This window comes from Physcomitrium patens, chromosome 7, assembly GCF_059467195.1.
Source record: "Physcomitrium patens ecotype Gransden chromosome 7, ASM5946719v1, whole genome shotgun sequence".
NCBI lineage: Eukaryota > Viridiplantae > Streptophyta > Bryopsida > Funariales > Funariaceae > Physcomitrium > Physcomitrium patens.
In genome coordinates this window covers 17,039,214-17,183,392 of record NC_143416.1, presented here as the reverse complement: position 1 = coordinate 17,183,392, position 144,179 = coordinate 17,039,214, and the positions used below count along the sequence as shown (strand labels likewise).

General features: G+C 31.5%; 3 protein-coding genes and 1 pseudogene across 12 annotated transcripts; all 4 read left to right on the top strand.

Moving 5' to 3' along the window:
• The first annotated feature begins 33,376 nt into the window (after positions 1-33,376).
• LOC141045640 (uncharacterized) lies at positions 33,377-38,067 on the top strand. Of its 6 annotated transcripts, none has more exons than XR_016504294.1 (4): positions 33,377-33,834; positions 35,274-35,585; positions 35,910-35,977; positions 36,289-38,063. XR_016504294.1 is itself a non-coding variant. In XM_090252187.1 (2 exons), exon 1 carries the CDS (start codon positions 34,711-34,713, stop codon positions 35,017-35,019), a length of 309 nt encoding a protein of 102 aa, XP_090108313.1. In that variant the 5' UTR covers positions 33,841-34,710; the 3' UTR covers positions 35,020-35,055; positions 35,274-35,329. The 6 variants fall into 6 exon arrangements, 1 of the variants encoding a protein (XP_090108313.1); XR_016504296.1 differs by having other exon boundaries at positions 33,378-33,786; positions 35,349-35,585; XR_016504295.1 differs by having other exon boundaries at positions 33,378-33,834; positions 35,349-35,585.
• A 21,653-nt stretch (positions 38,068-59,720) lies between these two features.
• LOC112284300 (protein SHORT-ROOT) lies at positions 59,721-64,056 on the top strand. Its single transcript, XM_024523995.3, has 4 exons — positions 59,721-62,242; positions 62,345-62,809; positions 62,944-63,257; positions 63,415-64,056. Exons 1-4 carry the CDS (start codon positions 61,505-61,507, stop codon positions 63,533-63,535), a joined length of 1,638 nt encoding a protein of 545 aa, XP_024379763.1. The 5' UTR covers positions 59,721-61,504; the 3' UTR covers positions 63,536-64,056.
• A 32,934-nt stretch (positions 64,057-96,990) lies between these two features.
• LOC112284430 (peptidyl-prolyl cis-trans isomerase CYP22 pseudogene) lies at positions 96,991-100,272 on the top strand (annotated as a pseudogene). 4 transcript variants are annotated; one of them, XR_002970402.3, is made up of 4 exons: positions 96,997-97,670; positions 98,509-98,618; positions 98,732-99,403; positions 99,898-100,272. The product of XR_002970402.3 is annotated as a peptidyl-prolyl cis-trans isomerase CYP22 pseudogene, transcript variant X4 (transcript). The 4 variants fall into 4 exon arrangements; XR_016504291.1 differs by lacking the exon at positions 99,898-100,272 and having other exon boundaries at positions 96,991-98,234; positions 98,732-99,133; XR_002970400.3 differs by having other exon boundaries at positions 98,732-100,272.
• A 1,487-nt stretch (positions 100,273-101,759) lies between these two features.
• LOC112285086 (uncharacterized) lies at positions 101,760-104,206 on the top strand. Its single transcript, XM_024525619.3, has 3 exons — positions 101,760-102,298; positions 102,481-102,676; positions 102,808-104,206. Exons 1-3 carry the CDS (start codon positions 102,092-102,094, stop codon positions 102,942-102,944), a joined length of 540 nt encoding a protein of 179 aa, XP_024381387.1. The 5' UTR covers positions 101,760-102,091; the 3' UTR covers positions 102,945-104,206.
• Positions 104,207-144,179: the final 39,973 nt, after the last annotated feature.

Sequence of the window (144,179 nt, the reverse complement as noted above, 5' to 3'; positions counted from 1 at the left end):
TAATCGCTTCGCCATGTAAGTGGTATGCCGATTCAATACTAACCGCTTTTGAACGAACTGCATCTATTTCATAAGTTTGAGCATAAATGCCTCCTGTACCTTCTATCCTTGATTTTGCTTGAGAGACGACATTCCTCTTTTGAAGTAGCTTCTTGGCCTGAAATCATTTCACACATCTCCTCCCACTTCAAGCTCTCCAGTTGGTAAATGTAAGACCTTGTATAAGATATTCTCATCTATTCCAATCTGGACTCCTCTTACAACACTAGAACCATCCTCTGGATCATAATTTTCTATATATCCCGCCATTCGTTCTAAATCAATTGGTGGTAGTTTTTCAAGTCTTTGTAAAAATATAAATAACGATACATTTCTAAAATCTTTTTGCCTTTTTAATGACCAACAGATATCTAACTTCATCGATTCCATGTTGGTGATAACTATAATAGATGGTGATTCAAGATCGCACTTAGACGTCACATTGTAGTGAATTTCTGATCGTTCTGGTATTCTCTTTGCTCTTTCCATCAACATTGTAAAAATCAAACTCTCAATACTTCCTTGCGCTAATACTATGGCTGATTACTATCGTAAAACTTACAGTTCAAAGCACAATGTCTGAAATTTGCAACAATAAAATCTTCTATGAGTGCCCCGCTCCTAACTGCTTACTCGAGATCCAAATCAAGAACATCTAATCTAGTCTACTTTAATCTCACATCTAATCAAGAATGTTTAATTTCCTGACTAGTCAGTTTAAGTACCCAAAACTAACCATCAATTGTTTCTTAGCTATCATAACCTTTCCAATGATGTCAAGTAATCATTATTACGGAGACTCCCTCCCGCCACTGAGTAAATCCATCCCGAGTTTACGTATAATGCAGACATAATCGGTTCCCATTAATGCGTGTTGTGAAGCGGGTTCTAAAAAAATCTTCCAATTAAATGGAACCATTAGGAAAACCTTCCACCATCTGATATGGCCCATGCTATTGTATTTGAAATTTATTGAAAAAGTTGTTAAAGCGGCTATCATAAAGTAGCACCAGAACATTGGGCATAAAATATTTCGGTCATAACTTACTGTTGTAATAACTCGTTCTACGATGCTGTGTAGCTTCCATGATCAAGAAAGTCGTAGCCTTAGCTTCATCCAATTTCTCCAATTGGACTAATCTATATTGAAGAGATTCTATGTCTCTCATATGTTCATCCAACGCAATTTGTAAACTTTGGACCTCCAATTGAATTGGTAGAATTACCTCCTGACCTTATACCAATTGAAATAAGATAGAATTGGTAGTTACTTTATATGCAGTATGATATGCCCATAAAATTGCAAACAATTTAGTATCCCAATCGGTTCTCGCTTTTGAAATAGTCTTTATTAAGAGCTTAGATAGGATACCATTGGTCTTTTCTATCTGCCTATTGGCTCGTGGATGATAAGGTGTAGTTTTGCGGTGCTTGATCTCATACTTTGCTGTTAATACTTCAATTGTTGCATTAATAAAGTATATTCCGTGTTCACTAATCAATTCTTTCGGACAGCCAAAACGAGTGATAATGTTCTCATATAAAAATATTGCTACAATATTGGCATTATTAGTTTTTGTTGCCATGGCCTCCGCCTATTTGGTGACATAATCGATGGCTATTAGAAAATAACATTTATGTCCATTTTGAGAGGCAGATGCAATGGATCCTACAAAGTCAATACTCCATTTTTCGAATGGTGCATGTGCCAAAATTGGTACCAATGGCATTGCAGAAGTTCTAGTAGGGCGACCAATTTATTGGCAAGGATCACAATGACAAACATATTGGTGTGCATCCAAAAACATTGTTGGCCACCAATATTAAGCCATTAAAGCCTTACGTGTGGTGCTAACATCCGTAAAATGTCCTCCACAACTGTCCAAATGATATCCTTCCAAAATTATACAAACTTCACTTTGAAAGATGCAATGGCATAAAATTCTATCTTGCCCTTGTTTGTACAAAGCATCTCCAATCATGGTATACGGTGCACTTTTTAAAATCAGATGTTTCTTTAATTTTTCATTATAAGAAATTAGAATAGTCTGAAACGTTAGATATTGGATCAATTCACCATATTCGGGTGTAATGACATCCATAGCAAATAGTTGTGCATCCAAAAGAGCATCATTTATCAACTCATTATCCAGTATATTAGATAAACGAGATAAGTGATCCGCATTGGCATGTTTCTTACTGAGTCAAACGTTAATCGTAAAGTTAAATTCTTGGAGAAGTAACAGCCATCCAGCAATTCATCCGCTCAATTGAGGTTTATTTATCATGTACTTGAGCACATCATGATCAACATGGAATACAAATAGGTATCTAAATAGATAGAGGTAGAATTTCTGTACAGAGTAGATCATTTCGAGGGCTTCTCGCTCGATAGTATTATAATTTTCTTCTGCAGCAACAAATTGTCGGCTCGCATAATATATGGGATGAATTAATCTTTTTTCATCTTTTTGACTAAAAATGGATCCAATAGCAACATTAGACGCATCCACATAGACATGAAACAGTTTTGTCCAATAAGGTGTTACAAGAATTGGGGCAGATACCAATTTGGGTTTCAATTCAACAAATGCAAAAGTATAGTCTTTAGTCCATATTAGGCTAGATCTGTTTGACGGAGGTTTCTTTAACAAGTTGGTTAACGATTGACAGATAACCGCAAAGGATTCAATAAAACATCGATAGTAGCTGACATGGCTGATAAAACTGCACATACCCGATACCATATTTGGCTTTGGTAAACCCAATATACGAGTAACTTTATCGGGGTCCATAGGGATACCTTTAACACAGATAATGTGTCCCAATAGCTTCTCCAATGGTATGCCAAATTGACACTTCTCTGAATTTAGAGATATTCCATACTCGTCGCATTGATTCAAATAGTTATTCGGACATGCTAGATGTTCAGCTGTTGTGTTAAAGGTGCAGAAATCGTCCAGAAATATCTCCATTGATAAACGTAGGTAATCTTAAAATGCTTGTATCATTATCCGTTGAAAAGTAGCTGGTGTCAAGGACAAAGACTCGATGAGGGAAAATATACACAAAAAGGCTATCTCGATATAATAAGTCAAAATATAAACAAGTAGGTATATTAAAAAGAAACTGGAATGTCTATTGCCACAAGTCAAGAAACTAAAGACTCTTGAACCTGGACTAGAAGCAAGAAAAGAGTTGACAAGAGTGAAGAAGCCTTCACTCTTATCTCTATATATACTATCTAACTAGGGGCTACGTGGCGACGTTCTATAGGACCTCCAATATGTGTTGACTTTGTAGGACACATGCCTTGACTTACAAGGCAAGTTTTTCTACGTGTGGGCCATATAGTTAGCTTGATCTTCAAGCTAACAACATGTGTGGCACATGGCCAACTTGTTGACCACGTTTCTAATCCAAAAAGTCAATTAAAGACACCTATGAAGTCAAAGCAGTATCTAGGAAGTTTCTAGGAAGCTTTTATATTAAATATTATAGAATTAACTTACTTTTATCTACTTTTACTTACTTCTATCTATTTTTATATGTAATTATTAGCTTACATGATTATGGCCGTGACATTACCCCCTCTTCTAGAGACGAGTTCCACGAGGAGCGGTCATCATATGTTGAGAAAATCTATGATGCGACGAATTGTATTCGCCACATACTCTGATCTCTGTTCTCTTCGCAGATGATTGATAGGGCCTCTCAACCATTGGTAGTGTCCCATATCAGGGCGGAAAGACCACCCAGTTATTTGATCATTGTTGAGGCCTTCGTAACTTCTTTCGAATAGAATATTCGGAACACCATCAGGAGTTGTTCCTACCTCTAGCAAAATCACCAAACATCGAGAGTCCCTTCCCAAATCGTGATACCAAACGCGTTGTATATCACCATCTGTTCGAGGAAGAACATGTCGTTCTTGAAGATCTTCATCTCGATTGCATCGTCTTGAAGGTTGTGACAATCGTAATGTCTCATCCGGTAGGTCAGTAAACGAAGGTTCTTGAGTTGAATCTGCTGGTTGTTGGCTCTCCATCTAATTAGCGTCACAAATGCAAAGAAGTTACAAACAAGGATAGGAAATTGAATGTTATCTTGCCTCAATCTTGTCTCTTTTATAAGAGAGATTTTCATCTTGGTTTTGATGGATGTCGTTGATGAAAAACTTTGACTTTAGCTGATGCATTTACTAGATTCCTGGATGGCTCCCATAAGCGTTCACTAATATCATATCCGTGCCAATGAACAAGATATTCCAGCTTATTTCGGCGTTGCCTTGAGTCTAATATCTCTTCCACCTCAAATTCTTCATTATTATCTACTTCTATAGGAGGCGGTGGCATTTGTCTTCTTCCTTGTATATCCACTGTCTTATATGGTTCAAGAAGAGACACGTGGACTACAGGATGGATCTTCATTGACTCCGGTAGATGTAACCAATATGCAACTGGGTTGATCTGTTCAGAAACAGAAAAAAGGCCAAGCCTACGATAGTCCAACTTATCACAAGGTCGAGTAGTCTTGATATTGCGACGAAGTAGCCATACCTTATCACCCACATTGAGTTGTGGTTGCTCCTTACGATATAGATCTGCATTTATCTTTTGTCGTTCTTGAGCTTTCTTCAATTGCGTCTTCATTATTGCATGTAACTGTGACAACCGATTTGCCATATCTTCTGCTGCAGGATTATCAACTTTTGAAAAATCAAAAGTATCAAGTCGTGGATGATAGCCATAATTGGCAAAGAAAGGTGTTTGTTGCGTGGAAGAATGTACCGTATTATTATAAGCAAACTCTGCCAATGGCAGAAGGGTTGTCCAATCATCTTGTTGGTAGTTGATAGTACACCTTAAATATTGCTCCAAGACTTGGTTTATGCGCTCTGTATGTCCATCAGTTTGAGAATGGAAAGCCGAAGATAGCTTTATGTCCACTTTTAAAATCTTGAAAAGGGTCCTCCAAAATCTTAACACAAATTGAGTTCCCCTATCTGATATGATATCTTTAGGTAATCCATGATAGCGATAGATATTATCAATGAAAAGCTTAGCTGTTTCTTCACCTGTGATAGATTTTGTACATGGCACAAAATGTGCCATCTTGGTGAAACGATCTACTATCACAAATATAGAATCATAAGATCTTGAGCTTGGAAGATCTGTGATGAAATCCATAGAAACAGAAGACCATGGTTGTTCTGGTATAGGTAATGGCTGAAGAAGTCCGTAAGGTCGCTGACGAGGAATTTTTGATCTTGAACAAATATCACATGATTGTACAAAGTCTTTGACTGACTTCCACATTTGTGGCCACCAAAAATCTCTTGATATGAGTTCCAAAGTCTTATTATATCCAAAGTGCCTTGCTGCTGGAAAGTCATGACGTGCTTGAAGAACACGTAAACGTGCTTCTCTTTCTGGAACATATAGGCGTCCTTCAAAATATAATAGATTATTCTTGAACTCGAATTTAGAAGGATCATGAGACTTGGAAGAATTATTCTCAATATCATGAACAAGAGGGTCTGAGGACATACTGGACTGGATTTGCTTGAGAAAAGTTGAATCAATAGTCAATGTTGATTTCATTGCTCGGAGATGAAATTGCTCCGGTTTCAAGAAGACCGTTCTTTGTTGCTCAAAAGCTGCATCTCCTTCTTTTGGTACAAAATAAGAATGTCTAGATAGGGCATCAGACAAACCTTGTTGTTTTCTTGGCCGATAAGTGATAATGAACTCGAATCTTGACAAAGACATACTCCAACGAGCTTGACGACGATTCAACATGCATGCTGACATGAAATACTCGAGGTTCTTGTGATTTGTATACACAGTGACTGGACTAGAAACGCCTTCTAGATAATGATGCCATTCTTGAAAAGAATCCACGATCGCAAGAAGTTCTTTATCGCGGATATCATAATTGATCTCGGCTGCTGAGAATTTTCTTGAATGAAAAGCTATCGGATGAAGTTTGTCATTTGTTCCCATTTGTGATAAAACTGCACCCAAGGCAAAATCTGATGCATCTGTTTCCATAAAAAATGCCTTGGAAAAGTCAATACGATATAAGACTGGTGCAGAGACAAACGATGTCTTCAAGGCTTCAAATGCTGCTTCCGCTTCTTGATTCCATTGAAATTTATCTTTACTAGTCAAGCGTGTAAGTGGAGCTACAACTCGTGAGAAATCTTTAATGAAGATCCGATAGTAATTGGCAAATCCCAAGAAACATTGGACATCTCTTACCGTCCTTGGAATCTTCCAATCCATGATTGTTTGGACTTTTTTAGAATCCATCATGAGACCATCATTTGAAATGATGTATCCTAAAAAGTCAACTTGAGTAGTGTGAAATACACACTTTTCCATCTTGGCGTACAATCCTGCATCTCTAAGTTTTTGTAATACTTGACGAACATGTATTTCATGTTCTTCGACGTTCTTAGAATAGATCAAGATATCGTCTAGATAGCAGATGACAAAATTGTCTAAGAATTCATGAAATACATCATTCATGAGATGTTGAAAAGCAGCTGGTGCATTCGTGAGTCCAAAGGGCATGACATTATATTCGAAATGTCCATACCTTGTTCGAAACGTAGTCTTCCATTCATCTCCTTCTTTGATCCGTACTAGATTATATGCTCCTCTTAGATCTATTTTTGTATAGATCTTAGTTTGATTCAACTGGTCAAGGAGTCCTGATATCAAAGGTAATGGATACCAGTTCTTGATTGTGATCTTGTTGAGTCCTAGATAATCAACACACATTCGTAAAGATCCATCTTTTTTCTTTACGAATAGAATTGGAGCTCCTGCTAGAGATTTTGAATGGCGTATAAAATTCTTCGCTAAATTCTCGTCAATATATGTCTTGAGTTCAGCCATCTCATCTTGCGATAAAATATAAATTGGTCCAAATGGTGGCTGAGTTCCTTCCTTGAGGTCGATTGAACAATCATATGGGTGATGCTCAGGAAGAATATCTGCATTCTTTTTCTCAAAAACGTCTTGATACTCCTGATATTGACTTGGAATGCCACTTAAAGTCTTTACGTTTTCAGAAATAGGTGCAGCATAAATAGCAAAAGTTGATCCTTCTTTTGCTGCGTGTATAAATGCTTTTGCACCTATCAGTACGGATTTTATTATACTAGACTTATAATTTTTTACTTGGTTAGTAGAACTATTAATAACGCTCTGGGAAAAGTCAAGTTTACGTGAATTCCAATTTATTCGAGGGTTATATTTTTCTAGCCAGGATAAACCTAAAATAACTGGATTGGACGAGGATTTAATTATGTTAAAAGCTATGTAGCTATCATGACCATCTATTGTTACTTTTATAGGATGAGTTTCATGAGTGACATCTCCAGAAGACAAGGGATGACCATCTATGACTTCTACATGTACTGGTTTAGGTTTCTGTACAAAGGGTATTTTACGACTTTTAACAAATTATTCATCTAAAAAACATGTTGAGGCTCCCGAATCTAATAAAGCAGAGGCTTTGTAATTCTTAGGTCCTAAATATAAGTCTATTATAAAACAAGGAGAGAGTTCTGAGGAGAGGATAGGACCTTCATTAGGAATTGTACAAGGTTCCAGCTGCACGGTCCCTATTGTAGCTGGACAAATCCGTTTTTCCGACATGTTATCTTCTTTGACCGTCGTACCCCTCATTTTATAGTTGCGTCGTTTCTTTGGACAATGTTGAGCAGTGTGCTTAGGTTCTCCGCAATATAAACATAATCCTTCTTGACGACGATGAATCTTTTCTTGCTCAGTTAGGGATTTAAAACATACCACGTCACTTTGCATGTCTTCTACTTCCGAATGTACGTTTGGCAAAGATGTTGATGTTGCCATTGAATAATAACGTTGAGGTTCCCATGAATGATTCTCAGATCGAAATTCGAAAAGTCGATTATCACATTTTACCACAAAATCGATTGCTTGACTCAAAGTTTGAGGATCAGGTAAGTTGAGCATCAATTTTTTTACTTCGTATTGCAATCCATAAAAAAATTGACTAATGAGTGCAGCATCATCCCACTTGATGTCAATTGTAAGTTGTCAAAATTATGAAGCATATACTGTTACTGAGCGATTTCCTTGTCGCAGAATTCGGATCTTATTTGTTGCAACACGAGTTGCATCGTGTTCACCATACATAGATCGAAACTCTGCCAAAAAAACTTCCAAATTATCCAATATTGGATTTTGTTGTTCAAAAAAAGACGAAAACCATGATAATGTAGAACCAAAAAGTAGAGTGCCAATAAACCTGACTTGTGATCCTGGAGTTGCATAGCTTTGCGGTTGAAGTTCAATTGCCAATTGTACTTGATTGATGAACCCTCGAAACTTAGATCTCGTACCATCAAATTTCTTGGATAAGGCAATTCTTGGTTCTCTAGTGCTTACAAGGTGTTGTACAATTGGAGAAGGAACGTGATTTGTTGTAGATGTTGAAGCAGCTCCGATCATCTCTATATCTCCACTTTTTGCTATTCTTGTTCTTTCATGTGTTGGTGAATTGAGTTGATGCATCGCAAGCATTAACTCCCTCATTTGCTCTTGCATTTGTGCCATTGCACTCTTCATTTCAACAAGCTCTGATATAATGACACTAAGAAGAAAAATTTGTTTGATACTGCTCAAGACAAAAGAAAAGAAAGACTTGATAACAAAGAAGATACTAAGAACAATATCAGTTTAGAAGTAGGTAATCCGCAAACTTCTAATACGCTTATGTCTTGTCAAGAGAAAGGGGTAATCCACTCTCACTCAAGAAAAACAAAGCTCTGATATTGTAAGTGGACTCTTGTCAATCTGTCAAGGACAAAGACTCGATGAGGGAAAATATACACAAAAAGGCTATCTCGATATAATAAGTCAAAATATAAACAAGTAGGTATATTAAAACGAAACTGGAATGGCTATTGTCACAAGACAAGAAACTAAAGACTCTTGAACCTGGACTAGAAGCAAGAAAAGAGTTGACAAGAGTGAAGAAGCCTTCACTCTTGTCTCTATATATACTATCTAACTAGGGACTACGTGGCGACGTTCTATAGGACCTCCAATATGTGTTGACTTTGTAGGACACATGCCTTGACTTACAAGGCAAGTTTTTCTACGTGTGGGCCACATAGTTAGCTTGATCTTCAAGCTAACAACATGTGTGGCACATGGCCAACTTGTTGACCACGTTTCTAATCCAAAAAGTCAATTAAAGACACCTATGAAGTCAAAGCAGTGTCTAGGAAGTTTCTAGGAAGCTTCTATATTAAATATTATAGAGTTAGCTTACTTTTATCTACTTTTACTTACTTCTACCTATTTCTATATGTAATTATTAGCTTACATGATTATAGCCGTGACTGCTGGGGCATTACATAACCCAAATGGCATTACTTTATAGGCGAATGTACCCCAATCTGTGATAAACGTAGTCTTCAATTGGTCCTCTTTGACAATTTTAATTTGATTATATCCCAAAAATCCATCCAAAAATGAGTAACATTCATATCCGGCCACAACGTCCAAAATACTGTCTATAAATAGTAACAAAAAATAGTCCTTCTTAGTAGTCGCATTTAACTTTCAAAAATCCTGACATATCTTGATTTTTCCATTCTTCTTCAATACCATCACAATTGGCGACACCCATGCATTATGCGAAACAGGATAAATACAACCCACGTCGAGAAATTTATTCAATTCCTCTTTCACTAAAAGGAAATATTTTGGGTTAAGCTGGTGTTGTCTTTGACGAACTGGCGTAACACCCTCCTCCAAAATAATCTAGTACTCACACACATCAACTTGAATCCCTTTCAAATCCGCATACAACCATGCAAAGGCAGATTTGTGATGGATAAAAAACTATTTTCAAGCATCCAATTCTGTACCTATAATACCGACATATATTTTAATTAGTAATGGTGTTTCATTGGTACCCAGATTAATAGATTGACACTTGGGATCTTCTACAACCTCTGATTTAATTGTCTTTTTCTAATCTAAATATCTTATATTATCCGACATATAGGAACTACCCAATTCTAGTTCCAATGTGCTGACTCTATTGACTGCGGGATTGTTCATCCATTCCGCAATAGCATGATCAAAGTTTGCTGCATCCTCTAGATGAACAAAATATTCTCTGAGTCCTCGATATTGATAGGATATTTCTTCCTTACGTATGCAAATTGGGCCATTACCAACTTGCATTGTATTAATAATTTCATCATGGTTATCCTCAGATTGACCCTTCTCATCAGATGTCACTTTCGAGCCTGGAATTTGAGATTCTCCATGATATTAGACTAGGTACATTTGTAAAACAATCGTTTTTTTTCTCTTTTCAATAGTTAGCATTCCACGGCCCTAATCATTTTTAGCTTTAGTTTGGTATAACCATGGCCATCCCAATAAAATTGGATATGATAATGTAGAACTTTGTAACCTAAAAATGATATAATCAATTTTATATACAATCCCTGCTATAGTAGTGTCAATACTGCGAAGAATATCCATAGGCTTGACTCGATTGTGGTCAGCCATTCTTAATACCAATGACATGGATAAAAACTGAGGTAAACCGAGATTTTCCATCATTTCTCTCGTCATTAAATTTACACTTGAGCCCCCATTTACTTGAACTCTAGAAATAAGGACTCCATCGATGGATACATCAATAGTCGGTGCTCTTCGATTGGGGTTCAAACTGACTTCCCAAACTTCCTTAGACCGAGCTCTTCATCGTATTAACAAAGAATTTAACGTAGAACGATATTTTGGCGCAATTGCTAATAGTTGCTTTATTGAGATTAACGATTTGATTTCATCCAAATCCTTCAATATATCATACAGTTCCATATTTGTAATGATTCTCAAAGTCCTTTTTTTTGTATGGTCTTCACTTTAACCCCTGTCAATAACTTATCTTGCTTCACAGAGTCTGACACCAGAATAGCTGAACAAGCTATTTCGTACTGTTTTATCATGAGATGGTCTTTCAGTGAGTAAGGCCGTTCCTTGTCCTTTGAGGGTATTAGAACTGGTTCATGTTGGATCAATAGTCTCATGCCAAAACCATCATTGGGCTGTTTTGACGATTCAAGTCTCAATGCTGATGACGATTCACATACGATTATTGGATTTGAGTTTAATTGTCCTTTAGAAATTGCTTCCTCTAATTGTAGAATTGGATCTTTTTTTTTTGCTAGGCCCTTATAAGCACGGTATGCTTGCATTCTACTCAGTTTATCAGAGAATCTTATGGACCTCGATTATTCTCCTTTGGTTTACTCTGCAATTGAACTTGCTGGTTTTGGTTATTGAAATTAAATGGGACATTGCACTGCTGATAAGTATGTCCTGATTGCTTACAATCTCTACATATGGGAGCATAGTTATCGCTTGCTCTTGGATTGAGACATTCACTAGCATAATGTTCGATCTGTCTACAACAATAACATCAAAGTGGTCTCTTTTCAACACCATCAAGAATATTCGAGGTATCTACTGGGATGTACCGGCTCAGCCTATTCCAGGTTGGATGGATAAATGATCCCAGTTGTCTAATTGATACTGTAGAATCCGAATTTGATTGTTGAAAGGGTTGATATTGAGAATATCTTTGTTGGTTTTGTACCATTCCTTGAGCATTGGTTCCGTATTCCTGATTGTATACCAAATTTTGAAATTTGGAAAAAATTCTATTCGGCTTATTGGAACAATTCCCATTCCAGCCAAACCTATTACCTGTCTGAATTTGGTTAACGTCCCACAAAGTGAGTTAGATTATTATCTGGTTACTGAGTTGTTGTTGCTTCCATAAATTCCAACAGTTGGTGGTAATATGCTTGCCCCCGCAAAAGGTACATTGTATAGTCATTTGGGGTGGTGAAGGACATTCTATTACTAAATGATCTTGCCCCTTACAATTGCTATACCAAACATTGGGATGCATATTGGTTTGTTTATACCTCTTTTTCTTGTCTTTTGCTAAGTTGATAGCCAGTTCCTCTATTTTCTTTGTCAAAGTTATCAACAAAGCCTCACTTGGATCCTTTGGTCCAGTTTCACTTGATAACTCTTTTGCAAGTACTACTTTTTGATATAGAGAGTATAGGAAATACGGGATAGCAATTGTTGGTAGTATATTCTGCAATGGAACAGCATTCACTGCTCTTTGTGGATTAACACTAAGGTTTGCACCGTAATTCAGCATTCTTAGATAATTGCTCTCAGTTTCACTCCAAGTTGGTATTGGTTAACCTGCTTGAGATGAAATCATTGTAGCTCCAGTGGTTAAGAATTGGTCATAGTGACATTCTTTCCACACCTTTGCTTGTGCTAGTGAGGAAGCAATAGTCGTCGGTTAGGCCTCCTTCATGAATAACTTTAATTTTGTTGGGTCAAGTCCGTTAACTAATATGGACAAAATAAATAAATCAAGCATTTGATTATTTGGCCATTTACTAAAAATATCTACTACTCGGCTATAATATGATTGTATCGCTTCTTCTAGTATCATTCTGCTATTCATCAATCTTTTCTTAAGTTGCTCTTCAAATCCAATTAGTCAAAAATGGATTAAAAATATATTTTTTAATACCTCCCAATTAGGAAATTAACCGATGGGTTGGTGATTATATCATTCAAATATTGTGTCCTTTAATATTGCTGACAGCCATCTTAATAAAATATCTTTAGTTTTGCCATTATTGGCTACACATGCAGTCAAGAATTCTAATAAATGTTGATCTGGATTGGCTCCTAATAAATCTCTAAAAGTAGGTAATGGAGCCACACTAGTTGTGTGATCTCCCACCACACCCATTTGGATGGTAATTGGAACTGTTGGTCCTGCGGATGCCATTAAAGATGTTGGTGTTCTGCTCAATTCCTTATTAAAATAAAAACTGTCTCCCATAGAAGTCTTTTTCGAACTTCTAGGCCTTCTTGATTGACTATTATTATCTCCAAATAATTTTACTGGATGAATATGAGGTAAAAACAACGGATTTTGATATATTTTAAATTGGTCTTTATTGGCAAGTAATTTATGCCGATCTTTAGAACCAGTCTTGTTAGAATCGGATATATCTCCAATTGGAAAAATATCCAATGGGGTACCTAATTCCTCTGTGCCTTCCTCGCTTTTCATTAATGGCTTCGAGAGGTATGTTGGACTATTAGCAGCACTCCCCGTAAGTACTCTTGGAAATTTCTTTAATGGTATGTACTTTTGAAATATTTGAGGTTGATCAACTTCTAGGTACGACCAAATACGTTGACAAGCATGCAACCACAACTTAATCCAACTTTGTCAATGCTTCTTTTTCAATTTGTGATCTCACTTGTTACGTAACAAATTTCTTGCTTACGATCACTCTGTTCTTTCCTTTGATTGCTTTATTCTCTTTGCTATTAAATTCTCATTCTTAACAATCATACTCTTTCATTATTTCTACTGAGTTTGCTTCTTAATCTCCTTTACTACTTCGGCAGTTAATTCCTAACACTAAATAATGTTGTCAATCTCCAATAGTGATGCCAAAATGTGATTGTTGTTTTATTTATTCTAGAAGAAACTTCCTAGAATAAACCCGTATAGGAGAATTCGAACACAGGGAAAGACCATGTATATGAGCTCCAATTGTTAGGATCACACAATTAACTGCTACTACTGAATGATTACAATACCGAAGAACACTTAACTTTTCTTCCTACTGTCCACTCTCTCATATCAATATGATAACAACCACGACATCAATTTTAGTACCCTGTGTAATTCACGAACACACAAGCATAACCCAAACCCTGGAACGAACAACTTCTAATCCACAGAATCTGATTGAGATAATTCTTTTGATTACAATTCCTCTCCATTGAACTCACAACCTTACGATAAACAGTGACTGGAAACTTCCATATATCATCAATCTTTCACAACAATTGATAAACAGTGATCCATAAACAACTTTGTAAATTATACATTGATTCATTAAATTGATTCTCTTTACTAGAATCAACACTAACATAAAAGAAACAAGAAAACTAAGAAGAAGAGATAGTACCAAGCTTATCCCGACTCAGTACTATCGCAGTCTGGCCTTTTCTTCCTCTCTCCCATCCTCCTTATATTACCTCGAGATACCAACTCCTATACTATGGATGATAACTACTTTTTCTCACTATTCATCCATTCTATCTGTTGAACCACTTTTTCAGCAATTATCTATCCCTGTTTACACTATACATTAGATATCTACATTTTGAAAATAACTACTTATTCTACAATATGGCAAATATAATTTATCGCATCATAGATTTTCTCAACATATGATGACCGCTCCTCGTAGAATTCGTTCCTAGAATGGGGAGTAATATCACGGATATATGCATATAAGCTAGTAATTATATGTATAAATAAGTAGAAGTAAAAGTGAATAAAAGTAAATAAAAGTAAGTTAATTCTATAATATTTACTATAGAAGCTTTATAGACGATGCTTTGACTTTATAGTTGTCTTTAATTGACTTTTTAGATTAGAAACATGGTCAACAAGTTACCCATGTACCACACATATTGTTAGCTTAAAGACCAAGCTAACTATGTAATCCACACATAGAAAAACTTGCCTTGTAAGTCAAGGCATGTGTCCAACAAAGTCAATACATATTGGAGGTCCTATAGAACATCGCGACGTAGCTCCTAGTTAAATACCATATATAAAGACAAGAGTGAAGCCTTCTTCACTCTTATCAACTCTTTTATTGCTTCTAGTCTAGTTGTAAGGGTCTCTAGTTTTCTTTGCTTTTGGCAATAGCCATTCCAGTTTCTTTCTTAATATACATATTGAGTTATTTCTATTTTGTCATCTTTCTTTGAGAGAAGTTTTACTTGTTTATTTGTTTTTATCATGTTCTTATCCTTGACAAGTGGTCCTTCTTTTGTAGCATACAAAAAAGTTCTCGCACCTATAAATACATGTTTTATTGTGTTAGACTTATGACTTTCTACTAGATTAATTTCACTCTTAGTTATACTTTCACAGAAGTCGAAAGTACAAGAAACCAATCTATGTAAGGATAATACTTTTCTAACCACGATAAACCTAAAATGACTGGATTAGAGACAGATCTAATTGTATTAAAGATTATGCAATTATTATGACTATTTATTGCTATATCTATAGAAAGTATTTTATGATTAATATCTCCAAAAGTTAACATACGACCATTTATGACTTCTATATGAACAAATTTAGTTTTTTGATCTAACAAATATTTTATGACTTTTAACAAATTCTACATCTAAGAAATAAGTTGAGGCTTCTGAATTTATCAAGGTAGAGATTTTATATTTATTAGGTCCTAAATGTACATCTTTTATAAAATAAAGAGAAGGTTCTAAAGAAAATATAAGATCTTTATTAGAAATTGTATAAGATTCTAGCTGCACAATTCCTATTGTAGGTAGAAAAATTTGTTTTCTAATACATTGTCTTCTTTAACAACTGTACTCTTCATTTTGCGATTTCATCGCTTCTTTGGATAATGTTGAGCATTGTGTTTAGGTTTTTTACAATATGAGCATAATTATTTTTAATGGCGATGAGTCTTTTCTTGCTAGGTAAGAAGTTTAAAATGTATTGCATTGATTTGCATATCCTCTACTTTCAAATGTATGTATTGAAGAGATGTTGGTGTTGCCATTGAATTGTAGTAACATTGAGGCCCACTTGTATGACTTTTAAATCAAAATTCAAAAAGTTGATTGTTGTACTTCATAACAAAGTCAATTCCTTGACTCAATATTTGAGGACCATGTAAGTTGAACATCAATTTCTTTACTTTATATTGTAATCCATAAAAAAATTGGCTAATAAATGCAACATCATCCTACTTAATATCAGTTGTAAGTTATCAAAACTATGAAGCATATAATGTTATAAAATAATTGCATTATTATAAAACACAGATTTTATTGGTTGCAACACGAGTTGTATCATGTTTTTCATACATGGACCAAAATTTTGTGAAAAATGCCTCTAGATTATCCAATATTGGATCTCGTAGTTCAAAAAAAGATGAAAACTACGATAGTACTAAACTTTAAAGAAGTATATCAATGAATCTAACTTGTGATCTTGAAGTTGAATAGCTTTGAGGTTGAAGTTCAATCATAAGTTGTACTTAATTGATAAATCCTCAAAATTTAGATCTTATACCATCAAACTTCTTGGACAAGGCAATTCTTAGTTCTTTAGTACTTGAAGGATATTCTACCATGGGTGGAGGGACATGATTTGGTGTAGATGTTGAGGCAACTCTAATCATCTCTATATCCTCATTTCTTGTTATTTTTATTGATCCTCATAGTAGTAAGCTAAGTTGATGCATCACAAGCATCAATTTTCTCAATTGTTTTTGTATTTGTGCCATTATACTCTTCATTTCAAGAAGATCTTATATAATAATACTTAAAAAAATATCTAACACCATTCAAGATAAATAGAAGAAAGGACTTGAAAACAAAGATAATACTTAGAATAATATCAGTTTAGAAGAAAGTAATCTCAAAGAGAGGTAACAACATATATAAACAAGTATATATATTGAAAGAAAAACTGGAATGGCTATCGCCAAAAGACAAGAAAACTAGAGATCCTTGAAACTAGACTAGAAGCAAGAAAAGAGTTGACAAGAGTGAAGAAGCCTTCACTCTTGTCTCTATATATACAATCTAACTAAGGACTATGTGGCGACGTTCTATAGGACCTCCAATATGTGTTGACTTTATAGGACACATGCCTTGACTTACAAGGCAAGTTTTTCTACGTGTGGGCCACATAGTCAGCTTGATCTTCAAGCTAACAACATGTGTGGCACATGGCCAACTTATTGACCACGTTTCTAATCCAAAAAGTCAATTAAAGACACCTATGAAGTCAAAGCAGCATCTATGAAGCTTCTAGGAAGCTTTTATATTAAATACTATAGAATTAATTTACTTTTATCTACTTTTACTTGCTTCTACCTATTTGTATATGTAATTACTAGCTTACATGATTATGTCCATGACATTACCCCTCCTTCTAGGGACGAGTTCCACGAGGAGCGATCATCATATGTTGAGGAAATCTATGATGTGACGAATTGTATTCGCCACATACTTTGATCTTTGTTCTCTTCGAAGATGATTGATAGGGCCTCTCAACCATCGGTAGTGTCCCATACTAAGGCGGGAAGATTACCCAGTTATTTGATCATTGTTGAGGCCTTCGTAACTTCCTTCGAATAGAATATTTGAAACACCATCAAGAGTTGTTCCTACCTCTAGCACAATCACCAAACATCAAGAGTTCCATCCCAAATCGTCATATCAAATGCATTGTATCTCACCATCTATTCGAGGAAGAACATGTCATTCTTGAAGATCTTCAGCTCGATTGCATCGTCTTGAAGGTTGTAACAATTGTAATGTCTCAATTGACAAGTCAGCAAATGAAGGCTCTTGAGTCAGATCTGCTGGTTATTGGTTCTCAATGTCTTGAGCGTCACTACTACAAAGAAGCTATGAACAAGAATTGAAAGTAGAATGTTATCTTGCCTAGATGTTGTTTCTTTTATAAAGAAGGTTTTCATCTTGATTTGATAGATATCGTCGATGAAAAGCCTCCACCGCCTTTGCTGCATTTGCAAGATTCTTTACTGGCTCCCATGTGCATTCACTAATATCATATCCGCACCAGTGGACAAGATATTCCAATTTAATTCAGCGCCGCCTTGAATCTAAGACTTCTTCTACTTCAAACTCTTCATTATTGTCCACTTCTATAGGAGGAGGTGGAGCTTGTCGTCTTTTTGGTATATCCACTGTCTTATATGATTCAAGAAGAGACACATGGAATACTAGATGGATTTTCATTGACTCCGGTAGATATAAACGATATGCAACTGGATTGATTTATGCAGAAATAGAAAATGGTCCTAACCTTCGATAGTCCAACTTGTTACAAGAACGAGTGGTCTTGATATTACGACAAAGTAGCCATACCTTATCACCCAAGATGAATAGTAGTTGTTCCTTTCGATAGACATCCGCATTGATCTTTTGTTGTTCTTGAGCCTCTTTTAACTGCGCCTTCATCGTTGTATGTAGCTCTAATAAATGAATTGCCAAATCTTTCACAGCACGATCATCAACTTTTGAAAAGTCAAAAGTATCAAGTCGTGGATGATAACCATAATTAGCAAAGAAAGGTGTTTGTTTTGTAGAAGAATGTATCATGTTATTGTAAGCAAACTCTGCCAATGGCAAAAGAATTGTCCAATCATCTTGTTGGTAGTTAATGATACATCTTAAATATTGCTCCAAAACTTGATTAACACCCTCTGTTTGTCCATCAATTTGAGGATGGAATGCTGAAGATAGTTTTATATCCACTTTTAGAATCTTGAAAAGAGTCTGCCAAAATCTTGATACAAATTGAGTTCCCCTATTTGATATAATATCCTTGGGTAATCCATGATAGCGATAGATATTGTCAAGAAAGAGCTTAGCTATTTCTTCACCTGTGATAGATTTTGTACATGGTACAAAATGTGCCATCTTGGTAAAATGATCTACTATCACAAATATAAAATCATAAGAACCTAAGATTGGAAGATCCGTGATGAAGTCCATAGAAACAAAAGACCATGGTTGTTCTGGAATGGGTAATGGCTGAAGAAGTCCAAAAGATCGATGACGAGGAATTTTTGATCTTGAGCAAACATCATATGATTATACAAAATCTTTGACTGCCTTTCACATTTGAGGCCACCAAAAATCCCTAGATATCAGCTTCAAAGTCTTATTATATCCAAAATGTCATGCTGCTGGGAAGTCGTGACGAGCTTGAAGAATACGTAAACGTGCTTCTCCTTTCGGAACATATAGGCATCCTTCGAAATAGAGTAGGTTGTTCTTGAATTCAAATTTAGAGGGATCATGAGATTTAGAATAATTATTCTTGATATCATGAACAAGAGGGTCTGAAGACATATTTAACTGGACTTACTTAAGAAAAGTTAAATCAACAGTCAATGTTGATTTTATTGCTCGAAGATGAAATTGCTCCGGCTTCAAGGAAATCGTTCTTTGTTGCTCAAAAGCTGCATCTCCTTCTTTTGGTGCAAGATAACAACGTCTAGACAAGGCATCGAACAAATCTTATTGTTTTTCTGGCCGATAAGTGATGATGAACTCGAATCTTGATAAAGACATGCTCCAACGAGCTTGACGACGATTTAATATGCATGTTGACATAAAATATTTGAGGTTCTTGTGATCCGTATACACGATGATTGGACTAGAAGCGCCTTTTAGATAATGACGCCATTCTTAAAAATAATCCACAATTGCAAGAAGTTCTTTGTTGTGGATCTCATAATTAATTTTTGTTGCTGAGAATTTTCATGAATGAAAGGCTACTAGATGAAGTTTGTCATCTGTTCTCATTTGTGATAAAACCTCACCCAGAGCAAAGTCTGATGGATCTGTTTCCATAAAGAATGCTTTGAAAAAATCAACACGATACAAGATTGGTGCAGAAACAAACACTGTCTTCAAAGATTCAAAAGTAACTTCTGCTTCTTGATTCCATTGGAGTTTGTCTTTACAAGTCAAACGTATAAGTGGAGCTGCAACTCGAAAGAAGTCTTTGATGAAGATCCGATAGTAGTTGGCAAATTCTAAAAAACATTGGACATCTCTTACCATTTTTGGGATCTTCTAGTCTATAATAGTTTGAACTTTCTTAGGATCCATCATAAGTCCATCATTTGAAATGATGTAACCTAAGAAATCGACTTGAGTAGTGTGGAACACACACTTTTTTAACTTGGCATAGAGTCCTGCATCTCTTAATTTTTGTAACACATAACGAACATAAAGTTCATGTTCTTCTGGATTCTTAGAATAGATCAAGATGTCGTCTAGATAACAGACCACAAAATCGTCCAAAAACTCTCGAAAAACATCATTCATTAGATGTTGAAAAGCTGCTGGTGCATTTGTAAGTCCAAAAGGCATGACGTTGTATTCAAAATGTCCATACCTAGTTCGAAATGTAATCTTCCATTCATCTCCTTCTTTGATGCGTACTAGATTGTATGCTCCCCGAAGATCTATTTTTGTATTGATCTTAGCTTGATTCAGCTGATCAAGAAGTCCAGATATTAAAGATAGTAGATACCTATTTTTGATGGTAATCTTGTTGAGTCCTCGATAATCAACATACATCTGCAATGATCCATCTTTTTTCTTCACAAATAGAATTGGAGCTCTTGCCGGAGATTTAGAATGGCATATGAAATTCTTGGCTAGATTTTCTTTAATATACTCCTTGAGTTTAGCCAACTCATTTTGTGATAAACTATAGATTGGTCCGAATGGCGGTTGTCCTCTTTCTTGAAGGTCAATTGAGCATTCATAGAGACAATGTTTCGGGAGTTTATCCGCATTCTTTTTTTTAAATACATCTTGAAATTCTTGATATTGGCTTGGAATGCCACTTGAAGTCTTTTCACCAGTAGAAACGGGTGTGGTATAAATAATATATGGTGATTCTTTCATAGCAGCATGCAAGAAAGCTTTTGCACCTATAAATACGGGTTTAATTGAACTGGACTTATGACATTCTACTTGATTAACTACACTGTTAGTTATACTTTAAGAAAAAGTAAGCATTTGGAAAATCCAATCTATTTGAGGGTTGTATTTTTCTAACCACGATAAATCTAAAATGACTGGATTAGAGGGAGATCTAATGATATTAAATACTACAAAACTATTATGACCATTGATTATTACTTCTATAGGAAGGGTTTCGTGAGTAATATCTCTAGAAGACAATGGACAACCATCTATGACTTCTTCATGAATAGGTTTAGTTTTCTTTACTAAAGATATGCTATATCTTTTAGTAAATTCTTCATCTAAAAAACATGCTGAGCCTCCTGAATCTAACAAGGCAAAGACTTTGTAATGTTTAGGTCCTAAAATAATATTTAATGTAAAACAAGGACAAGGCTTTGAGGAGAGAATAGGACCTTTACTAGATGTTGTGTAAGGTTCCAGCCGCACGGTCCTTATTGTAGTTGGACAAACTCGTTTTCTGACATATTGTCTTCTTTCACAGCCATACTTCTCATTTTGTAATTGCGTCGTTTCTTTGGACAATGTTGAGCAGTGTGCTTTGATTGTCCATAATATAAATATAATCCTTCTTTACGACGACGAGTCTTTTTTTGCTCAGTAAGAGGTTTGAAATATACTGCATCAATTTGCATATCCTCTACTTCTAAATGTATGTATTGAAGAGGTGTTGGTGTTGCCATTGAATTATAGTAACATTGAGGTCCACTTATACGGTTCTCAGATCGGAATTCAAAAAGGCGATTGTCGCACTTCATAGCAAAGTCAATTGCTTGACTCAATGTTTGAGGATCAAGTAAGTTGAGCATTAATTTTTTTACCTCATATTATAATCCGTAGAGAAATTGGCTAATAAATGCATCATCATCCCACTTGATATCAGTTACAAGTTGTCAAAATTGTGAAGCATACAACGTTACTGATCGATTGCCTTATTGCAAAGTACGGATCTTATTGGTTGCAATACAAATTGCATCATGTTCTCTATACATGGATCGAAATTCTACCAAAAAAGCCTCTAGATTATCCAATATTGGATCTCGTCGTTCAAGAAAAGATGAAAATCATGATAGTGTTGAACCTGAAAGGAGCGTACCAATGAATCTAACTTGTGATCCTGGAGTTGGATAGCTTTGGGATTGAAGTTCAATCACAAGTTGCACTTGATTGATAAATCTTCAAAACTTAGTTCTGGTGCCATCAAACTTCTCGGGTAGGGCAATTCTTGGTTCTCTAACACTAGAAGGGCCTTCCACCATAAGAAAAGAGACACGATTTGGAACAGATGTTGAAAGAGCTCCAATCATTTCTATATGTTCACTTCCTATCAATCTTGTTGCTCCTTGTGGTGGTAAATTGAGTTGATGCATCGCAAGCATTAATTCCCTCAATTGCTCTTGTATTTGTACCATTGCACTCTTTATTTCAAGAAGTTCTGCCATGATAATACTTAAAAAAGAGAAGATGTCTAATATCGCTGAAGAAAAATAGAAGAGAGGACTTGAGAACGAAGAAAATAGTAAGGATAATATCAGTTTAGAAGAGGGTAATCTTTAACTTCTAATATGCTTATATCTTATCAAGAAAAAGGGGTAATCCATTCTTAATCAAGATTAGACAAAGCTCTGATATTGTAGGTGTACTCTTGTTAATCTGTCAAGGACAAGAACTCGATGAAAAATAATCCAGACAAGTGAGCCTTCACTCAAAGAAAGGTAACAAAATATAAATAAATAAGTATGTATATTGAAAGAGAAACTAGAATGGCTATTGCCAAAAGATAAGAAAACTAGAGACCCTTGAAACTAGACTAGAAGCAAAAAAGAAGTTGACAAGAGTGAAGAAGGCTTCACTCTTGTCTCTATATATACTATCTAACTAGGGGCTATGTGGCGACGTTCTATAGGACCTCCAATATGTGTTGACTTTGTAGGACACATGCCTTGACTTACAAGGCAAGTTTTTCTACGTGTGGGCCACATAATTAGCTTGATCTTCAAGCTAATAACATGTGTGGCACATGGCCAACTTGTTGACCACGTTTTTAATCCAAAAAATCAATTAAAGACACCTGTGAAGTCAAAGCAGCATCTATCAAGCTTCTAAGAAGCTTCCATATTAAATACTATAGAATTAACTTACTTTTACTTATTTGTATTTGTAATTACTAGTTTACATGAGTATGTCCATGACAAGAAGTCAACTTGAATAGTGTAGAATTCTTACTTTTCTATCTTGGCATAGAAATTTATATCTCTTAATTTTTATAAGACATCACCAAAATGAACTTCATATTCTTTTATATTCTTAAAATAGATCAAGATATTGTCTAGATAATAGATAATAAAATTGTTCAAAAACTCTCAAAAAATATCATTCATAAGATGTTGAAAAGTTGTTGATGCATTTGTATGTCCAAAAGGTATGATATTATATTTGAAATATTTGTATTTGGTATGAAATGCAATCTTTCATTCATCTCCTTTTTTGATGCATACTAAATTGTATGCTCCGTGTAGATTTATTTTTGTATAGATCTTAGCTTGATTTAACTAATCAAAATGTCCAAATATCAAAAGTAGTGGATATTTGTTTTTAATGATGATCTTGTTGAATCCTTGATAATCAATATACATCCACAATAATATATCTTTTTTCTTCACAAATAGAATTGGAGCTCTTGCTGGAGATTTGAAATGGCATATGAAGTTTTTAGCTAGATTTTCTTCAATATACTCCTTAAATTTGGTCAATTCATTTTGTGATAAATTATAGATTAGTCGAATTGGTGGTTGTGCTCTTTCTTGAAGGTCAATTGAGTATTCATAGGGATGATGTTCTAGAAAAGAATCTACATTCTTTTTTTCAAATATATCTTAAAATTCTTGATATTTGCTTAGAATGCCACTTGAAGTATTTGCACCATTAAAAACAAGTATGGCATAAATGACACAAGGTGATCTTTCTTTTGCAGCATGCAAAAAAGTTCTTGTATCTATAAATCGAGGTTTAGTTGTATTAGACTTATGATTTTTTACTTGATTAATTGTATTCTTAGTTATAATTTTATAAAAATCAAGAGTGCCAAAAATCCAATCTACTCAAGGATTGTATTTTTTTAATCACAATTAGCCTAAAATGATTGGATTAGATGGAGATCTAATGATATTAAATACTACAAAGCTATTATGACCACTGATTATTACTTCTATAGGAAAGATTTTGTGAGTAACATCTCCAAAAGATTATAGACGACCATCTATGATTTCTATATGAACAGGTTTAGTTATCCTTATTAAAGATATGCTAAGTCTTTTAGCAAATTCTTCATCTAAAAAATATGCTAATTCTTCCAAATCTAAAATTACAAAGGCTTTGTAATGTTTAGGTTCTAAAATAATATTTAATGTAATAGAACGAGAGGATTTTGAGGAGAGAATAAAATCTTTATTAGGTATTGTACAAGGATTTAGCTACATAGTCCCTATTATAGCTAGAAAAACTTATTTTTTGATGTATTATCTTCTTTGATATTAATATTCTTTATTTTATAATTGTATTGTTTCTTTGGATAATGTTGTACAATATACTTATATTTTCTATAATATAAGAAAAATCTTTCTTAACGATGATGAGTCTTTTCTTATTGAGTAAGAGGTTTAAAACATATCTCATCAATTTACATATCTTCTAATTTTGAATGTATGTATTGAAGAGGCATTGATATTGCCATTAAATTATAATAATATTGGAGCTAACTTGTTTGACTCTGAGATCAAAATTTAAAAAGTAAATTGTCACACTTCTTAGCAAAGTCAATTGCTTGACTCAATATTTGAGGATCACATAAATTGAACATCAATTTCTTTACCTCATATTATAATCCATAGTACAGCATCATCCCACTTGATATGACTTGCAAGTTATCAAAATTATAAAACATATAATATTATGGATCAATTGCCTTGTCACAAAATATAAATCTTATTAGTTGTAACACGAGTTGCATCATGCTCTTTATACATGGATCAAAAATCCAATAAAAAAGCCTCCAAATTATTTAGTATTAGTTCTTATCATTCAAAAAAAAAAGAATTGACAAGAGTGAAAAAGGCTTCATTCTTGCCTCTATATATTCTATTTAACTAGGATGTATTTTGTGATGTTCTATAGGACCTCCAAAAATATATTGACTTTGCATGACACATATCTTGAATTGCAAGGCAAGTTTCATATATGGCTACCATATAGTTAACTTGTTTTGTAAGCTATCAATATATGTGACACATGGATAGCTTATTAATTAAGTTTCTAACATACCAATCAACTACCAACATATGTAAAGTCAAAACAATATCTAAGAAGCTTCTAAGAAGTTTTTTTAGATGGTATTAAGAAATTAATTTATTTTTACCTAATTCTACCTACCTAAACAATAATTATAGTAGGTGTATATCCGTGACAATATATCACTTAAGGTAAAAATAAAGTCTCTTCTTTCTTATTTGGATGATCCTTTCTTACGACTAATCTTTTATTTAGGACTTCTATTTTTTGAAGATCTTCATGATAAAAAAAAAAAACTACTTTAATGGATATACTCAAAGTTTCTTCACTACACTCTCTTATACTTCTCCCTTCCAATGTTATGATTCTTGGCTCTTTTAATTCTATATCCAATTTGTCTAACCTATCTCTCATTGATCCACCATATTATCACTTCAATAATCTATTTGAATCTAATTGCTCTATTATAAGTACTAAATGGCTATTTTATTGGAAGTATAATTTTGATGGTTCTTTAGCATAATTTAAAACATGGCTTCTTGCTCAAGGTTTTTTGCAACAAGAAGACCTTGATTATTATGAGACTTTTTTTTTGTTATTAAAAATGATATTTCTATATTTTCTTCTTATTTTAGCTACTCATTATAATTTTTATATTTATCAAATGGATGTCATTACAGTCTTTTGAAATGAGATTCTTAAAGAAAAGATTTATATTATTTAACTTAAAGACTTTATTATACCCAGTCATGAAAACAAGGTATGATATTTATTTAAATTCTTATATGGATAAAAACAAGCTTCTTACATATTATTAACAATATAAATCTTAAAGAAATAAAATCTTCAATATACTCTTGTGTCACTAAAAAGAACTAGAAAGTCGTTCAAAAGGTGATGTAATATTATATTAGAATGGCTATTACCAAAAACAAGCAGACTAAAAAGTTTTGAAACAAGACTAAAGACTAAAAAGGCATTGATAAGAATGAAGAAGCCTTCACTTTTGCTTCCATATATATTCTTAACTAGAAGCTACATTGTAATGTCTTACAGGACCTCTAAAACATGTTGACTTTGCAAGACACGTATCTTAACTTGCAGGGCAAGTTTTCTATATGTGTACTATATAATTAACTTGTTCTATAAGCTATCAATATATGGTTAACTTATTGACTAAGTTTCTAAGCTACTAATGAATTACAAACATATATAAAGTCAAGTAGTACCTATAAAGCTTCTAGGAAGATTTTCTAAAAGATCTTATGAAATTAATTTACTTTTATCTATTTTTATCTATTCCTACCTAATTATATAACTATTTAGTAGAATATCTATGTATGTTCGTGATATTACCCTCTTTTCTAGGAACAAGTTCTACAAAGAGTAGTCTTCATTTATTGAAGAAATCTAAGATGCGGCAAATTACATTTGCCACATACTTTGATCTTTATTTTCTTCGAAGATGGTTGATAGGTCCTTTCAACCATTGATAGGATTCCATATTAAGGCAAGAAGATTAGCTTTTTATTTGGTTGTTGTTAAGACCTTTGTAACTTCCTTCAAATAAAACATTTGAAATATCTTGACGAGTTGTTCTTACCTCTAATAAAATCACGAAACATTGGAAGTCTCTTCCAAAGTTGTGATATCAAATACATTGTATCTCGCCATCTATTCAAAGAAAGACATGTCATTCTTAAGGATCTTCATCTCGATTTTGTCATCTTGAAGGTTGTGATAATCGCAATGTCTCATCTAGTAAGTCTATAAATAAAAGCTCTTGAATTAAATCTGCTGGTTATTGGTTTTTCATCTCCTTAACTACACATAAGCTATAAAGTAGGATAGAAAATAGAATGTTATTTTTTTTTAGTCTTATTTCTTTAATAGCAAAGATTTGCTATGCTTTATCTTAGTTTTGATGGATGTTGTTGATGAAAGGCTTCAACTTTCTTTGCTGCATTTCTAAGATTCTTTGATGACTTCTATGTACATTCACTAATATCATATCTATGCCAATGAACAAGATATTTCAATCTCTTTTAGTCCCATCTTGAGTCTAAGACTTCTTCCACTTAGAATTCTTAATTATTATTCAATTACTATAGAAGAAGGTGGCATTTGTCTTCTTCTCAAAATATTCATTGGCTTATATGGCTCAAGAAAGGATACGTAAAATACAGGATAGATTTTCATAGACTTCAATAGATATAATCGATAATCAATAGCATTGGATTGTTCACAAAAAGAAAAAGGTCTCAACCTATGATAGTCTAATTTATCACAAAGATGAGTAGTCTTGATATTGCAATAAAATAATCATACCTTGTTACCTATGTTGAATTGTGGTTGTTCCTTGTGAAAGGCATCCAGTTTGGTCTTTTGTCATTTTTAAGCTTTTTAAAATTGTATCTTTATTGTTGCATGTAGCTCTAACAAACGATTTGCTAAATCTTTTGCAATAGGATTATCAACTTTTGAAAAAATAAAAGTATCAAGTTATAGATAATAACCATAATTTGCAAAGAAGATATTTATTGAATAGAAGAATGTATCAAGTTATTATATATAAACTTTGTCAATGGCAAAAGAGTTGTCCAATCATCTTGATGATAGTTGATAGTACACCTCAGATACTATTCTAGAATTTGCATCACTTATTCCATTTGTCTATGAATTTGTAGATGAAAAGTCAAAGAGAGCTTTATATCCACCTTTAGAATCTTGATACAAATTGAGTCCCCTTATCTAATATAATATCTTTTAGCAATCTATGATAGCGATAGATATTATCAATGAAAAGCTTGGTTGTTTCTTCACATGAAATATATTTTGTACATGGTATAAAATATGCTATTTTGGTGAGGTGATCTATAATTACAAATATAGAAACATATGAACTTGAATTTAAAAGATCTATAATAAAATCTATAGAAATAGAAGACCATAGTTGCTTGGATATAGGCAATGGTTGAAGAAGTCCATAGGATCGTTGACAAAGAGTTTTTGATCTTGAACAAATTTCATATGACTGGACAAAGTCTTTTATTATCTTCTATATTTGTGGCTATCAAAAATCTTTGGATATAAGGTCTAAAGTCTTGTTGTATCCAAAATGTCTTGTTGCTGGAAAGCCATGACATGCTTAAAGAATATATAAACGTGCTTCTTCTTCTAGAAAATGAAGACATCCTTCAAAATAGAGTAGATTATTTTTGAACTTGAACTTTGAAACATCATGAGACTTAGAAGAAAGATTCTTGATATTATTAATAAGAGGATTAGAGGACATACTTGATTGAATTTGTTTTACAAAGGTTGAATTAAAAATCAATGTTGATTTCATTGCTCAAAGTTGAAAATACTCTCGTTTCAAGAAGATTGTTCTTTGTTGATCAAAAGATACGTCTCTTTCTTTTGGTGCAAGATAAGAATATCCGGAAAGAACATTTGATAAACCTTATTTTTTTCGAAGTCAATATGTTATCTTGAAATCAAATCTTGATAATGACATGCTCTAATGAGCTTGATGATGATTCAAAATACATGCCAATATAAAATACTTGAGATTCTTGTGATTTATATATTCTGTGACTAGACTTAAAGTGCCTTTTAGATAATAATATCATTCTTGAAATGAATCCATAATTGTAAGAAGATTTTTGTTGTAGATCTCATAGTTAATCTTGGTTGCTGAAAATTTTCTAGAATGAAAAGCTATTAGATGGAATTTGTCATCTATTTTTATTTGTGACAATACTGCATTCAAGGCAAAGTCTGATGTATTTGTTTCCATATGAAATATCTTAAAAAAGTAGATGCAATACAAAGTTGGTGTAGAAATAAATTTCTTCTTTAAAGCAATAAATAATGCTTCAACTTTTTTATTTCACTCAAGTTTGTCTTTACAAGTCAAACATATAAGTGGAGCTACAACTTGAAAAAAGTTCTTGATAGAGATTTGATAATAATTGGCAAAGCCCAAAAAGCATTGTACATCTCTTATTATTTTTAGGATCTTTCAATCTATGATAGTTTGGACCTTCTTTGTATCCATTATAATGCCTTCATTGGAAATGGTGTATTCCAAAAAGTCAACTTGAGTAGTGTGGAATACATACTTTTCCATCTTTGCATATAATCTTACATCTCTTAGTCTTTGTAACACACAACAAATATGAACTTCATTTTCTTTTATATTCTTAGAATAGATTAAAATGTCATCCAAATAATAAATGATAAAATCATCAAAAAAAACTCACAAAAGATATCATTCATTAGATGTTGAAAAGTAATTAGTGCATTCGTGAGTCGAAAAGACATGACATTATATTCAAAATATCCATACCCAGTTTGAAAAGTAGTCTTCTATTCATTTCCTTCTTTGATGCCGACTAGGTTATATACTCTTTATAGATCTATTTTTGTATAAATCTTTTCTTGATTTAGTTGATCAAAAAGTTTTAAAATCAAAAGTAGAGGATACATATTCTTAATGGTAATCTTATTAAGTCTTCGATAATTTATACATATCTATAGATATTTATCTTTTTTCTTCACAAATAAGTTAAAAGTGCTAGCTGGAGATTTAGAATATCATATAAAGTTCTTAGCTAAATTTTTATCAATATACTCTTTAAGTGTAGCCAACTTATTTTGTGATAGGCTATAGATTGGTTCAAATAGAGGTTGAGCTCCTTCTTGAAGATCAATCATATAATCATAAAGATAATGGTGTGAAAGAATATTTACATTTTTTTTTTTCAAAAACATCCTACAAATCTTAATATTGGCTAAGAATATCACTTGATATCTTTTTACCATCGACAATGGACATCGCATATATAGCAAAAGATGACCCTTCATTTGCGGCATGCATGAAAGCTTTTACACCTATCAATAAGAGTTTGGATATATTAGACTTATAGATTACTACTTGCCTAGTAGGATCTTAGGCTAAACTATAGAAAAAATTGAGATTGCAAGAAATCTAGTCTATTTCAGGATTATATCTTTTTAATGATAATAATCCTAAAATGATTGGATTAAAAGGAGACTTAATTATATTAAATATTATTAAACTATTTTAACCACTAGTTGCTACTTCTATAAGATAAGTTGCATGTATAATATCCTCAAAAGATAATGAACGTCTATTTATTACTTCTACATGCATAGGTTTGATTTTTTTAACTAAGGATATATCTTGTTTTTTGACAAAGTCTTCATCTATAAAATAAGCTGAGGCTCTTGAATCTAATAAGGCTAAGACTTTGTATATTTTTGGTCCTAAACAGACTTCTATTGTAAAACAAGATGAGAGATCAAAGAAGAGAATAGGACCTTTGTTAGATATTGTATATGATTCCAATACCATGATTCCTATTGTAGCTAGAGCAACTCATTTTCTGATATACTATCTTCTTTGGCAATTATGCTTGTCATTTTGTAATTGCGTTGTTTCTTTGAATAATGTTGAGTAGTATATTTAGTTTTTCCACAATATAAGCATAAGCCCTCTTAACATTATTGACTCTTTTTTTGCTCTGTGAAGGCTTTAAAATATATCATATGAATTTGCATAGGTTGTGGCTTTGATAAATAAGTTTCTAAAAACTTAGGAGCTTCCATCATTATTTGATTTATTCCTCTCCAACCATATCTTTATTCTTGAAGTCTTTCAAATAATCAATTATCACATGCAATGGCTTGAGCAATAAATTGCTCCAAAGATTTTGTCTTTAGCATTGTCAGTAACAAGTCTTTGACATTATCCTTCAATCTATATCAAAATTGATTGATAAGGGCTTTGTCATTCCAATCCACATTGCAAGTAAGGTTTTGGAATTCAGTAGCATACATGGTGGCTAACCATGATCCTTGCCATAAAGATAAAAGCTTGGTCTCTACTATTTTTTCTTGATCACTTTTTCTAAATGTGGCCGTAAACACTTATAGGAATGAATTTAAATCATAAAAGAGTTACAAAACTTTTTTTTATTAAAGATACAAACCAAGAAAGAGCACTTCTTGATAGATGTGCACCTATGAATCTGACTTGAGTAATTTCATCAAAGTATTAGAAAAGGTGCAACCTTAGATAGAACTTGACTTGTTGCAAAAATCCTCAAAATTTTGATCTTATTCCATCAAACTTCTTAGGCATACTAATCATTGTCCCCATCATACTTGTAGAAGCAAAATTCCTTAGATTTGGTTGTGAGGTCAATCTACTTGCTTCCTTCAATTGTACAACTTTTTGTCGTAGATTCTAAACTTCTTCTATAAGAATAGGTATAATACTTCCATGATTCACGTTGGAAATATGTGAGATTTCTATTCTTAGAGTATTGAAAAGCTCATGAAGATGTCCAATAGTTGCAAAACTATTCTCACTTCACCTAAGAGTAGCATTCATAATCTTTCCTTCTATATCTAACTCAAAGAAATTCAAAAAGCTAAATTATAGGAAGGTAATCTGCAACCTCTAATAAAAATTTCCACAAAGAAGGATAATCCACTCTCTTTAAGGAAAAAATCATTATTAAAAAATAAGATTTTTTGTTTAAAGGTGGATAGTTTGTAACCTTAAAAATACAGCAATAGAAGTGGAGTAATCCACTCACTTCTAAAACAAGATAAAAACACTATATTAACATTCTTATCAAATTGTCAAAGACATAAATCTCAAAGAAAGAAAATCTTCAATATACTCTTGCAACACTAAAAAGAATTAGAAAGTCACTCAAAAGATAATGTAATATTAAACTAGAATGACTATTGCCAAAAACAAGAAGACTAGAAAATCTTAAAATAATACTAAAGATTAAAAAGTCATTGACAAGAGTGAAGAAGACTTCACTCTTGACTCAATATATACTCTTAACTAGGAGCTATGTGGTGATGTACTATAGGACCTCCAAAATGTGTTGACTTTGCAAGACACATATCTTAACTTGCAAGGCAAGTTTTTTATATATGCGCCACATAGGTAACTTGTTCCACAAACTACCAACACATGGTTAACTTGTTGACCAAGTTTCTAAGCTACCAAACAACTACAAATACATGTAAAGTCAAACAGCATCTATGAAGCTTCTAGGAAGGTTCTCTAAAAGGTCTTATAAAATTAATCTATTTTTATCTATTTTTATCTATTTCTATCTAATTATATATTTATTTATTAGAATACCTATGTATGTTTGTGACACATATGGTGTGATCATTTTGATGACTTTCTAGTCATTAATGGATTTTTAAAATATATTTTGGATATCAATTTTATTATAAATACTTATCTCCATCAGTTGTCCACTTTAGACCTTTATATTAATGACGTAGTTTTAATTTCAAATGATTTATCTTATCTCATTTCAATTAAAGTAGTATTCTTTTCTTATTTTTTTTAATAGACAACAACGAAATTGAATATATCTTAGATATTCAAATTTTTCATAATCATAAATTTTAAAGCTATTCAATGAATTGGACTAGACTTAGCCATATATCTTAGATATTCAAATTTTTCATAATCAAAATTTTGGATTATGTTATTTGAGTTCTTCTTCTATATTTCCACTACAACTTTATGGTTGGAGTGATGTGAATTATACGGGAGATTTAGATGCTCAAAAATCTACTTCCAGATACTTATTTTACCTCAACACATTTCTTTTGAATTGGCATTCTAAAAAACAAGCCATGGTAGCACAATCAAGTATAAAAGCAAAATATATTGTATTAGCAATATCTTTAAAAGAACTAATGTGGCTTCAAACTCTTTTCAAAGAAATTGGACATCAAGTAACTCTACCAAGTACAATTTATTATAATTATCAATCATATATTGTAATGACACAAAATCCATATTTTTGTAATTGCACAAAACATATTAATATCAAGTACCAGTATATTTGAGAAAATATAAAGGCAAATGAAGTTGTCTTGGAGTTTATACCTACAAATGATATAAAGGCGAGTATAATGAGGAAGTCACTCCTAAAGCCAAAGTACAACTTCATTAAAGATTTAATCAACATCAACAATTCAAATATAATCTAGTCTATGATGATTAAGGGGGGTGTTAGATTTACTAATATATATTAGATTAATTAATACATATAAAATTACCTTTAGTTAGTTACAAAGTAATTATGAAGAAGATATAAGTACTTCTCTCCACAAGACAATATAGAAGGCTCTTATCATTATAATGTAATCAAGTTATTTTATTAATATACTTCATACTTTATTTTATCATTCTTACTGTTCTTTCTCTTACAAAGCACAGTGCGGATTGATTCGTATTTGACCACTGGACTGAAGGTCTGGTCGTAATCAATCTGGTGTTGCTGAGAGTATCCCTTAGCGACAAGTCGCGCCTTTAACTTCGAGATTGATCCATCCGAGTTAGTTTTCACTCCGTACACCCATTTACACCTCACGGTCTTGCGATCAGGGGGTCCTGCACTACTTGCCAAGTAATGTTTTGGAGGAGGGAATTGTATTCGGCCTCTACAGCCGAACGGCACTGGTCTGCTTCCGCGCTGGCGAGGGCCTCCTCGTGATTGCTTGGGTCGTCCGGAATGTGGCTGCTGGACACGGTCCCGGCAAAAGAGCCCGGGACAATGTAGTCCTGCAGGTGGGCCGGAGCACTTCGGATGCGGAAGGGCGGCGGTGCTCACTGTGGTCGGTGGTGAAGTCTCCGTTTCCTGCGGTGGGTGCTCAATGTTGATGCCCCAACTTTGGACGGGGGATGGAGGTGGTGAGCACGCATGTTACTCTCTGCCGTGCTGTTCATTGTTCGAATTTGGATCGGTTTTCCCTTCGGAAACGTGGAAGGCTGTGGTTTTGCCGTGATGGATCGGGTCCGCGGTAATCTCACCTTGTGGGGCAGTGGGTGTCTGTTGGAAAGAAAACAATCCTGAGAATATTTTGGGGGTTCTCGTCCCGGAAATCGAACACTCGTCGAAGATTACGTCGCAACTTATGATCCGTCGACGTCGTTGAATGTTCCAAAGTCGATAGGCCTTCGTATTGGTGCAGCATCCCACGAAGATTGTTTTGGTGCTTTTCAGGTCTAATTTTCTTGATGTGTTTTTGGAATGTGTGCATATGCCACACACCCAAAAATGCAAAGATCCGATACATTTGGAATTTTCCCGGTCCAGAGATTGTATGGGGTTTTGTATTCTCGTGTGCGTGATGCGGTATGGATCAGTATGTACGTGGCAGTTTGTACCGCTTCCCCCAAAAACTGCAGTCTGAGATTTTTTGAGTGCAACATGGTTCGCACGCATTCGACGAGGACAACTCGCAGTTTCAGTTTATATAGTTTGTTGACATGGAAACCGGCAAGAATAACCTTTCCGCATCCTTCGTCGCTTGTGAGGTAGCGCCTTGTCTAGGTTGTTACGAAACCTTTGTCGGCTGCTTGTCCAACCGAAAACAAGTTCTTTCTTAATTCGGGGACGTACAGAACCCGTTCTATGCGTTGGGGCTTCCAGGCATCGTCGATCTTGCATCGGACGTTGATTCGGTGGACGCCTCATACCCAAAGGCGCCTGTTGTCCGCGATCATACAGGCCACCGTCCATGTGGTATTGGTTTGAACGAGGCAAATCAATCCAGACGGTCGGTCATGTGGTTTATTGCTCTTCCATCCATGTACCATGCTTCCGTGCCGTCGTCGACATCCTCGTTGACATGGGCCATGAAGGCCGCGGAATCATCCTCATTGCAATCTTCTGTTACTGCGGCGTTGGCTTTGCAGTTTTTCACACCCATGCTTCTGCCCGTTGCTGGTTCGAAGAACCTGTGCTTTCTGAAATTGGAGCATTCTCGCTCCCAGTGCGCCTTCCGGCCGCACTTTCTGCATTTCGTTCGTTTCTTCAGCTCAGTGATCTTGGCAGATCGACGCCTCCTCTCTTCAGCCGAGAATGGTTTCTGATTCATGTTGGAGTTCTGACCTCGACTTGAGAAGAATGTATTTACATCTTCCTCATCCGCACTTTCTTGAACCTTGTTTCTACTTTCTTCCTTGAGCAGCCTCAGGGTCAGTGCTTCGATGGTTTGTTCGTGCTTTGGAACATTGCCCTATGCTGAGAGGAAGTGACGGAATCTGTGGGGCAGTGTACTCACGATTTTACAGATTATAGCTTGGTCTGAAATGTGCTCACCGAGTTTGCAAGTTGCTCTGCACAGATCACGTAGTCGACCACCTCAGCATCCGGCTTCATTCTCATTTCAAAAAAAAATTTGAAATTTCTTGATCTCCAGAGACAAGCAATTGAGCGGCAACAGAGAGAGATGGAAAAAGAAGAGAGACTTTATTCTATTTTCTCGCGGAGGAGCAGTAGCAACAGTTTCGAGAGGAAATAGAGTTTTTTTGAAAAGCAACGAAGGGTGGCCAAACTAAACTCTATCCTTTCATTCGATCTTGTTTGCTTCTGCGGAAGAGATGCATCGGAGATAGCGACGATGTGGGCCCTGTCGAAAATAGAGGAGTACTCTCGGGTATTTCCACCTTAGCTCACAATGTGGATCTAGAAGAGAACTCTCTTTGGTATATTTAAAAGGATCAGAAAATACACACCCGAACACGTCAACTGTTCGCAGGTTTAAAGCAAGTGTTGTAACGATTTTAGTTAGTTCTGTTAAAGTTGTGATCAATTACTAAACGCTGATTTCTTTTGTGTCTGGATGCTCGAGCGGCCTTGTCTGGTTGTCGAGCGTGTGTCGCCCTCGTCCTAGCTGGATTTGTCTTGTCTTACTTAGAGCTCTTTCAATAGTCAGCTGAGAAAAGCGGGGAGTCACTTTGAGAAATATTGCTTTGTGAAGATTGCATGATTATATGGAAGCTCCTCAGCGAGAAGGCGTTTGAGATTCACGAGGAAAGTTGACTCAATGTAAGATCGAAGAATTGAATAACTCTTCAAATAGTGAATTTCAGCTCATGCATGAGTTGCATCAGTACGTTTTGTCAATGTCAGTGTCCTGAACTTATCCGAGCAACCCTAGTTGCTCTACAAGCTTTACTTTCCTGGATTCTACTTAGTTATATGTTAATTTAGCGTTGCTGAAGATCATATTGAATCTTGTCCCTGTTGTTGGTTATCGCAATTTGGCGCTGCAACGTCTGGCTGTAATTGCTGTCCTTCGTTTTGGAGACTTCACTGACGCGCATTTTACGAAACTTTACATCATTTTTCTCGTGCAGCTCCAGATGATTCTTCCACCAGGCACCAACGTCCCAGAGTCTTCTGGAAGCGGCACAGATGAGGACCAGGCATTTATACAGAGTCTGGCAATACGACCTTGTAGACCTGAAGTTGCTAATTTAGACACGACAACTTTCGAGATGGAGAAGGACATCAGGATTTCGCCCCACACTAGAATAGCAGCCTGCCTACGAACAGTTGAACCTTGTTCATAATTTAAACTTTTTTGAGGTTCAAACTTGGGCTAATTTCACCACTGATTTCAGGTTAAATAGGAAATACTGATGCACAAGACCAGCAAATGAATTGCACAACCGAACATCTAGTGTTTTGCTTCTCGACAGTCGTGAGACTCCTTCTCTGCTGACATCCCCAATATAGAACCCAGTTCTAAAAAACTGCTAATTTAACCTAGAAGCCCTCAGTCACTTGTGGACCAGCTAGAATTAATGAGAATGTATCTTCGTTCTGCTGTGTATCGTTGATAGGTGTGAAAAGAGAGGCTACAGTGCACAACATATGCAAAACAGCAGCCGCAGGTGAAGCAAGTCGTTCCACACAAGGTAAGAGATCAGAAGTTCCAAATTCTTTGATTGGATGAAATTGAGAATCTCCACAAAGTTGGTTTAATATTTATAAAGAATTAATCTAAAATTTTTAAGAGGAAAAGATGCAGTGGAATGTATTTTTTTTTCCTTATAGTGTTGTTTCTCATAATTTTTGTTGGCATATCTCAAAAAATGGACTTAAGAAATATTCAATAAGTTGTGTCAAAAAATTGCATACAATAACCATTAAAAAATTTTAAACCAATTGCTTTTATACTTCTTATAATTTTTGAATCAAGATATGAGTTGACATATTTGGACTTATAATAAAAAGAATGGTATAGATTATTTCATAGCCTTCTCTTACTTCAAACCAAATCTAAAGGCCAAGGTTTCCAAATAAGGACTTTTCTTCAACAATCAAGAAACTTTAATAAGGCTTCTGAACTATGGCCTTTCAAAGTGGATTTCTATGTACAAAGACCTCTTAGGATTTTATTCATAGAATTTGTAAGAAAAGAAAAGAAAAAATAAAAAGAAAAACATCCAACTCAAGGTTTTTTTGGTTTATTAAAAGATTTATTTTATAAAAAATAAGGATTTTTTTAGGTGCATAATAAACAAAATAAATAATTAACTATGGTATTTGAGCTAAAATTTGGTGTAACTATTAAGAAATTTTATAAGTATTTGACTATTATTTTTAATAAAAAATATTATTATATTTATTATTAGTTATTTAAAAAATTATATACAACAACATATATGGATCGTAAAACGGTGATTGGTAATAAGATGCAAGTTATTTTAGAATTTTTTTCTAAAGATTTTTAAAAAATATTATAAAAATTAACTTTTTAAATCATAAAATTAATTATTTATTTTAAAATCTTCTAGAAATAATACATTTCTAATGTTATAATCTTAATTTTTTTTAAATGGTATAACATTGTTTTATTAAAGAAAAAAAAAGTAAATAATAAAAATAGTTATATGATAGAAAATAACAACAATGACTATTGTCAAATAAAAAAAGACTAGAGAGTCTTAAATCAAGATTAGAACACTAATAAGGTATTGACAAGACTAAAGATGGCCTAAATCTTACTTCTATATATACAAACAACAAAAAAAGTCTTGTGGAAGTTTTCTAAAGACTACAAGGCTTGTGGCCTACATGTTAAATTATAAATTATTTACAATTTTTTACATAGAAAATTTTAGGTTGCTTACAATATTTTATTAAGTTTTTAAATAAACATCTAAAAAAAACAAAAACAAAAAAAATCATATTACAAAGGTAATATTTCTATTTGTAATTAAGTCAATAATTATATGAATAATAAGAGTGTTATAATATATATATATATATATATATATATATATATATATATATATACACTTTAGATCTTGTAGATATAAATTTCTTTACAATAGATACAATTGATAAATTTCTTCTTAAATGTAATATAATTTGATTTAATTTTAAATCAATTTTTTATTTTAATTTGTATCTTAATTAAAATATGATAATATATATAATACTATTATTTTAAATAGAAATTTTTTTCTAAAATAAATATATTCTTATACTTAAAAAAAAAACAAATATCCACATAATATAGTTATTTTTCTTAGAACTTATTGAAAAGCCATATAATTATGAACAATAGAATCAATTGATAGAGATATGAAGTCCCTTAAGTATTATTTACAAGATTTTTTAATTATCTATAAAATATGTATACAATGTTCTATAAGGCCACTAATCTTGATCTCTTATCAAATTCAAGATTATAAAATAATACACTTATCATTCTTTAAAACCTCTTTAAGAGAAATTACAAATAATAGGTAAGTTAATATTACTCCATATGTACTAAGTATAATGCATAATTATAACAATGTCAACTCTAACTTATATTAATTGAATAAGTAAACCTAAGTATTAATATATTTCTCACTATATATAAATAAATGATTTTCCAAGAAGCACAATTTAAAATTAAGAAGCTTTTGTATAACCAAAAATTCTCAACTATCATTGATTTTATTAACATATTTGTTACATTCACTTTTGTAAATATCATCTTTAAGTAGATTTTATTATTATAATTATAATCTATATTATATTGATATTTAATATCTATACTTTTTTTTTATAAAATACTATAATTTACTTATTTGAATGTTTAATACCAAAATTCTTACAATATTTTTAATTTGAAACTAGTACCAAATTAGTCTTTTTCAAAAAATCTTCTAAATAAATATATATTTTTTAATTTTTTTTTGTTGCTATAAGCTATGTTTTAGTGGTTATAAGAATTTTAGTAGAATAGAAAGTAGATTTTTAACATATTAATCCACCAACTATTATGAAAACATATTCTATAATAATATTATTTTTATATCTAAATTTCTAGTAAATTTTAAATTAATTCTATATTTCATTCTTATTTATAATTTTTATCAAATATAATGGAAATATTTATAATTCAATTTAAATATAATAGTATCTATTTAAAGACTTTAATGCCTAAAAATTTCTTGAAAAGTGTTGCATATTTCAAATTAAATACTTTTTGTAATTACATCTTTAATTTATTTAATCTAATCTTTTTTTTCTACAGCCAACATACTATTAACATTTAATATTAGTATAACATAATCTTTTATTGTCTTTGAAATACACAAAAGATATAAATTTATATAATGTATTTTATTTTATTATTATTATAATATTAAATTACTTGTACCATTACTTAGAATGTTTTTTTAGTTCTTACAATATATTTTTCAACCTATGTACGTGCTAATTTTTGTAACTTTGAAAGAATTTAATCTCATACACACAGATTTATTTTTTTAAAAAAATATATAAAAAATAACATGACACCTAACTACTATAATTCCAAAGTATGTTGTAAAATTGTTTCCAAAAACACAAAAATAGAAGAAGTATTGACTACAAAATAATAGATTTTCTAAGAAATTAATCAATAATTGAGTAAAATTAGCATTTTTATTTCTACCAATCTAGTCTGACATATTCTTCTGTATATTCTAGATTTTTTTATTTTTTATTTTTTTATTTTTTTCCACCCACCTAGAATGAATGTTTATTTCTACAAGTGGCTTTAATAAATCTTGTTATATATGTAAGGTTATATATTTAAAAATAAAATAAAATAAAATAATAAAAAATATTTTTTTTATTTTGGTCTTTTGGTAGATTTATTTGTATCTTTTGTAGCTTCTTATAACATATAAGACTTTATATGTTTTCATTTAAAAAAATTACAACTATATCTAAATAGAAAAATTATTTTATATTTTTTATGATTTTTCTAATTTTAGATTGGATCTATCTATATCATTAACAATTTCAAACATATTCAAATGAAAAATATTTTCTAAGTTTTATAAATATTCATGATTATTAATGTACATCTTAAGAATATCAAATATAAAATCTTGTTACTTGTATATATTATTGTATTTTAACATTGAAATTTTATTAAATATTATGTTTCTAATTCATACTTAGATTTCACATTCTATATTACCTTATAGATGTTTTATAATCTAAAACATACATAATTTAGTCTTAAGTTTCAACTTTTATTTCTTTTTTGCTAAATATAAATATAAGAGAAATTTGGATATATATATATATATATATATATATATATATATATTAATTTATTTAGATAAGTGTTTTAGATAACATTTTTAGAATGTTATCTATGTTTTCTGAAAGGGATTCTGAAAGAACTAAAAGAAATAACTTAAGTAATAAGTGAAAAATATCATTTTATTAAAAACCAAAATTGATAAAATCCTCACAGTTTTTATTTCATTTTATTTTTAAAAATATTTTTATTTTAGAAAGCTAAAATATTATAATATATATGTTTTAATTTATTAATAGATATTTAGAATTTAGCATACAACAAAGAAGTAAATCAACAAAACATTTTGGTTGATACAATATAAATTGAAAACATATGGTTCAAATTATTTAATGTTAATATTCTACTTCTCAACAATAAAAATAAATAAATAAACTTTCAATGACGAGATTTTATTATAAATGCTAAAAAATTTAGATAACATTTTTAGAATCCCTTTGCAAAATGTTTGATCTTTGGTCGAATATTATAAAATTTAAATAATCTGAATTAAAAAAAATATAGCTATAATTAATATTTATAATAAAATATTGATACGTTTTGTAACTTCAACTTTTATACCAATTGTTATAAATTGAACTAAATTTATAAGTTTAGAAATTATTTGTGAACACTTTTAAGATTTTTTTTTATAATATTTTTACTATTATAATAAATTTATGGATTTATAGAATTTAAAATAAAAAATGTTTTTTAAAATATTTTTATATCTTTCATTTTTTTTCTTTTTATACATTATTATAAAAATAAATATATCAGCTTTTTACAATCATTTTTTTTGGTTTTATGTAAAACAATAAACTAACCTTGTTTGTTATCAAATTGTCTAAAATAAAGTATATTAACTACTTCCTTTTTTTCTATTTTGCAATCTTAATTTATATATTTCCAAAATCAAAATATTAAAGATAGTACTATATTAATTTTTAATATATTTATGTTTTATATTTCTATTAAATTGGTATAGATAAATATTTAGAATTGTATATATGGAGGTTCTAAGAAGAAACAAAATGAGCACTCGTATTAAGTGGTGCAGGCCCTATTTGGTAAAAAATTAAGATATATTAAAGATAGTTTTTAGGAGATTTAGTAACTATAGTGCTTAGATTAAGTGAACTACATTTATATATGTGTTACATCAAACTATAGTATAAAAACTCTATTATATGTATATTTGTTTATGTATGATTCTATGACTATTTACTCAATACTTTTATATGAGACAAATATGTCTTTTGTCAATATAACAATGTTAATAAAAAAAAATAAGAAGAAAATTTTAGTAAGAAAATGTGTATATAGTATATTTAATAAACAACCTTGTAAGGGTTGTTTACCTTGTTTTGATATGTGTAAAAAAATACAAAAAAAAAAAAAAAAAAAAAAAAAAAAAAAGTAATGAATATTTAATATAACAAAGTGGTTACAACAACTAATCAAGAAATAGAAGCATTGCAAAACCAAATATATTGACTTTAGTAATTAGACTACTTAAGATAAAAACACACACATAAATTTGCAGTCTATATATGTACAGTATTTTGTTGTTATCATAATATATATAATCTATGTGTAAGAATAATACAGACAACTTTGACATACAAACAGCTCTCTTGTTAGTATTAAAAAAACTTTTTATCAACAACATGGACTCTATAGCCTAATAGCAATTGTTGTCTGACATTTAAATACCTGATCATGACTCGGCACAGGTTTGCCACTACCTGTGGGCTTCATGTGGGCTTCAGGTTGATTGGCAAGATGAAAGCTGAAGTAAGACACAGATTGAGCAAGATGCTAAGGAAGCAAGAGGTTGTGAGGAGGTCAGTTGAAATATATGGCTGCAGAAGATATGTTTCTATGGCTAATGAGATTTACTGTAGAATGTGTGTTCTGTTGGGTGATAATTTCCAAACCTGTAACAAATTTCCTGGTTAGAAAGCTGCTTTTCATGTCAAGACTGGTTAAGGAAAATTGTTCAAATGCGTTTGGATTTTCGACATATGATGTTCGCACATTATTGAACGCCGGTATTGTATCGGTGCCGACTAAAACTAACTCTCAGGGGCACATACGAGAATCCTCTTTCAGCTGTGAAACCTTCGCAATTTCGAATTCTTTTAGTCAGCAATTAAAAGAATTATTAATTAAATTTTCTGGGTGGTTTCAAAAGTCCTTGCACAATAGAGCTGAGAGCGTGAGAGCTTATCATCTCATGAGGGGTTAACGATTACAACTTCGCTCCAAGATTCGTATTCAAAATTCTGTTACTCAAGCACTAGGTTTGTCTCCGTCGTAACCCAAGCCCTGTGGAAGTGTTGCAACATTTTTTGTACGCGTGATCTTCGATTGCAACTACAATCAGGGCTGCGACATCGTGAACAAGGATGAATATGTTTTGTGTGAACCCGATGTTCTTTTCTATTCCAAAACACTTCACATGTTCCACGACCCCAGACATGTCAAACGGTGAGCTCGTTCGGTGTGAAGTTAGTCAACTTCCACCTTTCCAAAGCAGCGAGGGAAGCATCTTGGACACATGCCAAAGTCTTCAGACAAAATATTTTCCAGAGCCCTGTTGAGAAACACCACAATAGCGTTGAAGTTCTTACCCAATCTTCACCTCTATCCTTACGTCGTTTTACTAAATAGCAATACATATGACGTTTTCGTAGTTTCAGAAAGACTACCAAGTGCTTTCACTACTATGCATATTATAGAGAAGGGGGAAAAAGATTCGCAATTGCATCAAGAGCTCGTGTGTGCTCTTACCCTGTCAGAAATATCTGCATAAACCAGTCACCTCTCTCCCTTCACATTAGACTCCTCGAGATATGTGTTCATCGCACTTTCAGGCATTTCCCGAAAGTTTTTCAAACTTTTCAAAACTAAGACCAAGACCAGTGACCCGATCCTTTCACTTTTCCAGCCCCACCCTTGTCACCACTTCACTGCAAACTCCTCTGCAACGACTATAACACAACCTACGTTGCATTGTTTGCATGGGCATGTGCGTTTAATGAGCCTCGGCAAGGATGAAGCCCAAGCATGTGTAGACCATCATCATCATCCTCCTCACAACGCTTTCTGATCATTGGATGATTGATTCTCTGATCCCCCTGATTCTGGATGTTAATTGTAAACCTAGCCAAGTTGACCACTTACTTGTCTCTTAGCGCACTAATATGCTTTAAAGCCAGTTAAATAGCCTCGCCAGTCTTGGCTCAGATACTAGCGAGTTCGTTCAAACCCCTACTACGTCGTAGAGGTTATGAGTTGAGCTTCACCCCTAATACTGTCAGAGATTGACTTTGTAATAAGTGGGTTACGTAACTTTAAGGCCCATGCATTAGAAGCCTGCCATTTCGGTCCAGTTCGGCCTGGAGCTACAGCTAGATTGACAAGAGATTGCCAGAAGCATGTAAGGTGCGGACGAAGTCCTTTTCGGAGGCCTTGGACAGGTAATCATCCAGCATCAGGAGAGTGCACTGCAAATGTGTGGGTGTGATATAAAGAGTACAAATTGCACCAGGGATCACCACACATGGAGCTCGTCCATTCGGCTATCCACTTCCTTGTCGCGGATTCAGTTTCCGAACGATGACAATGGCATGACCCCAGCAAAAGCTTCTCAGCACTATGGTAAAAAAACCAACACTAGATTTCAGTTTCCATGAATCCAAATCCGACGTCCACACATCTATCCTAGGCAGAGCACCCTAGTTGACGAAATTCCTATGATCGGCGTTGAGTTCGAGGGTATCGCATTGTGTTCAGGTGCCGACGCCACACATCCAGTTTTCTTCAAAGCAAAACAGGGTCTGGAATATACTGGGTCTGGAATATACTGGGTCAGAACTATTTCCAAGCAATTGCTTCGGATGATGTGGTAGTATGGATGAAGTGGCAATGGTTTAGACCTCATTGCATGTAGATACTCATCTAGAGTAATTCAAGGTTCCTTAATGCAGAACTCATCTAGATACTCTTAGGGAGTAATTCAAGGTTCCTTAATGCAGAACTTATCTTGAAGGGGAATATTACCATTCTCTGTAGCCTATATTACATAATGTTGATTGGGAGATGGTGTCATTAAACAGGACAAATGTGGAAAATCAACTAGAACATTGTGGAGGCTGCTTTACAGGCCCAATGAAGCTCCAAAGGGTCCTGCACAACAAGAGGTAGGAGACATTGGGAGTTGATGCATTGAACACATTGTATCCATAGATATTACTTCAGTCAATCACATGTGTGGAAAGGAGGTGACTCACCCTTGATCTCATAGTCATTGAGTCACACATACCAAGTGGCAGAGGAAATACTATGGTGGAACTGATATTTACATTACTTATCTTGTTTTGGTTTACTTTGACTGAATCAATTCCTGTTGCATTGTGAGATTTGTAAGTCAAAGCTAAAGATGGCATCATCTGCAGAGGCACTCAAAACAAAGTTGGGTCATGCTTCTGTGGCTCCCATTGTTTCAGCAGAAGGACATAAGGTAGAGCACATGCAACTCAATGACCAGGTGGAACCAGAGCTGGTGGCCACCACAGCAAACCTTAGCAAGTTTGTAGATATCAACCCCACCCTTGCTACCTTTGGTGAAAAACTTCCATAAAGTTTAGCAAAGAGTTGTATTAGTTTCCTTCTTAATATGCAGGTCCTTGAGGCCTGATTAGATGAAAAGAAGATGATAAAGAAGCTGGAGTATTTACAAAAATGTGTGGTGATAGTCAACTTTGTTGGTCGTAGATTATCAAAAAAAGCAATGCATGAATGGCTAGGTTTTTCAAAAAATGCAGAGGTTAAGGAAGATTTATAGCTAGGCTAGGATTTAGGTTATAGATTCTTTCAAGTTGTCATTTAAGATTCGACTACATCATAAAAAATGATGATGCAAAATCCACACATTTTTCAATGGAAAATGTACATCCTTCAACTCTAGATGTCAAGATTCAATTCTAGCTGACCAATCAAAATGAAGATACTAACATGGATAATACTAAAAGCAGTCTTTGATGAATTCACAAGTAGTAAAAGAGACAATGTTCAAAGCCTTTAACAACTTTTGAAGAGAGATTGGAGCAATAAAAAGGATGAGGATTAAAAGTTCTACATTGTGCTAGCAACAAACATCATATATAATATCACAACTAAGTTGGTCAATCTGATGAATGGCAATACAATACATATACAAGTTGATTACAATAAATTCCCTATGTAATGCGGTTATTGCTTTTCTACTTTTAATCTCATAAGAAAATACTTGTCACTACCAAGACAATGGAAAATAAATCTACAAGAAGTATAATTGCGAGTCCATTTGACAATGGACTAGTCCATGCCACAATATGGATCAATACCACAAATACATATTAACCAAATAATTCCAATAGTATTTGAAATTCCTCATCTATTATATGTCCAAGGAATGGAAGTACTTCCATTGTGATTAGCATTGTTGCTAGCTTTGATCGATTAAAAAAAAAAAAAAAAAAAAAAAAAAAAACTTGTTCATCTCACAATGATCACCATTATGACTACAAGGTGAATTCTAAAGACTTGCAACAACTAAGTTTGAACTAGGTAAAATGATTGATAAGAAAAAATTAACAAGAATAAGAATCATTATTCAATAAAAGTAAACTCTTGGATATTAATGAATTCAAAAAAACTTGTAATGAATAGAATATTTGCACATATGACCCTCAAGTTATTAGAACAACCCAAATCAAAGAAAGAAGCTCAAAAAGCTATTTCCAATCCTTCTTTTGATATCTACAAAGAAAGAAGTTAGTCTTAACAATTTTTTGTAATTCCATTGATAAGTGAATAATTTGTAATCAATTAATTTGATATTATTTAATGACTCAAAAGCATATATTAATAAATCTCATATATTTTGTATCAACATGGATTAGATACAAAGCAAGGTTAGCCTAGAAGGCCTTATAAGAATACGTATACAAATCAATCCCTCTAAAGACTCAATATACACATCTCCAACCATGATACCCAATCTCATTTTATCTTTTTTAGATATTGATCTTAATAAAGGTCATACCTTGCAATTTTTCTTTACAAGTGTGCACACATGAAACTACTTTAGTATCTCAAGGATCTTACATCTAATATAACTTGTTACAACTAATATCAGATTAGATGATACATTTCAATTCCTTGAAATAGTAGTCTTGCTATCACAAAGAACAAATTGGAAGCTTACTACATATCTTATCCCTATCTTTAATGAATAGCTATAGAAGCAAGGGATATCTACTATCTTATTAAGCTCCTTTGTACTAACCATATTATCAAATAAGACAATTGCTAAGAAAACTTTGCAATTAGAATCATCTCAATACCATCAATTTTTCTACTTCTTCAAACAAATTAGCACCAATAGATCCTTCAATATGAATCTCAAGCATAAAATTCAAGGCTCAATTCTTTCTTCTTCCCTCTTTATTCCTTTTTCTCCTCTCCCTCTCCTTCCACCAAATAATTTTTTTTATAATATCACAAAATATATAAAAACTTAATAATGCTATTAAAGTAGACATTATTCATAATTTTTTTTCCTACATACCATAGTTAGATTTTATTTTTGTACAATAACATAAGCTTCATGGTACAAAATTATTAGCAATCAAAAATAAAATGTGGCTCTTAGTTTAAAAAAATTATTCAAGAAGTAAAGTTTGTTTATAATAATATGATATACAAGACAAGAATAGGCATTGGAAAAGTTTGATTGTGGATCTTGTCTCATACTTTATACCTGGTAGGATATTCATACCAATCTTGATCTAGTCAAGTTTAGTGGATGCGACTATATAAGGCATTAAGAGCGGATGTGGCTACTCTTAATGTATATACCTTACACTCAATAATAGAATAGTCCACATTATAAAACAAATTATTAACTATATTATTAGTAGATTTTTGATGGATATTCAAAAAAAATAGAATTTTATGGATAAGCAAACCAAAAAATCAAACATCCATGGTTTTGTCATATTGACAAATAAACATTGGCTCTTTATACCTCTTTTAATATTTCTTTAAATTGAAGATAGTTTTTTCTTGCCAAATAGACTTTGATTTAATTAGGATAGTAGACTATTAGATAGCACATAAATAATAGTCAGATTAGACCGTACATATACTTCACATCACCAAAAGCCATAAATATATGTATTTGCTATTTAATATTATAAAATAATACCTACTTAAACCACCTCTTTAAGTGTCAAACAATAAATTTGGTTTTAACCTAAGGCTAAGAAAAAATCTCCATGTGTAGTGAGCATGTACTACATCATGGATAAAATAGTCCAAATTAAGATTTAGAGCTCATGAACATCAAATATGTCTTTATGTTTTTATAGTAAGATCAATCAATGTATTAAGTTTTATAAAATATAATGTGTAGGCAAGGCGATTGACTAGCAATATGAAGAACCTTCCTTAATTACAACTTGTTGCAGTAGTGACTACCTTACAACAAAAACTAGATGATGAAATGTATCCATTGCAATAGCCAATTTTGCTCACCAATTGGAATAATATAAGAGAAAAAAAATAAATGGATAAAATATTTGATCCTATCTAAAATGACAAAAAATAGATGACTATTATACAAGAGAGTTCTTTTGGATACATCAAGAGAGGTCTATGGCCTTGCTTATTATTAATTTTACAAAATATTATAATCAAATCTATAATAGCTAAGTAATCCTTACTTTTATTTACTAAAACTTTTATAATTGAGTGTACACATCTTGGTCGGCTAGTAATGTATTGAAAGTTTAGGCTCTCAAGAAATTAGTTATATCTTCAAACTTTGTTGTATAATGTGGAAATATACTTAAAAATGTACTATAAATTTATTTGTTGAAGAATTTGAACTAACTTTGAAGTTTAATTTATAACCCAAAATAATGCATAAGGTGTTTTAAAACATCCTTTGATATCTTTGAATAATTCGAGTAAGCTTAAAATTATCTTAAATATATCCTATCAAACTTTCAAAAATCTTAGATAAATCTTATTATATTTTAGTTAATTTTTAAATAATTCTTTAAAAGAAAATAATATTTTAATTAAATAATATTTTAATCAAATTCTAAAAAAAATCCAAATCATAAAAAAATCTTAATAAAATCCTAATAAATTTAAAATTATAATAAAACTTCAATAATTAATTTTTTTAATTAATTTTAATTCAAATTTTATACATCTTTTAATCTATTAGTTAAAAGAAAATACAAAAAATTTAAAGAAGATTAAATATATCAAATAGAACATAATCTACATGATTTGTGTAGGTGTTGGCTAACTTTCTTCTCCAACCTTGATACTAATTTTTTAGTACCAATATCTCCTAATTGTATTGTTCAATTATATTCAAAATTTACAAAATTTTAAGAAATCAACTCAACTATTAGTTTGCAAAAATTTATGTCAATTCAACCAATGGATTGCTATAAATATTAGAAATCTTTATTGGTCTTTCAAATCTAATGTTTGAAAATCCTACACATTTTAATTTTTATTGACCTTTAAATAAATTATTTAACCAAGTAAAAACTTTTAATGCATATTCAATATAATTATAATCACACAACAATAAAATTTCATCTATAAATCTACTACTATTCTTTCAAAAGTCTCTAAAGTATAAATTCTTTATATTTCTTTAAAAAACAAAGTCACCTCAAAACAATCCTACCTTTGCAAAGCCTTTATAAAACTAATACAAACTCAAATTATTCAAAATTAACAAAAAAAAATAATATATATATATAAATATATATATATATATATAAATGTATATATATATATATATATATATATTTGATATCTAGCTCTTTGATCAACCAAAGAATATCAAAATCATTGTTGATGTACAAGTTTGTGCCTTTGGATTTGATTTTGACTTTGATTTACAATTGGTCTCTTTCAAGTATCAAATCTTTATTTTTTTAAGATAATTTTTATTATAAATTATTCTTAATTCTTTCCTAAAGATTCTTATACTAAATATTATTCTTATCTATTTTATTTTGCTTTATTGATGGTTTTACAAAGTAAGTAGAAATTCATTTTACAAAGATGTAATTTTAGCAATTATTAGTTTTATTATGTTCTTGACTATTGTTTATACTTTTAAGGTAATTTGCTATAATACTTTTATTTATTTGTTTTATAATATAATTTTTTTTTTCTCTTTCATCTAATAGTTATGTTACTACATGACACTAGTTAGATTTAGCTATAAAGGAGATACTATGGACCTTCCTTACCTTGATAAAATTTATGGCAGTTTTGAAGGATATGCAAGAAGGCAAGTCACTGAGTCCAAGTGGCATCATTCTCAAGTTTTAGTATGTGTATTGAGATACAATTGGACATGATTGTTTAATTATGTTACAAAATAATGTAAATTGTAGTCATCTATCACCAAATGTTATGCAATGAATGATAGCATTGTTACATAAGACAAGAACCTAATCCAATCTAACTAATTAGAGACCAATTATCTTCTTATATATTAGATATAAAATATATACAAAAGCTTTAAAACTATGCCTATACCTAGTACTCATGATTGTTATTAGTATAGATCAGTTAGTCTTTTTACCTATGCAATTTATATGAAACAACCTCCTACTAATATATGAGACTATGGTATAACTTGAGAAGTCAGAATAAAACTCTTTTCTTTTCTAAACTTGACTTTTTGATTACTTATAAAATATGATAGTGAGAATTTTTTTTTTAAAGTAATATCTACTATAGGCTTTTCTACAAAATTTATCCATATGATCTATATGTTGTTTATTTAAATGGATACTTGTGTAAAAGTTAATCGTTCTTTTTTCAAGTTGTTTAAAATTAAAAGAGAAGTATGACAAGGTTGTCTACTTGCATCTTATTTTTTTTCTTATTATTGCATAGATATTCAATGCCATGATTATTAAAAAAGTAAAACTTAGCTCAATCTATGGTTTTAATTTCCAATGGCTAATTGACAATAGATCATGGTGTAATATGCAAATGATACCTCTCTCACCCTATTAAAAGAAGAAGAAAGGATTCAAACACTATATAAGCATTAAAAACCTTTTGCATAGGATTAGCCTTCATCTTGAGTTAGAATAAATTCAATTACCATTTAAAAAGCCATTATAATTTAATTTTTTCTTCTTAAATCATAATAAATAAATAAATAAATAAATAATTTGGAGTCTCTTAAGCTAATAAAGAAAATATAAAAAAGTTCCTAGGCACACCATTTAACTTCTTCTTATCCTCAACCAATGTAGATAACTTCTTCATCCAAAAATTCAATAAAAATTTAATTTATTAATATTTGATAATAATTAATACCATAAATAGAGGTATAATTATAAATAATATTCTACTTTCTATGATGTTCTTTTTTATGTCAATTTAAGAAGTATAATTTAAAAAATAGTAAAAATTAAATCCTCCTTAAGAAAGTACATTGCAAATGAGATCACATAATGCATTCAAACTAAAGTTGGATGGCTACAATGCTGCCAACCTATTAATACATGGAAGATCAATCTAATCAACTTAGCTAATATAGTAGTGGCATTGATGATTAAGTGAACTGCACAAATTCTTGAGTCAAGCAATTTCAATCTTTACTTAATATTACAATATAAAATTGGTCTTTTTCAATTGTATTTTGAGTAACAATAGCAACCAAGTTTAGAGTTCTTTATCATTATGCAACATCAAAGCCAATAGGAATCTATCATGTGGCATATGGTTGTAGCTACATATAAGACTTTTTTTCTTAATTTCATGTATATTTTTTCTACATATTGCAATGAATAGTTTGATTATAGTGTATAATATTTTTTCACAATACTAAATATTAGTTGTAGTTTTTTAAAATCTAAGGCTATTGCTTCATACAAAAATAGACTAAAATATATAAGGATATATAAAAGAATGACCATTTCATGTATTTTTTGAAAGTACAATAACAATTTGGACTTATCATGGTAAAGCTTGGTATCTAGGAAGTATTAAATACTAAGCTTATTTAACAATGGTAACATCTTCTATTGGTTCTAGCCTTACAAACAAAAAGTGGAGAGTGGATAGGAATGTTTAATAGAAAAGATGATTTGAAACTTGAAATGGTATAACAAATAATTACAAAATATTGACTTGTCACTAACTTGGCTAAATTATGGATATCAATGCAAATCAAAGTATATACTATGCATGGTGCCATAAAAGAATAATAGCTGCACTACAACTATTGGGAGGTGAGAAAAGACACTCTTCTGATCTATAAATGGCCTACTCAAACAAGTAAGAATTAAACTTATTAGACAAGGCCCTAAAAAGTAAGTCATCTTTTTATACTAAAAATAGGTAGTTAGATATTTTTTATATAACATACCATACAATTAAATCACTTATTAATGCAAAAATGGCACCTCATTCTAAACATTGTAAAAAAAAAAAAAAAAAAAAAAAAAACATAGAAGCAAATTTTTCTTTCGAACTACAAACTAAAATTGGCTAACATTTTGGAAAAGAAAAGAGCACATAAGAAATTGGCCTCCTCTAGTTGATATGGCATCGTGCCATGATGGTGAACTCATGGCAAGGAAGAGTGAGTGGCAACATTGATCAATGCTGCCCACTTTGTTTAGTTGGCACCTAAGAAATGGTGTTGCACTATTTTTGGGAATGTCCATTGACAAGGAAAACTTGGCTATGGTAGAAGGATTAAGTCAAACAATTTCAACAAAATTGGTGTGTAAATGGTGTAATGATAATGTGGCTAGAGGACAAACCCTCATGGAAATTAGTTGGACTTAGAAGTAGTTTTTTTGCTAATATCTAGGCTGTATTATATCAATCCTGGCTGGACCTGGCTGAGGACTATGTATTTTAACATTTTTACTTCAACATTTTTACTTCAATGGAGCACAATCTCTATTTGGGTTAAAAATAAATAAAATGACAAATATAATTTGCATGAGTAAAAGCAATTGTTTGTTACTTCTGAGTTTTTTGACAGCCACATACATTGCAGAATTGACAGCTACTTTGGACTTCCACATAATGTTTTAAACAGAGTAAGAACATTCTGGTTTGATTTTTATTCAGTGGATCTAATAGTCAACTTCTATTTTTAACTTAAAGACATTTTTTTTTCAATATTGAGGTATAGTTCATGAATAAACTTACAAATCTCTCCAGAATTTGATTTACTATCATCTAAGCTCAACTTGGATATATGTGGATGCAATACCATTATTAAATATTATGAGAAGAATTTCGCATTTAAAATACTAGTAATGACATGGTTATCAAATACTTGGTGGATAAAATCTCCCTGTGAACCTGATTCTATGGATTGTGTGGGGAATGTTCCCTTAATCCAACTTAAAGTCCTGATTCACTCTCAGGTGCACATTTCCTTCATCACTCTCAGACATTGGACGGATGAATGAAAAACATGGCGCTTCAATCTGTGAACAGGGAAATTAGGGCTGGTGGCTTGGATTATGCCTCAGGCCACTGGCAGCTAGTGCCTGAGAGTTCCCATGATGGTTTCTATTAAAAAAGCATGTGTGGCTGGGGAGCTTGCCACACATTGCATAATTCACTGGGGCACAAAGGAAATAAAAGGGGTGGGCAGGGTACAAGATTAAATTTCATTACTATGAAGAGAAACAGAAAGTCAGCTTGGTTGCATTCTGTCTTACCAATTTGATTCTAGTCTGTGGGTCTTTGATATGGTCTTCATGTATGGATGCTGCTTTAACTGGGCTTGGACGGGGACTAGGACCCACCCATTTAATTTCCCTTCCCACACTTATATCAATGGGGACTGGAATCCTCACTTAAAGCCCCCTTATTCAAGTGTGGCTCATCTCCATCCCCCCCCCCCCCTCCCCCATGTTTAATTTCCTCTTCCCCCCTAGTTTTTATTAGTCCCATGTGCCCTGCCTTTAAACCAATGCAACAAGCTCCAAACAAGTCACTACCTGATACCCTACTCTAGTGTGCTTAAAAAATAAATTGCAGGGGGAGGGGAGCAAATGCATGGCTTTGGGGGAGCTTGGTGAGCAAGGGTGCACAAAGCCGTGGTCTTGACCCCATCACCACTACCACCAGTGAATGCAGTGGCCCTGCATTCTTCTTGTGCTCCTTTAACCCAGCACAAGCTTTTTTGACTAAGCTAGTACAGCAAAGAGTGACCATGCTTCTATTATCATGCTTTCATGCACTTGCTTCATTCAATCAAGACAAGGTGTGGGTGGTGGTTTGGGTCGGTGCCAGGTCCCGTCAAAGGGATATGCCACATTCTTATTACAAATGAGCTGTTTCAGCATCACCCAAAGCTACAGAGGAGTCTTGAATACCCAAGGTCATGCAGCACCCCATGGAAGCCAAACAGAACAAAACTAAAGAAAACAAAAACAAGCAAACAAACAAACAAACAAACAAACCATATACACACAACTGTAATACAAATGCAATGAAGAGCATTTTATGCTTTCTTGTGTGCAGTTTGTTGAGGAATGATGATGTTTGCAGTTGATGTATGGAATAATTGTACAACTTATGTTTCAGTTTGAGACATCAGAAAGTTATTTATTACTAAAAATGTTAATTCTTTTACTAATGTATGGTTTTTGATGACATAATGAATATCTGAACTTGTACACAAAGGCTATCAGCTATGTCAGTGCATAAATATATTTCTTGTAATTTCATGAGATAGTGTAACTTGTAAATAATTTTTACCATTTTGCATCTGATGATACTTGGATTTTTTTTTGAACTAACTCTTAGATGTATATCAGATAAAAAAACATAGTGTTTTATTTTTAAAAAAAAACATAAATCATATTGAAGCTCCACTACATTTGATCATTCTTGTAAACAAACAAAATTTTTAAAAATCTAAACTAAACTAAACCTAGCATCACAATTATTTTGTTTTTGGAAATTCAAAGAAAATGTAAGTATTATAATCCAATTTGAGTTAATAAAATATTAGGAGAAATTTAACTGCTCTTTCAACCTTCAGTTTATTGTAAAAAAAAGTTACATAAATGAAGCTAAAAGTATTGAATTTTGTAAAATCATATTACTTAAATTAAATTCATCTGAACAACTTAAAAATTATTTAAATATTTATCAAATTATATATATATATATATATATATATATATATATTTCTATTAACAATAAAATTATTATAGAATAAATATGATGAATTCTTTGGGGTATTTTTTGGGTATAATTTGCCATCTTAGAACATATCTCTAAGTTGGAATCTTTTAGAATGTTACTATCTTAAATGATTGTTGAGAAATTTGGTACCATCATAGTAAAAGTAATAGTAGTAAAAAAATTTAAAAAATCATTATTATGTGTTTTATTATTACAATTATTTCCTTGTAGTAAAAAGAAAACTAAATGAACTTACCCATATATATATTCTCATGAGTCGTTTTGTAAACTATAAAAAAACTTGTAATAAAACCCAATAAATCAAAGTTAAAATCGATTTTGAATCTTTTATCTGTATTTAACTTAATCATTTTTATAAAGTTTCTATTTCATTAAAAAAATTATATGGAAAAGGTTTCACTAGTAATTTGAAAATGTTTATACAACTTCTTTACACATGATTTTTATTTTTAATTTTATTTTCCTAAATTATGGTTTTATGAATGCTATGATTACAACGTACAAAACTGAAATCAAAACCTTATAAACATTACATTAACAAATAATTTTTGTCCTTGAAAAACATATTTCAGAAATTTATGTAAAAAGAAAAAATATCACATGAGCTAAAATACTATTACATTATTTGTTTCCATATTTCAAATCCTCAAACTTTGAGATAGAAGTCATTCTCAGAATTTAAAATATAACATTAGTACAACCTTCAAAAAACCAAAATCCATCTTTGACATATCTGGGATCTATTTGTTTAAAAGCGGTTTAAATATTATTCTAAAAATATGAGACTAGAAAATCTCAATTTTTTTATTAAACATCCAAAACTGAATACAAGATGAGCTTTATAATTGTTTCACTTTAAGATGTCCAAATCAATTGCAAAGAATGTGCACTCCAATATTTAAAACAGAGGCATGGAATGTCATCAAGTTGATAAGCAGTTCTGCAGGCATCTCCTCTTAAGGTTAGTATTATTATTACTCCAGATGATGATAATTAGAATAACTCTAAAATCTGAAAAATATTTTTATCTTCATTAAAGAAATGAAACAAAAAGAAAAACATGTATGTATATATGTATGTATATACATATACAAAAAACATTAATTGTTGAAAAATAAGAACTTAAATAATAAATATAAATTTTGGTAAAATTGCAGTTTCTAGTAAATGCTTTTCCAAATAAAAAGTTTGGTCAGAAGAAGAAGTAAAAATACTGTATGATAAATGTTATTCATTTATTTTGACAGGGTGGCATGGCAATGAACAAATGGCTTAAGCATACGAGGATTGATGATGCAAGTTTGGGATCAATTGAAACCTTGAGGACACTCAACACAGAGGAACTCTAAATTCTGATCAGAAATTTAACCTCTGGTCAAATGGACTGTGACCAGCTGCACATCTCACAGATAATATAATGGATGTAAATATATGAGGATGAATACATGTGGACGGGGATGGATGGATGAATTCTGGGCTGAAGGGTGAAGGCAGTATCATTAGCAAGTCAGGGCAAGCAGATCAGAGATTTCAGACTTAAACTCCACCATTGATAAAAATAAATTACTAAATAAATAAAGTTGTGTTTTCCTATCTGGCCAGCCTTAGTACCATCTTATAATTACTTACCCCAACATCATGAGTCCGATTTTCTTATGCTTGGCTTGGCTTGGCTTGGCATTACATTTCCTCCATGCCCCCAGTTCTCTTCCTTTTTCAATGCCAACCACCCAAGTCCCAGACTTCATGAGCCCAAGTCTCTCTCTCTCTCTCTCATTCTCTTCTATCTTCAAGAAGCAGAGGATCTTGAAGCAAAGCCTAAGAGCATCTCCATCCATGCACCTCTAAACAAGTGCACCATTGGAATTATTGTGGTAAGGCCGATGACTGAACCTAAGAACCAATGTGGGAAGAAAGGAACGATAGCCCACAGTCTGGATAATAGTGAAGGTATCTTGAGTGGAGAGGCCAAAGGCAAAAGGCCAGAAGAGATGTCATGTGTTGTGTGGGGCAAGGGCAATAATGGGGCTTATTTCCAGCCCCATTAATGGGTTGGTCTCCCAAATGAATATGCCAAAACCAACATCTCCCTCTTTGTACACTGCCAAGCTGAGCTTTGCCTGGTGGATTGCAGTGTCTGCATTGAATGAAAACCATGGGATGCATGGAAAATTACAATGAATGAGAAGGAAGGATAGATGGATGTTGAATGGAGGACATGGTGCTCCTTGTGTTTATTCTTTATTTTTTATTTTTTCTTTCTTCTCAGTGCCATGCCTACATGTCCTTATGGATTTTCATCTGCAAGCTACTATTGTTTTTCATTTGAAAACCTGCAACAATATTATTCACCATTTTGGAAGTTCTTCAGAGGCACTTACCCAAAAACTTGTTCCTTACCACCCAAGTTGATTTACAGCCATCCAAACTGTAGTTCAGTGTGTGTGTGTGTGTGTGTGTGTTTTTTTTTCCTTTAAATTAAGGAAAGTTATTCTGTCCAGAATACAAAGTTCCTTTAGAGGAAAGACCCAAGTGAAAGTAAATTGTCATTTTTCTGATTGCCAATGTTTGATAATATTTTAGATGTTAGATTCTCTTGGTTGGAGAGTCACTACAACCAATTTGGCTACTATTAATATCTCTATCTTTTTAGGATTGGTTATTTCTAGACTAATATCTTGTTTCGATTTGTAACATATGGTCCGTGACACTATGATTTTAATTAGAAAGTGTGTATTGGTTTATTGAATATTGTGGCTTATTGATTTTATTGAATTTTATTGGATTTGAATTTAAAGTGAAGAAGTACATGAATAATTAAAAAAAAAAAAAAATCTCATATTTTATTCTACCACCACATTTAATCTTGTTTTTTTTAAGATTTTTTTTATTAGAGTTTTATTTGAACTATTAATATTTAATCCATAGTTTTTACATTTAGATATAATCCAAAAAAGAAAAAGTATAGCTTAATGTATCAAAATGTTTTTTTAGTAAATTCCAATTTTTAATTTTTAAAATAAAAAATAAATGTGTAAATATAATAAATAATTAAATAAATTAATATTTAAAATATTTTAATGTTAAAAAGTTAAATTTATTATTATATCATTTCAAAAATAATTATTATATATATATATAATATTTTTACAGATTATCTTATATATTATATTTATAAAACTAAGATTTTTGATCTATTTAAAAATTAAAAATTACAAATCATGATGTTCGATTTTTTTAACTTTTAAACTTCATGATTTAAAAAATTACAAAATATTTGTTCATAAAATGTCATTTTTTCTAATAAAACCAGTTTTCGAATATTACTTTAAATAATTGCACTTATCTTGATCTTTGAAACTAAATTATTATTCTTTGGATTCTATAAATGCTTTTATAAATTTTTACGTTAAATGGTCCATACATATTATATCAGTATTTGTTTTTAGTATAATTACCATGTGGATAAGTCAATATAAAAATGTATAGTTATAAATCAATAAATAAAAAATAAAATTAGCAAGACAATTAATTTCGAATTTAGAATTTCGGTAATTAATTTTTTTTCAGGATATGTTTTTTTACAATGATATACACTTAAAAATAAAATAATTATTCTGTATATGTTATATAATATACTTTAAAAATTAATATAACCATTAATAGAAAGAATATAATAAATACTAGAAAATTCTAGAAAAATATTAAAATTTTATAGATCAATTATAGAAGAATATACAAATATATATTTGTATGTGTGTATGTATATATATATATATATATATATGTATGTATGTATGTATAAAGTTATTTTTTTAATGTTAAAAATCATCAGATTATGGTAGTGCATTAATTAATTACATTCATTTTAATACAATTATTTTATAAAAATGAATAATTTTGATAAATTTCAATAAGTAATAAACAATCAGATATTGGATTTTAGTATAAATATTAGACATAGAAATAATAACAACTTCTTAATAAGTGAATTAAAATAATTTATTTATAATTCTAAAAAATCCAAAATAAGAAATTATATAACATTTAAAAATGAAACAAAACCCAGCACTACATGAATTTTAATGCACAAACACTAAAGCAGCAAGAACAGATGTACTTGCAAATCTGTTTATTCATCTTTATATTCTTCTGTGGTTCAAGGAAGTGAAACAACATCAGTTATTTATTTATCCTCTATCGCAAATGAATTTCTTAGTAACATGTAAATTTACTGTGAAGAGCTATTAAAGTGCCAACATACGAGCTTTCACTATTATAATTCATATCCACAAAATAGTTCATACTATTGTTATAACAAGAACAATGGTTTCTTTCATGAGAAAGCACTAACCTAATCAAACTCGAAAGCCAACACTAATCACATGATAATGGTATAATAGTGCATCGAAAAGAGGATTAAGATCCTTAACAGTTTCAGCGATCATAGCATTCTTCAGCAAACTAAAGACCTCATTGTCGAACATTGTTCGATATCGCTGGTCACGGCAGCGTGGAAAGAACTGCTATGGATGGTCTACAAACGTAGGATCACTGCCTTGTTGATGCGAACCTCTTGGGAATATGTAGTGTTTCTCAGCTCTAGAGCAGGAAAGATGGTTCTAGAATGGGACGTGCCGTGTGGAGGAGTTTGCCGATGTCATGCTGCAGGTGCCTTGTAGAGCTGGTGTTGCCTCACAGGTCACCGATGCCCTACGATTAAGCATGTGTGTCAGATTCCGATGGGTCGTTCGCTAGCAACACTGTAGCAGTGACCCAATCACGGACACCGATTCCGACACCGAGTCTACACCAGCAGGTTCAACCTCTCAACTGGATGCACAGTCGAATCTATCAATCATCCCTAGCGTATTACTTCGGTGACGGCCGGTCCTACATGACCTAGCTCAGCAGGTGCGGTCTCGGGAACCACCCCAGGATCCCCTCGCTTCCTCGGGCCTAATGAAACTGTATGTACGTGCAAGTGTTCACTGGCGTCCGACACAGTTGAGGTAGATGGTTCGATGATCAACACCGGGGTGGTACCTTGGCGGAGGTTCATGGAACGAAGACGAGAGGAGCGAGGCTAGTAAATTACCACGATTGTCTTGTGCGAAGTGCAGAAGTTGTAGTACGGTTGGAACCCTTAAACTAGGCGACTGGTAATTGTGCAGCAACATTTCGAATGGAGCCGACCGAGATGTTGTCGATAGTCCTGGCAGCAGGAGGATCACATGATAATGCAGGCACTAGTATAAATAAGTCCAGGCTGCAGGATTGCTGGAAAGGTGGGGTATTGGGGGTCTCAAGTTCCCAGCAGCAGCTGCACGAGTTGAGAGTTACGGGCGTCGAGGGTCTGACACTTGACGGGGAAAGATGAGTGCGAATAGGCAGCTGATGAAGAACCTATTCCTCCCTCTTCCCCAAGCCTAATCTGTGTCGAAAATTGCTGGCACGTGTGCAGATGCTGCGTGCTGGACCCACATCCTAGGTCTGGTCTTTGTTTCCGTGACCCTGCTTGGTCTAGGCTCTTTTCATTTGGTTGCTCCAGTTGAGTCACCGAATTAGTCTTAGGATTCGGAATCTAGGGTGAGCGGGATGAGAGCACTAAGTGGTTGAGAGGGCACCGAAAGAGGGGGGGCTTTGAGTCGGTGCAGTAGGATTGTCCGTTCCGTCCAAGGAGTGATGTTGTGTTGTTTGAACCTGTTCTTTCTGACGACGAAATAGTTTCGAGTCTTTGTTTTTACCGACTGGCAGGAGGCATATACAGAACACATACTGGTAGTGGTATAGAGACCTTGTATGAACCCTGAGTAGAGTCCTCCTGACGTCTTTTGGGTACCCGAGGCCGGTTATGTTTTGACGATTTGAGGGTTGGCACCAAGTTTAATAACTAAATATCTCCACCCTTCACCTATTTTAGTTATGTATTGAACGGAGTTCTGCTCGTTAGTAATACTTTAGACAAACCAGTTATGCTTTTGAGGGTAAGGTTGAGCGATAAGTAGGTTCGTTTTGAACTGCTGAAAGTTGCGGCAGTATGCCCCGCTTCCAAAGAGAACTTTGTTTTTCTTGCCAGTGGGATCCATAAACAACAAGGTGTTTTGATGATCTTTGTTAAGGTGAAAGATGAGGTTAGTTTGTCAATCATTCGATTATCGTGACAGCCTGCATCTCTGATGAGACGATGCAGACTGATTTTGGTAGACAGTTGGAAACCAAAATCGCCAATTCCAACAAAAATCTGCATGATCCGGAAAAGAAACCGCCGGAAGCCTCGCTTTCATAGGGCACAGATCACAAGTCTTAGTGGAAAAACTGAAGCCATTTTTGTCTAAACATTGAAGCTCTTTCCTCCATGATTTTTGTAACCATTCTACTGCAGCACTGTCGATTAAGTCATCAGAGGTGAGTCGTACTGAGGCTAGGTACTCGTTGCTCAGAATGAAAGTGTTACAAATGTAAACTTTCGAAGTTCATCCAAGCTTGGAGCACAGCTAATCGTCGGGTGCCCTAACTCCGATGATCTGTACCAAGGTTAGAAACCCAGTAAGCCAGAAGACGTAGAACTACGCTCCTCGCTTAAGTCATGATCGTAAATTCCATAATTATGTTAGAAAAGATACTGTGTGACCATATATCAGCAGGTCACACAAAAGCTACAAATTTTGCATTTCCAGTTCGTCGTGATCCAGGTCATGGACAAACTTCTGGTAAAATATCAAGAGTATCCTCAAACCGACCAAATCGCGGATCTCAACACCAGTGATGAAGCAGGCCCAACTCGATCATCAGAAGACTCCATCTTCGAAGAACCTCGTCACAGTGCACGCTCGCAATTAGGCTCAGGGGTAGTATCCACATCCCTTGCGGCTCGCAGAACACCCAGCTCTGAAGGACATCAGTATCCCAACTTGCAATCCGAGGAATCCCGGCAGTCATTTCCGTCATTCAGGCTGGAGCAACATCCTCATGAATTCGACTCTGAGCCAAGACAACTCCATGATCAAAGTCCAAGACCGGAGTGGCAATACTACGCGAGCCCGGTGAAACCATCTTCTGGAAAAGGAGATTTGGATGGCAACAGCATGATTGCAGGATTCACAGGCTTGCCTTCTGAGCCTTACAGGTCCAGCACATCTCAGACCACCGAGTCTTCGAATTCCAGTAGCCACCAGTGGGCTCCAAACCTACTGGTAGAATGTGCGAGGGCAATCACTGCAAATGATTCCGCTCGTGTGAAGAACTTGATGTGGGTGTTGAATGAGCTGGGCTCTCCGTACGGAGACGCTGACCAAAGAGTAGCTGCATATTTCCTGCAGGCTTTGTTTTGTAAGATCACCAATACGGGATCTAGCTGCTACCGCGCACTCACTGCTGCTGCGGAGAGGACCTATTCGTTCGATACATTACGAAAAATGATTCTCGACTACCAGGTACGAGATTTGCAAGTAGTACATAATCGTCGCACCAATGCATCTAGTTTCTGATTTTGTCAGCTAGCCTCTAATCGTCTTTTTACTCTGAGAAATTTTCAGGAGGCAAGTCCGTGGACAACTTTCGGTCATACAGCTGGAAACGGAGCTATGATGGAGGCCTTTGAAGGTGAGACAAAAATTCACATTGTGGACATGAGCAGCACCTATTGCACCCAATGGCCGATCCTTTTCGAAGCTCTAGCAACACGAGCTGAGGGTACACCTCACCTACGCCTGAGCACCATCGTCATATCCCCCGAGGAGTCTGCCTTACAGGTGATGAAGCAGATTATGACCAGGTTGGAAAGATTTGCTAGACTTATGGGTGTTCCATTTGAGTACGTTGTAAAGCATGAACCACAACTGGAGAAATTGGAACTTGCAGCGCTGGACCTGCGGCAGGACGAAGTCCTCGCCATCACGTGCAATCACACTCTTCATCACGTGTCGGAGATTGTGCCACGAGGAGAGCAGTACAGTCCGCGCGATGTGCTCCTGTGCACCTTCCGAAACGCAAATCCGAAGGTAATGTATTTTTTGTGACGCGCCTGATCTAAATATTATAAGTAATCGGGCATTGAACATTTCAACCCGATCTTAAAATTTGATATCTTTTTGGCTCGAACAAAAATAACTTGCTGGGTTTGACTGTTGTGCAGATTATGATCCTTGTGGAGGAAGAAGTGGATCTGACTTCGCCAGATTTTATTGTTTGTTTCTGTGAGGCGCTCAAGTTTTATTCCCTCTTGTTTGAATCCCTGGAGGAGAACTTCCCCAGAACTAGCAACGAACGTTTAATCCTGGAGCGGATTTGTGCACGGAACCTGGTCAATCTGATAGGTTGTGACCCTCCAGAGAACGTTGAGAGGCAGGAGACGGGAATCCAGTGGGATCTCCGTTTGAAAAGAATAGGCTTCGTGCCCTGCCCCTTCAGCGACGATGTTGTTGACGACGTTCGTGCGCTCCTCAAGAGGTAAACAAATGTTCTCACTATCTGTATTATATATATTAATTTGTTTTTATGTGTTAATATTTCTAGTGCAAATGCAACAAACGAAGAATGTGGTCTGTGTTCATCGAATATCCTACGTCTCACGTTTATACTGGGGCATATTGGACCACCTGTGCAGGTACAAAGAGGGATGGAGCCTGAGCATGAACGAGAACAGACTTTACCTAGCGTGGAAAGAGCAGGTGGTTCTATGCGCCACTGCTTGGAAGCCCATCGCAAGCCCGTCACCGGAACCATGATCTAAGATGAGTAGCCGTGGCTAGATCATTCTTCACACAGCAGTTCTATTCTATCATTTTGACGTAGAAAGAGTCCGTTCAGGAAAGTCCCGTCTAGCTTCATTCTTTTCAAAACTTCACGAAGTCACATGACACATGACACACGGTCGGGGAATGATTCCAGAACCCTATCATCCAGGACATAAACTTGAAAAGACAAAAAATAAATCGATTCCCACAGGTAATCACGGATTGGTTCGGTTTCATCTAGAAATCACCAACAGAGTAATTCGCCATACCCTCCTTGTACTTGACCTTGCCAGACTCAGAAGTTTTGAGAAGAATGGAAGTTTTAAAGACGCAGAGATATTCAATCTCGATGACTCTCTTGAGTAACTTTTCTAACTGGACAGTAGGTTAGAATCCCAGCTCGGGTAGCAGATGAACTCCATAAAAACTTTGTTTTGATTTTTCTACCATGCTGGCCAGTTGTTCGACGCTAATGCTTGAGGCCAACTCGGAGGCACATACAGTTCGATTCATTTCGCTGCAAGCTGAGAGTTTCACATCACTGTTGGATTCGTTACTGCTACGCATGCATTTTCTCCGACATGGACTCCATTATAAATCTATTTTAAAGCAATCTTTTTACCATTTCAGACTCAGACTGAAAAGTATGGTTCTATTTCTTTGATCTTGTAAAAACCTTCATGTTAAAAACCTAAAAATATATTCTTATAAAAAATAATGTATTAATTATATTTCCAATAATAAATCAAGTAATTTTGTATAAATTTTATTAATTTAAAATCATAGTATAATTTTAACATGAATATTTTTTTAAATGATAGAATTATCTAAATTTCTATATAAACTCTATATTATTTATCAAAAATTATAGTTTTTTATGACATGTATTAGCAAATATACATATTTTATCTTGATTTTGATGGATGTTGTCAATAGAAAGCATCAATCTTTATTATTGCATTTTTAAGATTCTTTATTGGCTTCTTTGTGTATTTATTAATATCATATCTATGCCAATAAATAAGATATTTTAACCTTTTTTGGTGTTGTCTTAAATCTAAAACTTCTTCCACTTCAAATTCTTAATTATTATCCATTTCTACAAATAGAATTGGTATTTATCATTTTTCCAAAATATTTTCTATCTTACATGGTTTAAAAAGAGACATGTATAATATAGAATAGATCTTTATAGATTTTAGTAGATATAATTAATAAGAAATTAAAATGATTTATTTACAAATAAAAAATAGTCCAAATCTACGATAATCAAATTTTTTACAAAGGCAGTTAGTCTTGATATTATGACAAAATGACTATATCTTATTGCTAATATAGAATTGAAGTTATTCCTTGTGATAGGCATCCACTTTGGTCTTTTGTTATTCTTGAGCTTCTTTTAATTGTACCTTCAATGTTTTATATTGCTCAGATAAACAATTTGTCAAATCTTTTGCCATAAGATTATTATATTTTGTAAAATCAAACATATCAAGTCATCAATGATAATCATAATTAATAAATAAAGATATTTGTTGTATAGATGAATGTATCATATTATTATAAGTAAACTTTGATAATAGTAAAAGAGTTGTCCAATAATCTTGTTGGTAATTGATAATATATCTTAAATACTATTCCAAAACTTGATTTATTTGCTCCATTTGTCCATTAGTTTGAAGATGAAAAATTGAAGATAATTTTATGTCCACCTTTAAAATCTTAAATCACCCTTTTTGATATAATATCTTTGAGCATTCTATAATAATAATAGATATTATCAAAGAAAAAATTAGTTATTTTTTGCTTATAGTAGATTTAGTACATGATACAAAATATGTCATTTTGCTAAAATAATTTGCTATTACAAATATAGAATCATAAGAACCTAAGATTCAAAGATCCATGATAAAAACCATAGAAATAGAAGACAATGATTATTCTACAATAGGTAATAGCTAAAAAAGTCTATAAGATTAATAATAAGGAATTTTTAATTTTAAACAAATATCACATGATTGTACAAAGTCTTTGACTATCTTCTACATTTGAAACCATAAAAAATCTTTAAATATTAGCTCCAAAGTCTTATTAAATCCAAAATGTCTGATTTTGTCAAAGACATGAATTGAAAGAAGATGCATAAAGCTAAGGAATCTATGTCAAAAGAAAAGAAATAAAAATAAAAATAAAAAAGTATGTATATTAAAAAGAAACTACAATGGCTATTGCCAAAAGACAAAGAAATTAGAGACTCTTGAAACTAAATTAGAAACATGAAAGAAGTTGACAAGAGTGAAGAAGGCTTTATTTTTGCTTCTATATATACTATCTACTTAAGATCTATGTGACGACGTTCTATAGGATCTTCAAAAACGAGTTGACTTTGCATGATACACATCTTCACTTACAAGGCAAGTTTTCTATATAAATACCATATAGTTAACTTGTTTCATAAGCTATCAATACATGTGGCACATGAGTAGCTTGTTGACCAAGTTTCTAACCTATCAATCAACTACAAACATATGTAAAGTCAAAACAACATCTAAGAAGTTTTTAGGAAGCTTCTCTAAAAGATATTATGAAATTAATATATTTTTATTTAATTCTACCTATTTATATTACCTAGATAACAATTATAGTAGATATATATCCATGGTATTATCCTCCCTTCTAGAGGACGAGTTCCACGAGAAGCGGTGATCATATATTAAGAAAGTCTAAGATGCAAAAAATTGTATTTGCCACATACTTTGATCTTTGTTCTCTTCGAAGGTAGTTAATAAGTCCTCTTAGCCATCGGTGATATCCCATTCCAGAAAGGAAAAACCATCGTGTGATTTGATCAATGTTGAAATCTTTGTAACTTCTTTCAAAAAAAATATTTGTAACACTATCAAGAATCATGCCTACTTCCAATAAAATGACCAAACATTGAGAGTCTTTTTTTCAAGTCATGATATCAAACTTCTTGTATCTCACCATCTATTCTAAGAAGAACATATTATTCTTGCATGTCTTCATCCATATTATTTCATTTTGAAGGTTGTGATAATCACAAAGTCTTATCCAGTAAGTCAACAAATGATGGTTCTTGAGTTGAATTTGCTAGTTGTTGATTTTTCATCTGTTCAATGCCATAATTACATTAAAACTAAAAATAAGAATAAAAAATAGAATGTAATCTTCTTTTGACCTTGTTTCTTTTACAGCAAAGACTTATTATTCTTCATCATGATTTTCATGGATGTCATTGATGAAAAGTCTCCACCACCTTTCTTACATTTATAAGATTCTTTGCTGGTTCTTATGTTTCTTCAATAATATCATATCTATGCCAATGGATAAGATATTCTAACTTATTTTAGTGTTGCCTTGAGTCTAAAACTTCTTCCACTTCAAACTCTTTATTAATGTCTACTTCTATAGGAAGAAGTAAGACTTATCTTCTTCTTGATATGTTCACAATCTTGTATGGTTCAAGAAGAGTACATAGAATATAGGATGAATTTTCATTGACTCCAATAGATGTAATCAATAAGAAATTGGATTAATTTGTCTACAAATAAAAAAAGGTCCAAACTTGTCATAGTCCAACTTATCACAAGAACAAATAGTCCTAATATTATGACAAAGTAATCATACCTTGTCACTTATCTTGAATTGTAGTTGTTCCTTTTGATAGGCATCCACATTGATCTTTTATCATTCTTGAGCTTCTTTTAATTGCACCTTCATTGTTATATGTAGCTCTGACTAATAATTTGTTAAATTGTCTCTCATATGATTATCAACTTTTGAAAAGTCAAAAGTATCAAATTATAGATGATAATCATAATTAGTAAAAAAAAAAAGTGTTTGTTGACAATAAGAATGCATCATATAATTATAAGCAAACTCTATCAATAGTAAGAGGATTTTTCAATTTTCTTGTTGATAATTGATAGTACACCTTAAGTATTATTCCAAAACTTGGTTTATACGCTCTATTTGTCCATCAATTTGAGGATGAAAGGTCAAAGAAACCTTTATGTCTATCTTTAAAATCTTAAATAAGGTTCTTCAAAATCTTGATACAAATTGAATATCTCTATTTGATATAATATCTTTTAGTAATCCATGATATCAATAGATATTCTCAAAAAAAAGCTTGGCAATTTCTTTATCTATGATAGATTTTGTATATAGTAAAAAATGTGTCATTTTTGTAAAACAATCTACTATCACAAATATAGAATCACACATACTTGAGATTAAAAGATCCATCATTAAATCCATAGAAATAGAAGACTATGATTGTTCTAGAATAGATAAGGATTGAAGAAGTTGATAAGGTCAGTGATGAAGAGTTTTTGACCTTGCATAAATATCACATGATTGAATAAAGTATTTTATAGCCTTTCATATTTGTGGCCACCAAAAATCTCTAGATATTAGATTCAAAGTCTTGTTGTATCCAAAATGTACCATTGCTAGAAAATTAAAACATGATTAAAGAACATATTGTCATATTGTATAGTTTTCTATTTAAGAATACATTAGATACCTAGATATAGAGAGTTTAGTTTTAACTTATTGGCCAAGCTCCAATAAGTTATTTAAGCTTAAAAGTAAAAGATAAATAGATACTACAATATTAAAAAGATATTATATTGATAAATCCTTTTATATTTAAGAAGATTTATACATAAGACTTTATAAAATATCTAAAAAATTTCTAACATCCTTGGCTATACCAAATCATAGTTATCCATTTGCTGGTAGATTTGGTTTTCAATAACTTCAATGGAAATCCACAATCTTCTCTTAAAAGCTTATCTTTATACAAAAATTCAACCATAGCTCTATATATCCATCTTTAACATATATATGAAGTCTTGGCTTCTAAAATACTCCTTTAATTTGTATAAAATACTCAAGTTATAATAAAATCCCTTCAAAATATAATATTCTCACAAAAGATATCTTCTTTCCAAACTTTAGAAATTCATATCTCTTGATCCAATTGTTCAAATTTTTCTAAATTCACAAATATTATATAATTCACCCTTAAGCTTTATCTTAAAAAAATTCAACTATAAATTTGCTACCAATCATCTGACATCTTAAAAATCCTAGTAGGTGCTCTTAAATCCTAATTCATAAGCATGTAAGTACTATTTTCTTCATAACTCACAAATCCAAAATCCAAATGCCACAAAACTTATATAAAAAATTTTATTACATAAAAATATACATTTTTGGATATTTTTAGCTAAAATCTTATCAAATTGCACAAGATAAAGCTCAAAAAACAACCACTAGCAATTCGGGTCACTTACTACCTTTAGATTTGTAAGCATTGATTTCAATCTCTAATATCTCCTTCATCCAAACTTAAAATCCATCAAATAGTATGCCAAAAGCATAGCGAAAAGAGTGTTCTCTCCAATCCTAATCGCCGATCCTCTATTGCTTTCCATACACATGTGTTATATCCAAAAGAGTGATATTAGGTACAAAATCAACACCTTAACTTTAAGCACCCATATTTTTATATATATATATATTCTAAATAACTCAAACTTTGCACCAAAATTGTAGTCAAAAATCTAAACTTGCTGATCCTAGCCTCCAAAGCTCAAATGCCTGAGAAAAAATAACCCTAATCTCTAATATGGCCTTGGGCAGCCTCCTCAAAGTCCATTGGTCGTGATTTTTGACCAATAGAAATGGAGATTTTCATCATCTATCTCCATTCATCTATATGGATGCCTTAAATTCTCTTATTGCTACCAAAATTCCTCTCTAATTCTTTTTTTTTATAAGATTTACTTAATATATGGCTTAAACATAAAATTAAAGAACCAAAATAAGACTTCAAGGATCACCAAGGTCGAATAAAGGTGACTTTAAGTATTTAAAGTTACTACCAATAAAATCAATCTCAAAGCCACTATCAAAAGAAAATAAAGTTATACAAAATTTAATAGTAATCTTTTAAACAATGTTCTTTTAAAGTACTAATTTAACCACACTCTACAATCACTTAAAATCCAATAACATGGCTCTCACTATGTTGCTAAGTAAATTATACATTAAATACATAATCACATTATTTTCACATGGTAGCCAAATCACAACACGACAACGTAAATATACTTCTCCTTCAAGAACATATAGGCTCTTTTAAAAATATAGTAGGTTGTATTTGAACTCAAACTTAGAAGTATCACGAGACTTAGAAGAATTATTCTTAATATCATGAATAAGAGGATCAAAGGACATACTTGATTGAATTTGGTTAAAAAAAGTTGAATCAACAGTCAATGTTGATTTCATTGCTTGAAGATGAAATTATTCTCACTTCAATAAAATTATCCTTTGTTAATTAAAAGTTTTATTTATTTCTTTTGGTGCAAGATAAGAACATTTAGAAAGGGCATCAAACAAACCTGGTTATTTTCTTGGTCGATAAGTGATATTAAATTCAAATCTTGATAAAAATATTCTCTAACAAGATTGGTGGCAATTCAAAATATGTGTTGATATGAAATACTTAAAGTTCTTGTGATTTGTATATATGGTGATTGGATTAAAAGTGCCTTCTAGATAAAGACACCATTCTTGAAAAGAATCCATAATTGCAAAAAATTCTTTGTCATAGATCTCATAGTTAATCTTGACTATCGAGAATTTTCTAAAATGAAAAGCTATTGCATAGAACTTATTATCTTTTCCTATTTGTGACAAAACAACATCTATAGCAAAATTAGATGCATCTATTTTTATAAAAAATACTTTCAAAAAATTGATGCAATATAAGATTGGTGTAAAAATAAATATCGAATTCAAGGCTTCAAAAGATGCTTTAGCTTCTTTGCTATAATCAAGTTCATCTTTGCATGTAAGACATATAAGAAGAGCCGTGACTTGAAAAAAATTCTTGATGAAGATCTGATAGTAATTAACAAAGTTCAAAAAGTATTGTACATCTGTTATTATTCTTGAAATCTTCCAACTTATAATAGTTTGAATCTTCTTTGGATCCATTATAAGTCTTTTCTTAGAAATGATATATCCTAAAAAGTCAACTTGAGTAGTGTGGAATACACATTTTTCTAATTAGGCATATAATCTTGCATCTCTAAGTTTTTATAACACACAACAAACATGAACTTCATGCTCTTTTGTATTCTTAGAATAGTTTAAAATTTTGTCTAAATAATAGACAACAAAATCATCTAGAAACTCAAAAAAAACATCATTCATAAGATGTTAAAATGCAATTGGTGCATTTGTGACTCCAAAAGGTATGACATTATATTCAAAGTGCCTATACCTTGTTCGAAATGTAGTCTTCTATTTATCTTCTTTAATGTAGACTAGGTTATACGCTCTTCATAGATCTATTTTTATGTAGATTTTAGCTTGATTTAGTTGATTAAGAAATTTAAATATCAAGGATAAAGAGTATCTATTTTTTATGGTAATCTTATTGAGATTTCAATAATCTATACACATTCATAGTGATCTATCTTTTTTCTTTACAAATGAGATAGAAGCTCTAGCAGGGGATTTCAAATTGCATATGAAATTCTTGGCCAAGTTCTTGTGAATGTGCTTCTTTAGTTTAGTCAACTTATTTTGTAATAAACTATAGATTGGACCAAATAGTGGCTCACTTCCTTCTTTAAGGTCGACTGAGCAATTATATGGACAATGCTTTGAAAGAATATCTACATTCTTCTTCTCAAAAATATCTTAAAAATCTTGATATTGACTTAGAATGTAACTTCAAGTCTTTTTATCATTAAAAATAGATGTGGCATAAATAACAAAAGGCAATCTTCCTTTTGTAACATTCAAGAAAGATCTTGCACCTATGAATATGGATTTTGCTATACTAGACTCATGGCTTTTCACAAAACTCTTAATAATGCTTTGAAGAAAGTCAAATTTATAAGAAATATAATCTATTAAAAGATTATATTTTTCTAGTCATGATAAATTTAAAATAATCAAATTAAAAGGAGACTTAATTATATTAAAAATTATGGAACTATTATGACTATTTATTGCTATATCTATAGAAAGTGTTTCATGAGTAATATCTTCAGAAAATATCGAATTGCCATCTATGACTTCTACATGTACACGTTTAGTTTTTTGTACTAATGATATTGTATGGCTTTTAACAAATTCTTCAGATAAGAAAGAAAGTGAGGCTCTTGAATCTATTAAGGTAGAGGTTTTGTAATTATTAGATCATAAATGCACATCTATTATAAAATAAAGAGATGGTTTTGAGAAAAAAATAAGACCTTTATTTATATAAGATTCTAGCTGTATGGTTCTTATTATAGTTAGATAATTTTTTTTTTGACATTTTTTCATCTTTGACAGTTATACTCCTTATTTTGTAGTTGCATCATTTTTTTGGACAATATTGAGCAGTCTCAACAATATAAAAATAATTCTTTTTTAATGATAATAAGTCTTTTCTTTTTTGATAAGAGGTTTAAAATGTATCGTATCAATTTGCATGTCTTCTAGTTTTAAATGTTTAGATTTAGAAGTCATTGGTATTGTCATTGAATTATAATAATGTAAAGGTTCTCTTGCATGGGTCTTAAATTGAAACTCAAAAAGTTGATTGTCACACTTCACAACAAAGTCAATTGCTTATTTCAATGTTTGAAGATCAAGTAAGTTGAGTATCAATTTTTTTACCTCATATTATAATTTGTAAAAAGTTTACTGATAAAAGTAGCATCATCCTATTTGACATCAATTGCGAGTTGTCAAAATTGTAAAGCATATGATATTAGTGATTGATTGCTTTGTCACAAGATATGGATCTTATTAGTTGTAATATAAATTGTATCATGTTCTCTATATATAGATTGAAATTCTACTAAAAAGGCCTTTAGATTATCCAATATTAGATCTTGTCATTCAAAAAAAGATGAAAACCATAATAATGAAAAACTTTTAAAAAATATATCAATGAATTTAACTTGTGATCTCGGGATTGAATAGCTGTAAGGTTGAAGTTCAATCACAAGTTGTATTTGGTTGATAAATCCTTGAAACTTACATCTTGTGCCATCAAACTTCTCAAGTAAGGCAGTTCTAGGTTTTTTAAACTAGAAGAGTGTTCTAGTACAAGAAAAAAGATATGATTTGGTGTAGATGTTGAAGCATCTCTAATTGTATTTGTATCTTCACTTCTTGCCATTTTTGATGCACTTGGTAGTGATAAACTAAGTTGATGCTTCACAAGCATCAACTCTTTTAATTGCTCTTATATTTATACTATTATATTCTTCATTTCAAGAAGCTCTACTATAATAATACTTAAAAAAAAAATTCTAATATTGCTTAAGACAAGCACAAGAAAAAACTTGATATCAAAGAAAATACTACGAATAACATTAATTTAGAAGAGGATAATCTGCAACTTCTAATATGCTTGTGTCTTATAGTAAGAGAAAGAGATAATCTCTTTTTAATCAAGAGAAGACAAATCTCTAATATTAAAAGCACACTCTTGTCAATCTGTCAAGGACATGAACTGAAAGAAGATGTATAAACATGAAAAATTTGTGTTAAAAGAAAAGTGGCAAAAATAAAAATAAAGAAGTATGTATATTAAAAAAAACTACAATGGCTATTGATAAAAGACAAAGAAACTAGAGACTCTTGAAACTAGATTAGAAATAAGAAAGGACTTGACAAGAGTGAAGAAGACTTTGTTTTTACTTTTATATATACTATCTATTTAAGATCTATGTAATGACATTCTATAGGACCTTTAAAAATGTGTTGACTTTGCATGACACATATCTTGACTTACAAGGCAAGTTTCCTATATAGATGCCACATAATTAACTTATTCTACAAGCTATCAACATATGTGGCATATAAGTAACTTATTGATTAAGTTTTTAATCTATCAATCAACTACAAACATATATAAAGTCAAAAAAACATCTAAGAAGTTTCTAAGAAGCTTTTCTAAAAGATAATATGAAATTAATATATTTTTATTTAATTCTACCTATTCATATTTTTAGGTAATAATTGTAGTAGATATATATCCATGACGGGCTATTGGAAAGCTATGATGAGTTTAAAAAATATGTAATTATGCTGCACCTTCTAGAATATATAATCGTCTTTCTAAATAAAGTAGATTATTTTTGAACTTAAACTCAGAAGTATTATGAGACTTTGTTACAGATATATATCTATTGTGATTGTTATCTAAGTAATATAAATAAGTAGAAGTATGTAAAAATAGATTAATTTCATAATACCTTCTAAAGAAGCTTCCGAAAAGCTTTCTAGTTGCTATTTTGACTTTATATATATTTGTGATTAATTGATAGGTTAGAAACTTGATCAAGAAGCTAACTATGTGTCACATGTATTGATAGCTTGTAGAACAAGTTAACTATGTGGTGCTGTAATAAGATACAGATAAGATATTTGTACATAGTGATAGATAGTTAGAACCATAGAAGTTTATAGAATTGAAGTTAGATTAGTGGACTAGATAGAATCCACTATAGAACATTCTAGAAAGAATTTAAGATAATTATCTAGGTGGAGTCTACCATTGAACCTTCTAAAAAAAACTTAAAACAATTATCTAAGTGGAATCCATCATCTATAAATATTTTAGAAAGTGCAAGGTAGTAGAACAAAATATAAATAGGACTGGCTAGGGCCTTTTGAGGCATGTGATAAGCTATAGATTTGAATCCTTGTCTTAATAGAATTGGATTTCATAACTTCTTATTTTATTCTATTACGTTCTAGTTTTAGTTGCTAAGTTTAGTCTTCTGTGTTTAATTTTGTTCAGTTCTATTTAACTTTATTTTGGTCTAGTTTGTCCTACCTTGTAATGAGGTTTTATATTATTGTGGATTAGAAGGAGTTGAATACTTGAGATAGAATGGTCCTATTTCATTGGTATCAGAGCGAGTGTTAGATTGTTTTTTGGTAGTGTATCGATAGTCATCATCTAGTCCAAGGTGAGTTTTTGTAGTCACACATAATAGCATTGTCATGATGTAAATATATTCTTGTATGGAAACCTTCATTGACTTATTTTTCTTTGAACTTTTATTAAGTTCTTTTTTTTTTCTTACCAATTTAGTTTTTTTATAGTTTAGAAAAAATTTCCTACTTTCTTCTTTTTTCTTTCTTGAAATTTTGGCTAAATTTTATTTTATCTTTAATCTTAACTTTATCTTTGGTTTAGCCTTGAAACTTTCTTTTATTCTTTTTACTTTCTTTCTAATCTTTGATTTTAATAGATTCAGAGTTATATTTATAGATATAAGAAGAACTTTGACTTTGGGATTTTATTTAGATTTTTATTAAAGATAAATGGGAGTTTGGATAGCATTAGTTGTCTACTATTAATAGTGCTAACTTGGAGGATTAGATTTGATATTTGTTTAACTTTAAACTATTAGTTTTTGACTTAGACTTTGAAGACCTTGGCTGCAACTTCTCTCGCGAGTTCGGAAGCAAGGAAGAAGGATTTTTTTGCAAGTTGAAAAGAAGTATCTAGAAAGAAGAGCTTCTTGGCATGAATTTAGGTGGAAAAAATGCATGAATTAGAGCTTAGATGAAATAATTATGTTTATTTAAACTTAGGCTACTAATTTGATATCTACTGTCACTTTTCCATGAATATTAAGAGTTTTAAGATACTAGCAAGAAATTGGAGAATTGGATTAAAAATATTTAAGTTAAATATTTTATATTCAAAGATTGATAGAATTGAATCTAGAATGAGTAAGATATGGTTGGTTAAAATTAGCAAACTAAAACTAGGATATTGAAGAAATTAGAGAAATAGAGGATTTTGGTTTTAAGCTAGAACTTGAGCCTCAAGACGAATTTGAAACTTATTTTTTGTGTACATATCACTTATGATATAAATAACCTATGTCTAAAATCTCATGTCAATTGAAACTTTGACTTGGGAGAAATAATAAAATTTGTTCTCAAGTGTCTAGTGTTTTGACTTTCAAAGGTACATGCTACAATTTTGGTGATATTAGACAATCAATAATAAATTTGCAACTAAAAATTTGTGTAATGATGATCAAAGTTTTAAATTTTGCACTTCCAAATTTTGAGCTTTATTGAAGGACTGGATCTCGGGATATGAATTTTTAAGTTTCTAGTTTGGTTTTGACTTTCAAAAGTACTTTCTAAGGATTTGGTGATATCAAATGATCAGTAAGAAATTTGTAGCTGAAAATTTGTTTAATTATGTTCAAAAGTGTAATTTCTATATTTCTAAATTTTATGCTTATTTGAATAGCTATATCTTGGATTATGAATTTTTAAGCTTCAAATTTATTGGTTTATTATAAACATAGTTTTGTAAATACTCAAAGGAGAATTTAAGAAGGTTTTGTGCATATTGGACCCAACTTGAATGCAAAGAAGGACCTTGTATCTATCCAAAGCAAACTCTTGCTATCACACCAAGGATCAAACTTGAAGGACAAATCAGGAGATAAGATAGAAGTCGCTACCATTAGTGGTGTCCTTTCAAATCTAATCAAAGAGATAGAATGGAAAGAAGCTACGCATTGAGATGCTTATTTCAAGATGGTTTACCAATTAACTGAAGGTTGGCAATATACAATATCAAGATTATAGTCTTAGTGATGGCTTGTTCTATTTTAAGAAGTGGATTTATATACCCAATAATGCTATACTCTGGACATACATATTTTAAGAGAGACATGACATCCTAATATCTAGACATCTAAGGTGAGAGAAGACTCTGAAATGAGTCTCAAAGACATGATTTTGGATGAGTTTAGATTGTAATGTTCAAGCTTTTGTATGCTCCTATAAGTCATGTCAATGTAATAAAGCATGCAACATAGCATCTTTTAGAGTATTGTAGCCAATTTTGCTATCTACAAAATATTGGGAGCAGGTGACTATGGATCTCATTATGTGTTTGCTGCAAACTCCTTATAATCACATTGTAGTTGCCATCTTTATGGATCGATTCTTGAAGCAACTTCACTTGGATGCGATGCACTTGGATATTGATGCTCCAATACTTGCACAAGTATTCTTTGATACTATCTTTTGTCACCATGGATTATCTCATGTCATCATTTTAGATCGAGATCCATGCTTCACGAGAAATTTTTGGCAAGTCTTGTTCAATTTACTAGACACACAACTTGCCATATCTACAGTCTTCTATCTTCAAATAGATGGACAAATAGAACATGCAAATTGGACCTTAAAAGATATGCTCCAGGTATTTGTGGTGGTTCATCATAATGATTGGGATGAATACTTTATATCATTGGAATTTACTTATAATGATAGTATTGAAGCAAGTATGTCATTCATCATTTTTCTTTAACACTGGTTAGCATCTGATTATGCCAACAACTCTCTATCATCCCATCAATATCAACAATTTAACAACAGAGGAATTTATACAACTTATAACGTCTTTACAAGAGGTACGGCATAGCTTTTTTATCACACAGAATTGATAGAAGCAATATACAGATAACCACTAGCAATATAAGAACTTTTAGAAGGGAGATCAGGTATTATTCTCTAATGCCAACTTGCCACCTGCTACATTAATTGAAATCTATAAAGTAATACCTTGGTGGCTTAGACCTTTTCATATTTTTTTAGTGATTTCTAATGTCACATACTACCTCAAGTTTCTACCACATATTCGGGTCCATCGAGTCTTCTATGTATTGCAATTGAAGGAATTTTATATTAAGCCAAAGTACTTTTCAGATCAACACCAACTACCACCACCACCAATTGTAGTTGATGACCAACAAGAAAATGAAGTAGAGAGCATTTTGGAGCATCGCTATGTTTGTCGTGGTAGTGGACGTCCATAATTTCAGTACAAAGTTCTTTGGAAAGGTTATCCCATCCATAGTGCAATGTGAGAACCTACACAAAATCTCATTCATTGTTAAGAAATAATTTGGAGATACCATTGGAAATGAAATGAGGATGTTCCGCATTAGTGGAGGGAGATCAATTGTAATAAGATATAGATAAGATATTTGTACATAGTAATACATAATAGAAGTTTTTAGAATTGGGATTAGATTAGTGAATTTAATAGAATATTTCATAGAATATTCTAAAAAGAATTTAGGATAATGATCTAGGTGGGGCTTATGATAGAATCTTCTAAAAAAGGCTTAAGGTAGTTATCTAAGTAGGGTCTATCATCTAAGAACATTTTAGAAAGTCCAAGGTGGTAGAATAAAGTATAAATAGCATTAGCTAGGGCCTTTTGAAGCATCTAGTCCTGCATGACATTTCTCTTAATATAATTAGATTTTGTATTTTTATATTTTAATCTATTTTGTTATTTTTTCTTATGATGATTTTTTTATTTTTTATTTTGTCACTTTTCTTTTAATATAAATTTTACAGATTTATGCATCTTTTTTGTATTTATTGCTTTAATAAATTCAGAAGAATTACTCTTAATATTATGAATAAAAAGATCAAAAGACATATTCAATTGAATTTGTTTGAAAAAGGCTAAATCAACAATCAATATTGATTTTATTATTCAAAGATGAAATTACTTTGACTTTAAGATAATTATTCTTTGTTGATCAAAAGCTGTATTTTTTTCTTTGGATATAAGTTAAGAATATTTAGAATGGTCATCTTACAAATCTTGTTGTTTTTGAGTCAATAAGGAATCTTAAAATCAAATCTTGATAAAGTCATGCTTTAATGTACTTGGTGATGATTCAAAACATAAGTTAATATGAAATACTTGAAGTTCTTATCATCTGTATACCTGATGACTAGATTAGAAGCCCCTTCTACATAATGACATCATTCTTGAAATGAATCCATAATTGCAAGAAGCTCTTTGTTGTAGATCTTGTCATTGATCTTGATTGCAAAAAAAATCTTGGAATAGAAAGCTATTATGTGAAGCTTGTTATCTGCTTTCATTTGTGATAACATTACATCAATAGCAAAGTTTAAATTATCTATTTTCATAAAAAAAAAAAATCTTAAAAAAATCAATACAATATAAGATTGATACAAAAATGAATATTATCTTTAACGCTTCAAAAGATGTTTTGACTTCTTTACTCCACTCAAGCTTGTCTTTACAAATCAAACGTATAAGAAAAGCCACAATTTGAGAATTTTTAGATGTAGATCTGATAATAATTGGAATATTTTAAAAAATATTGTACATATTTAATTGTTTTTGGAATCTTCTAATCTATGATAGTTTGGACCTTTTTAAGATCCATCATTAGGCCATTATTTAAAATAAAATATCTTACAAAGTCAACTTGAGTAGTTTAAAATATATATTTTTTTAATTTGAAGTATAATCTTACATCTCTCAATTTTTTGTAATGTATGAAAAATATAAAGTTTATGTTCTTTTGTATTCTTAGGATAGATTAAAATGTCATCTAAATAATAAAAAATAAATTCATAAAGAAACTCATGAAAGACATTATTTATTAGATGTTGAAAAGAAACTAATACATTTGTGACTCCAAAAGACATGACATAATATTTAAAATATTTATACTTAGTTTAAAATGTAAATTTCCATTCATTTATTTTTTTGATACATATTAGGTTGTATACTCCTTATAGATCTATTTTTGTATAGATCTTTGGTTGATTGAATTGATCAAGAAGTTCCAAAATCCAAGATAGAAGATATTTATTTTTGATGGTGATCTTGTTGAATCATTGATAGTTTATATACATTTACAAAGATTTATCTTTTTTCTTCATAAACAAGATAGGAGCCTTGACTAGAGATTTAGAATGGCATATGAAGTTCTTAACTAAGTGTTAGTAGCTAAATCAACTCACTTATATGTTTAGTACAAAAAATATACTTATTGTGCTTAAAATCACAAATGTAGTAAGTTAGTAGTAGAAATTTTAGAAAAAAAATTAAAAAATAGATTACTAATAGCATATATGTAGCTTAGGATAGAATTTATTAAGATAAATTTCTAATATGAATAGACTCTTTTTCTAAGTTAACTAAGACTAAATGATAGTCTAATAGAAATAACTTGGATTGTTGTAGATTCTCTATTAAGATAGGAAGTTAAGAAAGAATGATTGATTAAAAATATTATTTCTTAATATATATAATAAATTAGAAGGATAAAATCAAAAAAGTAGAAAAAAGAAAAAATATGAAAGAGAAGAGGAGGAAAGAAAAGAAAAGAAAAAGAAAAGGAGAAGAAATGAAAAAGAAAAAAAGGAAGAAGAACTTGATGGGAAGGGTGAGAGGTTGCCTCCAAACCCCTGCAGCCTCTTCACCGATAGGGGTCCGGGTCGCCCTCATTCAGGTAGAGCTCCGAAATTGGTGGTAGGAGGCGTTGGTTTTCCCTTGAATTTTTTTCTACGTTGTTCCGTGAAGTTGCTGCATTGTATCATTGCTCCTGTGGGTACTGTGGCTGGAGCGGTTTGGCGTTGTGGTGGTCGAATTGAGCGGCTGAGACGTGAGTGTGTGCGACGGAGGCTCGGCGGCTCCGTTTTTTTTCCTGCTAGGGTACTGTGGTGCAGCACCTTGTTGGTTTTCTTTCGTGTTCAATCTGCACACGGATGTGCGGCACTCGAATGGAAGAAGTCATTCTTCCTGTGATCAGCAAAGCATCGACGACGATAGCGCTCTACGTGCAGGGATTGGCGATGGCGTCGAAGGCCCTTTTTGGTTCCGAGTATGTGTAGAGCTCCGAGTTTTAGGAAAGTGGACGCAGAGTCTTATGTTTCTGTTTTTTTTTTTTTTTTTTTTTTTTTGTTTGTTGTGTCTGCACTGGTGCATCGGCTGCACAATGCTCTCAAGTGGCGGTTTTTATCTTGTTTTATTCAAAGTAGGCGTTAGCGGCAATGTGATCAGCAGTGTTGGTGTGATCGGCGAGAACGCGGACGACTCCAGCGTCGGTTGTGTTGTTGACAAAGTGGGGCCTCGTGATTGCACGCCACATTCAGATGCTCTGGACATTTTGCGCTTGCGTGCACTCTGGTGATCAGTGGACCTGAAGGTTTTCCTTTGCAGCACGTAGTCGGTGCTTGGAATGTGGCAGAATCAACGTACCAATTGAGTGGAGTAAAACTGCTGAAGAGTTTAAACTTTATTCGACACAACCACGTGGTGCTGATTCCAACAAAGATTGGTTGAAATTGGCTCAAAACCTGCATAAAGGGCGAGGATATCGAGTGGAAAAATAATCCAGCGAGGAGTCCTAAGATGTGATTTTTTTGCGAGTCGATTGGCCGGAATAGGTTAATAAAGAAGGAAGGTGGCAACGGTGGGAGTCGAGTGAAGGTGGAATCAATAGAATCCTCAACCGAACTGTCGTTGATATAAAACGGCTAGTGGCTCGCTGCGGTAATGATCTTAGGAAGGGGTGTTGAGATTGATGCGAAAGGAAGAAAGGCCATCGGACAGTTGAAGAAGACGTACTACTTGGCGGACAGCAGCTTGTAGCCTCGCTGTTGCAGCCTATATTTTCCTGGTCGTGTTGTGGCTGTTCGGACTGAAACCTTCTTGGAGTTGGCATCAACTTCTAGGGTGAGCTTCCGACCGGATGAACATTTAGATTTTGATTTGGTTGAATTTCAAGAATTAGAACAAGCTATGTTAAATTGGGATGAAGTAAGGTTAGGATTTGAATAGGGTAGAGTTTGAACAAGTTAGGGTTAAAATAAATTAGGATTTGAATAAATGGATGTTGATGAAGTTCAATTAAGAATGAATTTTTAACCATGGATGAAGTTAGCAGATGAAATATTATTCAAGGATGAATCTTAATTAAATAGGAATTAAAATAAGATAATAAATAAAATAAAATAAAATAAAGTAAAACTGAAAATCATATTAATAAGGAGTTTTAATTGCATAGAATATTCAAGTAACTTATTAATTGTAAGTGTAAGTTGATAATAGAGTTTTGGATTCATTATTTGGATTATTAAAGAAGAGTAAAGAGTGCATTGATTACGATTTAATAATAACTATAACTTCTAAAAATTACTTAATCAATTCACTTACTGTGAACTAAAATAAATTTCTAATTGGTGGAGGTTTATTTTAGTTGACACTAAGTTCTCATCTATGTATTCATTGAATGTGGTTAACTTGTTTTGTGATAAGTTATAGATTGATTTAAATGGTAATTGAGTTCTTTCTTGAAAATTGATGGAACAATCATAGGGACAATGCTTTAAAAGAAGATTTATATTTTTTTCAAAAATATCTTAATAATCTTGGTATTGGTTTGAAATTCCACTTAAAAAAAAATCCATTGAAAATAGATGTGGTATATATAACAAAAGATAATCTTTCTTTTATAGCTATATAAAAGCATTTACATTTATAAGTAAGAGTTTGAAAGTATTGGATTTATAGATTTCTATTGAATTAATAAAATCTTGGACTAAATTATAAAAAAATCAAGATTATAAGAAATCTAATCTATTTAAAGATTATACCTTTTGAGCCATGATAATCCTACAATAATTAGATTAGAAAGAGATCTAATGACATTAAGTATTATTAAATGTGAACTAAAATAAACCTCTACTAGTTTGAAGTTTATTCTAGTTCATAAGTAAATTAATTGTGTAAAATTTAGAAGTTATAGCTATTATTTAAATTTTAATCAATTCATTATTTACTCTTTTTAATTCATCTAAATAATTAAGAAAAACTTCTATGACTATTTCACATTTATAATAGCAAATTATTAAAAAATAATTTAATATCTTAAGATTTTTTTCATTGATTTATTTACTTATTATTATTATTATTATTATTATTATTATTTTATTTTTGTTAATGGTTGAATTTCATTGGATCTAAAACTTGTATGAGTCAAATCTAGATCCGCCACACGCTGCTTAATTAATCCACTCATAAAAAATATTGTTATTCTTCATGACTTGAATCATTATAAAGATCTATCCCATTGCTATGTTGATCAATCTTCAGTAATTCAAGCTCAATACCGAATCAACATGCTTTCTATCATGTAGCTTTTTTCATTATTGTAGTATTCAAATTTTGCCTCATATTCATATATCTGTATGCAATTTGTCATAAGTAACAATAATACAATATAATTTCCATATTACACTCTACCTACTTATATAAATCTTACCACCAATCTAATTCAAATTGTCTAAGTTTGCTACAAAAAACCAACATCAATTTCAAAATTCTATTATGAATTCAACATAGATTGTGATATCACTATTAAATGTTGATGTCTACTACTTCACTTAATAGCTTACTATAGATGAAGATAGCTAAATTTCTTCTCTATGTTCTAATTTGCACTTTACTTGCTAAAGCTAGATATATTACACATGCACAATATGCCTCATCGACAATGATTCACAGTTGTTTAAATTCAAAACATTCTTTAACCTTCAATATTTAATTCAAAAATCTTCTTGACTTTTGTTGCCACTTCTTTAAACCAACAATGTAGAAGATTGCAGTTAGCATATCCATGCTTATTCACCAACACATTGACAAGGGCTTAAAAAAGATACTTGTAGTATACTGCATTAGTTCTATCAATGCTCCTACAACAATTAAAAACCATCAATATATAAATATATATATATATATATTTATATATATATATATATATATATAACTTAAATCAAGTCAATCACCACCAAGACTTGCGAGGTCTGTTGATACTACTCTAGCACCTTTGCACAATTAACTAGACTAAATAATTAAGTCATTGTCATCTTTGGTAATTTGCTCTGCCATTGCACTAGGGATTCATGACCAACCACATTGTGCGCGGAATACTTCAACATTAATGTTTTGCCTAAGTGGTACTAAGACCTCTAAGATAGATTAAAGAAAAAACTCTCCAAAATGGTATGCAAAGCAATCTCTATACAACACTTATAGCCATTGACTAATGATATTAAGTGAATAAATTGACCTTGACTACATGACACTATAATTCTCAATAATGTAATGCAAACAACAATTACCACCATTGGATTGAAATTTCTCAATTGCAAATCATAGCCTGATAACAATGGATTTAAGAGGAAATCAACAACAATCCGCTGCATATATTGCCCAAATCAAATAGAAAGAAAAATAAATACCGTCGCCAAGTTTCTTGATGTTGAAGCTTTTGACCACAATACAATGAAACCACTCTAAAATTGCTAGCAACTTGCAACCGTAATATTGCCACCTTTGAAGTCAGTATCATTTCGTCCTTGTCTACGAACAATGGATTAGAAATGCAAAGAGAACTGCTAATTTCAAATCCTAGCTTTGCTCCTAATAGATTATTGTCACTCTAGACTTCAATAATAATGTTGTTGTCACCACAATAATTAGAATGAAGGTCCCATTGTGCCCATTGTACCCAACTTTTGGATAATAAAAAAATAATAATAGAAAAAATAAAATAAAATATGGCTTTTTCTTACAACCACACATATCCTCGTAGAAAAAATGATGTCCACAGCTCTGCCTACGTTAAAGCTCTCTCTTCACACAAAAAAACAAAAAAAAACAAACAAAAAAAAAAAAAACACAATAACAATAAGAGAAATCCTAGGCAGCCCAAATCTTTATTGAGCAAGAAGCTACTACCATTCACAAGCAACTTCTTATTACTTTGATTTTTTTTTCTATTTTAATTATTTTTTTATTTAATCTATTCTATTTTAATTAATTAAATTATTAATATATATATATATATGTTTTATTATTATAATTTTTTATTAGATATTTTGTATCAAGAATTCTATTTCTAATCTAATTTAAATATTTTAATGATAATAAAAAATACTACTATAAAATCAAAGATTTATATTAGCTAAGTTGAAGAAAAACTATCTATTTTGGAGTTCTTTCTTAAAGAAATTCTATAAGAGATCCATTTTGGCTATTGACATTCTATAAGTTCTTATTTATGTCAAAATTCCTATATTAATTCTCTAAACTAATGATTTAAAGACCATAAGTTCACTTTTTGTACTAAAACTTAATAATGAGTTAATTTTGTGACTCATACTAAGCTATTATAATCTTTAGTTGCTACATCTAAAAGAATTATTTCATGCATATCATCTCTAAAGGACAAAAAATGACCATTTATGACTTCTACGTGCATGAGGTTATTTTTCTTGATTAAAGATATTTCTTATTTTTAACAAATGATTTATCTATAAAAAAAAAGTTGAGACTTTTGAATCTAAGAAGGCAAAAACTTTGTGATTTTTTTGTCTTAAAAAAACTTCTATTGTAAATCAAGGTGAAGGATTTGAAGAAAGAATAAGACTTTTATTAGGTATTATGCAAGATTTTGATTACATGGTTCCTATTATAATTAAAAAAAATCGTTTTTCAAGACATTGTCTTCTTTGATAACTATGCTCTTTATTTTGTAATTACAATTAAATCTTTATTTTTAGTATTTTTCAAAGAATCAGTTATTGCATGCAATAGCTTGTGTAATAAATTGCTCTAATGATTCTATTCTTAGTATTATCAATAATAAATCTATTTGACCTAAGATAGAATTTATTAAGCCAATTTTTAAGATAAATATACTTTTTTTAAAAAATTAGCTAATACTAGATGATGGTCCAATAGGAATAGTGTGGATTGTTGTGATTCTTAATTAAGATAGAAGGCTAAGAAAGAATAATTGATTCAAATCAAGTCAAAAGAAAAGAAAAGAATTATTTTATTAGTAATTTTTAACATATATATATATATATATATATATATAATTTAGAAAGAAAAAATCAAAAGAGTAGAAAAAGAAATAATATGGAAGAAAAGGAGAGAAGAAGAATAGAGAAGAAGAGAAGGAAAAAAGAAGAAGAGGAAGAAAGAGGGAAGCAGAAAAGAAAACATCAAAAAAGAAAACAAGATAAAGAAAAAATATAATCTTTCCGGCTGGATGGATGCCGGTCGGATTCCTTGGAGGAATCCGATGGGATATGGGGTAGTTCTTGTCTCCTGCCGCCATCTTTCTTCTTTCTCTCTCTTGTGTTTTTTTTTTTTTTTTTTTTTTTTTTTAAATTGTTTTGTTTTTCGATGAGAGAGCTCCGAGAATTTCGGTGCGTCTCACTCATTCTTGTGTGTGTCACGATTGTTCTTCTTCATACCCTAGAGGTGCTGCGGTGCAGCATCCTCTATTTTTGTTCTGTGATCAGCGTAGTGCTAGAAATTGAAGGTTATGTGTTTTTTTGTTTTGGTGTGTTCTTCTGAACATCCAACTGCGAGATTGTTCAAGTAGTTGAAGCGTGCTGCGGTTAGAATGGTTTACTACTAGTAGCGATTTTAAGTGGCTGAGCAACGGTTGCTTGTGCAATGCGATGCTGCTAGAGCATGGAGGAGTCTGATTTTTTTCTTTGATTTTGTCTACACTGTGGTGCAGCAGCCCAATTTTCTGTCCGTTTTGTTATGCGCTGCGGTGCAGTAGTCTAGCTCTCTCTTTCATGTTTTTTTGTTTTTCCGGTTATCAGAGCTCCAAATTTGTGGAGCTGCACTCCCGTGTTTTCTTCCCTTCTACGTGCGGAGAAGCTCCATTGGGGTGGGCTTTGGCAAGATTGCTGCTCAATGGAGCAATACTGGAGGCGAGGCACTAGACTCGATCTTTTTGTTCCTATGCCATTGGTGGTGTACTTAGCATGGTAAAGACCCCCAAAATTTTGATTACTGCATCCTCTTACTCAGCGGCGACTGGGTTCTTCGTTGGTTGTTCTCCCTGTGGTCTTTGGTTGTTAGAGTTTTCACATTGAAAGAGCACCAAGTCGCCAAGTAGTGCGGCTGAGTCTAGCATTGAAGGAGTTGTGTTGCTGGAGGACAGTTTGATCTTTCTATATAGGTGTGGCAAAAGCAGTGCAGGTGCTTTCTGTTCTTTCCCTTGTTGTATTCTGGTTGTATGCATTTTGATGGCGAAAGAGGATGTTGTGGTCAAGAGTGCAACGGGAATTGAGGGCTCCAATTTGTGATTTGTTGGCGGTGATTGGAGGGCTGCATGGGTGACATTGTGGTGCAGCGTCACCGAGTTGATGCCCAATCCTATCAGTATTGGTGTTGTCGGCAATGTCGATTGACAAGAGCACCATTGTAAATTCCTTGTTCCGGTTCTTCTTGAGTGGCGGTCTGAAGGCTAATGCGGCAGTTGCTAGGGGAGGATTGATGCCATATTGTTGGCGCTATGGTAGAACTGCAGCAAAGCTCTTGTGCCATTCTAGGCTCTTCCTTTGATTATTGTACTTTACTTTGGCATTGGCGAGGGGATTGTCAACGACCATTGGTTATGGCGGCACTCTGCTGATGATTCTTACTCTAATTAATAGAGAAAGTAATCAATAGATCGGCGGGTAGTCCACAGTACTGTTGTGTCGTAATCAGCGGATACAACACAGCGGATTGGTGTAATTGACGTTACAAGTAGGAATTAATAATTAGATGAATGGAATTTAGCATATAGTATCGGCCCTTGTAGCGGTACCGAGCAAAAGGCTGCAACCGTGCTATTTGCTTTTGTCTACCACCGGAGTGCAAGGCGGTGGAGATTGACATCATTACCAACAAACTGAAGAGCAGATTGGTGGGTGGGTTTTGAACTGGAGCAGTCGGAACTCGTTGTTGAAGCTCTCTTTGTGGGTCAAATCCAAAAGGAGCCAGTGCTGTGTTGGAGACAATAGCAGGGGGCAGTAATTGTGACAGGCTTCATCGACACTCCTACAAGTAAGAGTTCCAAGGTGAATAGACTATATAGATGAATGATCATTGGATGAACCATGGTAGGATGAATTAGGGCTGAAGAGACAAGCGATTATGGTTGAATTAGGTTAATAGATGAACAATTGAATATTGGATGAATTTATTAATCAAAGATGAGTATTAAGCTTGGATGATAATTTATTTGTAGATGAGAAGTCATTTATAAATGATAACTTATATTTGGATGAATTTTGGTTAATGGATGAATTTTAATTATAAAATAAAATAAAATAAAACAAAAAAAAATGAAATTAAAAATAAAAATAAAGAATATTTTGGCATGCATGTTATGAATAAATTACTGTAGTGTACGTAAGTTAATGATAGAGGTTTTGTTTAATGACTTAGATGGTTTTAAGAAGATTAATGAGTGATATAATTGAGAATTAAAAATTACTTACAATTTATGAATTTATTTATTGTGAACTAGAATAAATTTTTAAAGAGGGTGCTTGACTACTTGAATGTTTGAAAGAGTTTTAAGTGTGATAAAATTTCAATTGAACAAGGGTTAAAATTTCTAAGAATTAAATAGTTAGTTATTTTTTGTGAATTAGAATAAACTTCCAATTAGTAGAGGTTTATTTTAGCTCACACTCCTAAATAGAAGTATAGATATGAATCCAAATTGAGTAAATCCATCAGGGTATTAAGAAGAATGCAACCTTAGAAAGAACTTCATTTTTTGTAGAAATCTTTGAAACTTTGATCTTGTTTTATCAAACTTCTTTGGCATATTAATCTTTGTCTTCCTCATACTTGTAGAAACAAGGCTTTTGGCATTCAATTATAAATTTAATCTACTTGATTTTCTCAATTGCACAATTTCTTGATATAGAATATAAACTTTATTGTTGACTTCTTCCATAGGCATAGAAATAATACCTCCATGGTTCATATAAAAAATACGTGAGATTTCAACTCTAAGAATATTGATAAGCTTATGAAGATTTGTGATAATTATAAATCTATTTTTATTTTTGCCATGAATAATATTTATAATTTTTTCTTCCTTAGACAACTCAAATAAATTTCCAAGTCAAATTAAAAGAAGATAATTTACAACTTCCAATACAATATGATTTTTTTTTACAAAGAAAGGTAGTTTATTTATTTTAAAAAAAAGTATTTTAAAAATTCAAAATTAATGTAAAAGTAGGTAGTCTACAACCTTCAATATACAACAGTAGAAGTAAAATAATTAATTCACTTCTAAAACAAATCAAGAACAATAAGTTAACACTCTTGTCAAATTCTCAAGATGACAAGGACAAGAATATGATAAAGATAAATAAACAAGTGAGACTTCTCTCAAAGAAAGATGACAAGATAGAAATAACTTGATATGTATATTAAGAAAGAAACTGGAATGGCTTTTGCCAAAAGCCAAAAAAACTAGAGACCCTTGAAACTAGACTAGAAGCAAGAAAGAAGTTCACAAGAGTGAAGAAGGCTTCACTCTTGTCTCTATATATACTATCTTACTAGGGGCTACGTGGCGACGTTCTATAGGACTTCTAATATGTGTTGACTTTGTAGGATACATGCCTTGACTTATAAGGCAAGTTTTTCTACGTGTGGGCCACATAGTTAGCTAGGTGTTCAAGCTAATAACATGTGTGGTACATGGTCAACTTGTTGACCACGTTTCTAATCCCAAAAAGTCAATTAAAGACACCTATAAAGTCAAAGCAATGTCTATGAAGCTTCTAAGAAGCTATCATACCAAATACTATAGAATTAACTTACTTTTATCTACTTTTACTTACTTCTATCTATTTATACATGAAATTACTGGCTTACATGCATATGTCTGTGATATTACTCCCCCTTCTAGGGATGAGTTCCATGAGCAGCGGTAATCATATGTTGAAGAAATCTATGATGCGACAAATTGTATTCGCTACATGCTCTGATCTTTGTTCTCTTCGAAGATGATTGATAGCGCCTCTCAACCATCGATAGTGTCACATACCAAGGTGGGAAGACTACCCAATTATTTGATCATTGTTGAGGCCTTTATAACTTCCTTCGAATAACACATTTGGAACACCATCAGGAGTTGTTCCTACCTCTAGTAAAATCACCAAACATCAGGAGTCCCTTCCAAGTTCGTGATACCAAACGTGTTATATTTTGCGATCTATTCAATGAAGAACATGTCGTTCTTGAAGTTCTTCATCTCGATTGGATCATCTTGAAGGTTGTGATAATTGTAATGTCTCATCCGACAAGTCAGCAAACGAAGGCTCTTGAGTCAAATCGGTTGATTGTTGGTTCTCCATCTCCTAAGCGTCACAACTACAAAGAAGCTACAAATAAGGATTGGAAGTAGAATGTTATCTTGCCTAGATGTTGTTTCTTTTATAAAGAAGGTTTTCATCTTGTTTTTGATGGATGTCGTCGATAAAAAGCCTCCACCACCTTTGCTACATTTGCAAGATTCTTTATTGGCTCCCATGTGCATTTATTAATATCATATCCACACCAATGGACAAGATATTCCAATTTATTTTGGCGTTGCCTTGAATCTAAGACTTCTTCCACTTCAAACTCTTTATTATTGTCCACTTTTATAGGAGGAGGTGGAGCTTGTCTTCTTCTTCGTATGTCCACTATCTTGTATGGTTCAAGAAGAGACACATGAAATATTGGGTGGATTTTTATTGACTTTCGTAGATGTAAACGATATGCAATTGGATTGATTTGTACAGAAATAAAAAATGGTCCGAGCCTTCGATAGTCTTGACAAGGTCACAAGCCTTTGACAAGGTCTTGATATTGCGACGAAGTAACCATATCTTATCACCGATGTGGAATGGTGGTTGTTCCTTTCGATAGACATTCACATTGACCTTTAGTTGTTCTTCAGTTTCTTTTAATTGCGCCTTCATCGTTGTATATAGCTTTGACAAATGAATTGCCAATTCTTTCGCAGCAGGATTATCAACTTTTGAAAAGTCAAAAGTATCAAGTCATGGATGATAACCATAATTGGCAAAGAAAGATGTTTGTTTTGTAGAAGAATGTATTGTGTTATTGTAAGCAAACTCTGCCAATGGCAAAAGAGTTGTCCAATCATCTTGTTGGTAGTTAATGATACATCTTAAATATTACTCTAAAACTTGATTAATACGCTCTGTTTGTCCATCAGTTTGAAGATAGAATGATGAAGATAGTTTTATATCCACTTTTAGAATCTTGAAAAGAGTCCACCAAAATCTTGATACAAATTGAGTTCTCCTATTTGATATAATATCCTTGAATAATCGATGATAGCGATAGATATTGTCAAGAAAGAGCTTAGTTGTTTCTTCACCTATGATAGTTTTTATACATGGTACAAAATGTGCCATCTTGGTAAAAAAATCTACTATCACGAATATAGAGTCATAAGAATATGAGATTGGAAGATCCGTGATGAAATCCATAGAAATAGAAGACCATGGTTGTTTTGGAATAGGTAATGGCTGAAGAAGTCCTTAAGGTTGATGATGAGGAGTTTTTGATCTCGAGCAAATATCATAAGATTGTACAAAATCTTTGACTCCTTTCCACATTTGTAGCCACCAAAAGTCCCTAGATATTAGTTCTAAAGTTTTATTGTACCCAAAATGTCCTACTGTTGGAAAGTCATGATGAGCTTGAAGAATACGTAATTGAGCTTCACCTTCTGGAACATATAGGCATCCTTCAAAATATAGTAGATTCTTCTTGAATTCAAACTTGGAAGTATCATGAGACTTTGAAGGATTTTCTTTAATATCACAAATAAGAAGATCAGAAGACATACTTAACTGAACTTGCTTAATGAAAGTTGAATCAATAGTTAGTGTTGATTTCATTGCTCGAAGATGAAGATGCTCTAGCTTCAAGAGAATTATTTGTTATTGATCAAAAGCAGCATCTCCTTCCCTTGGTGCAAGGTAAGATCGTCTAGAGAGTGCATCTGATAAACCTTGTTGTTTTCCTACTCGATAAGTGATCTTGAATTTGAATCTTGACAAAGACATATTCCAACAGGCTTGGCGACGATCCAAAACACGTGCTGACATTAAATATTTAAGGTTCTTGTGATCCGTATATATTGTGACTGGGCTAGAAGCACCTTCTAGATAATGGTGCCATTCTTCAAACAAATCCACGATTGCAAGAAGTTTATTATCTTGGATCTTGTAGTTGATCTCGATTGTCAAAAAATTTTAGAAATAAAAGGCTATTGGGTGAAGTTTATCATCTGTTTCTATTTGAGACAATATGACACTCAAAACAAAGGCTGATGCATTTGTTTCAATAAAAAATGGCTTAAAAAAATGAATATGATACAAGATTGGTGTAGAAACAAACGTTGTCTTGAAAGCTTCAAATGCTACTTCTACTTCTTGATTCCATTGAAGTTTGTCTTTGCAAGTCAAACATGTAAGTAGAGATGCAACTTGAGAGAAGTCTTTGATGAAGATTTGATAATAGTTGACAAATCCCAAAAGCATTGGACATCTCTTACCATTTTTGGGATCTTCCAATCCATAATAGTTTGAGCTTTTTTAGGATCCATCATAAGTCCATCATTTGAAATAATGTATCTTAAGAAGTCGACTTGAGTAGTGTAAAATATACACTTTTCTATCTTGGCATAGAATCGTGCATCTCTTAGTTTTTGTAATACTTGGCGAACATGAAGTTCATGTTCTTCTGAGTTCTTAGAATAGATTAAGATGTTGTCTTGGTAACAGAAAATAAAATCATCTAAAAACTCCCAGAAGACATTATTCATTAAATATTGGAATGCTGCTGGTAAATTTGTAAGTCCAAAAGGCATGACATTGTATTCAAAATGTCCATACCTTATTCAAAACGTAGTCTTCCATTCATCTCCTTCTTTGATGTATACTAGATTTTATGCTCTTCATAGATCTATTTTTGTATAGATCTTAGCTTGATTCAATTGATCAAAGAATCCAAATATCAATGATAGTGGGTACCTATTTTTTATAGTGATTTTGTTGAGTCTTTGATAATCAACACACATCTGCAATGATCCATCTTTTTTCTTCACAAATAAAATTGGAGCTCCTATTGGAGATTTGAAATGGCGTATAAAATTCTTGGCCAAATTCTCTTCAATATACTCCTTGAGTTCAGCCAACTCATTTTGAGATAAATTGTAGATTGGTCCAAATGGCGATTGTGCTCCTTCTTGAAGGTCAATTGAGCAGTCATAGGAACGATGTTCCGGAAGAGTATCTCCATTCTTTTTTTCAAATACATCTTAAAAATCATGATATTGGCTTGGAATGCTACTTGAAGTCTTTCCACTAGTAAAAACAAGTGTGGCATAAATGACATAAGGTGATCCTTCTTTTATAGCATGCAAGAAAGTACTTACACCTATAAATATAGGTTTAATTATACTAGACTTATGACTTTTTAGTTGAGTAACTACACTCTTAGTTATACTTTCAAAAAAGTCAAGACTACAAGAAGTCAAATCTATTTTAGGATTATTTTTTTCTAACCATGATAAACCTAAAATGATTGGATTAAAAGGAGATCTAATGATATTAAATATTACAAAGCTACTATGACCATTAGTTTCTTTTTCTATATGAAGGGTTTCATGAATAACATCTCCTGAAGATAATTGATGACTACCTATGATTTCTACATGAACAGGTTTAGTTTTCTTTACTAAAAATATGCTATATCTTTTAGCAAATTTTTCATGTAAGAAACATGTTGAGGCTCTTGAATCTAACAAGGCAGAGGCTTTGAGATGTTTAGGTCCTAGAATAACATTTATTGTAAAACATGGAGAGGGTTCTGAGGAGAGGATAGGACCTTCACTAGGCGTTGTACAAGGTTCTAGCCGCACGGTCCCTATTGTAGCTGGACAAATTTGTTTTCTGACATACACTCTCCTTTGATCGCCATACTCCTTATTTTATGCTTGCGTCACTTCTTTGGGCAATGTTGAGCACTGTGCTTAGATTCTCCACAATATAAGCACAATCCTTCTTCATGATGATAAGTCTTTTTTTGCTCAGTAAGAGATTTGAAATATACTTCATCAATTTGCATATCATATATCTCTGAATGTATATGTTGAAGAGATGTTGGTGTTGCTATTGAATTATAGTAACATTGAGGTCCACTTGTATGGTTCTCACATCCGAATTCAAAAAGGCAATTGTCACATTTCAGAGCAAAGTCAATTGCTTGACTCAATGTTTGAGGATCAGGTAAGTTGAGAATTAATTTTTTTACTTCATATTGTAATCTATAGAGAAATTGGCTAATAAGTGCAGCATCATCCCACTTGATATCAATTACAAGTTGTCAAAATTGTGAAGCATACAACATTACTGATCAATTGCCTTGTTGCAAAATACAGATCTTATTGGTTGCAACACGAATTGTATCATGTTCTCCATACATGGATCGAAACTTCGCCAAAAAAGCCTCTAGATTATCCAATATTGGATCTCGTCGTTCAAAAAAAGATGAAAACCATGATAATGCTGAACTTGAAAGAAGCGTACCAATGAATTTAACTTATAATCCTAGAGTTGGATAACTTTGGAGTTGAAGTTCAATCACAAATTGTACTTGATTGATAAATACTCTTAACTTTGATCTAGTGCCATCAAACTTCTCGGGAAGGGCAATCCTTGGTTCACTAACATTGAAAGGGCGTTCTACCATAGGAGAAGGGATATGATTTGGTGCAGATGTTGAAGCAGCTCCAATCATTTCTATATCTTCACTTCCTGCCAATCTTGTTGCTCCTTATGGTAGTAAATTGAGTTGATGCATTGCAAGCATTAACTCCTTCAATTGCTCTTGCATTTGTGCCATTGCACTTTTCATTTCAGCAAGTTTTGCCATGATAACACTTAGAAAAGAGAAGATGTCTAATACTACTCAAGACAAATAGAAGAGAGGACTTGAGAACAAAAAAAATACTGCGGACAATATCAGTTTAGAAGAGGGTAATCCGCAACTTCTAATATACTTATGTCTTATCAAGAAAAAGAGATAATCCACTCCTAATCAAGATTAGACAAAGCTTTGATATTGTAAGTATACTCTTATCAATTTGTCAAGGACAAGAACATGATAAAGATAAATAAACAAGTGAGACTTCTCTCAAAGAAAGATGACAAGATAGAAATAACTTGATATGTATATTAAGAAAGAAACTGGAATGGCTTTTGCCAAAAGCCAAGAAAACTAGAGACCCTTGAAACTAGACTAGAAGCAAGAAAGGAGTTGATAAGAGTGAAGAAGGCTTCATTCTTGTCTCTATATATACTATCTTACTAGAGGCTACGTGGCGACGTTCTATAGGACCTCCAATATATGTCTTGTTTTTGTAGGATACATGCCTTGACTTACAAGGCAAGTTTTTGTACATGTAGGCCACATTGTTAGCTAGGTGTTCAAGCTAATAACATGTATGGTACATGGCCAACTTGTTGACCATGTTTCTAATCTCAAAAAGTCAATTAAAGACACTTATAAAGTCAAAGCAATGTCTATGAAGCTTCTAAGAAGCTATCATACCAAATACTATAGAATTAACTTACTTTTATCTACTTTTATTTACTTCTATCTATTTACACATGTAATTACTGGCTTACATGCGTATGTCCATGACACAAGTACATGAACTTTAAAGAACTAAAAGACCAATAAATTCTTGTGTCACTCAAAAAGACTAAAAAATCATTCAAAGATAGTATAATATTAAATTAGAATGACTATTACTAAAGATAAAAAGACTAAAAAGTCTTGAAATGAAACTAAGGACTAGAAAGCTGTTGACAAAAGTAAAAAAAGGCTTCACTCTTATCTCTATATATACTATCTAACGAAAAGTTACATGACAATGTTTTATAGAACCTCCAACACAAGTCTAATTTACAAGACACGTATCTTAACTTGCAAAACAAGTTTCTTATATGTGTGCTACATTATTAATTTGTACAATAAACTATCCACATGTGCGATATATGACTAATTTTTTAGCTAAGTTTCTAATCTACCAATCAATTATAAATATGTATAAAGATAAATATGCATCTATGAAGCTTTTAAGAAGCTTCACCATAAGATAATATCAGATCTACTTATATTTATTTTCTACTTGACACTTTTTATTTAGACAAATATATATATATATATATATATATATATATATACACATATGTCTGTAATAAATAATTATTATTTAGTGATACTATTAGAAATTAGTATTACACCTAATAGCATGCAAAATATATTGTTTGAAGATAGTTACAAAATCTTGAACAATAATAATATAATTAGAAAGTCTTCATGCCTTGAGATGAGATATTATCAATGATTGAAGAAACCTATTAATCTCTTTGTGGAGAACAAAGATTAGATTGTCTTGCTCACACTATTAAGGAGATCTTTAATTTCATTGACTTATAAAAAGATTTGACCAATCCTTATAGAAGTCATCTTTAAAAGAGAGAAGGAAGATGGTAATGTCACAAATGCTCATATTATTCTAATAAATAGAAGTAAATAGAAGAAAGTAGAGGTAGATATAATATGTTAGATTGATAATATCTTCTTTAAGAAACTTTAAAAAAAAATTTAGATGCATAATAGATTTTTAAATTCTTATAAATATGCTAAGTGGCTATTAAAACTTATCTTACAAGTTTTTTACTTTTGAAAAGCCATATTAGAAAGAACCTACAACTTCAAGCTTAAGCCACAAGTCTTCTAATTCTTAAAAAGTTTTTAAAGGCCTTCTTAATAATTGATATATATAGAGACAAAGATGAAGCCATCCTCAGTCTTATCAAAATCTTTTTTATATTCCAATCTTGGTTCAAGACTCTTTGATTTCTTTGTATTTAGCAATAATTATTTTAGAATATTAATATTAAATATGTTTAAAACCTTAACTATGTAATATTTTATTTTATTTTATTTTATTTATAAAGTACATATAAAAATAATAACTTCTTTATATTATTTTAAATTATAAAACTGAATATTTGTGCAATAAAAAGAAGATATTTACTTAATCAATCATTTAAGTACTAAAAAAAGACTTAAATTATATATATATATATATATATAGAGAGAGAGAGAGAGAGAGAGATTTTTTCTTTCATGATTCTTCTTAATAGTAATAATATAATTATCAAAAAATATTGAAGCAGAAATGATATTATTGTAAGTATATGAGATGTGTGGCATAGAAATGTCTACATAATAATAAGTGTGCCCTTATGAGAAAAGGGGATGTTCATCTAATGGTCCCCTTATTTCAACATATTAATTTAGAGTGCAATTAAGCTTCTAATATCTTAAGTCCACCTATGGTTATTAACTTACTGTTGGATTTCAAATTGGTCACAAAAGAACCAAAATGATCCCATAATGTCCATAAAACCAAAAGTAGATCAAAGGATGGATGTTCATTATGGGTTTTCTTCTTTACAAGCTCATTTCAAAATTAAAAAAGGTTACTTCCAAATGCACAATAACTGAACATGGTTGTACAAATTATGAACATTCATTGTTACATTCCTCTCTGCAAGCTGATTTTGAAGTCTACACATGGCATTAGGAATAAAGTTTCGGGGGATGAAGGGCTCAAGGATACAGATGTAGTTGCAAAGGATGCTTGACAGGGACGATGCACTTCTAAAAGCAATTTTCTAGGGTGTACAGCAAAGTGTACAACACTGGGTGATGCTTAGAATCCTTTCACAGTATGTAAGCACTCAAACATAGGACCAGGCAGGAATGGCGGTTTCTACACTGTAGTAGACCAAGAGAAGCAAAGGATGCAGTCTCAAAATATTGAGCGAGGACGGCTAAATCTGTGCATGCCTTTGAGCTTTACGTCTGGGTTAGGGTTTTCGTTTCTGGGTACAAAGTTTTAGGCATCGAAAACTGGAGCTGCTAAGGAGCAAGGTAACGAAGCGGAAGATGTGAAAAAGCTGTAAAAGATTTTAGAATTTCAAAAGCAAACAGCAGGAGAGGATGCCAGCTTTTCATTCTGCTGCATCGAATGCTAGGTTGTGCGAGCACGGTTGAATGAGAGGAGGGGTAAAGGAGGATGGCAATGGGCGCACAGGCAGGAGGAAAAGGAGGAGAAGATGCAGTTGAATGGCACTTGAGACCACCTAATTCGAAAAACCCCATGGCCTTTTTCTATGATCCTGTCTGCAGGTTGCTTGCTGGTCGCCTTAAGATTGAGCTCGTAGCTGATATCGCTCCCTAGCCCTCAGAGAATTTCAGGTGCAGTGCACAAGACTTGAATCCAGCAGTGTGTTGCAATTGCATCTTGTTGCAACCGGGTCATTTTGGGAAATCAAGTTAGGATCTCAGTGTTATTGTTGCACTGCCGTAGCATTCGTTGTGAACATCAACGTATCGATTCTTATCACCTGGAAAATGAGACGACAGAGATCGGCTGGTCGTGAGATATTGCTTTGAATTTCTGCGTAGGTCTGCTTATAAGGGGATGTGGAGGTGGTAACAGTAAGCTTTGATCCCTATAGAAACACATTCCTGTGTTATGATCTTTTGGTTTACTATGTGTTACAATGACGAGAAGCTGGATAAATTTTCAGAGAGTTTTACTCGCTGTTCACTTTCAGACATGATTTTGTCTTTTTTACTGCTTCTGTATCACCTTACTGATGGATTATGGAGGTGGCACTTGAATCCCCTGACGCCCTAATTTCTAGATCAATTAAATTTCTTGTCAATAGATTATGGATTGGTTGTTTCTCTAGTCAGCTGTATATGTTCCAAGCAAGAATCCAAATTGTTGCCATCTTCTAATTGTATACTTTAGTGGTGAGCACTGCCGGCAATCATGCACGGAAGGGTTCAGATATTATTTTTATTCAATTTGACCAATTGTTTTCGTTCTTTGCACATTGAATTCGTTTCCCAACTATTCAGAAGTCCGTAGCGTGAGAAAGTTTGTGTGTTCAGTACAGTGAACTAGTTTATTTTGATTGTATGAAGCTTTGTGTTCATGGTGGATGTGATTTGGGTGGAAGGGTAATCATTCTATTGGATTTAAAACATCCACATTTCACCGTGACATTGGCTTCTTGATCCACAGAGGTAATTTTGTTGAAGGGAGATGGAAATGGCTGCACCAACATCCATGGCAGTAAATTTGACGATGAGAACTTTGTTTCTTAGCACACCGGTCCAGGCTTTCTTTCTATGGTAATCACTCCCTGCACCAACTATTATATCGTGCAATCAAATGGTCTGATATCTATGTCTGTTCTTTCAATGTGCTGTGCCGAAATTATTGATGCTGGTACTGGTTGTCGCAGCGGTGTACTAAAGTTGTGGGACTCAATATTCAATGGCTTTCATGAAATTCAATGGTTTGATTCAAACCATTTTTAGCAAGTTCTGTCCTTGCCACCTCAATGCAATAGCATTTGTATTCTGAGAATGTTGTGCCAATGGGGTAGACACCGGACCTTTCTGCGGTGCTTGTGAGACTTTCCCTGCTGATTTGTTTACTTTTACAAATTTTGCTTGTATTAGTTTTGTTTTTCTTTTGAGTTTTCATTCGATCCGACAATTTTTGGCAGCAACCGATTAATGGAGTATTCATGTTCTCTCTGTTTCCTGTTTTATAGGCAAGTATTAGAGCAAGTATTCATGGCTGTCAGATATTCAGCTTTGAACCAGTTACTTCTTTCTTATATACATAAATCTTTAACATATATCATCTGGTTCGGCATCTACAATGCGTCTTCGTTTTCTCCCCTCGAAGCAGGAATTCTTTCTATTGCTTTATATTACTTCAGTACCTATTTTTGTAGCCTTGCCAAAGTATGTTCTTATTTTTGTTTCTATTCATGATAAAATTACTGCCAAGAGTTCAAATGAGTGGTTTGACCAGTTTCTGCTTGCACTAGTTTGGTGGGATATTCCAATTACTCATCACATGCACGACATGAGTTTGGCTAGACAACAAGCATGGCGTTATTGGGGTTGGCTTCCTTCACCTTCGTTTCTGGATTTCATTTTTGAGTATGTACAATAGGTTAAAAAATTTCACGTGTCGGAAGTTTCGGTCTACATTTTTAATACATTACGTGTAGATTCCGCGTTACCATCAGCATGCATCTAGTTTGTTTTGTCAAAGCTTAAACATGCTGCTTTTTACTTCTGTCTAATACCATTGTGCTTGTCGATTAATCTTCTTTAACGACTCAATGTAGTGGATTCAATGCATCATTTGTTCTGTAATTCCAGTTTCTTTAAGTTCTGTAAGTTGAGAACTTCGCTGAAGTTAATGTTGCCTAGTTTGTAGTGGAATCCAGAATTTCTTGAATTTATTCAATACACTTTCCAATTTATTTATGTGCAGGTTTGTTTGAGAGGGTTTCTAGTATCTTTTTAAAATTCTGTTCTCAAATGGAAGTTTTGGGAATCACCTAAATATGTATTTGGTTGGGTCTCTCTTGTTGCGGCGCCTGCTTAGGGAGACCTTGCTGGTCGTGAAAAAATCGGAGACTGCAATCAGGGCATAAACAACCGGCTCAAGCTTGCTTGCACTATTCCTGAGTGTATTGCTAAGAGTGGTGAGTTGTAAACAATTGGTACTAAGATCTGGGAAAGCCGATTTAATCTCTGTTGAGTCTTTTGTGAGGCAACTCCCTGAAATAACCTTAGAAGCAATGTTCAGGTGAAGTAAGCTCTAGGAGTGGTCATTGCATTTGCTATGGTCGATGAAAGTGAACTAAAGTTCGTCCTGCAGCTTCTGCCGATGCTCTGTAGTTAGCCATAGTCGTTTCTGACTACGTTTTATTCTGTAGAGAGGGTCGTTATAACAGTGGTAGTTTATACTTTTAAACAATCTCCAGAAAGTATCTTAATGAGTCCCTTGTTCTCTCTAGTTGTTATCGGCTGTTTTGGTACCAAGATCATGCTGACAGGTTGATTTACTATTGCATCCTTATAGTTAGTCAGGACAGAATCATGCCGAACTTGCTTTCTATAGAAAGTTAAAAAGGCTCCAGGCCATGTTCTTGATCACTAAAGCCATTTATATCTCTACCTCGATAATTCTTGTTCATATTCTCCACAAAAGTATCGCATCTGTACGTAGTTGAAATCGTGCCAAGCCCGTACACGAGTCAATGAAATATGTAGAAATAATTGACACGACTACGTAGTAAACAACGAGAAAAAGCAACCAACCAGCAATCATCGAGGAACGACTCTGAAGACTAGCTAATTGCCGACCATCCAAGGGACAAGCCACGCCTAAATATTGGCAACCTGGATTTTGCGGGAAAGTTTCCCACCCATCGCGTAATACCAACCGAAACAGGAATGGAACATGGTTGGTATTACGTAATGGTGTGTTCAGCACAGAAAGAGCCTGTGCACGCGAATCTTCGCACCTTGATTGAGGTGAAAACCCTGTTGCAAGGATATAGCAGAGAAACTTACCCAGTATACTATCTGATCATCATGTTGACTCCTGTAATACACAGCAGATTAGTTGATCCAGGACAAAGATTCGACACCGTGGTCGATACTCCATGCTTCAGAAAATCTTGGACTTACATGTAGGTGATAAACGTGTAGGCAAACCCCTGTTGCCAATTGTGGGCGTCATATGAAAAAGATGCCTTCCAGAATATGGGAGATGCGAATCCCTTGGCTGAAAAAAAATTGACCATTGAAAATCCAGTAGTTGAATGAGTGTGTGACTTCCTGTCTAAATCACGAATTGGTTCCGCTAGAGGAATGGAACATACCAACCATGTTTCTGTCCACAGTTGGGCGCTGCATTTCTTACTCTCCAATTAATGAAATTTACATTTCCTACTATTCCCCAGCAATTTACATCTTTCAGTGCGTGGACTGTTGTCTTTAGATACTCTCTGGACACACTTTTCCTGATGGTCTCCCATTTCTACCCATCCTTTCTCTCCGTCTAATGCCACCGCTCCGAAAACCTGTGAGCCCAGGTTGGAACGGTGCAGACAGTATCAACTGACAGATTTGGTGCGTTTTCGATGAGTCTCTGGCTCTACGGCGAGGATGAGGAGCTGAGTTCCTCGTAACAAAAACTACTGGTGTTTTTTCTAATTTAACCCAATACACTGCAGTACCGTGTTTTAGTCTGCAGAAATGTCTGCGAAAGGGCCCACATGCAAAAAAAGTAAAACCATGTTTCAGTAGCACGAGGAGTGGCTAAAAACGCTCGCACCAAACCACCGTTCTCGAGGAGGTTCCTAATACGAGTCAGATAGTGAAACCTGTATCATCAGGCTTGTAGAGCACGAAACGCGAGGCAAACTAGAGCTTGTATAAAGGACACATTCAAATCAAATCCGAAGTAAATTTCAAGAACTCATGAAGTCGATAGTGTAGCATTTGAACGCAGAAAGGTCTAAAAGAGCATCTTCGTCAGGACCGCAGTCTACGTGCAGTTGGTAACATCCTTGAGAGTGTATCATGCATTTTGTCGTGAACTGCACGTTTTGAAGCTCCAGTTCATCGTCATTCTTGGTTTATTTCTCTTCCATCTCAAGGTGCAAACCATCTTTCAACATATTTAACCAACCAAGAGTACCAGAACACAAGTTAGATAGATTGAATCTACTTTTGGAGTTTTTTGGAGATCAATCAAGTATCAAAGCCGCTGAATCGTGACTGGCACAATGGCGTACTACAACAACAATGACTACTATGTGAACCCACCGGCATATCATTACGTGAGGGACTGCGTGTATACATTCCAACAGCCTGCAGCTGTAATTAATATTCAGCAGCACCCGCTTGTTTTCAACCAACATGTAAGGGATGAAGCAAACTTCCGACGTCAGAACTACTATAATGAACGACGCGGCTATGCGCCCACGGAGCAGGTAAGCACACATGCTTAGCTTCGTTCACTTCAATTTTTTCAGTTTATTTTGGTGCAATTCATGACAATAAGTTTCGAAATTCGGTTGACGTCGATTAGTAGCTCGCAACAACGCTGTACAGTATTTCAGTGTGCCTTAGGCTCGCTCCAATGCTGATAGTGGAATGTGTTCCGGGGTATCAGATCGCATCTCTGAGCGAGGGTGGGGGATACTCAATAGGATATGAACCGCAGCGATACCTGGAATACAATTATGGCGGGTACAGCGATTACCACGAGCAAGAGAGGGAAGCATCTGTGGAGAAGGTGGAGATTTACGCTCCGCTCTGCTGCGACAAGTGCCAGCGCAAAGTCGAAAACGCCTTGGAACTCATCGAAGGTATAAGTACTTCCTCAGTCTTACAATGGATTCCAATTCTCAATACAGTCCAGTTATCTCTAGATTTAACTACACGCTCTATTCTTGACCAATATTCCTCAATTTCCTCCCTGTATTGCTTGCGACTCCAGGAGTAACGACAGTGACAGCAGATCAGTGGGAGAAGAAAGTGGTGGTCTCCGGATACAACCTAAACCCAAGAAAACTGCTCAAGAGAGTACATCTACACAAGAGTGGCGCAGTGTTCTGGTCAGACCGTCCGAACTGATCAGTACTAAATTCCTCTGCTCTTCTGGAGAAAATCAGCGTCAGTTGAATTCGGTGAACATTTGGCAGCTTAGTGCATATTATACAAGCCACAACTTGTATTTCTATGAGCCTCATTCTCGTGTACATAGATTCCATGTTTGATTCAAGCAAAGATGGACTTGACAACCATGACCGTAGATAGAAAGTCAGTTGTAAGTATGAGAATAGATAGAAGGGGAACTTAAAATAGCCAGTTTCATGGGGATGGTAGTGTATCACACAGGCAAGATTCTCGTAGCCCCAGTTTTGTGTCAGCCGAGATCTTGCTTACGCTCATTCTAGACATCCTGGAAAATTTCAAAAGAAAACTGCACTTCAAAAACTGTCAACTAACAACCTGTCGGTGAAAATCTATGCTGTGAGAAATCTAGTTCTTCTACAGCATCTGTATATCAGAAATGTATCATAATTTATCTATTTTTGCGGCTTGTATATTCTAATACTTCTGTGTTATCTGGCCTTTGTATTGAGAATATACTGATTTAATAGAACAAGTGGGTCAATTCTTGCACCTTGAAATTCAGAAAGATAACCGAATAGAATGTTTGTTTGCTTAAATCTAAGGTTGGTCTAAAATTAGATGCGGGATTATTTCCCTTTACTGGTGGATTTTAGACTTTTTAGAATTTCACACGTGGTTGAGATTTGTCTTTTTTTCGCCTTTTTGTAAAGCTAGTTGGTCTAACTCTATGAATAGATCTGCACTTTGGGTTTTGCATTAACTAGAAATCTTTGGGCGATTGGGACATGAAATTCTTGCAAGTTAAGCAAAGATGTTATCTGAGAATTGTGTGCTCCTTTCAGTATCTGACGCTATCTCACAACTACAAGGTACCAAGAATATGGAACAGTGGGGGCTGGATCCCCGCAATGTGTCAGGTTTGGGCCCAACAGCCTTGGAAAGCGGTGCACTAGCTCACCGCGCGGCAATTCAAACATCTGATCACAATGTCTGCACGAGGGACCCACATTTCAAATGAATTACGTGTCGATAGTGGTGCCGGAATGCATCCGAGAGGGACTGACCTGATCTGAACTGACTTTGCCGTCAAAGCTTCTTTGTGAAGCTCAATGTCTTATTTTAAATATCTTACCACATAAACACCATATTTCTTTCTTTGTATTTTGTTAAAAGATAAGACACCAGTTTCGTCAAATAAAATAAAACAAAATAAACATAATGATTTATATGTTCCTCAGTTATTCTTGTGCAGCAATGGTTTGTAATGATGCTAAAAATTAAGTCTTACAAATTTAGAAATAAATGCACATCTGTCTGAAATTAAAACCTACTAAGATGTTTCCTAATGTGTGTGTTTGTGTTTCTATTTTTTTTCTTTTTTGTATACTACATTAAATTTTGGCTAGACACTAATGATGAGATTAATATATATATATATATATATATATATATATTATAAAAAGACAAAAAAGACAAGCACATGGCAATATAAAGGATACCACAATATCTGAGTGATATGTTGAAAGCAACACACCAGCTGATTAGTTAAGTTATTGATTGTTAATGGAGTGTCAACATGTTAGCTCTAACTTGGATTTGTTATAACTTAGATTTGTTAATGGAAGAGTCAATGCAACAAATGTATCCCACCATATTTGGGAGCCATCTTAGGGATTGGTAGAAGAAGTGAGGGCAAGCACTTGGACAACAATGGCATCATAATATGTGTCAAATTCTCAAGGTAGATGCACATGCAAAGAATTCAAATAGATCTCATTGAACCACAAAATTACATCAAAGGCTTGACTTAAATATATAGTTGGCCAAATCACTAAGAAAAAAACTCCAATGAAATAATTCCAAAGATAGTTGAACAATTGTTGTAATTTGGTGGTAGTCCAATTGACAACCTATTACACTCTTTAATGTCACTTGTAAGTTATATGCCAAAGTATTTCAAATCTATTGTTGTAAAGAGAGAGTTTATCTTGAAGAAATATCAAGCTTCTGATTGCTATTGATTGCCTACTATCTTGTAACTTTAGAATATAAACAACACTCCATAAACAAGAATCCTTTGTAAGTTCACTTGCCTCTCATATCAACAAACTCCCTTCATTAAATATTTGCAAAATAAAAACATGAGAAAGCAAAAACCTCTTTGGAGAGTCCTTATATCTTTCTCCTAAGAAGATTGCCATCCTTTTAAAATTTTAAATTCTATTCTATTTTTAAAACCTAAATCATAAATCCTATTTTAAATCTTAAATCTTAATATTTTTATTTTTATTTGAGTTTCTATATTATTTTATAAAAAAAAAAAAAAAAAAAAAAAATCAATTGAAGATTTCAAAGAATTAATGCCATTTTACTTTACACTACCACCAACTTGTGGTTTCTTCTTTTTTAGGAGAAGCTATATATGAATCTATAATAAATTTGAATATATAAAAGGTGTAAGTATCAGAAATCTAAATATCCTCAATAAATTAATTGAAGATTTTTAGAGAATATTTCTTCCTTCTTTCTTTATGAGCTATCATAAGGTTTTGAACTTCAAACCTCCTAAGTTCTATCCAAGCACCTTATCATCCATCTACTTCTACAAATATAAAGCTACCATTTAATGTCCAAAGCCTCAATTCTTCTCCCTGTAAGCTTCCTATCTAATCGCTTTTTTTCTTTAAATCTTCATTTTTTACAAATTATAATTTTTTTCTATAAAACTTATATATTATATATGTAAGTTTCTATAAACTAAGAACTAATATATTTTATAGTTCTTATTTAATTTTTATATATTATGAAAAAATATAATATAATATTTTTATTTAATTTTTATATATTATAAAATTCTTACAGTTAATATACAATCTTCAAAAATATTATTTTTAACAATTTCAACTATATAAAAATTCCAATTACTTTATTACTTTTATAATTAAATAATTTTGACTTTTCTTTGCAAGCCCTAATTCTAATCAATGAGCTTCAATAAGTTGTAACTCTTAATTTGACTATATACTTGGTGTAAAATTTTGTACACAAGTACCACCTTAATTTTTCTATATGGTTAAAAAAATTTAGTCTAATTTAACTTACAAATTGTGAAAAAATATCCAAAAAAAATTGCATTAATGTTACTTATCAACTTGAAAGGAAATGCACATATTCCAATAGGAATTTTTCCTTCTTTAATTATTAACTTCAACTTAAAATTGGTATGTAATTTGATCTTTAAGTTTTCTAAGACTATGCCAAATTTTTCTTTGTTTCAATTTGTAGATCTTTAGATATCATAGAAATCCTATCTAATCCCAAATTACCAACTTTCAATACCCTCTTGTACCAAAAATAAGATATCTTTCAATTGCATCCTTAGATTAATATAAAATTTTATGTACATTTAGCACACCAAATTAATCAAGTACTTTCAAATTTTTAAATATAGATGTGACACCAATTGCACAAACTAGCCGAGAGTGGTAGCTCTAATTGTATTGCATAAATCCAAAGTCACCAATACAAACCTTGACTTTAAATGATAATTGCAAAGTTATCTCAAATTCTATAAAAAAAAACCTTATGCTTTTAAAATGAGCTCAAAGCTAGCTCTCTAATCTCAATTTTCAATCTACAAATGCTTCCATACTTTGACTTAGGCAGCTATTTTAATAGCTCAAGGTTTGATTTCAATCGTGGTCTACAAACAATTGATCTTTGAATATCAATCCAACCTATCATAGGAATTTTTTAGTCCAATCTTACCATCAATTTAATTCTAGTATTAACCTTATTAATTATTTATCTCTTTTATCTTATTTTTATTAATTTATGGCTTTTTAAGGTAATAAAAGGGTTTTTACAACCTAGAAGGTAAAATTATTAATCAACCTTTAATCTACTAACTATTAAAATAAGAAAATAAACTAAGAGACCTTTATCAAATCTATCTTTAAATTTTTATAAAAGATATTTTTATTGAATTAAGATGATTAGATATTAATTAAAAATTTATTTTGGTTATATTTTTACTATATAGTCGTATTATAATACAACATCTACTCCTTTTAAACCTATGTATTTTTTGGTATGTACCAAATGAACCATATGTTATAATTGGCATCACACCATTTTTTTATTTTTTGCATCAAATTCTTCATTACTATTTTTACAATCTATTTTAATAAAATTATCTTCTTCAAAAATATTAATATCTTTAGCATAATCTTCTATAATGATTTTTCTATCTTGTCTTTTGAAAATCTTGATTTGCTTCTAAGCAGCAAGTATCTTCAATCTTATAACATTGAACTCTTTCAATGAATGTGGTATCATCATAGACTATTACCATTATATGTGATCTAAACCAACATTTTGAAAACTTCCACAAAGTACTTTACTGGTTATTCAAACTGCTATCATAAACAAGTACTCAATCACTTTCTTCAATAGCTTTAGGCCTCAATTGATGAAGTTTTGTCAAGGACAAAGACTTGATGAGGGAAAATATACACCAAAAGGCTATCTCGATATAATAAGTCAAAATATAAACAAGTAGGTATATTAAAAGGAAACTGGAATGGCTATTGCCACAAGACAAGAAACTAAAGACTCTTGAACCTGGACTAGAAGCAAGAAAGGAGTTGACAAGAGTGAAGAAGCCTTCACTCTTGTCTCTATATATACTATCTAACTAGGAGCTACGTGGCGACGTTCTATAGGACCTCCAATATGTGTTGACTTTGTAGGACACATGCCTTGACTTACAAGGCAAGTTTTTCTACGTAAGGGCCACATAGTTAGCTTGATCTTCAAGCTAACAACATGTGTGGCACATGGCCAACTTGTTGACCACGTTTCTAATCTAAAAAGTCAATTAAAGACACCTATGAAGTCAAAGCAGCATCTAGAAAGTTTCTAGGAAGCTTCTATATTAAATATTATAGAATTAACTTACTTTTATCTACTTTTACTTACTTCTACCTATTTCTATATGTAATTATTAGCTTACATGATTATGGCCATGACATTACCCCCCCTTTTAGAGACGAGTTCCACGAGGAGCGGTCATCATATGTTGAGGAAATCTATGATGCGACGAATTGTATTCGCCACATACTCTGATCTATGTTCTCTTCGAAGATGATTGATAGGGCCTCTCAACCATCGGTAGTGTCCCATACCAGGGCGGGAAGACCACCCAGTTATTTGATCATTGTTGAGGCCTTCGTAACTTTCTTCGAATAGAATATTCAGAACACCATCAGGAGTTGTTCCTACCTCTAGCAAAATCACCAAACATCGAGAGTCCCTTCCCAAATCGTGATACCAAACGCGTTGTATCTCACCATCTGTTCGAGGAAGAACATGTCGTTCTTGAAGATCTTCATCTCGATTGCGTCGTCTTGAAGGTTGTGACAATCGTAATGTCTCGTCCGGCAGGTCAGCAAACGAAGGTTCTTGAGTTGAATCCGCTGGTTGTTGGCTCTCCATCTAATTAGCGTCACAAATGCAAAGAAGTTACAAACAAGGATAGGAAATTGAATGTTATCTTGCCTCAATCTTGTCTCTTTTATAAGAGAGATTTTCATCTTGGTTTTGATGGATGTCGTTGATGAAAAACTTTGACTTTAGGTGATGCATTTCTTAGATTCCTGGATGGCTCTCATGTGCGTTCACTAATATCATATCCGTGCCAATGAACAAGATATTCCAGCTTATTTCGGCGCCGCCTTGAGTCTAATATCTCTTCTACTTCAAATTCTTCATTATTATCTACTTCTATAGGAGGCGGTGGCATTTGTCTTCTTCCTTGTATATCCACTGTCTTATATGGTTCAAGAAGAGACACGTGGAATACAGGATGGATCTTCATTGACTCCAGTAGATGTAACCGATATGCAACTGGGTTGATCTGTTCAAAAACAGAAAAGGGGCCAAGCCTACGATAGTCCAACTTGTCACAAGGTCGAGTAGTCTTGATATTGCGATGAAGTAGCCATATCTTATCACCCACGTTGATTTGTGGTTGCTCTTTACGATATAGATCTGCATTTATCTTTTGTCATTTTTGAGCTTCCTTCAATTGCGTCTTCATTATTGCATGTAACTCTGACAACCGATTTGCCATATCTTCTGCTGCAGGATTATCAACTTTTGAAAAATCAAAAGTATCAAGTCGTGGATGATAGCCATAATTGGTAAAGAAAGGTGTTTGTTGTATGGAAGAATGTACCGTATGATTATAAGCAAACTCTGCCAATGGCAAAAGGGTTGTCCAATCATCTTGTTGGTAGTTGATAGTACACCTTAAATATTGCTCCAAGACTTGGTTTACGCGCTTTGTTTGTCCATCAGTTTGAGGATGGAAAGCCAAATATAGCTTTATGTCCACTTTTAAAATCTTGAAAAGGGTCCTCCAAAATCTTGACACAAATTGAGTTCCCCTATCTGATATGATATCTTTAGGTAATCCATGATAGCGATAGATATTATCAATGAAAAGCTTAGCTGTTTCTTCACCTGTGATAGATTTTGTACATGGCACAAAATGTGCCATCTTGGTGAAACGATCTACTATCACAAATATAGAATCATAAGATCTTGAGCTTGAAAGATCTGTGATGAAATCCATAGAAACAGAAGACCATGGTTGTTCTGGTATAGGTAATGGCTGAAGAAGTCCGTAAGGTCGATGACGAGGAATTTTTGATCTTGAACAAATATCACATGATTGTACAAAGTCTTTGACTGACTTCCACATTTGTGGCCACCAAAAATCTCTTGATATGAGTTCCAAAGTCTTATTATATCCAAAGTGCCCTATTGCTGGAAAGTCATGACGTGCTTGAAGAACACGTAAACGTGCTTCTCTTTCTGGAACATATAGGCGTCCTTCAAAATATAATAGATTATTCTTGAACTCGAACTTAGAAGGATCATGAGACTTGGAAGAATTATTCTCGATATCATGAACAAGAGGGTCTGAGGACATACTGGACTGGATTTGCTTGAGAAAAGTTGAATCAACAGTCAATGTTGATTTCATTGCTCGGAGATGAAATTGCTCCGGTTTCAAGAAGACCGTTCTTTGTTGCTCAAAAGCTGCATCTCCTTCTTTTGGTGCAAAATAAGAACGTCTAGATAGGGCATCAGACAAACCTTGTTGTTTTCCTGGCCGATAAGTGATAATGAACTCGAATCTTGACAAAGACATACTCCAACGAGCTTGACAACGATTCAACACGCGTGCTGACATGAAATACTCGAGGTTCTTGTGATCTGTATACACAGTGACTGGACTAGAAGCGCCTTCTAGATAACGACGCCATTCTTGAAAGGAATCCATGATCGCAAGAAGTTCTTTATCGTGGATCTCATAATTGATCTCGACTGTTGAGAATTTTCTTGAATGAAAAGCTATCGGATGAAGTTTTTCATCTGTTCCCATTTGTGATAAAACTGCACCCAAGGCAAAATCTGATGCATCTGTTTCCATAAAAAATGCCTTGGAAAAATCAACACGATATAAGACTGGTGCAGAGACAAACGATGTCTTCAAGGCTTCAAATGCTGCTTCCGCTTCTTGATTCCATTGGAATTTATCTTTACTAGTCAAGCGTGTAAGTGGAGCTGCAACTCGTGAGAAGTCCTTGATGAAGATCCGATAGTAATTGGCAAATCCCAAGAAACATTGAACATCTCTTACTGTCCTTGGAATCTTCCAATCCATGATTGTTTGGACTTTCTTAGAATCCATCATGAGACCATCATTTGAAATGATGTATCCTAAAAAGTCAACTTGAGTAGTGTGAAATACACACTTTTCCATCTTGGCATACAATCCTGCATCTCTAAGTTTTTGTAATACTTGACGAACATGTATTTCATGTTCTTCGATGTTCTTAGAATAGATCAGGATATCGTCTAGATAGCAGACGACAAAATTGTCTAAGAATTCACGAAATACATCATTCATGAGATGTTGAAAAGCAGCTGGTGCATTCGTGAGTCCAAAGGGCATGATATTATATTTGAAATATCCATACCTGGTTCGAAACGCAGTCTTCCATTCATCTCCTTCTTTGATCCGTACTAGATTATATGCTCCTCTTAGATCTATTTTTGTATAGATCTTAGCTTGATTCAACTGGTCAAAGAGTCCTGATATCAAAGGTAATGGATACCTGTTCTTGATTGTGATCTTGTTGAGTCCTCGATAATCAACACACATTCGTAAAGATCCATCTTTTTTCTTTACGAATAGAATTGGAGCTCCTGCTAGAGATTTTGAATGGCGTATAAAATTCTTCGCTAAATTCTCGTCAATATATGTCTTGAGTTCAGCCATCTCATCTTGCGATAAACTGTAAATTGGTCCAAATGGTGGCTGAGTTCCTTCCTTGAGGTCGATTGAACAATCATATGGGCGATGCTCAGGAAGAATATCTGCATTCTTTTTCTCAAAAACGTCTTGATACTCCTGATATTGACTTGGAATGCCACTTGAAGTCTTTACGTTTTCAGAAATAGGTGCAGCATGAATAGCAAAAGTTGATCCTTCTTTTGCTGCGTGTATAAATGCTTTTGCACCTATCAGTACGGGTTTTACTGTACTAGACTTATAATTTTTTACTTGGTTCGTAGAACTATTAATAATGCTTTTGGAAAAGTCAAGTTTACGCGAATTCCAATCTATTCGAGGGTTATATTTTTCTAGCCAGGATAAACCTAAAATAACTGGATTGGACGGGGATTTAATTATGTTAAAAGCTATGTAGCTATCATGACCGTCTATTGTTACTTTTATAGGATGAGTTTCATGAGTGACATCTCCAAAAGACAAGGCACGACCATCTATGACTTCTACATGTACTGGTTTAGGTTTCTATACAAAGGGTATTTTACGACTTTTAACAAATTATTCATCTAAAAAACATGCTGAGGCTCCCGAATCTAATAAAGCAGAGGCTTTGTAATTCTTAGGTCCTAAATATAAGTCTATTATAAAACAAGGAGAGGGTTCTGAGGAGAAAATAGGACCTTCATTAGGAATTGTACAAGATTCCAGCTGCACGGTCCCTATTGTAGCTGGACGAATCCGTTTTCCGACATGTTGTCTTCTTTGACCGTCGTACCCCTCATTTTATAGTTGTGTCATTTCTTTGGACAATGTTGAGCAGTGTGCTTAGGTTCTCCGCAATATAAACATAATCCTTCTTGACGACGACGAATCTTTTCTTGCTCAGTTAGGGGTTTAAAACGTACCGCGTCAATTTGCATATCTTCTACTTCTGAATGTACGTTTGGCAAAGATGTTGATGTTGCCATTGAGTAATAACGTTGAGGTTCCCGTGAATGATTCTCGGATCGAAATTCGAAAAGTCGATTATCATATTTTACCGTAAAATCGATTGCTTGACTCAAAGTTTGAGGATCAGGTAAGTTAAGCATCAATTTCTTTACTTCGTATTGCAATCCATAAAGAAATTGACCGATGAGTGTAGCATCATCCCACTTCATGTCAATTGCAAGTTGTCGAAATTGTGAAGCATATACTGTTACTGAGCGATTTCCTTGTCACAGAATTCGGATCTTATTTGTTGCAACACGAGTTGCATCGTGTTCACCATACATAGATCAAAACTCCGCCAAAAAAGCTTCCAAATTGTCCAATATTGGATTTCATTGTTCAAGAAAAGATGAAAACCACGATAATACAGAACCAGAAAGTAGAGTGCCAATAATCCTGACTTATGATCCTGGAGTTGGATAGCTTTGCAGTTGAAGTTCAATTACCAATTGTACTTGATTGATGAACCCTCGAAACTTTGATCTCGTACCATCAAATTTCTCAAGTAAGGCAATTCTTGGTTCTCTAGTGCTTATAGGGTGTTGTACAATTGGAGAAAGAACGTGATTTGTTGTAGATGTTGAAGCAACTCCGATCATCTCTATATCTCCACTTTCTGCTATTCTTATTCTTTCCTGTGTTGATGAATTGAGTTGATGCATCGCAAGCATTAACTCTCTCATTTGCTCTTGCATTTGTGCCATTGCACTCTTCATTTCAACAAGCTCTGCCATAATGACACTAAGAAGAAAAATTTGTTTGATATTGCTCAAGACAAAAGAAAAGAAAGACTTGATAACAAAGAAGATACTAAGAACAATATCAGTTTAGAAGTGGGTAATCCGCAAACTTCTAATACGCTTATGTCTTGTCAAGAGAAAGGGGTAATCCACTCTTACTCAAGAAAAAACAAAGCTCTGATATTGTAAGTGTACTCTTGTCAATCTGTCAAGGACAAAGACTCGATGAGGGAAAATATACACCAAAAGGCTATCTCGATATAATAAGTCAAAATATAAACAAGTAGGTATATTAAAAGGAAACTGGAATGGCTATTGCCACAAGACAAGAAACTAAAGACTCTTGAACCTGGACTAGAAGCAAGAAAGGAGTTGACAAGAGTGAAGAAGCCTTCACTCTTATCTCTATATATACTATCTAACTAGGGGCTACGTGGCGACGTTCTATAGGACCTCCAATATGTGTTGACTTTGTAGGACACATGCCTTGACTTACAAGGCAAGTTTTTCTACATAAGGGCCACATAGTTAGCTTGATCTTCAAGCTAACAACATGTGTGGCACATGGCCAACTTGTTGACCACGTTTCTAATCTAAAAAGTCAATTAAAGACACCTATGAAGTCAAAGCAGCGTCTAGGAAGTTTCTAAGAAGCTTCTATATTAAATATTATAGAATTAACTTACTTTTATCTACTTTTACTTACTTCTACCTATTTCTATATGTAATTATTAGCTTACATGATTATGGCCGTGACAGCACGTTGGTAAGTACTTAAAAACTTAGCTCCAAATTGAACTACAAATCTATGTCCATTCAAATCATTTTGACCTACAATCCATCCAATGGCAATCAAACTAGTATCTACTATAAGAATCAATGGTCTATTATACTTATAATCAATTTTTTTCAATATTGGAAGTAATATCAATAATTTCTTTAATCTTTGTACTACTTTAATATATTTTTTTATTTAAATTTTTAATTCTTTTATGATAATAAATATAATTAATTTGCTATATAAATATAGTGAAGAATCAAAATATAATAAAATATACATGCATCCAAAAATCTATGTATCTTTGTTAAAAAATTACAATTATCTTCTATTCTCTCAATTGCATCAATCTTGGTTGGATATGTTTTTCTTTCATAAAATCCATATAAATATCCAATAATTATAACGTCATATATTCCAAATTTAGATTTTATATCTAATAATATAAGATAAAAATCTTTAAGATAAATTATTATTTTTAAAAAATCTTATATATAATCAATAACATACTTGCAACATCCTTCATTATCTAAAGTTTCATCTTTGTCTTCTTCCTTACACCCTTTAATAAGAACACCATCTAGAAAATATATAGTCTTCTCAGGAATAAAATTCCTCAACACCTTGTTTATTCCATTCATCATATACATAACTGAGTTAATAGTATCTTATAGAAGAGTACATTCTAACTAGTCCAAGTAGTATTCTCATCATTTTTATGTTTCTACTCCTTTTTGTAAGTTGAAATCAGACATAACTTAAATATAAATCACCTATTGAATAGGTTGCCTTTCTTGCAAATGCTTTAATAAATTCAACCATTATTGGTCTAATTCTTGCATTCCTAATAGCTAGAGCATTCACTAGCTACATATCTTGAATAAATCATAATGATCCAACTTTTTTAGGTATTATAAACTATCAATTAGAATATGGTATAAAAAATGACTCAAAAATCTTCATTCTCATCTTTTCTTTCAATAATTCTACAAAACCTAGTAAATATACCATTGGCATTAGAACTTGATTCAAATTCTAAGGTATATGTGGTATAGTAAAAATAACCATAGGCATTATAATATTTGGATTCAGACATCCAAGTTCATAACATTCAAAGGCAAATGATTTATCTTGTTTTGCCAATATTTTTTAAAATATTTAAATTTTTTTTAGTAACAAAGAACCATCAAAAACAATCTTCAATTCTTCAAAAGTCTAATAAAATCATACATAATATTTCTTACATCTCTTAAATTCTTTTTTCTTGACATTTCTTTTATCTATTCTTTAAAATCTTATGGCAAAGGTCTAATAATAGGTTTCACCTTCTTATCCACTGTCTTATATTTTATTTCAACTATAAATTCTAATGCTTGAAAATATTTAATTATATCATAAACCTCTTTTAAACGAATTTATATAATTTTATCATTATTACCTAATCCAATAAATACAATTAATTCCAAAAGATCTTTCAATCCATTTTTTTTTATAAATACCAATAATCTTTTCATTATCTTCTAATATTTCTAATCCATATATATATTTTTAAATCTTCAATCTTCTTATATATAATACTTTTATTTTTAAAAATGCTAATAAATTCTTCATCATAAGTACCTAAATTTTGCAAGATTATCTCCTCTTCTATACATATATAGTTCCACTTTATAGTGGTATTCCTAAAAAATCCTTGAATTCTTCAACAATCTTTGGCAATGGATTTTTTCTCAATTTGTCTTGATTCTACTCATGATTTGAAGGCATAGTCAAAAATTACATTGCTCTTTTTTCATCTTCATTATAAATTTTTGCATAAGTTGAATCATTATTAAGTATCTTTCTTTTCATCTAAATTGTAATAATATATAATTTCTCTAAAATAAGAAGATAAGATGTTATATCTTAAATAAAGAAATTTTATTCTATTATAATATCACTAATTTAAATTTTTACATATGAAGAAATACCATATAATTTACCTTATATATTATTAGCTGATGTATTATCCATCCATACTCTATATCAATTGGCCACCTTTATTTTATGTAAAGATCGTCGGACATAAGATTTATCTCTAAATTATGGTCAATTACATTATCATCATTATCTAATCCAATTTATCTCTAAATTGTGGTCAATCATTGAATACATGTTCTTTAAGTATTTCCTTTAAATCTGTTGTTGCCTCAATATCAAAAAGTAATTTATAAGTTACTGACTTATCTTTGTCTTTCATTTTTTCCTTCAATACTATTGAAACATCCTTCTTTGATAATTCTTGTGAAGCCATCTCACAAGCCTTGTCTCCTCAAGTTTGTCTCTTGGAAGTACTTCCTTCTCTTTTGTCTTCAAAATCTCACCTCTTCTTCTCTTTTATTAAAGCTTCATGTTGATTTTTAGCAATATAGGTATGCATTAACAAAGCTTCCACATAATCCTTCCAATCTATAGTTCCACAAATTGTACTAATAATCCTCAATAATGCTTCATGTGGCATTTTTTTTTTTTTTTTTGCATTGTAGAAATAGGAGAAGACTAAAGTCCACTTGATTCAATATTTCTAATAAAATCTTATTTTTTTATTATCATCCACCATATTACTATAACTTATAGCTTCTATTGTTTAAATTCTATATGCAACTAAATAATCTTTAATCAATGCTTTCATACCTCTTTTATTAAAGTTGGTTTATATAAGATCACTAGTATCCTTCAATACTACTTTTCTATCTTTTCAAAAAAAAATGCCTTATTGTACTATCTTATTGAATTCACTACAATCTTTTCAATAATAAAAAACATCATTACATCAAATATATCTTTGCATGTACCCTTGCTTAAAAATAGCCTTTGAATTTATTGTAGAAGTCTTCTCTTCAAGCATTATAAGTTTAATTTGAAGATCTTGCATCCTATGTATAACCTCTTCAGGTTCTATGTCTTCTTTCTTTGATATAATCATTGGAGGTTGGACAATAGATAATATGAATTATAAAGTAGGTACTTGAATTTTAGGTACTTGTCGAACTCTTTGAATTCTAATTCTATCCTTTCTCTTTTCGTTCTTTACAAGTAATTCCACAACATCTTCAACTTTTTTCTATTTTTTTGTCAATCTTTCATCTTCTTTCTTATTTTTAAGAAGAATTTCTACCTTTTCTTGTAATTCTATATTAATTTTTTGTAGAAAAAAATTAACCTTATTTGGTATATAATTAGTTTTTCTATCTTTAATAATTAAGAATATTGTCTTTCAAATTCCTTCAAAAGCTTCATAGATTACAAATTCTTGTAAGGCCACTCAATCTATTTCAAAAATTATTTCAAAAATTATTTCTAAAAAATATTTATCTTTAATGTATGTAAAAATGTCTCCCATGAATCCTCAAAATGCTCCATAATTGATTTAATATATTTTTTTTATCTCTGATATTGTAATAAGTTCAAATAGCTCAATCATCTTCTTTTCTAAAATCTAATTCAATTCTATTCTCTGTATATAATATTTTAAGTACTTATAAATATTTCTTCCATCAAATTGATCAATTTTATTAACTATTACTAATAATATTTTAGTTTCTAAAGCCTCTTTGTAATCATTATCTTATTCCTATTGCATAAATAATATAAATGCTTGAAACATATTTACAATATTTGAATCAAAGTACATATCTTGTCGACCATTAAAAAATCTACTTAAAGCTCTATTTAAAGATTCACTTAAAGTTCCATGTAATACTCCATCAAATACTCCAAACTCAACATTCTTGTTTTTTTGTTCCATCAATTTCAAATAACCACATATACAATTCAATACCTTCTACTTCAAACTTTTAGGTTAGGTCTATCACTTATGTTATATTATGTGTTTTCTTGTTTGAAAATGCATCGGGCACTAAACTGTAGAAGGTGTTGTGTTTTGTAATTATTGAAGAAATCCTAATAGGTTTCATTCATATAAGAAGAATGTAATTCAAATTTTAATTCAAAAGTACTTAAAGCTAATATAAAGTGCTTAAAAATATACTTTTTAATAATCTCAACTATACAAAAATTCTAATTGCCTTATTATTTTTATAATTAGGCAATTTTGATTTTTCTTTGTAAGCCATAACTTAGTAAGCTGAAACTTTTAATTTGACCACCTACTTGGTACAAAATTTTGCACACAAGTGCTACTATAAGTATTCTACATATTTAAAAAAATTCAGTCCAATCCAACTTATAAATTGTGAGAAAACATCCAAAAAAAACTTCATTGATGTCACTCAACTACTAACTTGAAAGTTGATGTAGATATTCCAGTAGTAAATTTCTCTTCTCTAATCATTAACTTTAGCTAAAAATATTATAAATCTTGACTTTCAAATTTCACTTTATTCTAACTTATAGATCTTTAAATTTCATAGAAATCCTATTTGATCTCAAATTGCCAACTTTTGATACTCTTTTGTACCAAAAATTAGATATCTTTCAATCACATCATCATATTAATACAAAACTTTATTTATGTTTAGCACATCTAATCAATAAAGCACTTTCAAATTTTGAACTATAGATATAATACCAATTGGATAAATTAGTTAAGAATATTAGTCCTAATTATACTGCATAAATCCAAAGTTACTAATACAAATCTTGACTTTGAATAATAATTATAAAGTTATTTCAAATTCTACAAAAATAAGCCTGATGCTTTTGAAATAAGTTTAAAGTTAGCTCTTCAATTCCAATTTCCAATTTCCAAATGCTCCTATACTTTATCCTACACATCTATTTTAATAGCTAGAGGTTTGATTTCAACCCTGTTTCACAAACAATCGACCCTCAAGTACCAATCCAACCTATCTTAGGAATTTTTTAGTCCAATCCTACCTTCAATTTAATTCTAGTATCAATTATATTAATTATTTATCTCTTTTATTCTATTTTTATTAATTTATTATCTTTTTAAGATAATAAAAGAATTTCTACAACCTAGAAGGTAAAATCATTAATCAATTTTTAATATATTAGCTATTAAAATAAGAAAATAAACTTAGAAATTTTTATAAAAGCTATGATTAAATTTTTTAAATTATTATTGAATCAAGATAATTAAATATTAATTAAAATTTTATTTTTGATTATATTTTCATCATATAATTTTATTACAACATGATACTAGTGTATCTTATGAAATCTTTCTTTGTTCTCAACTAAGCTATTTTTAACCTCTTTGTTGCTTCCAAATCTTCCTATAGCTTCCTTAATTATTGAATTTAAATTTCCAATAGGCTTTTTCTATCAATTCCATCTTTCTAAGATAAAAAAATCTATGTAGGATAAGATTTCTTGGCTGATATCATTGATTTTTCCTCTAGTATCAATTCAATGGGCATATAACTGGTCACCTTATTAAGAATAGTCCTATCAGCCCAGAAAGCAAATACAAGCAATTTTAGCCATTATATTGATTTATCTTTATAAGTTTTTATTAATACATTAATGATAGTAGAATGACCTCTTTTAATTTTATCATTTTTTTTTGGATTGTAAAAAATACTCAATTTTAAATAAACTCCATATCTTTCAAAGAATTTCCTAGCTTCCATTACATCTAATTCTTTTCTATCTTCTATGTCTAATTCAAAGTGTATTATGAAATTCTTTTAGAATCTTTTTTTAGTCATTAAATTTCCTACTATCTCCAATGAGAACTTATCACCTTTCTTTGGTCTCTTCTACAAAAATCCATCTTTGATAAGATAGTCATAAGATTGATGTCAAATATCCTTAAAAGTCTTTTCTATCCAATCTTCTTGCCTCTTCATTGTGCTCAAATAAATTCCAATATCTTTAAGTCTCCCTTTATATAGATCTTCTTAGAAGTCTTCAATCCTATCTTTGTAATTCACTTCTTCAATGACAAATGAATATCTATAGGTCTTTTAATCTCTATTTTTTCTATCTTTACAAGCCATTATCTTGTCTTCACCAACATATCAAGCTCTAAATAATATATTTTCTATCAAATTATCTTTATTAGTAATATGCTCCAAAATTATATTTAATATTTGAATATAAGCTATCTTTTTTAATATAGCAATATTTAGAATAGAATAATTTTTTTTTCAAGTAAAGGCAAACAATCCATTTCTAAAACCATATTGAGTCCAATCAAATAATTTTTTTTATCTTTTAAAGACGTAAGTACTCTCCAAAGTTTACACTTAATTTATGGATATGCCTTTTGTCTATCCATAAAAAATTTAGCTTAAAAATTTATAACAAATCTCTTCTTTTTTTGATCATTTTTTCTAATAGTCCATTCAATTGCTATTGGACTAGTATCTACTATTATTACTATTGGCTTCTACATTGATAATCTACTTATCTAAGGATGGATGGAGAAGTTAAAATCTCCTTTAAATTTTCTATAGCTTCTTCATGTTCTTCTTTTCAAATAATTTTTTATCTTTTTTCAATAGCTTATATAGTGGCTCTAAAATGTGGGCAAAATAATGTATCCAAATATAATAAAATAAACATGTATCAAAAAATCTTTTAGCTTTAGTAATACTATTGCATGCTTTCATTTTAGATACAATACTAACTTAATCTATGTATATGTCCCACCACTAAAAAATTTCAACTCCAAAATTTGAATTCTCTAAAGATAATGTCAAATTTACTAATTGAAGCTTCTCCAATATTTGAGCCATATCTTTAATATGTTTCTTAATAAATATTCTACAACCATTTGCATCAATATTTTTATTTTTTTTCATACTTGTAATCTTTTATTTGTATATCATTCAAAAATAGAATAATATTCTCTAATACAAATTCTTTCAATATATGATTCATTGCATTTTGCTTTTGAGCCACCAAATTGGTTGCAACTTGAAATAAAGAACACATCCTCATCAAACTAAAAGGAGTCTTCATGATTATAAAATCTTTACTTTCTTTTGCTAATTGGATCTAATCATACCTTGAATATAAGTTTCTAATAGAATAGATAGCATGACTGACAAATTATTCTGCTACTTCATCTATACCTATCCAAATCTCATATTTCTAATATTTATTTTATTTGTTAATCACATAACTTACATAAATCTCAATGCTCTTGATTTCTTAAGTATTGTGAACCATCTATTTGAATAGGAAAAAACTGGAGGTTCTAAAATTTCCATCTTTATTTATTTTTTCAATAATTTTATTAATTTAAGAAATAAAGTTGTTATTACTAGAATAGGCTTCAAATTCCATGGAATATGTAGCACAATGAAAATTACCATTGGTGCAACAATACTAGAATCTACATAATTTGTCTCTTTAGGAGTCAAAGCAAATATCTTACTATGTCTAATAAGCATTTCTTAAAACATCTTCTTTTTTGGTGTTGTTAAAAATTCACCTCTTTCAATCTTTAATTTAGTCAATGACTCTTTAGTGAATTGATATCCAATCTTTTTCTTCTCCCTTGATTTTAGTTCTTTAAGTGCTTCTTTGACATGTTCAATGATATCAAGAGGTAATTAAGTAGCTACCGAATTAATCCTCTTAGCAAATATCTTATATTTTTTTTGAACCATAGCCTCATGTTTTAGTCCATAGCTTATACTATCTTCTATACTTTCTATTACGTCCTTTAATTCTTTATAAGCTTTTCTTAAATCTAAATTTATTCATACTTCTTCTTTTTTATTCCTTGTTATGCTTTCCAAAATCAAAATGAAATCATCTTTTGAACCTACTTCTTCTATTATTCCATCTATAGCTTCTTTTTTTGAAATCAAATCCATATTTTTAAGGTTTTTTTTCTTCTTTCTTCATCCTTCTTCTATCTATTAAATTCAAATCTTTGATTTTTTTTTAAAATCATAAATCCACTATCATTCAATTTTAAAAATCTATTATTCAAAATATCTATATTGGAATTAGTATAATTTTTATTTGAATCCTTATGTTCTTTTTTTATAAGAATGCTTTCTAGAAATCCAAAAATCTACCTTTGGATTCCAAAGCTACTTCTTTTAATTGATCTTGATGCCTGTCATGAATAGGCTTAAGCATAAGAAATTATACTACCTTCTTTTCATCACAACTACAAATTCTAACATAATAAAAACCATCATTTAAAACTCTAGTTTCTTTTTTATAGTAGTGATATAAAATTAAATAAGAATTACTAGATATGGAGTTAATTTTTTACAAAAAAGTTTTGCTCCACCTCCATATCTCTAATCCTCATCTTTACTACTAAGTAAGTTCTATAAAGATCTCTTTGTTGGTTATTTGCTACTCTAATTATTCATCCATGATTCATATCAATTGACCACTTATTCTTTTCATACACCTTCTTTAACATGATATTGATTTTGACATCTGATCAACTAACACCAACATTGGATTATTTAAATTACCAAGTTTGACTTATATCTCCATAATTTCTCTAGTCCAATAAAGAATTGAATAGCTCACTCCATCTTTTTTAAGATCATTATACTTAATACAATTTGCAACTACAACTTTTTGTATTTGATGTACTTCTATAAGCATATTATTATTGATCTAAGTCTTATCTTTTAAGTTTTCTTCTCTTTTTATTCTTGACATTGAAAATTAGACAAATACATGTCATATCTCTTTTTTTTTCATCTTGAATCATCTAAGTATCTAATGCTGCAATCACAATAGCCTCAACTATCATTTGTCTCTTTTTTTCAATTATATCAATGATTAATTTATAAAAATCTTTTTTTACCATATAAAGAGTTTTTTTCAAGATAAATTCAATTTTGGCATATAAAATATTTTCTTCTAAAATACTCTTCATATCAATAAATATTTTAATATCAAATTGAAATTTATAAGTAGAATTTTACCTTTGGCCTTCTCTGATGCATCTTTTTAATTCTCTTTCTTCTTCTTCAATGCTCTTTTTTTGTTAGAAAGTTTAGTAGATTTTTTTTTAATAGCTCTACATCTCTTTTCTTCAACGCCAATACCATATACACCAAAAACTTTTTGATCTTCACCTAAAAAAACTCTAATGCAAATAGCATCAATTAGATCTTTCTACCTAGTTTTTCTTCTAATAATCTTAGCTCTTCTTTTCATAGCATCAATTTTTAGTGAATCTACAACCTTCACTTTTTTTATCCCACTTTAATGGTATAAGACTCTCCTTCTTTTTAGATATGGTTTTACTCTTATTGATTCATTTCTCTACTAATTTCTTCATACTTCTTTCTCGAAGTTGGTCCTAAGAAGTCCATCAAAGATTGAAAGTCTTATCTTTCCTTCTTTAAAATAAACAATACCTTCTCTAATTTTTATTTCATAATTATTACATTCACCATACTTTGGGCCTAAACTATCATATTACATACATCTTTCAATATATGTCCTAGGTCCTTTGGAAACATTTGATGTACCAGATTTTTGAAAATTTTTCAAGTCTATTATTTCCACCTTCAAATCTCTCATACCTTTAATTAATTCCTCCGATACTTCATCATGAATAACCTTGATTATCTTTTGAATTGATGAGGAAGTTTAGATAGTAGGTGGTAGATCTAATTGTGTTAAATAATTCTAAATCTTGAAATTTTGCTACTTAACTAGAAGTCCAATTGCCTCCTTCATCATTTTCTAATTATTAATAAAGCCATTTTTAGATGTCCTATTTACTAAATAAAAAATAATTTATTCTCCAAATTTTTATTTATTACTTGCAAAAATAACTTAATTTTTCTTATATCAAGCAACTATCTTTTATATCTTGGTAATTGGCCAAATATCTTTTTAAAATCCTTAATTAATTTGCTTGGGCTTATTTGACATCTATTCCTTTATTTAATATATTCTATAAATCACCTCTTAATTATTTTTTTTGAGTCTTCTTCAAAAAATTTACTTTTGAGACAATTTCCAAATTTGTACTAAGAAATAAAGTCTTTATATAATTCTTTCATTCTTTCTCTAATCTCATGAAAAATAATGATATGAAATACAAAGATCATTTTTATTTCTAAAACTTGATGTACTTCCATCTTGCATATATATATCTTAAGGAATTTGGTAATGTTTCTTCCTTCAAATCTTTCAATCTTATCAACAATAGCTTACATGGCTTTTGTAATACCCTTACTATACTCTTGAACTTTTCAATATTCCAAAAATTGTACAAATGCTCAAAAAAAGTTATTTGAAGCAACTCCTTTTGGCATTCCAAAATCTTAATTAACATCCTTCATTATTCTTAATAGAATAATAAAAGCATCAAGGCTCTTTCAATAGAAGCATCAATAAGTTGTAGAAAGAGAATTTACCTTAAAAAAATATCAAGCTTCTAATTACTACTGATTGTTCCACTATTTTGTAACTTTAGAACATACACAATATTTTATAAATAAGAATCATTTATAAGCTCACTTATTCCTTCATATCAAGAAACTTCTTTGTTAAACATTTACAAAACAAAAATATAAGAGAGCATAAATCTCCTTAGAGACTCTTTATATCTCTCTTCTAAGAATATTTCCACCCTTTTAAAATCCAAAATCTTATTCTATTTCTAAATCCTAAATTCTAAATCCTACTTCCAAATCCTAAATCTTATTTTATTTTTTTATTTGAATTTATATGTTTCTTTTTAAAAAAATTGAATTGAGGATTCCTAAAGATCGATACCATGTCACTTTAAGCCACTACCAACTTGTGTCTTCTTTCTTTTTAAGAAAAGCTATATATCAATTAATCAAAAAGATAAATATATAAAAGGTATGGGCGTCATATATCATACTATTATTAGAAATATTCTTTATTCCTTCTCATAAGTGACAAGTATTCTTATCATCCAATATAATTTTCTAACACAAGTATTGCATGGAAAACCTTTTCAATATCTTGAATAAATTAATTGAAGATTTTTAGAGAATATTTTTCTTTCTCCTTCCATGTGCTATAAAAGGGTTTCTAACTTCAAACCTCTTAGGAGCCACTTAAGCATCTTATCATCCATCCACCTCTATCAACCTCAAGCCGCCACTTGATATCCAAAGCCTCAATTCTTCTCCTTATAAGCTTGCTACCCAACCTCTTTTCTTTCTTCAAATCTCCAATTCTTCCAAATTATAAAAAAAAAAATTATTAAAATTTTCACACCTAATTATAAACCTATTAAAAATGTGTCTACCAAATTTTATATTAAATTGATACTCTAAAAATTAATTATCTTAAATTCTAATTCTTTCTTGTACAAACTTAATTTTTTATTTCTAACAACTACAATACTTTTTGCTGATAGGATTCATATATATATATATATATATATATATATATATATCTAAAATTCTAAAAATATTTTTATTAAACTTTATTCTAATTTAATACTTAATTAATTAATTAATTCTAATTTTTAATTATTTTCTAAATATTTTATTTAATAAAAAAAATATAAACTAAAAACTAATATATTTTATAGTTCTTATCTATTTTTATATATTATACAAAAATATAAAATAACACCATCTCCAATTGATACTCATAGAGATCATTTTTTTTTTATTAGTCAATTTTTCTATCTATGTAATTTATCTTAGATACATCCTCTTGACACATGAAATCATGGAATGGGCGGAATACTTGAAACAACCTCTTATTTTTTTCAAGTTAGACTTTTCCAAAGCATACAATATGGTAGATTGGTCTTTTTTTTTTCAAATAATGTTAAAATTTAGCTTTCTACTTGCATTTGTATCTATAATAAAGTTATTTTTTAGTAATGCCTCACAAGTGTCAAAGTGAATGGCTTCCAATCTTCTTTTTTTACTCTTAATAGGGCAATTAAATAAGGCTATTTTCTTGTATTTTTCATCTTCTTTAACATTGTAGAAGTCTTAAAATACAAAGTGAAAAATGGGATAGAGGTAGACTTAGTAAAAGGAATATCACTAACAATTAAGGATAGATAATAAGTTATTGTTCAATTTACAAATGGCATCTCTTTTACCTTTGAAGGTGAAGAAAGATTGGTAAAACTTTACTCAAAAAATTGAGTAATTTTTTTTCTTAGCTTTGGCTGGATGTTCAATTGATTAAGGTCTTGTAAATATTAGCAAGTAGAAGATCCATAGCTAGCGTAGACAAACATACTAAAAATTACTTGGATTGATAATGGAAGATTAAATTAGTTGTTGGACATTCCATTTAATATGAATATGTCTTCTATGGTAGTTGACAACTTTTTAGAGTCCTAGATTGATTGAAATTTGAAGCATTGGAGTACACCAAAGATTAACTCTATAAGCAAAGTAGTGGTAGTTAATAAGATTTTGATTTCTTTTATTTTTTTTTTGTAGCTATTTGAAAAGATATTAAAAATAGTATATCAAAAGAAAAGTCCAAAGTTCAAAACTATATATGATTACGGAACCTCAAACATACAAGTACCAAGATTTCATGGTTGCAATATTACTAATCTTGTGACAAAAGTAGCATCAATATGATCAATGCCATAGTTGCTTTAACTTTTTTGATAGTAAAGTGGATTCTTAGGACTTGTGAATTTAGCATGTCTAATCTTAATGTTCTTTTTAGATATAAGTTTGACCACTTCCAATCTTATACTCAAATAAGGTGATCTCTTAGTATAGAATTCTTCACTTTTGACCACTTCAAAGCTAAGAAAGATTCAAAGATATAGTAACAAATTGGATCTTTATAATAATCTTCAGTAAAAGATGTTCTTCCTATCCTACCTTGTATAGTGATGTTCAAATTCCTATGGTAGTCTTCTTCCTTCCTTCTCATTGGTATCAGATTTTTAAGGCTCAAAGCTTTACAACTCTACAAGGTAAGTCTATCAAAAATTAGCAATGCAAATAAGGAGAATAGATTCCTCTTAATATTAGAAAAAATAGAGCAATTTGGCCTCAAAGCTAAAGAATTTCATGCTTAGAATGTTGTGATCTAGAAATTATTGGATGTTTGAAATTAATTGCTATCAAATAGAATTTGTTTAATCAATCTTGGTGAAAGGATGGATTGTTTTTACTTAAAGAAGAATCCATTTTCTTGCACTATATAGTAGATGAAGGATATCATTCAATACAAATATTTTATCTCTTCTAATAAGTTTCATATATCCATTGCTACAATGTAATATATAATTGTCAATAGATCTCATAGTTTATAAAAGGCCACTATTGATGCAAACAATATTTTCTACATAATCTACTATTATGTCATAGCGATTCAAGTTCTATGGGGCCCAATGAAGAAGTCTATATTGTTATTTTATGGAAGAGTCATAAGTCTTAAATGAAACTTTAATAGATTTCAATGGCCAATTATATAAAGTTGTACAAATAATAAATACATTTCTTTGAATTGAATGTAGAATGAAAGCTTGTTACTTTGCATTAATTGTGTTGAACTTCAAGCTTAGTATTTATATATATTTGATATTGTTAATCTAGTTGCCTATAAAGATGGCAACTACCAAATTCTATTAAGGAGTAATTACAATCTAATTGCTGCAATATAAACTTTTGTGTATTAAGTAGCTTTGACCATTTGGACCTTTTTCTTTAATTATATAGTCTAATTGGCATTTAATGGCTTAGTTGGAAGATGACTTAGAAATAGTCCTAAGTACCTAAGGTGATTGATGTGCAAATCTTACTAATATTTTCTCTCACATTAGTCCTTAGTTGCTTCTTTTCTTTGAGTGGTGTAGTAATATTCTTCTTTCATTTTCTATTTTATTCCTAAATTTGATCATGTTATCATAAGGTGATGTTGAGAAGTTGTCAACTCTAGATTTATTGCAGTTTGCATTGTAGATAATTATTAAATTGTGTCAATGTTTGGTTATATCTTGATTTGATTTTTTTAAGATGTTGCTTTTGGATGATTTGTTTGCTTTAGAGTCAATTAATTAATTAGTGCCTGGGCTTTCCAATCATAGAGTTCTAAAATTCATACGGCCAAAATTGAGTCATCTAATTGATTTGCACATGCTCTTTTGATTTAGATGTATGAGCTTATATTAGTGCAAGGAAATTTTAACAAGTCTTGATTGGTGCACTATAGAATTCACAACATTCAATGATCTTGGATATATGCATTATATTTGAAAAAGAAAGTTAACAAGAGCTTTTTTTTTATGTATAATACAACAAAAATCTTGCAACCTTCAAGAAGGTTTTGCGATGTATGTTTTTGCTTTAGTTGAAGGTTTGAAATTCTATATGCTTTATCATATATTTAAACCTTCTATGTTTGATGGATTTGGTGAAAATGTTTGCTTACTAAAGATCTATGGGCATAAAAATTACTTTAATGCTGCTTCTTGTGATCTTTTTTCTAATTGTGAATTAAAATAAACCCTCATTAGTTAGAAGTCTATTCTAATTTAAAACAATTAAATTACCAGATAGTTTTGATTAACTATAACTAATTCTTAAGTCTTATCAATTCACTATTTAATTCTCAAAACAACCTCCTATTCAATAAGAATATTTAATAATATAGATCCTTGCAATACTAATCAAAATAATTCAATTTTTATTTTTATTTTTTATTTTTTATTATTATTATTTAATTCATTTTATTTATTATTATTATTATTATTTATTTTAAATCAAAGCTCATCCATTAATAAAATATCATCCATGAATGAAAAAGCATCCTTAAATAACAATTTATCCATGTTTTAGAATTTATCTTTGATTGAAATTCTATCCAGATTGATTCATCCAAAAAACCCTAATTTAATTTAACCCTAATTGACTTCTTCTTAACCTAGAACGAACGTGAAATCACCTCGCCACCTCCCGATTGGTAACGGCCGGTTTGAGGAAGAATCCTTGCCTCACAGTGCTCTCTCTTCCTCGGCCGCCAGATCGTGCATCTTCTTGTAGTCTTGTAGTTACGCGTGTTCTGAACAATAGAATGCACACTTCGTCGCGCTTCGACACAGCTTCTTCCAACTCGCTCTTGCTGTACTTCAATTGTATTGGTTCAGAGCAAATCCTTGCGCTGTTTTCAGGGGAGCTTGTTGATTGGTGGCTCAAGCACAACTTAGTGGCCTTTGATTTTTTTATTAGAAGAGGTATGACATGATCACACTTACAGAAACTCTATGAACGATAACAAGCAAGGCTGTGTTGTTATCTCAGATCATCAAACAAGGCAACCGTTGGGCTCGAATGCACGATCGGTGACTAATAATTCCTTATGTGCAACAATCTGCAAGTAATTGACTCCTAAATTCTTCACAATCCCTCACAATGCTCCCAAGATCCATGCCGCTTGGAGGAGCAGAGCTGAAGCTGCAGTGTACCGTGCTTCACCACCTTTGATTACCAACCACGTTCCACTGAAACCTACAATGCAACCCTCACCAACGGAACCATTGTTTGGGAGAAAATCTACAATCAAAGTCGACGATCCGGGAGCGCAAGGGAGTGGCAGCTCAAAGAAGATGTGGTGTTGAGGAGAGAAACAGGAATCCAAAGGCAATATAGAAACAATCCACAAATCCAATATCCGAGTTCTATCTAAACCGCCTCCACGAAGGGGGGGGGGGGGGGGAATTAAAAATTAAAAAATTAAAACACTCTAATACCCACTTATACTGCGGCTGCTACAAAGGGCAAATTCACAGACGTTGCACGTCGACAGAACCCGAACGTCAACCTCAACAAGATCAGCAACACAAAACTAAAAAATTCAACTGATCATTGTATAGTTGCTCTCCGCAAATTAAACAAGAACGGAATAAGAAATTAGTAACCTAGCCGCCGTTGAACTCGGACCACCGCAGGAATCATGGCAATAAAACCAAATCAACAGGTTCCAACCGTTGCTGCCCTAGCGCGAGGATGCTTCAATCCGTAGGAACAAGGGGAACAACAAAAGCCACAATCCGTTGTATACAGCACACGTACATTGATAAAACGCAAGAAAACCAATCCCTTGATCAAAACCAAAATCCGCCGCATCCCAACGCCAATGATCCCTTACCAAACAATACCAACTTCGATGCCATCCATTGATCGCAGAGAACAAAAAGTTCTGATTGCAACACCTCGACAGAATGAAGGGACAACCAATGCAATCACATACACACATACAAAAAATAGCGGAGAAACTTCCTAGCAGTCGGAGCCCTCTGGACACATTCCTACACCGTAACACACCCCACAATCTACGGAGCTCGAAAAAAATAAAAGAACAAAAAACAGGAAAAAAAAAAAAAAAAAAAAAAAACAAGAGATGCTTGTCAAAGTGGCTGGAGCAACTCCAGTCAAGGGAGCAGCAACATCGATGAGGCTCCTCAGCGATGGCGGATCATAACTAAGGCGAAAGAAATGCAACTGAGGACGTCGCTATCAACAATCGCCCATGTAATACACCTTCTGTACAAGAAGGTGCAGGTGTGTTCAACAACACAACCGCTGCACGACCATCAGTGCCGCTCTCGCAGAAGAAAAACTCGCACGAACTCGAAGGGATCCTGTTGATCTTTTGCCGTAGCACCGCCGCCCTTCTGCGCTAATGTTCCTTTCCAAAAACCAGATCAGCAACAACCGGTGATACCTTCATTCTTGCCACGCCAATTGCAATACCACCGCTGCCAGAGATTGACGTAGAACGAAGTCATAGCTGCAGAACACCGCAACTTGCGGAGCTCAAACAACCAAGACAAAAATAAATAAATAAATAAATAAATAAAACAGAAAAAAACAGAGAAAACAAGAAGAATTGCCGTAGCACTTTTTATAATGCTAGGAAGAACAGAAACTGGTTATGGAGCGCCCGGAGTTCTGGATTGTCGAGGACTCCGCTCCTTATTCCTAACACATACAGGGTGACAGCACCTCTGTTTGCCACGGAGCACAACCGAAAGAAAATGCGTAGCACCCGTCCTGTGCCGGACCACTAGCATGGCTTAGAAGGGAAAGAAGGACATTGATGCTCCTTCAAACTTAGCCCTCTGCAACCGCATGAAAAAAAAAAAAAAAAAAAAAAAAAAAAACTTCTGGAGCGCCTAGAGCCAAGACACGTCCAAGAAAAAAATTACAACAGAACGGAGAGAAAGAGGTCTGGGGTGGCCCGGACCCTATCGGCGAAGAGGCTACCGGAATTCTGGGGCAGCCTCTTCGCCCTTCCCCTTAATCCCTACATTCTCGTTTTTTTCTTTTCCTTTTTTCATACTCTTCTTCCTATTTTTTTTTTTCTTTCTCTTTCTGCTCCTCTTTTTTGTCTTCTTCTATATTTTTCCTCCTTTCTCTACTTCTTTCTAATTTTACTTTTCTATCCCTATTCTCTTCTACTAGCTGCTTACCTTCCTTCTTTCTATTTTTTTCTTTTCTTTCTTTTTTCTTCTATTCTTTTTTCTATTTTTATTTTTATTTTAGTTTATTTATATTTTTTTCTATTTCTTTTGTAATTTATTGGATTTGGTTTGCATCCAATAACAATATTTATTATAAAAAATATCATAAATCTCTATTAACTAAATTAAAGAGAAGATATATAATTTAAATTCCCATCTCAAGAACAATTCTATAAGAGATCCATTCTTGCAACTAACATTCTATTTTATTTTTTATTTTTTATTTATCTCCAAACTACTATATTAACTTATTAAATTAGTGACTTAAAGCAACATCGTGTCCTTTTTGTATTAACACAACTAATGAGTTAATTATGTGACTCACAAATGGCAACCATCTGGGACGACTTGTAAAGAAGAACCTAAAATAAACTATATAAAATCTATGACTTGAAAAGCAACTGCCATGGATATACATACGTACTTTAGTAAACACCTATATGATTAAGTAGAAGTAGATAAAAGTAGATAATAGTAGATTAATTTCATAATACCTTCTTGAAAAGCTTTCTAGAAGCTTCATAGACAATGCTTTGATTTTACATGTATTTGTAGTTGATTGATAGGTTAAAAACATAATTAACAAATTAACCACGTATTGGTAGCTTGTGAAACAAGCTAATTATATGCCGTACATATAGAAAACTTGTCTTGCAAATTAAGATATGTGTCTTCCAAAATCAATACACTTTAGAGGTCCTATAGGACATCACTATATAGTTCCTAGTTAAGAGTATATATAGAAGCAAAAGTGTAGCCTTCTTCACTCTTATCAATGCCTTTCTAGTCCTTAGTCTTGTTTCAAGACTTTTTAATCTTCTTATTTTTTGCAATAACCATTCCGACTTGAATAAATCCATCAAGATATTAGAAGGGATGTAATCTTAAATAAAGCTTGACTTTTTGCAAAAATCTTCAAAATTTTGATCTTGTTCGATCAAACTTCTCAAGCATACTAATCCTTGTCCCCGTTTTACTTAATTAATTAATACATCAAAAAAAATTGCTGAATTAATTATGAATTTTATTATATTTATAGGTTGTTAATTAAATAGATACTTCTAATTATTAGATTGATTGATTATTAAAATTATAAGGATAGAAAATTTAGAAGGTCTATGACTTTATTTTTGATTTGGTTTAAATTCTCTTTTAATGCCAAAACTAAAATTTTAGTAGAATTTTTCTTTTAATTCTTAGAAATTATTTCTTGAATTAATCCACAATTTTAATTTTCAACTCCGAGGCTAATCTCTAATTTGACTATGGTTAGAAAACTCCTCAAATCTATTTGTTCTATCTTACTAATTAATTTTAAGACTTTGAAGCTTAAATTCCATTTTGTAATTTAAATGGATTAAAATTTATAAAATCTAATTGTTAAATTAATGATGATCTATAGAAGATAGAGATGAGCTATTTTTTATGGTGGAGTTTCTTTTCATAGTGATTTTTATCACTATTTGGAGTTGAAGAATAGAGAAAATAAATAAATAAATCAAAAATCAAAAGTGTATTAATTTAAGGCCAAATTAAAATTAGGGGTTGTGATTTGCCAAGAGTTTATACTTGAGGGAGTTCAAATTGAAGAATGGTGATCATGAAGGCTTTGATGGCGAGAATCCTTGCTGATCTCCTAATTAAGATACTTAGAATTAGAATTATAGTTGAAATTTACAACTAGATTAGTAAATTAATTAAAACTTGGATTTGAGCTTGTGAATAGTCAATCTTAGGATAAAAATGTGTTTTGGACACATTGGTGGTACTAGTTTTGCCAAAAAGACATTATGTTTTGAATTATGGCATTTCTAGCCTTAAAATCGGGTTTAAGCTCTAAATTACTGTAGGCCATAGATTTAGATTAGGGATCCTAGAAATCAAGTATGGAGATGTTACCACCCTCCTATACTCAATTGTATAAAAGTGGCTTGATTTTCCAAGCCCTCTTTCTCTCCTTTTTTATGGCGATGCTATGCTAAATTTATTTCTTTTTTAATAAAAACTCCCTCCATTTTGTAACTGCTTAGGTTTCCACCTCTCAGTTTCTTTAGTTGTATTTTTTTCTTATAATATTTTGTGACCACCTTCTTCTAGTTACTAGCTTTCCAATGACACCAAGCACGCATAATTTGGAGCTTTAATGAATTGTTGGCAAAATTTCAAGTGAAGAAGGGTACACTGCCATGACCTTAGGGAATTATCAACTTCAAAAAAATATTTCTCAATGATCTCTATCTTTATTTCCAAGTGGGTTTCGGTTTTTATTTCATTCTATAGTATAGTTTTAAAAAAAATATTGATTGGAATGTTTGAAGATTTTATGAATTTTTAGTGAATTCTTAAGTAAGATGGGGTCTATTGTTGGTTGATACAAGGGCAGTGCATTAGAGTTAGTTTTGGAATTTTGTAGCGCAGTGCTTGTTGAAGATTGTTTTGTAAATTTTTTTGAAAAAAATCATCTTAATGTCTAAGTCCAAAGAAAGTTTAAGTTGGAAATTTTGAAGCTTTTATCAATCTCTAGTAAATTTTTAAGATCAAGGAGGTCTGCTACCCTAGCAGTTCGGGAGGCCAACTTTAAAAAATCACATCTCAACTATCGCATACTAGAATATTGCAAAAATTGAAGGATAGGAACTCATCCAAGTGAAGGTTCAGCACAAAAAAAAACCCATACATGTAAGAACCAAAGAGGATTTTTGATGGATTTCCAATTGGTCAAGATTTGCTAAGTGAATTCGACATGATGAAGGTAACCTTTCTTTCCTGATCACCTCCTAATTACACTTGTTAGTTCATGGATTTTTGGATTGACTCTTCATTCATCTTATTATCTCTAATTAATACTACCTAGTGAACCTTTTATCTCATCTTGGTAATTAATTGATAATTTTTAACTTCCAATTACCTTCTAACTTTTAATTTTTAACCGTATTTCAATCTTTACTTAACTTTTAACTTTAAATTTACCTTTTTATCTTCAAATTTTGAATTTTATGTTATTCTATTTTAACTTAACTTTTAACTTTGACTTTACTTTTTATCTTCAAGTTTTAACCTTTAGATTATTTCATTTTAACTTAATTTTTAATCTTAATTTATAACTTTTACTTTTTATTTCTAACTTTTAACTTTGTTATTTATTTTAATTTTTATCTTTTAATTTTTATCATTTATATTAAAAAATTTAACTCCATATTAATACTGAATTTTAATATTTGAAGCTAATTATTAAAGAATTTTCAACTCTGGATGAAGTTTTGCCATCAGACCTTCATCCATAGATAACTTCTTGGATGTAACTTTAATTTGCATGGTTGATGCCATTTCGGAAAGTCCTAGACTAGCACTCCAGCGTGGTATCAATTCTTTTTATTTTTATACTAACTCATAAGTTTCAGAGTTTAAGCTTAATCGAATAAGTCTTGGAAGGCATTTACCTAAATGAACTACAACTACTTAAAAATAAATCATAAAAATATGTAATTGACTTGGTTGTGTTTTGATGGATAAATTGTGATTATAATATTATTGTGTTTTTTTATTTATCTTTTCTATGGTTTGCATCTCTACATTAATTAATATTGGATTCTAATCCAAGTTATAATTTAATTAAATTAAACTTAAGTGAGGGGAAAAAAAACCACTTTCACTAAACACACTATTCAACATTGTTCAATGAAACAATACAACCACAAAATAAAAAGTATGATTTCTAAAAAAGACAATGTATCAAAAAATGAATTTTTCTAACTATATTAAGAACCGTGCGGCCAAAATCTTGCATAACTTCTAGTAAAGGTTCTATTCTCTCTTTAGACCCTTCACCTTGTTTTAGAATAGAAGTTTATTTAGGACCAAAAAATCACAAAGTCTTAGCTTTGTTAGATTTAAGAGCCTTAGCTTGTTTTATAAGAAAGATTTTGTCAAAAACAAGAGATATTATTACTCAAAAAAAACTAAAAATGTACATGTAGAAGTCATAGATGGTCGTTTGCTATCTTCTGGAGATGTTATGCATGAAACTATTCTTTTAGATATAGCAATTAAAGATCATAATAGCATAATAATATTTAATGTAATAAAATCTCCATCTAATCTAATTATTTTTGAATTATCTTACTTAAAAAGTATATTCCTTAAATAGATTGGATTTCTTATAACTTTAATTTTTTTTTTTATAATTTAATCCAAAATCTCATTAGTCAAGTAGAAATACATAAGTCTAATTTATCCAAAGTGTTACTGATAGATGCGAGAGCTTTTATGCATGTTGCAAAAGAAGGGTTATCTTTTGCTTTATATATCACATTCATTTCTAATGGTGAAAAGATGTCTAGTGGTATTCTTAGTCAGTATGAAGATTTTTAAAACATTTTTGAAAAAGAAAATGCAAATATTCTTCTAGAGCATTGTCCTAATAATTGTTCCATCAATCTTAACAAAGGAGCTCAACCACCATTTGGACCAATCTATAACTTATTACAAAAAAAGTTGGTTGTATTCAAAAAATACATTAATAAAAATTTGGCTAAGAATTTCATATGCCATTTTAAATTTCTAACTAGGACTCCTATCTTGTTTGTGAAGAAAAAAGACGAATCTCTACAAATATGTCTATTATTGAAGATTCAACAAGATCATAATCAAAAATAGATATCTTCTATTTTTAATTTTAGGACTTTTTGATCAATTTAATCAAGTAAAGATTTATATAAAAATAGATCTACAAGTAATATATAATCTAGTATACATTAAAAAAAAATAAATGAATGAAAAATTATATTTTGAACCAGGTATGGATATTTTGAATATAATATTATGCCTTCTAGACTTATTACCAACTATTTTTTAACACTTAATGAATGATATTTTTTGTGATTTTTTTAATGATTTTATTTTCTATTATTTGAATGTCATCTTAATCTACTCTAAGAATATAAAAAAGCATGAAGTTCATATTCTTTGTGTGTTACAAAAATTGAAAGAGATGCAAGATTATATATCAAGTTAAAAAAGTGAAAATTCCACACTGCTCAAGTTAACTTCGTAAAATACATTATTTTGAATAAAAAGCTAATAATGGATTGAAAGAAGGTCTAGACTATCATGGATTAGAAAGTAACCAAGATTAATTATAAGATTTATAATAAAGACCTCATTACAATCATAGATTTATTTTAACAATAGCATCATTATCTAAAAGGTGCCTTGAGTCCAATCATTGTGTATATAATTCACAAGAATCTTGAATACTTCATGTTAGCAAGTATTTTGAATTGTCATCAAGCTTTTTGGACCATGTCTTTATTAAGAATTGATTTCAAGATCACTTATCGATCCAAAAAATAACAAGGTTTATTGGACGTCTTATCTAGACATTCTTATCTTGCACCAAAAGAAGAAAATGCAGCTTTTGATCAACAAAGAATGATTCTCTTGAAGCCACAGCATTTTCACCTTTGAGTAATAAAATCAGCATTGACTATTATTTCAACCTATGTCAAGCAAATTCAATCAAGTATGTCTTGTGATCTTTTTATTTATGATATCAAGAATAATTCTTTTAAGTCTCATGATACTTTTAACTTTGAGTTCAAAAACAACATATTTTATTTTGATGGATGGTTATATATTCTAAGAGATAAGATAAGATTATGTATTCTTTAAACTCATCATGACTTTCTAATAACTTGATGTTTTAGATACAACAAGACTTTGGAACTAATATTCAAAGATTTTTGATAGCGTCAAATGTGAAAGTCAGTCAAAGACTTTGTACAATCATGTAATATTTGTTCAAGAACCAAAACTCCTTGCCATCAACCTTATGGACTTCTTCACCCATTACCTATTTTAGAACAATTATGATCTTTTGTTTCTATGGATCTTATCATGGATCTTTTAGTCTTAGGTTTGTAGGATTCTATATTTGTGGTAGTAGATTTTTTTATTCAGATAGTATATTTTGTACAATGTACAAAATATATCACAAGTAAAGAAATGGGTAAGATTTTTTTTAACAATTTCTATCACTATCATAGATTGCTTAAAGATATTATATTCGATAAGAAAATTCAATTTATATTAAGATTTTGGAGAACCATTTTTAAAATATTAAAAGTAGAAATAAAGCTTTCTTTGGCTTTTCATTTTCAAATTGATAGGAAAATAAAATAGATAAATTAAGTTTTGAAGCAATACTTGAGATTTATCATCAATTATTATCAAGTTGATGGGAGAACTCTTTTATCATTAACCAAGTTTTTGTACAATAATTTGGTACATTCTTCTATTCAAAAAATACCTTTTTTTGTAAATTATAGTTATCATCTACGACTTGATATTTTTGACTTTTCAAAAGTTGATTATCCTGCAAGGGAAGATTTAGAAATTTATTTATTAGAGCTACATGCAAAAGTGAAGGCATAGTTAAAGGGAGTTTAAGAACAACAAAAGCTTAATGCAGATGCCTATTGCAAGGGACAATCATAATTCAATGTGGATAATAAGGTGTGAGTGTAAAATTTACTCTTCAATCCAATTACAAAATAGCTTCAATTAAGAATTTCTTGTAATTGATAGTATAAAATAGAAGTTGGAAAAATAAGAATAAAAGAAGAAAAAAACAAAAAAAAATGAAACAAATGCAATCAAGCAATTGTACACTATAAAACTAGTCATAATCTATTTATTAAGTTTTAATTTAATAAAAAAATTAAAAATTATAGTTAAAAATATATTTTTAGAAAAAAATATTTTTATCTTTTTAATGATATAATAAACATATAAATAAGAATTACTATGAATAAGTTATTAAAATTTAAAAATAAAAAATAAAAAAATAAAAAGTTAAATAAATATTTTTTATCTCAAGAATAACTTACTTAAGAAATGAAGAATTTGAGCCTCACCAAGGCTCAAAAGTAGTGTAAATGGATCTAATAAAGGCCACAAGAATTTATTCTTATCTTCCTAAATACTTTAAAGGTGCTACAATCCATATGAGACTTGTACACCTCTCTTCTTACAAGGACTACACTAGCTGTTGGTCCTCCTATTTTTTATAAGTAAAATCAATAATTTTACATTCTTAAATTCATCTTAGTATTTAAAAACATCAAATCATCCTAAGAGCATTGCATGGCCTTTAAATCTTGCTCCATTTCTTCATAATGGCTCCTAAAGTGATAAAAACTTATTTTTATCAAAATCTTAGAAATTACTCAAAAAATTCCTAAATAAATTCTAAATAAATTATAAATAAATTATAAAATTCTTATAATAGTTTTTTAATATTAATATTAATTTAGAACTATAATTTTCTATCTTAATAATTTTTTATGGTAATAAAATAAATTTAAATCTACTATAAATTCTTCTTTCTATATAAATAACTAAAAGATATGATGTTCTTTTTCATGCTTCTTCTAACTACTAACTAATATTTATAGTTTTTTTTATAATTAATATATATATAGCTAGAAGGACAATATAAATATTGAAATTAGTAATTATTTTCTAATATTTAATAATAAATAAAAAATACTAAATCAACTAAGATAATTACCTCCAAGACTTATTAAGACTCCAATTTTATAATTAATACTCTAATTTTCTATCTATTTAAAGATTTTTATACTATTCATCATATATTATGATTTTGAGCACTCTAAATATATTTTTTTTATCCTAAAATAACTAATAAGTCAATTTGATGACTCACACAAGATATGATTATTTCATTGTAATATCAAGACTACTCATCCTTGTGACAAGTTGGACTATTATAGGCTTGAATCTTTTCCTATTAGTGAACAAGTCAATCTTATTGCTTATTAAGTATATCTATTGGAATCTATGAAGATCCACCATATATTTCATGTATCTATTTTTAAGCCATATAAGACAATGAATATCTTAGAAGAAAGACAAATATCACTTCTTCTTTTAAAAGTAGATAATAATCAAAAATTTAAGGTGGAAGAAGTTTTAAATTCAAGGTGGGGCCAAAATAGATTGAAATATCATGTTTATTGGTACAAATATGATATTAATAAATATAAATGGGAACCAACAAAGAATCTTGCAAATACAATAAAAAAAATTGAGGCTTTTCATTGATGACATCCATCAAAATCAAGATGAAGATATATATATATATTCTAGTAAATATCTATATGATTAGATAGAAGTAGATAAAAGTAAATAAAAATAGATTGATTTCATAATACCTTCTAGAAAAGCTTCTGAGAAGCTTCATAAATATTGATTTGACTTAACATGTATTTGTAGTTGAATGGTAGGTTAGAAACTTAGTCAACAAATTAATCACATTTTGACAACTTGTATAACAAGCTAACTATGTGGCATACATATAAAAAAACTTGTCTTATAAGTTAAGAAACATGTCTTGTAAAATCAACACGTTTTAGAGGTCTTATAAGACATTGCTATGTAATTCTTAGTTAAGAGTATATATAGAAGCAAAAGTGAAGCCTTCTTTATTCTTGTCAATGCCTATCTAATCCTTCGTCTTATTTCAAGACTTTCTAGTTTTTTTTTGTTTTTGGCAATAGTCATTCTAGTTCAATATTATATCATCTTTGAGTGACTTTTTAGTTCTTTTCAGTGATTTAAGAATGTATTGAAGATTTCTTTCTTCAAGAATCATGTCTTTGATAGTAACTTGGCTTTAAAAGTTTTCAATTATTTTTTTCCTAAGAGTCTAATCAAGTATTCTTTTTATGTATTTAGAATATGTGAGATGTTTTGTAAAGATTTAAATTGAATAAAAGATAAGATAAATGAATATATCAATTATAAGTCTTAAATTTCAATGGTTTAGTTTCTTAAATTTCATCAAATTTTGGTGATTCACTACTTATAGAGTTAAATAAGAATAAATTTAAGAATTAGTCATTTGACCATGTATATGATAAAAATCACACTCTTTATTCTTTGCATCTATTTTTCAAAGTTCTAGTAAGGAAATCTTTTACATTTAGAGTTTTTAACCAAACTAAATTATTTAAAAAGACTTCTTTGACTAAATAAGATTACAATCATATAACATCAAATTTACATAGAAAATATAGTCTCCTAGCATTTTATAAAAAAATTAACATGTTGAATCTAAAGGTTCTAATTTTATGTCATTTATTAAAGGTAATTTTTCTTCTTCTTTGAATTGCCTCTATATAATGAATTCTTTGTCTTTTGGCTTCATCAAGACCTTCTAATGATTCAAGCCTATGAATTAAAGATTCTTTAGTTAATAATCTTTCTATCAAGATAATATAAGAAAAATAATATCAAATTAGATTAATAAATTTCTTCTATGCCATAAACCAAGGAAAATCAAGTTACTTGGATTGTTACCTTAAACATTGTTCTATAAGCCTATAAGACTATAAGAAGTTTTGTGTCCCAATCTTGTGTAAATATTGTCACTATTTTTTTGAGTATATTAATCAAATTTTGGTTGACCTATTCTATATGCTTGTTGGTTGAAGGTGATAAGGAATAGTCTTCCTATGATTAATTTTAAATCATGCTATTAAGTCTTTTATCACCTCATTTAAAAAATATTTTAATCTATTACTATTAAAGATTATAGGACACCTAAATCTAATAATAGTCTACTTGTAAAGGTATTTAGTGGCTTACTTGGCATCATTGGATTTAATTACATTTATCTTAGCTTACTTCGTCAAGTATTTGGTTGCTATTACTATATATTTCATCCTACTAGTAAAATTAGGATGAACTTCTTTAATATATTCAATTTTCTATTTCTTAAAAGAAACTAAAGATAGGAATATATAAAAAAAAGTAAGTTTATTTTTAGGTCATTTCTTATATATCATTGATATGCATTGTAGATTTTATCATATTTATATGTATCTTGAAATAATATGAGCCAATAATATTTAGCTTTAAAGATTTTTTTAGCCAATCAAGTCTTTCAAAAATTAACCTCCAAATTTACTATCATGATATTCCAATAGAATAGTAGGAATTTCTTCATCCATCATACACCTTTTTAATATTCCAACAACTTTACATCTATATGATTTTCTTTCAATTATAGCAAAGTATCTACTATTGATTTTTACCTTTCTATTAATTATTTTAGAAAGATGGGTAGGAAGAGCTTGGATTGTTAAAAATTTTGTAACTAATTCATATCACATGGAAGTAGTTGAAACAACAAACAAGCTTTTGTCTATCAAGGTATTGTCAATTGGAGCATCACCAATTTGTTTTAATAACCTAGATAAATGATCTGCTTGCTTGTGCATCTTTCTAGGCTTATATTCTATTGTATAATCAAATTCTTTTAGTAGAAGCATCCACCTTGTAAGTCTACTACTCAAATTTGTCTTATTAATAAGGTATTTTATTGCCATGTGATGTATAAAAAATACTACAGGGTTTAAGAGAAGATAGTGTCTAAACTTCTTAACAAAAAAAATCATAATAAGGCATTTCCATTTTGTGGTAATATAATTCTTTTTTCTTAGATTTAATTATCTACTAGCAAAGATAATATGATAATCTTTGTTTTTTTCTCTACTTGCTTAACACAAAGAGCTTCTTATTGCCATCGATGAAGTGTCATAGAGCACATAAAAGGGTAATAATCAATTGAATGGTTTTAGTATAGGGAAGGTACTAAATTTTCTTTTTGGAATATAAAATGCCTCTTAACATTTTTCTCTCAACTCAAATTTCACCTCCTTTTTTATTAGTTGAATTATGAAAATAAAAATTATTGTATAATCTTGTATAATTTCATGATACCATCCAATGTGTCTTAAGGTTTTTTGTAATTCTTTTAATATTGAAGGAAGACTTAATTCAATAATTACCTTGACTTTCTCTGAGTCGGATTTTCTATCCTTTTCTCACACTACATATCCTAATAAGACTTTTTTTTTAACTACTAAGAATATTTTGTTAGAATTTAAAACTATCCTAGTTTTTTTATACCTTTGAAGACTAGTCCTTATACAATCATAATGTATTGTCTTATAGGACTAGGTGCTAAAATCATCAATAAATATTATTATTGATTTGTATAGTAGATATGAAAAGGCATACAATATTGTTCTTTGAAATGTTGCAAGGGCATTACAAAGTCTAAAAGACATGACGGCATAAATAAAAGTATCTTAAGATGTAGTGAAGGCCATTTTATGGTAATTATTTGGAATAATAGAGATCTCATTGTAACTTAAATATCCATCCATAAATATATATAATTTGTATCTAGCTACTTCTTTTAGAATGGTATTTATAAATAAAAAGGAAAAGTGATCCTTTTAAATGCACTTGTTAAGCATCCTATAATCTATACACACTTAAAGTTTTCTATTCTTTTTTTTAACTAATACCAAGGATGAAATCCAATCTATAATTTTCAAAGGTTAAATAAACCTAGTTTAGAGAAGTTTTTCTAATTATACCTTAACAATTAATTATAGATTAGGATTTTTTTTTTTTTTTTGTTTTAAAAGAATTGAATTGAAAATAAAAAGAATTCTATGTTCAAAAACTTTTAGAAGTGTGTCTTTAAGATTCTTATAAGACTAAGCAAATACATCCTTATACTCCATAATTAATGACTTGTAACTTGTCAACTCATTTTTTGTCAATTGAATTCTCAATTTGATGGGTTTTGGATCCTTGCTTTCTAAAGATACATCCATCAATTTGTAATTGAGGTTGTACATATGAAATTGTTTTGTTGGGCCTCTATATCAATTTTTTGGGCTTTGATGATAAATGGCTATATCATTTCTTCCATAAGGTGACTAAAAATTTTTTTAAATTATAGAGAGGATTAAATTCAACTTCTTCAATTAAGTCTTCTAATTCTTGACTTTGAGTACTATCAAGTTTTACCTCAAAGATATCTTCAATCTTTATATCATCTACTAATGTTGTAAAATCTACCTCTATTTTATTATTTTTTCAAGTAGCAAAACCTTCTATGAAATGGACATTCATTACTTCATCTACAATTGAAATATAGTATTTTGCTAATCATTGGGTGAATTCTCTGTCATCCTTTTAATCACATAATCTGGATCCTATATAATTTAATGGAGTAGATTTAACTATATTAGGTTGAATCAATTTATTTCTTTCTAAATTAGGAAATCTCACCTTTTTTTTTTCAACTCTTGCTTGGATTGAAGAATGTATGTTTTATCCTCAAAAGAATTGATAGAGATTTTTTTTAATGCTAATCCTTGAAATTGAATGAAGATCTTTGTTAAATTTTCTAAAGGGCTATAAATGATATGGAGTTTTTTACCACCCCAATAAAAAAATTTCTTACTTCTTAATTAAGATCTATCTAATAATAAGTAATAAGAGTTCTTACTCATATATATATATATATATATATATATATATGAATAATATGAAAAATAAAAAAATATTCTTCACCATTCATTGTTACTTTATATCTACTAATTTGGCCTACAAAGGTGTCTTAGATTTGATAAGCCATATTAATTACATAAGAAGAAGGATCAATAATATCAAGGCTCAACTTTTCTATAATTTTTATAAACATTATATTTAACCCACTATTTCCATCTATAATTGTATAGGAGATGATCTTATCAACTATTCATACTTTCGATTTATTTTCCTTGACTTTTTAAATTCCATGAATTATTTTTATATAAGTTTGGATTTTTATCTTAGATCTTTGTTATCTTATAATAGGTAAGCTTGTTTTAAAAACCCTTCTTGTTATTGGAGAAACCTCCAATAATTGAGTAGTAGTTATATCAACCTTAATTTTATTTAAGTTTTTTTATAAATTATAAGATTCACTTTAGTTCTCAATTTTTAAAGAAAATGAGATATTACATTCTGATTTAGGAATCCTAAGATATTTTCACTCTTCTATAGAAGAAAATCTCTCTACATGAAT

Bases quoted from the DNA above. Each gene is read 5' to 3' on its own strand.
- LOC141045640 (XM_090252187.1), top strand. From the start codon at position 34,711: ATGTGGTTTATTGCTCTTCCATCCATGTACCATGCTTCCGTGCCGTCG.
- LOC112284300 (XM_024523995.3), top strand. From the start codon at position 61,505: ATGGACAAACTTCTGGTAAAATATCAAGAGTATCCTCAAACCGACCAA. The intron at 62,243-62,344 runs GTACGAGATTTG...AGAAATTTTCAG, and splicing joins AAATGATTCTCGACTACCAG to GAGGCAAGTCCGTGGACAAC. The intron at 62,810-62,943 runs GTAATGTATTTT...ACTGTTGTGCAG, and splicing joins TCCGAAACGCAAATCCGAAG to ATTATGATCCTTGTGGAGGA.
- LOC112285086 (XM_024525619.3), top strand. From the start codon at position 102,092: ATGGCGTACTACAACAACAATGACTACTATGTGAACCCACCGGCATAT. The intron at 102,299-102,480 runs GTAAGCACACAT...CCGGGGTATCAG, and splicing joins GCTATGCGCCCACGGAGCAG to ATCGCATCTCTGAGCGAGGG. The intron at 102,677-102,807 runs GTATAAGTACTT...TTGCGACTCCAG, and splicing joins CGCCTTGGAACTCATCGAAG to GAGTAACGACAGTGACAGCA.